Below are 143615 nucleotides of genomic sequence, written 5' to 3'. Positions count from 1 at the left end.
TCCCCGATTTGGATCTGTTCAGGGACCCCGTACTGTCAATCAGTCCTCTCACCATCTTACAATTCACTGACAACCTGCAGTTTCTGTAAGGGTCGGGTGAGCGGTACCTCCCGAAATCCCTCTCAAAAACCAAGGATGTGTGCCTATCATACTGGCACCCCTTGAGCAAGGTCTTCACCCTGGAGATTTCCTCTCGGTCCCCTCCAGTCGAGACGAGCTGCTCGAGTTTCCTCCCCAGCTCCCGATACAGGCGGTACCTGTTCAGGCCCCTGAGGCTCGAGAGCTGACGGAAGAACCCCGCGACCCTTCTTTTGAAGATCTCCCACCACTCAGACTTACTGCTACAAAGACCCAAGAGAGGTACCTGGCTCTGAAGAAATTCCTCAAAGGACTGTCTTACTTCCGCCTCTTCCAGAAGGGACGAATTCAGCTTCCATAGGCCTCTCCCCATGCGGGGGGTCTCTGTAACATTCAAAGTAAAGAAAATGAAACAGTGATCGGAGAACTCCACCTCAACAGCGGACACTGCAGAAGAGACGGCTTCCTCCTTTAAAAAAAAACTATCTATCCTAGACCTACTGCTTCCCCTAAAAAAGGTGAAACCCCCGTGACCTGGGGTGTGCCGGATGTGGACATCCACCAGGCGAGCTTCGCTTACTATGCTATTCAAGGCTACGCTATCATAAGCCAGCCGGTCTCCGGGGCCTCCCCTATCACGGAGTCTGGTTACAGTATTAAAATCCCCACCGAAGACCACCTGCCGGCTTGTAAAAAGATAGGGCTTGATCCTCAGGAAGAGACATTTACGGTCCCACTTAGATTGCGGGCCATAGATATTGATGAGCCGAAGCTCCTGTCCCCTCATGAAGACGTCAAGGACCAAACATCTCCCCATTTCTACCTCAATCACCCGTCTGCATTCCACCTCCGCGGTCTTAAAAAGGACCGCTACCCCGCTATACGGCTCGGCCGCAAGAGACCAGTATGAGGGCCCACTCCTCCATTCCCTCTTTGCTTTGTAGATGGACCCCAGGTCCGTTAGTCTGGTCTCCTGCAAAAATAAAATATCAGCCTCAACCCGGGTGAAAAAATCAAAGGCCGTAAATCTAGCCGTATCTGACTTTATGCTGGCGACATTAATTGACGCCAGAGTCAACGGGGTAGGTTCCGCCATCATGGGTGATTGAGTTAGATGGCCTGTTTTTTAACCGTACCCCCTGATTTCCTCTTCCCCTCTAAGGAGGAGCCCGATTCACCCCTCCTCTTTAAAGACACCGAGGTGTCCATATCCTCCTTTACAGTACAGGACTTCCCAGAAATAGATTCCTCGCCCCTGGACCCCGAGGTAGTCCCCCCCCCCAGAGGAGTGTGAATCCCCCGGAGGACAGACCTCACCATTCCCCGAAGGCACCCCAGATGTTGCGTCCGGCCCCTCACCCCCGACCTCCGACACAGCAGAGTCATCGAGGGCTTGGAACCGATTGGAGAGGGGGATCAGAGGGGAGTCGGTGGTGAGCCCTTCCGTAGGCACCCCAGTGGCCGGGGGGGGGGGCTTAGATTTTTTAGCCTTGTTCTTCTTCTTCCGACTCTTACCGGTACGATTGTCACCCGTTTTTTTTAGGCTGCTCCACCACCTCTTCATCCAGACTTTCATACTGGGAAGAGTTATCAGAAGCAGCCAACTCCTCCCTCTCCATCCTCCGGATCTCCTCGCTCACCGCCTTCTCCCCCAGGGCCTCAGAGGCTTCGGCTGCCGCGTCCAGGCTGGGGGCAGTCATCACCCCAGTTGCCTGAGGCTTATCCTGCCCCCTGCCCTTACGGCGCCTCACCTGTTGCCACTGGTGGGCAGATGTACCAGCCTCGCCTTTCCTCACTGACCCCTCAGCTCCCCTCAAGCCTCCACCCTCAGCCCCAGCAGAAGCTGCACCACCAGGGACCCCCCCGGGGCTCCCCCCTGCCGGGCCAGAGATGGTGCTGGAAAAGGAACGGGGGCAGCGGCTATACGGGTGACCTAGGTCACCACACAGGTGACACCTAATGTCACCACAGGCTGCGGCAAGATGGCCTACCCCGCCACACAAGGCACATTTCTGCACCTTGCAGCCTGCGCTGAAGTGGCGGGGATCACCGCACCTGTGGCAGACCTTCGGTTGCCCCTGGTAGAAGATCTGGATTCTGTCCCTCCCCAGAAATGCTGAGGAGGGGATGTGGGTGACCGTACCTCCTGAAACCTTCAACTTTACCATGAAGGTCCAGCCCCCTGACCAAATGCCAAACTCGTCCCTATTTTTCTTAGGGACCTCGGTGACTTCCCCATAACGGGAAAGCCACGTCATTATGTCGACCCCAGAGAGTGACTCGTTACCTGTCAGAACGGTCACCCTCTTTACACTATTTTGACGAGACACCGCCTGCACGGCAAAGTCTCGCCAGCCGGGCTCCCCCTTTGCCAGTTCAAAATTCGACCAGAAAAGCTCCAAGCCCTCCGGCCGAACAAAACTGACATCGAAGAAGGAGGTGCCAAACAGATGAATCAGGGCAAAGATGTCCGTTGCCCTGAAGTCCATCTTCAGAAGGAGCTCCACAACCCTCGCTCTTGGCGGGCACGCTTCACTGCCCCTCCACCGAAGACGGACCACATTCCGCCTGGCCACCCCCTGCCGGCTGTCGGGAGGGACCAAACCGTTTCCCCTTCCCTTTTATCTTGGAAGGCAGCCAGGCCGTGTCTATCCAGCCAAAAGGCCAAGTCCACCACTCTTCCCTCTACTTCGATCGTCCGTTCTCCCTTTTTGAGGGCCTCCAGGAAACGGCGCCGCAAGACGCTATCCCTGAGGTCCAGAGGCGAGGAAACCCCTTGATTAGGCCCCGAGGCTCCAGCCACCACCCCCGAATAACTCAGAGGACCTGTGGCCGGGGGGGCAGATGGACCGACCCCCTCCCCCCTTCTCCCACTACCATCAGACACCGTACTCACACTTGCCACGATATTCACACTTGCCACCTCAGACGCACTACCACTCGCATCCTCAACCACAGACACTTCCATACCCACACCCTCCTCATCCACTCCATCAGTCACCCCACTCTCACTCACATGCACACTGGGGTCAGTATTATTTTGCCTCACCTTTTGGGTATTTCCAGGTTTTGTTTTCCCACTGCTACCGCCACCTACTGGTGGCATCTTCCCTGCTGGGGGGTTTGGAACACACAGTGCTACTGTCCCTTTAAGAGTCCTGCTGCCATTGGGTTTAAGCAGCACTGTCTTACCTTCCACCACAGCAGGCACAGAGCTTCCTCCCTCACTGGCAGGTAGGAAGTCAGGAGCAGACCCGCCTCCAGCTCCATCCTGCCTTGTGGCCAGAGCCCCCACCGCAGGTAAGCCCCCCGACACAGGGGACCCCGCCAGGCAGGCGCCCTTGCTGCGATCTGCTGCAGCTGCAGTTCCTGCACCATTGCTGACCGCAGCTAAGACCATATTTTTTTCTTTGGCTTGGGAAGCCACGCCCCCAGCCTCCAGCCGCACAGCACAGCTATCCAAAGCTGCTCCTACATGGGCAGCGGGTGCCGAGGAGGCCACGCCCCCTGAGACCGGCCGCAGCGGGACCCCCAGAGCCGACCCAGAGCTGGATCCACCCCCAGGAATCCCCCCAGCGGTACCAGTCCCCCGAGGCACAGCACCCCCCACCACCACACCCTGGGCCACAAACAGCCTGGCCACAGCAACTCCAGCGGCTGGCCCCAGGCTAGGCCACTCCCCCTCAGCATCCACCAGCGGCGGTGCCCCCAATGCAGGAGACCCCGACTTCACCGCAGACCCCGCCAGGGGAGCTTCCACCATTTTCTTTTTATGAGCCTGTTCAGCCGGAGCCGTAGGCCCCTCACCCTTTACTTTACTAGGTGCCTGGGTCCCCAGAAGCGATCCAGCTTTAACGGATCCGTAAGTGGGGGACCCGGACACCCCAGCGCTCACCGCCGGAGATGCGGTCCCGGCTGTCACACTCCTGCCCACCACTGGGCCGCCCTCCACATCATGCTCCATATCAGACACATCACTACCCCCTCCGTTACCACAAACAGAGGCAGCGCCCTGCGTGTCATGGCCTGTAATCTCCCCGCTCCCTCGCTGCGGACCCACAACAGAGGCCGAGCCGGGGTGGGTAGCGGGTGCCGCACAGCGGGACCGGGGGGCCCCAGAGAGGGGGACATACACAAATTTCTGCACAGTAGATGTTTTCTGCTTATTCCTCTTCTTAGCCTTTCTCTTCATCCCCCTCCTGGTTGCCTCGTCCTCGAAGATCTCATCCCCGAACCTCAGCTGGTTAAAACGGACCGGGGACTCGATCTGCCGGATCTGCTGCATGACGAGGCAGCCCCCCTCACTGCTACTACTCCCACCATCCTCATCCTCCCCTTCGCTCCCGCTGTCCCCTGAAGGGCCAGAATCTGATGGGAGAGCCACCTGCTCGGGGGCTATCCCGCTATGCGACGCCTGGAGATCTCTTACCAGGCCACCAGGCGGTGGGTAGGGCACGACCTCCTCCTCGCATTCCTCTTCCTCATCATCCTCCTCCACCACCTCCTCCACCACCTGGCCGGAGCTCCGTGACCCCTCCAGAGCCCCACCGGCCATGGCTCTGAACCGGTCATCGTTCTCCAGCTTTTCACGGAAGGCCCCGCTACCATCCAGGATCTCACATCTCCGGCTTTCCAGGTCTTGTATGGATTTCTTGATCTTCTTGACCGCGGCGGATAGCTCGGCCTTCTTATTGCCGGAGGCCCTGTCAGACCTCTCATTAGCTACCCTCAACTCCCCCCAGAGGGATTTTAGCTTCCTTGAGGCGTCCTCATACTCGCAGAGGTGCGCATGGACGCGGGAACCATAGACCAGGGCGGATTCTCTAGCCGCCTTGGTGCCCCAACCAAGAGGCACCGCTGCAGCACCCCTGCTCGTACTCGGCCTACCTCCGGGGGAAGGAGCCGCCGCGGCCTCAGGGGTCCTACGGGTCTTCATGTTGGATCCTTGGCCAGATCTTGTGGCCCTAGCCGGAGTTGGAGTCCTCCCACCCCCCGCCGACTTGGACCGGGAGGTGGGAGCCGGGGGCCCAGCCCCGGAGGCCAGTCCCAAAATGAGCCTTCTTTCCTGGGAAGGGGGCAGACAAAAAGTCCTGGATGGAAAACTTTACCTCCCTTCCCAGGAGCTCTCTCTAGGCAGCACACAGAGCACACGGCAAACAGGCTCCGCCTCTTCCTGTATGACACTCCAGAGCTGCACTCACTATTCTGCTGGTGCAATCACTGTGTACATAAATTACATTACTGATCCTGAGTTACACCCTGTATTATACCCCAGAGCTGCACTCACTATTCTGCTGGTGCAGTCACGGTGTACATAAATTACATTACTGATCCTGAGTTACACCCTGTATTATACCCCAGAGCTGCACTCACTATTCTGCTGGTGCAGTCACTGTGTACATGCATTACATTACTGATCCTGAGTTACCTCCTGTATTATACTCCAGAGCTGCACTCACTATTCTGCTGGTGTAGTCACTGTGTACATACATTACTGATCCTGAGTTACATCCTGTATTATACCCCAGAGCTGCACTCACTATTCTGCTGGTGTAGTCACTGTGTACATACATTACATTACTGATCCTGAGTTACATCCTGTATTATATTCCAGAGCTGTACTCACTATTCTGCTGGTGTAGTCACTGTGTGCATACATTACATTACTGATCCTGAGTTACCTCCTGTATTATACCCCAGAGCTGCACTCACTATTCTGCTGCTGCAGTCACTGTGTACATACATTACTGATCCTGGGTTACATCCTGTATTATACCCCAGAGCTGCACTCACTGTTCTGCTGGTGCAGTCACTGTGTACATACATTACATTACTGATCCTGAGTTGCATCCTATATTATACTCCAGAGCTGCACTCACTATTCTGCTGGTGCAGTCACTGTGTACATACATTACATTACTGATCCTGAGTTACATCCTGTATTATACTCCAGAGCTGCAATCACTATTCTGCTGGTGCAGTCACTGTGTACATACATTACATTACTGATCCTGAGTTACCTCCTGTGTTATACCCCAGAGCTGCACTCACTATTCTGCTGGTGCAGTCACTGTGTACATACATTACATTACTGATCCTGAATTACCTCCTGTGTTATACCCCAGAGCTGCACTCACTATTCTGCTGGTGCAGTCACTGTGTACATACATTACATTACTGATCCTGAGTTACCTCCTGTGTTATACCCCAGAGCTGCACTCACTATTCTGCTGGTGCAGTCACTGTGTACATACATTACATTACTGATCCTGAGTTACATCCTGTATTATACTCCAGAGCTGCACTCACTATTCTACTGATACATAATGTTGGAACTTGGATGCTTTGCAGTCAGAGGCATACAGTAGCAGGACCGTGTGACAATGTTACACTTTGAGAGCTTTGTTGCCTCCATGTTCAGTTTTTCACCTCTGAGCCGTATTGTGACCTCTCTCTATATATAGCTATGTCTCCCGGTGTAGCTGTCTCTCCCAGTGTAGCTATGTTCCCGGTGTAGCTATGTTCCCGGTGTAGCTATGTCTCCCGGTGTGTAGCTGTGTCTCCCGGTGTGTAGCTATGTCTCCCGGTGTAGCTATGTCTCCCGGTGTGTAGCCGTGTCTCCCGGTGTGTAGCCGTGTCTCCCGGTGTGTAGCCGTGTCTCCCGGTGTGTAGCCGTGTCTCCCGGTGTGTAGCCGTGTCTCCCGGTGTGTAGCCGTGTCTCCCGGTGTGTAGCCGTGTCTCCCGGTGTGTAGCCGTGTCTCCCGGTGTGTAGCCGTGTCTCCCGGTGTAGCTGTGTCTCCCGGTGTGTAGCTGTGTCTCCCGGTGTGTAGCTGTGTCTCCCGGTGTAGCTGTGTCTCCCGGTGTAGCTGTGTCTCCCGGTGTGTAACTGTGTCTCCCGGTGTGTAACTGTGTCTCCCGGTGTGTAACTGTGTCTCCCGGTGTGTAGCTGTGTCTCCCGGTGTGTAACTGTGTCTCCCGGTGTGTAGCTGTGTCTCCCGGTGTGTAGCTGTGTCTCCCGGTGTAGCTGTGTCTCCCGGTGTGTAACTGTGTCTCCCGGTGTGTAACTGTGTCTCCCGGTGTGTAACTGTGTCTCCCGGTGTGTAGCTGTGTCTCCCGGTGTGTAGCTGTGTCTCCCGGTGTAGCTCTGTATCCCGGTGTAGCTGTGTCTCCCGGTGTGTAACTGTGTCTCCCGGTGTGTAACTGTGTCTCCCGGTGTGTAACTGTGTCTCCCGGTGTGTAACTGTGTCTCCCGGTGTGTAACTGTGTCTCCCGGTGTGTAACTGTGTCTCCCGGTGTGTAGCTACGTCTCCCGGTGTAGCTGTGTCTCCCGGTGTGTAACTGTGTCTCCCGGTGTGTAACTGTGTCTCCCGGTGTGTAGCTGTGTCTCCCGGTGTGTAGCCGTGTCTCCCGGTGTGTAGCCGTGTCTCCCGGTGTGTAGCCGTGTCTCCCGGTGTGTAGCCGTGTCTCCCGGTGTGTAGCCGTGTCTCCCGGTGTAGCTGTGTATCCCGGTGTAGCTGTGTCTCCCGGTGTGTAACTGTGTCTCCCGGTGTGTAACTGTGTCTCCCGGTGTGTAGCTGTGTCTCCCGGTGTGTAGCTGTGTCTCCCGGTGTAGCTGTGTCTCCCGGTGTGTAGCCGTGTCTCCCGGTGTGTAGCCGTGTCTCCCGGTGTGTAGCCGTGTCTCCCGGTGTGTAGCCGTGTCTCCCGGTGTGTAGCCGTGTCTCCCGGTGTGTAGCCGTGTCTCCCGGTGTGTAGCCGTGTCTCCCGGTGTGTAGCCGTGTCTCCCGGTGTGTAGCCGTGTCTCCCGGTGTGTAGCCGTGTCTCCCGGTGTGTAGCTATGTCTCCCGGTGTGTAGCTGTGTCTCCCGGTGTCCCATAAAGCCTGTTCCCCGGCGCGCTGCATATGTATCCGCTGCTGCGGTGTCTTAAGGTCCCATCTCCACATCCATAATAGAAATGCATCCATATGTAGGAGTGATCTCTGGATCCTGCATGCATATTAATGACGAGCACAGATTGTGTGAGTTGGAGGAATGAGCAAGTGCTGAATTATGCAAAGAGCTATTGCAACCAACAAAAACAAATCTGATGCAGCGAACATATTCAGCTGCTAGACAAAATGTGATATACTTGTATATTACTGAGTCTGGGGGGTCCCAGAGGGTTTTTTGCTACTATAGGGGTAAAACTAATACTTTGTTATGCCAGAGATTCCCATAGCTTAACTTGTGTATGCAAATGAGGGAGAAAGCTGCCTCCCTAGTGCCATCTATTGGAGGTAGCTAATAAAAATAATAATCTTTATTTTTATATAGCGCTAACATATTCCGCAGCGCTTTACAGTTTTCACACATCTAATGACTTAGACAAGCTCCTAAAACAAAAAAAAAAAGGATAAGACGTCCATGTGCAGGCAGCTGTCTCAGGTTCTTGCTCCAGAGTATGGTATATTCGGGTGCAGCAACCTCCAGCACATGCGTCGCTCCCTGGGAGGGACAAAAACAAAAAACGGTAAGTGCTTAACCAAATCCCTCTATCCAGATAACAGTGCCTTGTACTGTACTGACTGAGGACAAGAGCCTGATACAGCAGTCTACACATGGGTGCCTTTCCATGTTGAAAATCATATTTCCTTCTGAAGAGTGGAGAGATTATAATTCTATAATTAACACCTATTTGCAAAGTTACCGGCCACCTCTGCAGTCTCAGCGGTGGTCGTTCTCCAGGACGATCGCGGCACTTACATACTCTTTGTAATAGAGCCTGGAAGCGTTGCTTTCGAATTGATCGAATCTCTGGATCCTACAGTCTCTCTACACTCCTCCGATGCTGCTCTGGGCATTATACGGTTTAGCAGCATTTCCCAGTGTGTCCCTTTAAATCTACACAATCAGATCTATGGTGATTTATTAAAAGCACTGTTTTGCAAAGTTAAATCCCCTTTAACACGACTCAGATCCTACTTTATTGCTCAGTTCCCAATTCATCGTCGACTTTTGTCTGGGCTTTTCTTTTTTTCCGAGTAAACATGGGTCTAATATTAACTTTTTATATTTGTTTCTAATTCTTTACTTTGTTCATTTTTATGTTACTTTTACTTGGTTTTGTCTGTTTTTTATGGGAGGGGGTAGAATGGTAGTTCTGTGGTTAGAGACATTGGCTCATTGGTTAACACTGTAGCTTTGCAGCATTGGGGTCCTGGGTTCCAATCCCACCAAGGAGTTTGTATGTTCTCCCGGTGTTTGCGTGGGTTTTCTCCAGGGTCTCCGGTTTCCTCCAAAATTCCAAAGACATACTGATGGGCAATGTAAATCGTGAGGCCTTATGCTAATAAAGTCTGTAAAGCGCTCTTAAAGGGAAGGTGCCATAAAAAAAAATTTTTTCCAGCGATTGAAAAAATTTAAAGAATTATTGTTTACATTTTCTTAAAAAATATTATCATTTGTTTATAATTTAGTAAAATATGAAAAATAATTTTAAAAGGTTTGGAATTTCCACTTTTAAACACTAGGGGGAGCAGCTAATGAAATTTGACAACCTAGTGTACAACTAGCTCACATTACTATATGTGTGTGTGATGTCTCCTCTCCTCCCCTTCTGGGTGTTTGCTAAGGGATAAGAGACGATGATATTCAGGAACACCGTGAGAAGCCATTTTGTTGGTGACTGCAAAGTTATACTGACAAGTAGACAGTCACCGAGGATGGCAGGCAGCAAGGATTCTGGGAGATATATGGTGGAGGGAGCAGGGTGACAGCAGCACAGAGTATTTCAGGAGAGCAGTGTGCTGGTCTATGGGGGCCCCCTGTTTGGTGCGCGGAGCAGCCAGGGATTGTACATAGAGCGCTGTCTTTTATACACATGGATGGACCGTCTGCTCCACAGAAATCCAGGAAACATTTGTGTGGATTGATGGCCTGGTCTGATCCAGACTTTGCATGCTAAGACCCCATTCCCCTCCTCAGATCCTGTCTTCTCCATCCTGTCCTGGTGATGTGTGAAAGCGAGGCGACAGCAGCCCGGGGTGATGCTGGGAAGGAAATGTAGCCATATAGTAACGATAAAAATGAGACCCCTCTCTTCAGCTACCTCACCAGCCTTCCCCTGACTACACCTAACTGGAGGTCACGTTGTCCCCTCTATTACCCCAGACCCGTGTGCAGGTGCTCAGTCAGAACCACCCTAGAATGGGTCCCCTTTCTGAAGATAATACTGCCATAGTGTTCTCACATAATACCGCCATACAGATCACACATAGTACTGTCCTATAGTTCTCACATAATACCATCATATAGATCGCAAATAACAATGCCATAATGTTCTCACATAATACCGCCATATAGATCTCACATAATACCGCCAGTGTTCTCACAATACTGCCATATAGATCACACATAATACCGCCATATACTTCACACATAATATCGCCATATACTTCTCACATAACTACGCCATATAGATCTCACATACCACCATAAACTTCTCACATAATACCGCCATATAGATCTCACATAATACCGCCATATAGATCTCACATAATACCGCCATATAGATCTCACATAATACTGCCATATAGATCTCACATAATACCGCCATAAACTTCACACATAATACCGCCATAAACTTCACACATAATACCGTCATATAGATCACACATAACAGAGGGGAGAGGAGTGCATAGGAGAGGATTAGATACACGGCCCAGCAGTCAGTATCACACATAGGAGGATTAGATACACGGCTCAGCAGTCAGTATCACACAGGACAGTATTAGATACACAGCTCAGTCAGTATCACACAGGATAGGATTAGATACACAGCTCAGCACAGTATCACACAGGGTAGGATTAGATACACGTCTCAGCACAGTATCACACAGGGTAGGATTAGATATATAGCTCAGCATACAGTAAAGGTATCGTCACATTTAGCGACGCTGCAGCGATCTAGACAACGATGCCGATCGCTGCAGCGTCGCTGTTTCGTCGTTGTGTGGTCGCTGGAGAGCTGTCACACAGACAGCTCTCCAGCGACCAACGATGCCGAAGTCCCCGGGTAACCAGGGTAAACATCGGGTTACTAAGCGAAGGGCCACGCTTAGTAACCCGATGTTTACCCTGGTTACCAGTGTAAATGTAAAAAAAACACGGTGTCTGTCGCGTCCCCCGGCGTTCTGCTTCCTGCACTGACTGTGAGCGCCGGCCGGCCGTAAAGCAGATTTACAGCGGTGACGTCACCGCTGTGCTCTGCTTTACGGCCGGCGCTTACACAGTGCAGGGAAGCAGAACGCCGGGGGACGCGACAGACACCGGAATGTAAGTATGTAGTGTTTGTTTGTTTTTTACATTTACACTGGTAACCAGGGTAAATATCGGGTTACTAAGCGCGGCCCTGCGCTTAGTAACCCGATGTTTACCCTGGTTACAAGTGAAGACATCGCTGAATCGGTGTCACACACGCCGATCCAGCGATGTCAGCAGGAGATCCAGCGACGAAATAAAGTTCTGGCCTTCTAGCTCCGACCAGCGATGTCACAGCAGGATCCAGATCGCTGCTGTGTGTCAAACACAACGATATCGCTATCCAGGACGCTGCAACGTCACGGATCGCTAGCGATATCGTTGTTAAGTTGGTCAGTGTGAAGGTACCTTTACACACAGGAGAGGATTAGATACACAGCTCAGTCAGCATCACACAGGGTAGGATTAGCTATATGGCTCAGCATACAGTAACACACAGGAGAGGATTAGATACATGGCTCAGCACAGTAACACACAGGATAGGATTAGATACATGGCTCAGCAGACAGCATCACGCAGGAGAGGATTAGATATACGTCTTAGCATAGTATCATACAGGATAGGATTAGATACACAGCTCAGCATACAGTAACACAGGAGAGGATTAGATACACAGCTCAGTCAGTATCACACAGGATAGGATTAGATACACGGCTCAGCATACAGTAACACAGGAGAGGATTAGATACACAGCTCAGTCAGTATCACACAGGATAGGATTAGATACATGGGTCAGCAGACAGCATCACACAGGATAGGATTAGATACACGTCTCAGCACAGTAGCACACATGGGAGGAGATACAGGTCCTTCTCAAAAAATTAGCATATAGTGTTAAATTTCATTATTTACCATAATGTAATGATTACAATTAAACTTTCATATATTATAGATTCATTATCCACCAACTGAAATTTGTCAGGTCTTTTATTGTTTTAATACTGATGATTTTGGCATACAACTCCTGATAACCCAAAAAACCTGTCTCAATAAATTAGCATATCAAGAAAAGGTTCTCTAAACGACCTATTACCCTAATCTTCTGAATCAACTAATTAACTCTAAACACATGCAAAAGATACCTGAGGCTTTTATAAACTCCCTGCCTGGTTCATTACTCAAAACCCCCATCATGGGTAAGACTAGCGACCTGACAGATGTCAAGAAGGCCATCATTGACACCCTCAAGCAAGAGGGTAAGACCCAGAAAGAAATTTCTCAACAAATAGGCTGTTCCCAGAGTGCTGTATCAAGGCACCTCAATGGTAAGTCTGTTGGAAGGAAACAATGTGGCAGAAAACGCTGTACAACGAGAAGAGGAGACCGGACCCTGAGGAAGATTGTGGAGAAGGACCGATTCCAGACCTTGGGGAACCTGAGGAAGCAGTGGACTGAGTCTGGTGTGGAAACATCCAGAGCCACCGTGCACAGGCGTGTGCAGGAAATGGGCTACAGGTGCCGCATTCCCCAGGTAAAGCCACTTTTGAACCATAAACAGCGGCAGAGGCGCCTGACCTGGGCTACAGAGAAGCAGCACTGGACTGTTGCTAAGTGGTCCCAAGTACTTTTTTCTGATGAAAGCAAATTTTGCATGTCATTCGGAAATCAAGGTGCCAGAGTCTGGAGGAAGACTGGGGAGAAGGAAATGCCAAAATGCCTGAAGTCCAGTGTCAAGTACCCACAGTCAGTGATGGTGTGGGGTGCCATGTCAGCTGCTGGTGTTGGTCCACTGTGTTTCATCAAGGGCAGGGTCATTGCAGCTAGCTATCAGGAGATTTTGGAGCACTTCATGCTTCCATCGGCTGAAATGCTTTATGGAGATGAAGATTTCATTTTTCAGCACGACCTGGCACCTGCTCACAGTGCCAAAACCACTGGTAAATGGTTTACTGACCATGGTATTACTGTGCTCAATTGGCCTGCCAACTCTCCTGACCTGAACCCCATAGAGAATCTGTGGGATATTGTGAAGAGAAAGTTGAGAGACGCAAGACCCAACACTCTGGATGAGCTTAAGGCCGCTATTGAAGCATCCTGGGCCTCCATAACATCTCAGCAGTGTCACAGGCTGATTGCCTCCATGCCACGCCGCATTGAAGCAGTCATTTCTGCCAAAGGATTCCCGACCAAGTATTGAGTGCATAACTGAACATTATTATTTGATGGTTTTTTTGTTTGTTATTAAAAAACACTTTTATTTGATTGGATGGGTGAAATATGCTAATTTATTGAGACAGGTTTTTTGGGTTATCAGGAGTTGTATGCCAAAATCATCAGTATTGAAACAATAAAAGACCTGACAAATTTCAGTTGGTGGATAATGAATCTATAATATATGAAAGTTTAATTGTAATCATTACATTATGGTAAATAATGAAATTTAACACTATATGCTAATTTTTTGAGAAGGACCTGTACACTGCTCAGTCAGCATCACAAAGGATAGGATTAGATTACCTCTCCCCCACCGATATTACTTCACTGCTGCCGGTGCTGCTCCTTTCTCTCTCCTGTGCCATCCTTGGTCTCCTCCTCCTATAACAGCAGGGCTCCTGCGATTATACTGTGAAACTGGAGCTCACAGACACACTGTGAGCTCCAGAAAGATGGCGCCGATCTCCTGCCTCTGCTGTGGTGTGGACGGCCCAGGGGGCGTGGCCAGATCACAGCAGGGAGCAGCTCATTGTAAAGTATAGGGTCGGATGCCGACCGCAGATCTCTATGCCCAGGGCTGCCGTATTTGCAGAGTGTAAGTGTTGTGCAGCTACACTTACACTCCTGCAAAACAAAATGGCGGCGCCCAGTGGCTGGAAAAATAATTAAAAAAAATGTTAGTTAAAAAATGTAAATTTGTATTAAAAATAATTGTTTATATAAACAATCAGTTTTAATACAAAAAAATAAAATGCGGCACCTTCCCTTTAAATATGAATGCGCTATATAAGCAAACATAATTTTTTTTTATATATAATTACACATTTTGCCTGCGGTTTTCCTTATCCAGCTGTTAAAACCTAATTCATCATTTGCAACTTTTCAAAATGTCACCAAATTTTCACGCAGTTGTACTCCCCTACTGCAAAATCAGTCTTTTATTTTTGTGCAGCTGAAATCTTTTGTGACTTTTTAAAGGATTGTGTGACTTTGTTTAAAAAAAAAAAACTTCTTGATTTTTTTTTTTTTTTTTGTGCAAAATTTATCAACCCACTTGTGACATTTTGAAGAATCACAAGACTAAAAAAATAAAACAGAACAAATATTACAATGCAAACAAAAATATAAATGAATGGGGGGGGGGCTTCTGTGTTGGAGAATTTTATATTACCGCATTAATAGGGGGGAGCCTCTGAGCTCACAGACCTCCTGTGTCAAGGACAGATCAGAAATTCGGTTCTGATTACCGTACATTGATGAAGTCAGTGACCATCACTACCAGAATTAAAGCCAGCCCCTTTGGCACTGCTCGGAGACTTCAGTTCTTTTATATGGTCTTTACTTTGTGACATATTATTTGGAGAAATCTCTGGGCCGTTCCCAAGGGGTTTGAACCTCGTACAGATTTCTCACATGGGGGATCAGTGCTGGTCTGAGTTCACAGACATCACCAGTGTGATCTGAGTCGTGTACATACGATCGGATTTACCCCTACACTGCAATAAGCTCGACATGAATTATTTTCCAGTAAATTTGCTATTCTGTAGAAATTCTGATTTATTTATTTTTTTTTTTGCTTTGATGCGTTTACAAACTAAATCAGATACAGAAAGGTCCCTTTTTAAGGTATTTTTCAGCAGCGCTCATCATAATGTTGCATATGATGAATTATTTATGCCTGTGCTACCCGGGGTCACTACAGAGGTACCTCCATCAAAGCCACTGCATAATGTGCACACATTAGAGAATGCTGCAGTGTATATGGCGATGTTCCCGTCATTTGTCTTACCGCATCCTGGTGCCGACATATAACCGTACTAATACCAAATGCAGTGTGCATGGGTCCACCAGGGTTATATTCCATGGGATTTGTATCTACAGGACATTTATGGTGGGGTTTTTTTTTTATTCCGTACAGCAAAAAAACACACAAAACTATTCTACCTGGAAACCATCAGCATGTAGGTTGGTTGATACTGACAAATTATGGCTTGTGTCAGTGCCAATCTATTCCCACTGCTCCTGACCCGTCTACGTTTCATAAAGACTTGTTTAAAAAATAAAATAACAATTCTGAGAAATATTTTCTTTGCACTCTATGTTGTCTTGTACCTCTGTTATTCCTCCTGGAACTTTATGAATACATTGATGACTCGATATTACTAGTTCCCTCGTCAGTGCTGAGTTTTCCTACACAGTCTGTTGTGCATGTGATGATTGTATCGGAGGACGTAGGGACGCGCACACTTAAAAAAGAAAAAAAAAAAATGAGCTGCAAAGATCAGCCAAACCCTTAGGTGTCAAACATCTAATGTGGATTGGAGCCTCTTCAGTCTTACTTCTCTTAACAGATGGATCTAGTAGATCCTTATGTCTGGTGCCGAGAATAGCTGCTGTCAGAGGAGTCTGGAGAGGGGACAGGAGGACTCTGGAGGAGAGGGGACAGGAGGAGTCTGGAGTGGAGACAGGAGGAGTCTGGAGTGGAGACAGGAGGTGTCTGGAGTGGAGACAGGAGGAGTCTGGAGTGGAGACAGGAGGAGTCTGGAGTGGAGACAGGAGGTGTCTGAAGAGGAGACAGGAGGTGTCTGAAGAGGAGACAGGAGGAGTCTGGAGTGGAGACAGGAGGAGTCTGGAGTGGAGACAGGAGGTGTCTGAAGAGGAGACAGGAGGTGTCTGAAGAGGAGACAGGAGGTGTCTGGAGTGGAGACAGGAGGAGTCTGGAGTGGAGACAGGAGGAGTCTGGAGAGGAGACAGGAGGTGTCTGAAGAGGAGACAGGAGGAGTCTGGAGAGGAGACAGGAGGAGTCTGGAGTGGAGACAGGAGGAGTCTGGAGTGGAGACAGGAGGAGTCTGGAGTGGAGACAGGAGGAGTCTGGAGTGGAGACAGGAGGAGTCTGGAGTGGAGACAGGAGGTGTCTGAAGAGGAGACAGGAGGAGTCTAGAGTGGAGACAGGAGGAGTCTGGAGTGGAGACAGGAGGAGTCTGGAGTGGAGACAGGAGTCTGGAGAGGAGACAGGAGGAGTCTGGAGAGGGGACAGGAGGAGTCTGGAGTGGAGACAGGAGGAGTCTGGAGTGGAGACAGGAGGAGTCTGGAGAGGAGACAGGAGGAGTCTGGAGAGGAGACAGGAGGAGTCTGGAGAGGGCACAGGAGGAGACAGGAGGAGTCTGGAGAGGGGACAGGAGAGTGGAGACAGGAGGAGTCTGGAGAGGGCACAGGAGGAGACAGGAGGAGTCTGGAGAGGAGACAGGAGAGTGGAGACAGGAGGAGTCTGGAGAGGGCATAGGAGGAGTCTGGCAACAAATCTCTTATATGAAGTCAGGAGAGATGATCGGATGTCTTGTTCGCTTAATACCGATTTAGACACATTCCCAGGAGGAATAACAGCAATAGTATTGGCAGAGTTCTAAAAGAAAAAAAAATCTGCTCCAAAACAACTTTGCGGGTCATATGTTCAGTTTTTTGAGCATTTTTTTTTTTCTGATTTAGATACTGAAAAATGCTTACCGGGAGAAGAGAAAGGAGTCTTTTGCGTTTTTTGAGCATTTTCCATCAGATGTTTCAAACTAGGCACTGTTATCAAAACGCTGCAAAAAGAATTTCACAGGAAAAAAAAAAACTCCCCAATGAAGGAGCTCTTCCTGTAGCAAATTCCACTAGAAAACTCTGTTTTTTTTAACACCTAAAAATAATAACTGTGTGCACATACCCTTAGAGAAGATCTGTCAACAGCAGCTTTTAAAAGGTCTCCAAGTAGAGGGAATCACTCATCGTACCTTGGATGTAGTGTAGACCTTGTTTTTTTTTTCTCATTTTCCTTTGTCCTGTGTTTAAAACATACAATTTATTTTACTTTATGCATGTTTGTGTGTACTTATCTTTTCCCGGTGTGATGCCCCTTCCCCCTTCTTTCTGAGAGCAGTAACTGCAGCAGCATCTCCCTCCTCTCCCTCCTCTTATTTCCTAGTGACTTCTCTATTGCCGTTTCACTCCACTGACTCTGTTGCAACATCGGTACAATACACAATAGGGGACGATGCGAACAAAACTCTTTAATTAAAGTCGTAGTCTGGTATTTTATTTCAATTCTTTATTTTATTTCAATCATATCAGTTACTGGTTTGTTTGTTTTTTGCCTTTTTTTTTTTTTTTTTGCAACCCAACAAATGATGAACAAGTGTCTCTGTAATATCGGCTCAATAAGAAAGTAAGTCAGACCGTGTCTCTACTGACAGACAACCAGAAATACACAGGTTCTAGAGAGGACAAGACCAATGAAATACAACACCAAAGAAAAGTACAGTACTTGGTTTTGCAGTGAAATATTTGGCACCAGCCATAGCACAGTATCAGATAGGAGGAGGCGAGACAGGGACAAGCAGAAGCATACACCAGGATCTGGGGGGGAGACAGTCGCCGAGGTCTGAGAGGACGGGGTCCTGCAGAAAATAATTATTAATGACAGTGAGGACGTCTTTGTACAGTGCACCAGTGAAAGTAACCACCAAATTTCCCATGAATATTGCTGCTTATGATATGTGGCTTCTCCAGCTGTGGCCTATCATTATCTCTTATTGACTTGACCTGCAAGTGCTTCCTAGGGGATTTAGTCCACAGAGCCACATATTGTTTAGTGCTATGCTAGTTCTTAAAGGGGCCATTAAAGCTAAAGTCGGCAGCTTAGAAAAGTGCATATTCGAAAAAAAAAAAGAAAAGCTGCTGGTATCGATCACTCATAAACATGGAAAATGGACCGTTATAGAGATACAATAGATTTTAGGTTTAGGGTCCCTTTAAATTGAAAAGTCAGCAAATTCATGCCATGCACAATCGAAGAGAGGGGGATCAAGGGGAAAAAAAGTAAGTCGGTGTGGGGGGTCTTGGTTCATTGCTTCAGCATTTAGGGGTCTCCAAATTGTAGTCTGCAGCTGTCAGAGCATGCTGGGAGTTGTAGTTTTGCAACAGCTGGAGAACTAGAAATTGCAGACCCCAGGTCGTACGGGACGCCAGTCAGCAGATGTAGTGGATATGACATTGTCGCCCTCTGGGCATCTGCTCCTTTATGATTATGTCTGACCATAGTGGCTAAATATAGGGCCGAGCGCAGATTTGGCTCAGGTGTTCTGCTGTGTGATGGAATCTGGACCTTTTGTGAGGACCTATGACAGCTGACAGAGCCATCTGCAAGAGGAGGCTCCGGAGACGCTTTACAAGGCCATCTGTCTGGCAGGAAACAATACCATGCTGACGGCAAGGAAAGAAAGACCGAGATGGAGGTTGGTTTTTTTCCAGAATATTGCCACCATTGTTTATGGCTGCGTGTGGTATTGCAGCTGAGCCCCTGAGAAGTGAATGGAGCAAAGCTGCAATATCAGACACATCCTGTTGGTTATGGTGGCGCTATTTATGGTGGAAAAATATTCTTGGCTTATTCTGAGACCTCTTGACTCTCTCATCCTGACTGCAGTGTTAGTAGAAGTTTGGCATACAGCATTGTCTTCCACTCAATCTATAATACTCTTAAAGGGAGTCTCCACTTTTTTATTCTTTTGTCTTCCTCCACTCAATCTATAATACTCTTAAAGGGGGTCTCCACTTTTTTATTCTTTTGTCTTCCTCCACTCAATCTATAATACTCTTAAAGGGGGTCTCCACTTTTTTTATTCTTCTTGTTCCTCTTAAAATATGCCGATCATAGAGGATACCGTTGCTGGGACCTCCAGCGATCAATAGAAATCTGTAGAGGAATCCTGCAGCAAGTGTTCAATTTACCTGCAGCGCCACCGTAGGAGAAATTAAGTATTACACCGACTGACTGTGTAACGTATGGACACATCGGGTCCTCCAAAGTGAGACACACTCTCGGTGGCAGCCCCCCACTCTGGTTAATAGATGAGAATCCTGACCTGCGGACCCCCTAATAGTGTACTAGAAAATGCGTAATGGGGATTTAATCAGTACTATTATCAATACTGTGTCCCTCTCAGAGAACGTCTGTGAGTTATGGCGTCAGCTACAACCATAAATTGCCCCTCGTTTTTTTTTTATATATATACAATTCAGTCATCTGGGACCCCCAAATGTATTACCATAGAGAAAGGGAGTGTGCAGCGCGGCCCTAGTGGTGGTGCAAAGTGAAGCTATAGACATGCGATGGGCCCCTCTGTGAAGATGATCGCCATTGGGTGGGGGTATTTGGAGCCCTCGGAATATATCGACCAATCAGATTCCTGTTTTCCGAAATCACTGCTCTCACTGCCTTGGATTAGGCAGTGAGAGCCGTGATCCGATTGGTTGATAAATATAAAATAAAATCCCTTCACTTCTCATCTGCATTGGTTAATACACGAGGCTCCATGTATTTATTTCGAAATCCGCATTTAGTTATTTTTATAGTAATGCGCGATTCCAGTCTCCTAGAGGCAAAATAATCTCTTCACGGCACCAAAATTATCTAGAGAATCAGTTTGTAAAGTTTCGGTAGATAAATAAAATGCAAAATTCCCTTAATCCGGCATCTAATAATCCAGAAAGTATGATATTTCATCACTTCTTTCCAGCAGCTCATTTTTACGTTGGGATTTCCTCCTGTTTAGTTACTTATATATACTTCACCTATGACCATCTAATAATCTGGAGAATCTGATAATCTGGCATTAAACAAAGGATTGAAAGAATTCTTATGTAATTGTGATGACGACTAACTCACAAATTCCTTTACTTATAGCAGCTGAGATTTCAGTAATATTTTATTTTGTTGATACCCAACCCTGACAGATAAAATATGTACAATGTAACAGCTACAATATATCCGATAATCTCAGATTATTCCTCCTAATACTGAGTTAAAACAGTACAATTCCTATAATCCAGCATGCTCATGGCTGACAAGGTGCGAGATTATTGCAGGGGATTTATAAAGTTAATACCCACAGCTAATATCTACTCCCCCAGTGCCAGATGGATCATTTCCTGAGAATCTGGCAGAATTTCTGGACTGTGGGAAAACAGACAGAAATGTATCCGTACATGCAAGTCTGTGACGATATATATATACAGTACAGACCAAAAGTTTGGACACACCTTCTCATTTAAAGATTTTTCTGTATTTTCACGACTATGAAAATTGTACATTCACACTGAAGGCATCAAAACTATGAACCAACACATGTGAAATTATATACTTAACAAAAAAGTGTGAAACAACTGAAAATATGTCTTATATTCTAGGTTCTTCAAAGTAGCCACCTTTGGCTTTGATGACTGCTTTGCACACTCTTGGCATTCTCTTGATGAGCTTCAAGAGGTAGTCACCGGGAATGGTCTTCCAACAATCTTGAAGGAGTTCCCAGAGATGCTTAGCACTTGTTGGCCCTTTTGCCTTCACTCTGCGGTCCAGCTCACCCCAAACCATCTCGATTGGGTTCAGGTCTGGTGACTGTGGGGGCCAGGTCATCTGGCGTAGCACCCCATCACTCTCCTTCTTGGTCAAATAGCCCTTACACAGCCTGGAGGTGAGTTTGGGGTCATTGTCCTCTTAAAAATAAATGATGGTCCAACTAAACGCAAACCGGATGGAATAGCATGCCGCTGCAAGATGCTGTGGTAGCCATGCTGGTTCAGTATGCCTTCAATTTTGAATAAATCCCCAACAGTGTCACCAGCAAAGCCCCCCCACACCATCACACCTCCTCCTCCATGCTTCACGGTGGGAACCAGGCATGTAGAGTCCATCCGTTCACCTTTTCTGCGTCGCACAAAGACACGGTGGTTGGAACCAAAGATCTCAAATTTGGACTCATCAGACCAAAGCGCAGATTTCCACTGGTCTAATGTCCATTCCTTGTGTTCTTTAGCCCAAACAAGTCTCTTCTGCTTGTTGCCTGTCCTTAGCAGTGGTTTCCTAGCAGCTATTTTACCATGAAGGCCTGCTGCACAAAGTCTCCTCTTAACAGTTGTTGTAGAGATGTGTCTGCTGCTAGAACTCTGTGTGACATTGACCTGGTCTCTAATCTGAGCTGCTGTTAACCTGCGATTTCTGAGGCTGGTGACTCGGATAAACTTATCCTCAGAAGCAGAGGTGACTCTTGGTCTTCCTTTCCTGGGGCGGTCCTCATGTGAGCCAGTTTCTTTGTAGCGCTTGATGTTTTTTTCCACTGCACTTGGGGACACTTTCAAAGTTTTCCCAATTTTTCAGACTGACTGACCTTCATTTCTTAAGGTAATTATGGCCACTTGTTTTTCTTTACTTAGCTGCTTTTTTCTTGCCATAATACAAATTCTAACAGTCTATTCAGTAGGACTATCAGCTGTGTATCCACCAGACTTCTGCTTAACACAACTGATGGTCCCAACCCCATTTATAAGGCAAGAAATCCCACTTATTAAACCTGACAGGGCACACCTGTGAAGTGAAAACCATTCCCGGTGACTACCTCTTGAAGCTCATCAAGAGAATGCCAAGAGTGTGCAAAGCAGTCATCAAAGCAAAAGGTGGCTACTTTGAAGAACCTAGAATATAAGACATAATTTCAGTTGTTTCACACTTTTTTTGTTAAGTATATAATTCCACATGTGTTAATTCATAGTTTTGATGCCTTCAGTGTGAATGTACAATTTTCATAGTCATGAAAATACAGAAAAATCTTAAAATTCTAGAGAAGGTGTGTCCAAACTGTTGGTCTGTACTGTATGTGTGTGTGTGTATATATATATATATATATATATATATATATATATATATATATATATATATATATATATACACACATACATACATACAATGTGTGTGTGTTATTCACATATAAATATTAAAGTTACAAGTCTCAGAAATTGGCAGCACAAGCCAATTTTTTTCACCCCTTTCATAAAAAAAGTAACTATACAAGTTTGGTATCACAGTAATCGTACTGACTTGGATAATCATATTGATAGTTTTTTCCTGATTTTATGATACACTCAACTTTTTTTTAAAGGAAAACTGTCAGCAGGAGTTTTTTATGTAATCTGACAGCAGCATGATGTAGGGGCAGAGACCCTGATTCCAGAAATGTGGCACTGTTTACTGGGTGCAGCAGTTGTGCTATTATCACAGTTTTCTCTGCTGCAGAGCTTGGAACGAAGAGCTGTGCATAACCCCCTCCCACACCCTCGATAGGCAGCTATATAATGTACACAGAAAGCAGCCAATCAGTGCTGGGAGTGTGGCTTGACCAGTAGGCACAAGACACCTAGTCCTGCAGTGATAATCTCCTGCTGATAAAACACTAATTGTGTTAAAACTGCCTCGTAAGTGACACAGTGCTAGAATCAGGCTCTCTTTCCCTACATCATACTGCTCTCAGATTACATAGCAAAAACCTGCAGTCAGATTCCATTTAAAAAGCTACCCTGACATAGATTATTTAGATGCAAGGCTAAGCTCAGTGATTGATGGATTATCAGATGCCGGATTAAAGGAATTTTACCCTCATTGCCTGCTCTTCTATTTACATAGGTAATTCTCTCCTCGGTCTATATGTTACATTGTACATAGATTTGGCCTTACCGATCCGCAGGACATATATTCAGATGGCGATGATGAGGCTTCGTGGACGTCACTAACCCTCCTGCCGCTGTTAACCCTTACATCATCCCTCCCTCCGCCCCTCGCTCAGCTTCCCCATAGATATAAAGACACCGCATTCAGCACTTCTGACTATGCCGTTATATAACAAGTCAAAAATTGCTTTTTTTTTCTTTTTTTTTTGTTACACTGTTGCGAGAAGTTTGTAGTGATCAATGTACATGTAAAAATAACCAATGAATAGTTTTCGTGGCCCGGCTGTACAAAAGGCATTTGCTGAGATCATCAGGCCCAAGCACGGTGTAGCCAAACATCAGCCCGTCAAGCGGTCTAAGAAGATATGTACAAAGTTTCTATTCCCATAGTCATGAAAAATCCTCTTTTTTTTTTTTCCAGGGTAGGGGATGGGTTAATTCCCCGTGGGATGTGGGACGGCGTCGATTCAGAAGAGGTATAAATGCTTTGATTTTTTTTTTTGTCTATACAAAATTGCGACAAGTTTCGTGATTGGTCCTTGCAGCAGCCTCTTGCGGGGGGGTATGAAAGAGTAAAAACCCTGCGGGGTGGAGCAAATGTCCTGGTTTCCTGTAAACTTTGTCCATCCTCGGTTGCAGATGAGGAAAAAAAGGAGCAGATCTTACTGCCATCGCTGGTTATCACATAGCAAAGAGGGGTTTTGGAGAGGGAAAAGGTGGGGGTGGGGGGGCTCGTAGTTGCGGCAGTGCAGGCACCGTCTTGTAGGAAGAATTGTCTTCAAGGCTAAGATGAAGATTTAATTGGATGGGTAATTCAAGGCAGTGTGGCAGAGGATGGCAATACAAGAAAAGGGTTAAGGATACCAAGAGGGTAGGATGGTGGCAGACTGGAGACATTCCTGCGTTGGTGAGGCTAGCATGGGTCCCCTTCAGGGTTCCTTTACTTTATGTCATCTGTTAAAACAAGAAAAGAGAATATTGATTTTAACATATCAGTATTTGTATCTGTATTAATAGAAATCACCTTTAAGGGGATCTGGCACTTGAAATTAAAATGTACTTTTTTTGCCTGGTGTAAATGCCGCTGTTCTCCTAAATCCGGCGATGTTTTTCTTTTTTACCTGCGCCTCTCCGTTCCTTAGATATGGCCCCATTTTCCCTGTATTTAAATCCAGTCTTGCTGCTAAGTGGGCGTGGTCTTCAAGTATTCTGTGAGGGGCGGTTTGCTGAAGACCACGCCCACTTAACTAAGAAGCTCAGACTTAGATACAGGAAAGAATAGTCCATATCTCAGGAACGGAGAGGCGCAGAAACAAAAGACAAACATCGCCGGATTCAGGAGAACAGCGCCATTTACACCAGGGAAAGAAAATACAGATTTAGGTAAATTAAGAGATCCTTTTTAGAGTCTATGTATCTTTGTACAATTTTTTTTTTTTTTTAACTTATTTAATTTTTTTTTTTTTTTTTTTTTTTTAGATTTATTCGCTTGAGATCAGGAGACACAAGGTTGGTTCCGGCATTGCGGCCCATATATGGATAAGTTAATGCAGCCATAGAGAACAGCGGGGGAGGGGGGTAAATAATTTAGAACTATACAGAAATAATGTAGAAACCATTAAAGAGTTTAACAGAACAACCACAGAGGCGACGACTTGTACTGTGCGGCTGACTCTTTGGTCCGTGCATTTGCCTACAGCCTGGAGCTGTCTGTTACAATCCAGACCAGGGGTGGAGATAGGGGCCCAAGAGGTAAGGGGCCACATCCACCTCCAAAGCAGGTGGAATTGTACACCATGATGAGCTATTGGGCTGCAGAGGGCCCATATATTGTTCCTGCCCCGGGGCCTCATCTGTCTGTGTCCACCAGTGACCCAGACAGATGTAGCAGTGCTCATAACACTGACATTGTAACCCTATACCAGGAAATGACAAAAAAAATGCAACTCTGTATCATGGCTGAAAGCTGAAAGAGCCTCAAATCCGAGTGACAAATACATAACAAGGTCTTAAGATGTAAAATAAATGAAGAAAGCAGGAAAACATGGCCACAGGGGTGACTCCAGGACAATATCCATCACTCCAGAATAGTATCCATCTTCAGGGTGTAATACACACGTCTGGCCACTGTGAGGCGCTATTAGCTTATGTGTAAGGACTAGAAAGAAGTTTGCAAAGTGTCAGAGAAACTTTCAGCGCTTGCTCCATTATTACAGGTGAACTTTCAATTCCCTTGCACTCTTGGCTGCTATCCTTGCAAACAAAGGACAAAGCATCTAATTTTTTTTTTCTAAATCATATAAGAAATAGACTAATAATAAAGGGTCCAGCAGATGACAGCCATATTTACTATTAGGGACCCTCTGATATGATTCAATAATTGGCCGCAGTGGACTGGGGAGAACTATGGTCAACACCGGCCCACCGTTCTTATTCCATACCCAAGGAGGGACGCCTCGCTCACTGTGATGTGGATCTTGTCCTTATTGGACGTTATATGTGAGTTTTCTTATCGGGGCCCCTACCCAGCAAAAGGCCGCCACCGTGGTACATGCAGCATTGTATACGCCGTCAGCTCTTTACCTTTGTTGTCTGCCTTAAGCTCTTCAAGAAGCAAATCATTCTGTCTGTTCCCCAATACGAAGGCCAGGAAGGAGAGAATGAGGGCGTTCAGTATCCCAATAATGGCCAATATGTAGGCCCAACGTACGGAGCAGTCTCCCAGGGAATATTTTCCAGTCTTGTCCCCGCACATGTCCCTGATCGTCTCTGCGTCCCATCCATCTGGGAATATCATGCAGGCAAGCACCAGGCACACAGCTGAAGAAAAGTAACAAGGAAAGTGTTAGGTTGTGCATGAATTCTGATAACTTCCCTGCTTCATATCCTGTACTGATCTTCAGTTACATCCTGTATTATACCCCAGAGCTGCACTCACTATTCTGCTGGTGCAGTCACTGTGTACATACATTACATTACTGATCCTGAGTTACATCCTGTATTATACCCCACAGCTGCACTCACAATTCTGCTGGTGCCGACACTGTGTACATACATTACATTACTGATCCTGAGTTACATCCTGTATTATACCCCAGAGCTGCACTCACTATTCTGCTGGTGCAGTCACTGTGTACATACATTACATTACTGATCCTGAGTTACATCCTGTATTATACCCCACAGCTGCACTCACTATTCTGCTGGTGCCGACACTGTGTACATACATTACATTACTGATCCTGAGTTACATCCTGTATTATACCCCAGAGCTTCACTCACTATTCTGCTGGTGCAGTCACTGTGTACATACATTACATTACTGATCCTGAGTTACATCCTGTATTATACTCCAGAGCTGCATTCACTATTCTGCTGGTGCAGTCACTGTGCACATACATTACATTACTGATCCTGAGTTACATCCTGTATTATACTCCAGAGCTGCACTCACAATTCTGCTGGTGCCGGCACTGTGTACATACATTACATTACTGATCCTGAGTTACATCCTGTATTATACTCCAGAGCTGCATTCACTATTCTGCTGGTGCAGTCACTGTGTACATACATTACATTACTGATCCTGAGTTACATCCTGTATTATACTCCAGAGCTGCACTCACAATTCTGCTGGTGCCGGCACTGTGTACATACAATACATTACTGATCCTGAGTTACATCCTGTATTATACCCCAGAGCTGCACTCACTATTCTGCTGGTGCAGTCACTGTGTACATACATTACATTACTGATCCTGAGTTACATCCTGTATTATACCCCAGAGCTGCACTCACAATTCTGCTGGTGCCGGCACTGTGTACATACAATACATTACTGATCCTGAGTTACATCCTGTATTATACTCCAGAGCTGCACTCACTATTCTGCTGGTGCAGTCACCAAGTACATACATTACATTACTGATCCTGAGTTACATCCTGTATTATACCCCAGAGCTGCACTCACAATTCTGCTGGTGCCGGCACTGTGTACATACAATACATTACTGATCCTGAGTTACATCCTGTATTATACCCCAGAGCTGCACTCACTATTCTGCTGGTGCAGTCACTGTGTACATACAATACATTACTGATCCTGAGTTACATCCTGTATTATACTCCAGAGCTTCACTCACTATTCTGCTGGTGCAGTCACTGTGTACATACATTACTGATCCTGAGTTACATCCTGTATTATACTCCAGAGCTGCATTCACTATTCTGCTGGTGCAGTCACTGTGCACATACATTACATTACTGATCCTGAGTTACATCCTGTATTATACTCCAGAGCTGCACTCACAATTCTGCTGGTGCCGGCACTGTGTACATACAATACATTACTGATCCTGAGTTACATCCTGTATTATACTCCAGAGCTGCACTCACTATTCTGCTGGTGCAGTCACCAAGTACATACATTACATTACTGATCCTGAGTTACATCCTGTATTATACCCCAGAGCTGCACTCACAATTCTGCTGGTGCCGGCACTGTGTACATACAATACATTACTGATCCTGAGTTACATCCTGTATTATACCCCAGAGCTGCACTCACTATTCTGCTGGTGCAGTCACTGTGTACATACAATACATTACTGATCCTGAGTTACATCCTGTATTATACTCCAGAGCTTCACTCACTATTCTGCTGGTGCAGTCACTGTGTACATACATTACATTACTGATCCTGAGTTACATCCTGTATTATACTCCAGAGCTGCATTCACTATTCTGCTGGTGCAGTCACTGTGCACATACATTACATTACTGATCCTGAGTTACATCCTGTATTATACTCCAGAGCTGCACTCACAATTCTGCTGGTGCCGGCACTGTGTACATACAATACATTACTGATCCTGAGTTACATCCTGTATTATACCCCAGAGCTGCACTCACTATTCTGCTGGTGCAGTCACTGTGTACATACATTACATTACTGATCCTGAGTTACATCCTGTATTATACCCCAGAGCTGCACTCACAATTCTGCTGGTGCCGGCACTGTGTACATACAATACATTACTGATCCTGAGTTACATCCTGTATTATACTCCAGAGCTGCACTCACTATTCTGCTGGTGCAGTCACCAAGTACATACATTACATTACTGATCCTGAGTTACATCCTGTATTATACCCCAGAGCTGCACTCACAATTCTGCTGGTGCCGGCACTGTGTACATACAATACATTACTGATCCTGAGTTACATCCTGTATTATACCCCAGAGCTGCACTCACTATTCTGCTGGTGCAGTCACTGTGTACATACAATACATTACTGATCCTGAGTTACATCCTGTATTATACTCCAGAGCTGCACTCACAATTCTGCTGGTGCCGGCACTGTGTACATACAATACATTACTGATCCTGAGTTACATCCTGTATTATACCCCAGAGCTGCACTCACTATTCTGCTGGTGCAGTCACTGTGTACATACATTACATTACTGATCCTGAGTTACATCCTGTATTATACCCCAGAGCTGCACTCACAATTCTGCTGGTGCCGGCACTGTGTACATACAATACATTACTGATCCTGAGTTACATCCTGTATTATACTCCAGAGCTGCACTCACTATTCTGCTGGTGCAGTCACCAAGTACATACATTACATTACTGATCCTGAGTTACATCCTGTATTATACCCCAGAGCTGCACTCACAATTCTGCTGGTGCCGGCACTGTGTACATACAATACATTACTGATCCTGAGTTACATCCTGTATTATACCCCAGAGCTGCACTCACTATTCTGCTGGTGCAGTCACTGTGTACATACAATACATTACTGATCCTGAGTTACATCCTGTATTATACTCCAGAGCTTCACTCACTATTCTGCTGGTGCAGTCACTGTGTACATACATTACTGATCCTGAGTTACATCCTGTATTATACTCCAGAGCTGCATTCACTATTCTGCTGGTGCAGTCACTGTGCACATACATTACATTACTGATCCTGAGTTACATCCTGTATTATACTCCAGAGCTGCACTCACAATTCTGCTGGTGCCGGCACTGTGTACATACAATACATTACTGATCCTGAGTTACATCCTGTATTATACTCCAGAGCTGCACTCACTATTCTGCTGGTGCAGTCACCAAGTACATACATTACATTACTGATCCTGAGTTACATCCTGTATTATACCCCAGAGCTGCACTCACAATTCTGCTGGTGCCGGCACTGTGTACATACAATACATTACTGATCCTGAGTTACATCCTGTATTATACCCCAGAGCTGCACTCACTATTCTGCTGGTGCAGTCACTGTGTACATACAATACATTACTGATCCTGAGTTACATCCTGTATTATACTCCAGAGCTTCACTCACTATTCTGCTGGTGCAGTCACTGTGTACATACATTACATTACTGATCCTGAGTTACATCCTGTATTATACTCCAGAGCTGCATTCACTATTCTGCTGGTGCAGTCACTGTGCACATACATTACATTACTGATCCTGAGTTACATCCTGTATTATACTCCAGAGCTGCACTCACAATTCTGCTGGTGCCGGCACTGTGTACATACAATACATTACTGATCCTGAGTTACATCCTGTATTATACCCCAGAGCTGCACTCACTATTCTGCTGGTGCAGTCACTGTGTACATACATTACATTACTGATCCTGAGTTACATCCTGTATTATACCCCAGAGCTGCACTCACAATTCTGCTGGTGCCGGCACTGTGTACATACAATACATTACTGATCCTGAGTTACATCCTGTATTATACTCCAGAGCTGCACTCACTATTCTGCTGGTGCAGTCACCAAGTACATACATTACATTACTGATCCTGAGTTACATCCTGTATTATACCCCAGAGCTGCACTCACAATTCTGCTGGTGCCGGCACTGTGTACATACAATACATTACTGATCCTGAGTTACATCCTGTATTATACCCCAGAGCTGCACTCACTATTCTGCTGGTGCAGTCACTGTGTACATACAATACATTACTGATCCTGAGTTACATCCTGTATTATACTCCAGAGCTGCACTCACAATTCTGCTGGTGCCGGCACTGTGTACATACAATACATTACTGATCCTGAGTTACATCCTGTATTATACCCCAGAGCTGCACTCACTATTCTGCTGGTGCAGTCACTGTGTACATACATTACATTACTGATCCTGAGTTACATCCTGTATTATACTCCAGAGCTGCACTCACTATTCTGCTGGTGCAGTCACTGTGCACATACATTACTGATCCTGAGTTACATCCTGTACTATACTCCAGAGCTGCACTCACTATTCTGCTGGTGCAGTCACTGTGTACATACATTACATTACTGATCTTGAGTTACATCCTGTATTATACCCCAGAGCTGCGCTCACTATTCTGCTGGTGCAGTCACTGTGTACATACATTACATTACTGATCCTGAGTTACCTCCTGTATTATACTCCAGAGCTGCACTCACTATTCTGCTAGTGCAGTCACTGTGTACATACATTACTGATCCTGAGTTACAACCTGTATTATACTCCAGAGCTGCACTCACAATTCTGCTGGTGCCGGCACTGTGTACATACAATACATTACTGATCCTGAGTTACGTCCTGTATTATACCCCAGAGCTGCACTCACAATTCTGCTGGTGCAGTCACTATGTACATACATTACATTACTGATCCTGAGTTACATCCTGTATTATACCCCAGAGCTGCTCTCACTATTCTGCTGGTGCAGTCACTGTGTACATACATTACATTACTGATCCTGAGTTACCTCCTGTATTATACTCCAGAGCTGCACTCACTATTCTGCTGGTGCAGTCACTGTGCACATACATTACTGATCCTGAGTTACATCCTGTATATACTCCAGAGCTGCACTCACTATTCTGCTGGTGCAGTCACTGTGTACATACATTACTGATCCTGAGTTACCTCCTGTATTATACTCCAGAGCTGCACTCACTATTCTGCTGGTGCAGTCACTGTGCACATACATTACTGATCCTGAGTTACCTCCTGTATTATACTCCAGAGCTGCACTCACTATTCTGCTGGTGCAGTCACTGTGTACATACATTACATTACTGATCCTGAGTTACATCCTGTATTATACTCCAGAGCTGCACTCACTATTCTGCTGGTGCAGTCACTGTGCACATAGATTACTGATCCTGAGTTACATCCTGTATTATACCCCAGAGCTGCGCTCACTATTCTGCTGGTGCAGTCACTGTGTACATACATTACATTACTGATCCTGAGTTACATCCTGTATTATACCCCAGAGCTGCGCTCACTATTCTGCTGGTGCAGTCACTGTGTACATACATTACATTACTGATCCTGAGTTACATCCTGTATTATACTCCAGAGCTGCACTCACTATTCTGCTGGTGCAGTCACTGTGTACATACATTACATTACTGATCCTGAGTTACATCCTGTATTATACCCCAGAGCTGCGCTCACCATTCTGCTGTTAATCCTGAGGTACATTCTGTATTATACAGTCACAACTTCAGAGATGAAATCACACATCATTCCTTGCTAACTTTTCAGACTTTGCTCTGGTCATTTCCATTCTGTAGTGTTTTCTTTGCCCCAGGTGATGTACACTCATATAATATAAACTACCCCCAACCTCATTATTGCAGCTCGGTTACCTGACAACAAGCAGCAGAATTATGAATGTGGCTCTAAAGTATAATACCGGACAGCGGATAATCTTGTCTTCCATAAGGCGGTCTCATCTTTGCATGCTTATAGCAGATGTTGTGATAAGATGCAGGTTTGGGTCTGAGGAAATTGTTCTGGAGTCAGCGCGGAGGGGACATGTGCCGCCCTGCTCACCTCTGATGGGCCTTCATTATAATGTACAGAGCCTGTGTGCTGTTATTACAGCCGCTCCCCATTCACTGCAGTGAGGTGCAATACCAGACACATCCTATTAACTATGGTGGCGCTATTTCTAGACAAAGCACCAATGATTGTGTTCTAATAGGAAGAGGTTCTGCAGTTGCTGAATATTTGTAATCTTTCCTACACACAGGACCTTATTGTATCCCAGTCCTCATATATACCGAAAAAGAAGATTTAGGATCTGCGTAAAGAAAATAACTCATCAAGCGGAATATTCCTGCAGGTTTAGTTACAGCTCCGATTCCTCTGCTGCAAATTAGCAGTTTAATGAAAAGCGCAGTCCCCAGACGCTGGCGGCGACCTGCAGACACCTCCAGATTTAGGACTCGCTGCCGCCCAGAATCTATTTACCTGTAATATCTCTCTCACCATCAGGCCCTTGGGGCCGACCGCACCATTAACTCATTGTTCCTTATAGAATCAGAGATTTGTTCCTAGAAATGCAGAGTAATATAATATGTGCGATACATAAAGGTTTAGCGCCCTCGTCCGGGAATACGCTACATTTAAAGAGTAACCTTCCTTTTAATTATTATGTCATTAATCAATAATAAACCTGAATATAAGTAACTTTGTAATATATCTTATCAGAGAAATCTGCTGCTTTCTCCGCCAGGACTGATCAGTCATTATCAATCCAGGGGTAAAAGCTGGAAAACCTGTATTCTGTGAAAACAACATCTCCACATTACTGAGGTGACAGTTGGTGCTTCTAAGGACAACGGGGAGGAGCTAAAGGCAGAAAACAGACTCTGCCACAAGGACCATAGAACTTTATGAGCACCAACTGTCACCTCAGTAATGGGAAAGTCGCTATTCACTCAAGGCACATTTTACCTGTGAATTCAGAATGGAAGTCCAGAAGGAGAAAGAAGCAGATTTCTCCCGGCGCTTACTGTTTCTGGTAGAACTTCAAGTGTTTATAGGACCCTGCTAGTACTACCACTCCCATCATCATACCAGTGTATCTATACTTCCCTATCAATCTATGCATTTCTCTATTCATTTGTCTATCCATCCCTCTGTCTATCCATCTGTTCTTCCATCCATCCCTGTCAATCCATCAATTCCTCTGTCCATCCATCCCTCTATCCATCCATCTGTCCATCCATCCATCTGTCCATATATCCCTGTATCCATCCATCCCTCTGTCCAGCCGTCCATCCATCTATCCCTCCGTCCATCCCTCTATCCATCCATCTATCCCTCCCTCTGTCCATCCATACATCAGTCTATCCATCCATCCAGCCGTCCAGCTCTGTCTATCCATTCATCCCACTGTCCGTCCATCCCTCTTATCCATCCATCTCTCTATCCATTCATCCCTCTGTCCAGCCGTACATCTATCCCTCCGTCCATCCCTCTATCCCTCCGTCCATCCTTCTATCCCTCCGTCCATCCTTTTATCCCTCCGTCCATCCTTCTATCCCTCCGTCCATCCTTCTATCCCTCTGTCTATCCCTCTATCCCTCCGTCCATCCATCTATCCCTCCGTCCATCCCTCTATCCATCCATCTATCCCTCCCTCTGTCCATCCATACATCAGTCTATCCATCCATCCAGCCGTCCAGCTCTGTCTATCCATTCATCCCACTGTCCGTCCATCCCTCTTATCCATCCATCTCTCTATCCATTCATCCCTCTGTCCAGCCGTCCATCCATCTATCCCTCCGTCCATCCCTCTATCCATCCATCTATCCCTCCCTCTGTCCATCCATACATCAGTCTATCCATCCATCCAGCCGTCCAGCTCTGTCTATCCATTCATCCCACTGTCCGTCCATCCCTCTTATCCATCCATCTCTCTATCCATTCATCCCTCTGTCCAGCCGTACATCTATCCCTCCGTCCATCCCTCTATCCCTCCGTCCATCCCTCTATCCCTCCGTCCATCCTTCTATCCCTCCGTCCATCCTTCTATCCCTCCGTCCATCCTTTTATCCCTCCGTCCATCCTTTTATCCCTCCGTCCATCCTTTTATCCCTCCGTCCATCCTTCTATCCCTCCGTCCATCCCTCCGTCCATCCTTCTATCCCTCCGTCCATCCCTCTATCCCTCTGTCATCCATCCATCTATCTATCCTCCCACCTACCTATCAGTATCGCTTCCACCCCGTCACACATTATGTCCTGCCTCGCTTTCCACCTTATTTTTGTATGTATTGTGGTCTAGCAGTGACTACCAAGGTCGTCCTCGTTCTGTACTTTCTGCTTTTATGCTTTTTTTCCCCCAGACTTTGTTTTAGATTTGCAATGTCGTCTAAAACCCCCGGCGTCATTTATCAAGCCCTATAAAGTGATGGCCCTATAAAGGGGCCGCACATCTCTGCCGCTGCCTGATTAATGATTCCTGGAAACGTCTCGCTTGTTACATCCGCAGACGATCAAACAAATTTGTCTTGTTCATTTTAGGACTTGGTAATTCCAAGTCCCTGACCCTTTCTCAACATTCTCTGGGGAGTTTTTTTTTGCAATTATTTGTGGTCATATCCTTTGAGCTTCCTCTTCAGAAATCAATAAGTTACTAAATAGCTGCAGTTTGAGTCCAAAGGAAACCTGATCGCCCCCTGCTGGACGCTGTAGGATCTACATGGCGAATAGTCCATCTGCAAACTGACCAAATGATCAAGGACAAAAAAAAAACCTTAAGGACCCCTTGCATTTGCATAATAGAGCACAAACACATTAGCTATACTACATTGACTTGCCTTTCTCCTATGCAAAAGCTGGTTCCATTTGCACCACTACTACCAGGGCATACAATACTGCCACCAGACCGGCTCCAATAAACAAAACTACCCCCGGAGTCTCCCCTATAATCAATACTGCCAGCAGAATGCATTCTTCATACAGCCAATGAGGTAATACAAATCTACCACTAGGGGGAGCTCTGGAAATACATAGAGTTCTTATTGATGTCAATGAAACATATGCTGCTAGCTCCACCTAGTGGCAACCATCAGTAGCATTTTACAGGAAATTTGCTTGCTTTTACGACTCTTCCATTCCAATTTGTGGAAGCATGCATGGAATAAAATGCTTAAAGTGTCATAGAAATTTTTTTTGCCATCATTGTACATTATCGGTTCTTAGTGTACGACTAGGAGAGATTGCAATGCTCAGGATGGAAATAATAAAGGGTCTTATTCACTGACAGCAAGCAACAGAGGCACCGACTCCTTTAAAGCCCCTGTAATGGGGCGACAACCCCTTTAAAGCCACCGCTGCTATAGGATCTTGGTCGTCTTTCATCCCTAGCATTGTACAATTGGTTGGATCAGAGGCGCTCGCGCGCAGCCCAGGGCCCTGGGTGGATTCACCAGTAAATCTCCCAGCAGCAGATAGACTCTCTCTATGGAGAAGCTGAGGTTCTGCAGCCATTGTTTCCTGCTCTGGGACACCGCTCTATCCAGCTCATTTACTCTGATGATCTGCGGAGGGTTTTCTGCTGTACACAGAGGTCCTGCGGTCATTTATTGTAAAGCAGCAGATAGAACTGTGGCTGGAGGAGGACAGAGCAGAACATACATCAGAGGAGGAGGCCATTAACTCCACTCTTCCTTAAAGTAACCGTATTGGCAGAAGTTTAATGCAGATGGAGTGAGCGGCGGCTGTGTCCATCCATTACTCCGCGAGTCGAGACATTTGATTGCTAACCATACAGAACACGCCATTAGCGATCGGGATGGATTTACTATGGGGAAACGGAATAACACCCCCCATCTACACGTACTGGGCAAACATCAATAAATACTTCAGTCTTCCAAGTTGAAAGTAGATATTCAGCCTTCAGGGTCATATTTTTTTATTTCATAGTAATTTCCTAATATCTTTCTTGCAATTTATGCTTTTTTTTTCTTAATACAGAGCTCCGAATTCGTCCACATAAACAGTGTTCTATTCTAGAAAGCCGCCACTAGAGGGAGCTCACTGCATACAGTTTTCATACCCGGCTCAATGATAAACCTGTATACAGTGAGCTCCCTCTAGTGGTGGCTTCTGGTATCTACAATGTGAATTCTATGTCTGTGCAGGTAAATTGGAGCTCGATATCAGAAAAATAGTTGATATATTAACAAATTAATCATGGCAGAATTTTTATTCTTTTTTTTTATTAAAATAACATTATGTTGTTCAATGGACACGTTTGGTTGCCTCATGACAGATTGCAAATAAAGGATCTTGTTTTAACCCTTCAGACGCCCCCTCAAATGCAGTCCATAGTATTGAGGGAATTGGGGTAAAGAGCTGATCTACCTGTCATTATATGTTTGCATGTTCCTTTTTATGGCTTAAAAGATCATTGTAAGTGCTCCAAAACCTCCTAAGTCACCAAAACATCAGTATATAGTATAAAGAAGATTGGGAGGAGGGGGATGCAGCTGCATAGTAGGAGCACATGCTGTGAGAGGGGACGGGGAGCAGCACCCATCATTACACATTTTCATGTTCCTTACTTCCAGCAGTCTTGCAGTTCACCAAATATCTCTCTAAATAGCATTATATAGCCGATAGGGAGGAGGGGGATGCAGCTGCAGTTTCTATTTTAATTGTTCTCATTTTTTACGTTTCTGGCTTCAATTCAGAGATCATTTACCTGTTAATTATCAGAGGAAATATCCCCGGTCTGTATATTCTAGTCCTATGATGCGGACTGTGGTCAGGCGGAGCCGGGGCTGTCAGTGCTCGGAAAGGTCACAGTGGAGCCGCATTGATCGTTGTCATAACACGTGATGGATCTATCGCTTGCTGCTTCCATCCTAGCCTGAGAATGAGATGTCTCCCGCCGTCTCCGGCCTGACTTTTATAACTAATTAGCGCATTTATTACTTCTCATACTGGAGCCTCCGGAGTCAGCGGCCTGACAGGCATAATTATCATGTAATTATCTTTGTTCTTTACCTTCAGTGACCGGACCCACCCCAGCACACCGCAAAATCCATGGAGGGTGCGGATATAGCCGAAAGAATATAAATATATATGTTTACTAACAAACATAAAGTTAATAAAAGTCTGATGCCAAATTAGTACAGATTCTGCCAAATGGCTCCATAGTTCTATCTGATGACAAGAAAACTGGAAAACAGGCGACTTATAATATGATACAGTCACATATCCACACACTGCTGATCAATTATCATCTATCCAACCAACCAATATCCATCTATCTACTATTCCTGCATTTTATAAGTATATTAACTGTATTCTATATTGCTTTAATGCAGTTAATATTTCACATATTCAATGATTGCAGACATCTGGGCGCTTGCAGAGTCACCTTTGGTTTGTATATTATGCAGTCACAGCAGCTTGCACCTGTTCACACTTTATTCTGGCGGGAGGCGCTGGTCAGTGTTTTTTGTATTATACCTTTGGTGGTGGCGGCGGCGGCGGCGGCCTCCATATTAGATAGACTTCCATATAACATGTACCACGATGGCTTCGCAGAGCACGGACCGGCCGGCGGCTCTCCTGAGCAGAGCGTGACAGCTGCATAGAAATACTGTCACGCTCGGGTCAGGAGAGCCGCCGGCCGGTCCGTGCTCTGCGGTGTGATCGTCGTCCGTGTTATACGGCTGTCTGACCGCCCCATCATCCTAAAGGCTCATTCAGACGTCCATGCACATCGGCCTGAGATCGGATCACTAATGTACAGACTGGTTTTCAGTCTCCTGACCCGAGCCCGGCAGCTTCATGTATTTCTACGGCGCTGTCCTGCTCCGGTCGGGAGGGCCGCCGGCCAGTCCTTGCATTCAAATTGGATCTCAGCCCAAAGCGCACAGACGTCTGAAGGAGCCTCAAGGCTGTTTTTAATTAGTGCTCGATCCTACCTGCCTGTTATATTTGTAGCTTTTGTCCCGGGGGAGGCACATCTGATCATTACAGAACCAAAAACACATGGGCTACTTGCATAGTGAACAAGTCTGTAGAAACCTGTTCACACACCACCAAGGAACTTTAAAACACAAAAACGCACAGAGAGGTAAAAAATACTCTGTTGTAAAAAAAGTCACAGTAAATAAGCAAGTGCTAGTCAAAAAATGAAAAAATACAGGGTATTTAGTTAATACGTTTTTTTGCAAAAAAATGTATGTTAAGCTGCTCCACCAATCGCCAAGGTATACCCATAATAGAGCAGTCCTGTCTAATGTATATAATCCCCATCTGATGTATTTAAAAACCTGATCATCTGTATAGTACTATATACTCTATATATAATCTCTACCTGATGTATTTAAAAACCTGATCATCTGTATAGTACTATATACTCTATATATAATCTCTATCTGATGTATTTAAAAACCTGATCATCTGTATAGTACTATACAGATGATCAGGTTTTTAAATACATCAGATAGGGATTATATACATTAGATAGGACTGCTCTATTATGGGTATACCTTGGCGATTGGTGGAGCAGCTTAACATACATTTTTTTGCAAAAAAACGTATTAACTAAATACCCTGTATTTTTTTCATTTTTTGACTAGCACTTGCTTATTTACTGTGACTTTTTTACAACAGATTATTTTTTGACCTCTCTGTGCGTTTTTGTGTTTTCTTATTAGCTATAACTGTAGGGGAAAAAAAGACCACAACGACTTCACCTTCATACAGTCTGATCAGAATGGTCAGCTAAGAACCTCATGTCCATGTTTGTACATTTTGCTGATCCTGGAGTGGATGAATGTGTGATTTTTGGATGTGCGGTTCTGGTCTTTTATGGCATCAGAGACCAGTCGCCTTGTTGTGGCCGGTGGGCTCTCATTTTGTGCGCTAAGTATCTTCATTTTCTAAGTCTATTGTATACAGCAGTAATGCAGTCTATAGATCATATAGTCCACGTCTGCACATCATAGCACTCAGAGGCTGCCGTATGTTTTATTTTATAGATACATTGATATTTCTGTCGATTCGTGAATTTCAGTCATTTTCTCTCTAATCTCTTGCATTTCTATTGCATTTTCAGGAGCACCCGGGGGTCTTCCATTCCGAGTAGAGCCCACCACTTTAACAATATCTTTGCTTTGCCTACAATTGTATGAATACAGATAACATATTGCAGAATAAAACTGTCCCAGTGAATGGAAATGTGAGCGCTCAGGAGCTAAAATGAGTAATTAGTAATCTGCCGATGCCTCGCGCCTCTACAGCTTAGGATATAAAGCCACAATAATATACCCCATTAAACAGCAGGGTAAGAAACTTCCTTAAGGCTTAATAACATGTATCAGTCAGCCTGTCAGATGTGCCTGGGATGTGAAGACTTACCAGGCAGCAATATAACTTCTACCACAAAGATAAGATCCCATTTTATTTTAGACCTATGAAGATGGCGATAATAAAGTGCTTAGTGTCAATGTGAAAATAAATGGATTTTTAAAAATCTTAATAGATCCATTTTTCGACCCGTTTCCTTTTTTTCTGAGCGCCAATTTCTCTACATAGACAGATTTAAATTTAAAATTTCTCGTTACCGACAATCACCACTAGGAGGAGCTCAAGCGCCTACTATGTATTCATACAAATACGACCGTATGGAGTGAGCTCCCTCTAGTGGTGACTGCAGGGAGGGAGAATTTGTAAATGTAACTTTGTCTATGCAGTAGATTTGGAGCTCTGGATCAGAAAACCTAAGCTCATGTTCAAGTTCCCATTGAGGACTATAAAGTAGAAAAGTAAAAAAAAAAAAATTAAAAAAATACTGAGAAATATATATAAAGAACATAACATTATGAACCGCTTCTTTTTCCCAGTTATAAAAAAAAGCATAATCAGTAAATCTCCGTCCGCAAAAGTCCAATCTATCAAAATATAAATTCCGTTTAACCCATAAGCTATTAGAAAAGTTGAAAAGACAAAATTACATTTTTTGAGTCTCTGCGCTGCCCTCAAAAAGGCAATAAAAAGAGGTCAAAACGTTCCATTACCCCAAAATGGCATCAATAATATACTCAAAATCGACACGTAAAAAAAAAAAAAAATTACAGAAGCCTATCTACAAAAAAAAAAACGAAATTACTGGGTTGTCAAAAATGAATGGTAACACGAGCCAATTTCTCTATCGCCTTTCATTGGGGGACACAGGAACCATGGGTGTATGCTGCTGCCACTAGGAGGCTGACACTATGCAAATAAAAAAGTTAGCTCCTCCTCTGCAGTGTACACCCTACCGACAGGAAGTAGGATATTCAGTTTAGCTTAGTGTCAGTAGGAGGTGGACACGGGTCTTTCATTAGACCCTTATCTACCTCAATGTGCGTCGTTTCTTTTCAGGTTTCCGGAGGGATACAGGGTGAGCAGTCACACCTGTACTCCCACAATACGGACTATGAGTACGGCGTGTACTGCCACCCCGTATCCTCATAGATCCCTCTCCAGGACCAAGATCCTAGCACACAAGCGTGCTCAGAAGTCCGGTCCTGGCTCCGTCCCCCACCCACTCGCCCACCAGAGCCTGTCGGTTGGAGGAGACGAGGTCGTCCACCAGCTCCCTGGACGTCTGATATCTTCCCCGGATTGAGGTTAGTCAGAACGGCGTGGGATATTTTAGGTGAGTATTCCACATACCCCCCCATGCTGTTCCGCCTGAGAGCCTCCACTAATCCGGGGTGGTCACTGGAGCAGTCCTAGTTCAGTGCTGCGCAGTTTTTTCCCAGGCTGCCTTGGCCTGGTTGGCGCCTTATTGGCCCCACGCGTGGCAGCCGCGCTACTTTGGTGGCCGCATCTCTGAGCCTGGCTTATAGGTAACCACGCTGCCTTTTTCCTGCCGCACTGTGTTCTGACGCTGCGCCGCGGCCGTGCAGCCAGCCGCGCCATTTCCTCCCCCGGCGCTGCCCCCTTTCTGGCAGCCGCACCGGCTTCCTCCTGCAGCCGCACTTCTTTTCTATCACAGCGTGGCTGCCTTGCAGGCAGCCGCGCCGCTTTCTTGTGGCCGCACTTTCTCTCCCGCAGCGGCGGCCTTGCAGGCAACAGCGCCGCCTTCTCCTGCGGCCGCGCTGCGCCTGTATTTGCAAGGTCACCGCACCGTTTTTTCCCGACGACCGCGTCCCTCCCCGGCGGCCGCCGGCCCCAAATTTAGGCCCCGGCTTCTTCTGGGGCCTACTTCCGGCGCCGCGTCTCCTCACTTCCTTTCCCTCAGGCGGGCTTTTCTCCCGCCCGGCTTTCATCGGCGAGCTCCGCCCCCGGCGCCATCTTGGTGCACCTGGCCTGGCGGTTAGCCCCGCCCACTTTTTCCTGCGCCCCTGAAAGGGTTTTTTCGGCATCAGGACCACCTGGCGCTGGCTCCTCAAAGTGCATAGCCTGGCGTCCTCATCCCTTGCGGTTCAGCATTACAGCCGATCCCGGACAGAAGAGTGTCCCAGAAGTCTGCTCTGTCTGCCTGCACCCCTGCGTTAAGGACCATCGACATCATGGAGTGCAGCTTTCCATCCATCACCTGTTGTGAGTAGCTCTGATGCAGACCGACTCTCTCCTCTGCTTTCCTGTCCCCTAACCTTCTGGCTTCTTCAGGGGTTCCTTCGCCATGTCTAATCTTAAGGGAAGTCGCTTTTGTCCTCCCTCTTCTGGCTTAGTCTAACACTTTGCGTGTTCACCTTAGGCCCACCGCAGCGTCTGCCGTGAGTACCTCTGCACCGCAGACTGATACTCTCCCCTTCTGATTTTTTTTCCTCGGACCCGTTCGGTCTAATTTTAAGGGAGGTCGCTTCCGACCTCCTACCTTTTCTCAGGCAGGCCTGCAGCAACCCACATTATGCTCACCGCCCAGGACCCCCAACTGCTGCTCCGCCTCAGAGCAAAGTCCCCATCCTCTCTGTCTATCAGTAGCGGATCTCACACGGGTGTCCCAGATCCTTGTGTCCGTGCCTGATCGGTTGCCCCTGCAGACTTCCGTAGTAGCCAGCGGGTCGCAAGAAGCTCCGTCCAAGTCTTCTAATACAGGCCGCGAAAGATCCAGACATGAACGCCGGTCTGAGTTCTCTTCTTGGTCCATTTCGCCCCACGGTCCTTCTCTGTGGTCGACTTCCCCCTGGTCTTTCCCCCCGGAGTCAGGCGAGGCTTTCTCTGATGCGCCTTCAGAGGATAATTTAGGTCCGGATTCGAACCAAATCGCTAACATGAGGGATATGGTTCAAAGCCTCATTGGAGCGACCAATCAGACCTGTGGCATCAAAGATTCCTCTACGAAACCCGCAGATCAGGCGGTTTCGTTTAGACGGTCTAAACTCCCTCCCAAGGTATTTGCTCCTCATCCTGAATTCGAGGAGCGTCTGGCCAGAGAAAGAGCGAATTCGACCAGACGTTCTCAAGGAGACAAGCGTCTTGGAGTCTCATGTCTCTTTCCTCCGGATCTCATTGCCAACCAGAATGAGAGGCGTTAGAGAACGACCTCTCCCCCTGTGGATCCGTCGGCTGCTAGACTTGCCACCAACACAGTCCTTACGCTGTCCGGTGGGGCGGCTCTGAAAGATTCCATCGATATGATCATGGAATCCTTCGTGAAGTCGGCTTTCGAAACTGCCGCATCATCCCAATGCCCGGCTTTGGCTTCCACTTGGGTTTCGAAGTCTGTATCCGAGGGGCTAAACAACTCCATTGGGGCATTCAAGCTGGAGCTCCATCAGGCCGGCTGGCGGAACTTGCCACCCAGATTTCTCACGCCGGGGAATAATTTGGTCCCTGGACGTCGCGTCTTCTGCCGCATAGGCGCCCAGTAATGTTGTTGCCAGCCGTCGCACCGTTTTGGCTCAAGAGTCAAAGAAGTCCCTTACGAGCCTGCCTTTTAAAGGTTCACGTCCTTTCAGTTCCAAGCTGGACCAAATTATTAAGGACGCCACTGGCGGCACCAGTCCCCTTCTCCAGACCTCGTCTACTTCCCCTTAGGCGGCTACTTCGGTCTTTTCGACCTTTTTCGTAAGTTTTGCGGCATCAGATCCTTCTTCGCATCAGCAGAGGCCACAGGCACGTTAAGAGAAGAAGGTATTCTTTGACTCACTCTTTCCTGGTGTGCCCGCTACTCCTAAGGTGGATTCTCCAGGTCCTGGACTGGAAGTTCCACCTAGGCATGACCCACGACTAGACCCCAGCCCGTTTCTCAGGCTGGGCAACCGTCTTCTGTTCCTCAGGGACGTCTGGGTCTCCTCAGTAGAGGATGCATGGGCCAGGGCACTTGTATCCTCTAGATACAAAATCTTAATTTCACGGTCCTGGGATCGTTGTCTTCGAATCCCAACCTCCAAGAGACCCCGCTCTGGTCCCGGGTTTCTTTAGAGCCATTGTTTCCCTCCTTAAATCTGGGGTAATCGTTCCCGTCCCAGAACAGGAACGGTTCAACAGTTCACAGGCTTCTCTTCGAATCTTTTTGTACTGACAGAGGACGACAAGGTTCGTCCTAGTCCGGATCTCAATTTGCTGAACAGGAAGTTTCGTCAGAGACACTTCAGGATGATATTACCTCGTTCAGTAATCGCTTCCATGGAGGCTCAGGAATTTCGGCTTCAGGCTCCCGAAAGTCTATCCACCTTTCCCGACATTCTAGCCGTTGCAGGTGGCTCGTCAATAGGAAGAAGTTCCGTCTTGTTAAGCGCCTCGTATCTCCGGGCATGTTCTTCGACACTTGTCGGACCAGAGTCTTCCTTCCCGAAGACAGGATATCCCTCCTTTGTCAGGAAGTTCGCTTGCTCCTGGGTTTTCGGCTCCCCTCCTTTCCGATGGGCCTTAAAGGCCCTAAGGAGGTTAGTTGCAACATCGGAAGCAATTTTACCTTCGCCGTTTCATTCAAGACTTCTTCAGCAGGCTATTCTATCACAGGGGACATGTCTGTCTTCTCCCTGCATCGTCCGATCCGGTTTTTCTGGGTCAAACGGTTCCTCGACTGGTGGCCGAGGTCACTTCTCTTATGCCAGAGTGGATCCTTCACAGCATATCCTTCCTTCCAGTTCCCTGGCAGGTGGTGACGCCGGCCCGCTCGGCGGAAGCGCGGGGCTTTGCCTCCTGTTCTTTCAGGGTTGTTGGTCGGCGCAGGAGTCCTCTTTGCCGATCAATGTCCTCGAGTTCAGGATCATCTTTCTGTCTTTCCTTCACTGGGTAAGGATTCTCAGCAGCCTGCCAATTCGAATCCAGACAATGACACACCAGTGGCATGTCTACCACCAGGGGTGGACTTGGCGTTCTCTGGCCTCGGCCGAGATTCCAGGATCCTCCTTTGGACAGAGGCAACGGTCCTGGTGAGCTCTGCAGTGCATGTCCCCGGCGTGGACATTTAGGCCGCAAGGGCCTCGCGGCAGGGGAATGGCCCTTCAGGAGGTTTCCTATCGGATTGCTCTTCCATGGGGGACTCCAGTGGTGGACCTCATGGCGTCCTGATTGAACAGGAAGGCCCCTCGGGTCGGCCCAGGGTCCCGTGATCCTCTCGCAGTGGTGTCACTCTGGCCATTCCTTGGTTGCAGTTCGTGCTCCCCTATCGGTTCCCACGCCTTCCCTTGCTTTCCAAGCTGTCGAAAAAAGATCAAGGCTGGATGGGTGCCGGTCATTCTGATCGTCCCAGATTGGCCCAGGAGATCTTGATTTGCAGACATCGTCAATCTTCTCGCGGACACCCCGGGTGCCTTCCCAACGGACCCGATCTACTGTCTCAGGGTCCATTCTGCCACCCGAATTATCGGTCGCTCAGTTTAACGGCGTGGCTGTGGACTCCACAGTTCTAAGAGCGTCCGGTCTTTCGGCCCAGATGGGTCACTCTATAATCCAGGCTGGGAAGCCTTCGTCTTCTTCCAGGATCTACTATCGTACCTGGAAGGCTTACTTTCGTTGATGCGGGTCCAACCGCTTTTCACCTATGTCCTTTTTCCCTGCCTTCCATTTGGTTTTCCTTCAGGCAGGACTGGATTCGGGCTTTGCTCTCAGTTCCCTAAAGGGCCAGGTTCCTGCGCTCTTCTTCCCTTTTAAGAAGACGTTATCTTCTCAGCCACAGGTTGACCTTACTTCAAGTAGTAGCCCACGCGGTCCCTCCGTACAGGGCCTCTGTGGATTCATGGGGTTTAAAGGTTGTGTTGGTTGTTCTTAGGGGTTCTCCCCTTTGAGCCTTTCAGGGAGTTTTCCCTGTCAGTTCTATCTCGGAAGGTGGCTTTTCTCAGGTCTATCCCTTCGATCCGCCGCGTTTTTGAGTTGGCGGCCATTTCTTGCCGACCTTCTTTCTTGATTTTCCACCAGGACAAGGTGGTCCCAGGCCTCCACCTTCCTTCCTTTTTCGAGGTGGTTTTCATCTTTCCACCTCAACGAGGACATCGTTCTACCTTCCTTTTGTCCAGCTCCGACTCATCCTCTGGGGCGATCGTTGAACAGGCTGGGCCTCGTCAGGGCAGTGAGGATCTCCCTGGCTAACACGGCTGCTTTCTGAAAGATGGATTCTCTTTTCGCCATCCCTGATGGCGTGCGTAGAGGTCTGCTGGCTTCCAAGGCGACTATTGCTCGCTCTATCAGAACGGCTATTTTGGAAGCTTACCGGGTCAAGAACAAGAGTGCCCCCTCCTGAGAAAGGCTCACTCTACCCGGGCAGTCGGCGCTTCCAGTGCGGTACGTCATGGGGCCTTCGCCGACGACTTTGCAAAGCGGCTACCTGGTCTTCCATCTACACGTTTCGCCGAACTACGGCGGACTCCAGCCTGGGCAGAAGGATCCTGCAGGAGGCAGTGGTGAGTCCTCGGACTTGATGGAAGTCTGTTTTTTTCCCACCCCAGGGACTGCTTTGGGACGTCCCATGGTTCCTGTGTCCCCCAATGAAAGGCGATAGAGAAAACAGGATTTTTGGTTGCTTACCGTAAAATCTGTTTCTCCGAGCCTTCATTGGGGGACACAGCTCCCTCCCAGGTTGAACAGCTCTGTTTACCGTTTACGTTTGAGTTCTTTGAACACTCTTTGAGTGTTTGAAACTGTTAATCTATGGAGCGCCGTAGAATTTGTTGGCGCTATGTAGATAAAGTTTATTATTATATTATTATTCTTTCTCTTTTACACGTTGCTTCTCCTACTGCTTTCTCACTAACTGAATATCCTACTTCCTGTCGGTAGGGTGTACACTGCAGAGGAGGAGCTAACTTTTTTATTTGCATAGTGTCAGCCTCCTAGTGGCAGCAGCATACACCCATGGTTCCTGTGTCCCCCAATGAAGGCTCCGAGAAACAGATTTTACGGTAAGCAACCAAAAATCCTGTTTTTTTTTTTTTATAAATGTTCACCCCAATTTTTATTTTTTAAAAAGGCAAAAAAATAATAAAATCTGCATATCTTTGGTATCGCCGTAAATCGTGCTGTCCCGGAGCATTATGTTACCGGGTGATTTTTTTCCTGCACAATAAATGCTGTTAAAATGACATGCAGAAAACAATGGTGGAATGGTGCAACTATAATACGGCTATGTCAAGGAGAAAAATAAATTAAAAAAGTTATGTCTCTTGGAAGAAAGAAAGGAAAAAAAAAAGGAAAAAGCAAAAAAATAAAATTGGCTGAGTTTTTAAGATTGGGGGAGTATATCCTCCTCGGCAGCTGCGTAGTCAGAATCCTCCTGGTGTCCGCAGCCCTCCTGGGAGCCGATGGGGTCTTACTCTATTGGAATGACTGTAAGCTCTTGGGCTTATGTCAGGGGCGCTGCAGCTGGTCTCTGCAGACATGGCTGTGATCCTGAATGGCCAGTGTAAAACTACAACTCTCTGCATGCTCAAGTATTTCCAAGGATGTAGCTATAAAGGGCGCAGAGGAGGCTAATGTATCTGGGCCCCGGCGCCCGAGGGGGTCCACAATAGATAATACAAGGCACACAGGAACGTTGAAGACCCTGTTAGGCTACGTGCACACATTGCGGAAAGTGGTGCTGATTTTTCTAGACTGATTTTGGTAAGTCCGCAGGTAAACCGCACAGCGGATTTCCTGCAGAATTACTGCCATTTTTTTTGCGTTTTTTTGTGCGGATTCCTATTATGGAGCAGGTGTAAACCGCTGCAGAATCCGCACAAAGAATTGACATGCTGCAGTATAAACAACACTACGTTTCCGCGTGGGTTTTTCCGCAGCATGTGCACTGCAGATTTTGTTTTCCATAGGTTTACATTATACTGTAAACTCAGGGAAAACTGCTGCGGATCCGCAGCAAAATCCGCAACGTCTGCACATAGCCTTATAAATTTTGCGTTGGGGTCCAGGAGCAATAAGACGACGGTCACCATCATACTCCAAAATTGGAACATGTAAACAACTAATTTCGCCCACCACAGACTGCACTGCTATAATTTTTCAGCCAATGGAGGACAACCAGGCAGTGGTAATGGCGCCTGTTAGTTGGGGGGGCTCCGGCGCTGAATGGCTTGGCATCCGCCCATTTCTGTTTACCTCCCATATTCGGGAAGTTTTCACAGGAGGTTGGGGGATATGTCCTGACATCAACTGTGTCTTCGGGCGAATACAACGGTGGAGCAGCGAGAATCACTCTGTGCGTTGGCGTCCTGTACCCACTAGGCCGGTACGTCATGTGCCCACTAGTCCCGCGCGTCATGTGCCCTGTAGATCACGTCTCCTGCATGGTGGCACATCATGGCCGCCATCACATCTCCCACATGGTTGGCGACCCAGTTCCCAATACCCCTGAATGGCAGAGATGCCTAACCAAACTCTTATGGTTCCTGGCTCCCAACTAAATGGATATTTCTAGGGTTGTCATTCAGAAGCCTGGGAAAGCTGGGTGACGCCACATATAAAACTCCCAGCTGCGGCTATTGTGGTTATTATGCACACCAGTATGGGAATGGATACGGACACAGTGAAGCCTCTGTGGGAGGACGGCGCTGTCACCTTGTGGCTGTTATTCATTGTCCAAGGAGGGGACAGAGATATATAAAAAACAACAGCCGGGAACAAGAGGGACCCGCATCATTCTACCGTAAAACCCGTAGATCAAGACGTAGGAAATGAAGAAGCGGAAACCATAAGATCCTCTGACCAACTTCCATAGGAATTCTCTACGGGGGTGGGTACATATTCAATCCTTTATTCTGCACTCTGTGGAGCAGAGCTGTAATACCAGCCATAACCTATGGACAAGGGGGCGCTGTTTCTGAAAGAAATCCTTTTTTTTCTTCTTCATCCTGGACAACTCCATCATAAGGTAACAAGTAAAAGGATTACCGATTCCTAACAATTTCTTACCCCCGGCTAGATATAGAAGAAACCTAAAAGGTGCAGTACGTTTGCTTGTCTCATTATAAGAAAGCGAACAGAGCAAGATATAGCCTTCCTGGTCCTCTTCCATTTTTAGTTTTAACATTTCAATGTTGCTCAAATAATGTTGCAACACACTACCTAAATAATACCGCCATCTAATGACAAATAAAATCACTATAGAAGATCAGATAATCTGTTATTAGAGGATTCTAATAATCTAAAATATGCAAGAATAAAATGACATATGTTTACTAAAAAAAAAAATAAATAAAGTAAGACACTACTGCAATATTACTGCCATACAGTGCAAAACAGAAGTCCCATAGAAGATCCAAATAATCTATTAACAGATTAGATTAAGATCCAAATAATATAGTATTAGAAAAATAATCTTTTAATAAAACATCAATATAATGGACAGAATATGATATTTTGCTGAAATAATAATGTAACAGTACCTAAATAATGCCGCCATACAGTGCCAAACAGAAATACAATAGAAGAGCCCAATAATCAATTATTAGAAGATCCAAGTATCTTAATGTGTGAGAATAATAAGGTATAATAATATTATTCGAGTAATAATGAAACATGCTCAAATAATACCGCCATACGATGCCAAATAGAAGCAACATAGAAGATGGAAATAATATTGCTAAACCTTGTCTATTGTATAATAGTATATAGCGCCAAAGTTTTATTAGTAATGTGCCTAAAAATGGATGGTGCCATGATATCATTCTAACATAATGGTGGAAGATTAGTGCATGCCGTGGGGGGCAGCGTAGACCCTTTTGTCCATAAATAACTCACTTTTATACTATGTATGATTGGAAATTGGCCTTATACGTGTTAATTAAAATGTATCCCTTGGATATGACATAGAACTGCTCTGTGACGACAGTTTTGCCCATTGTGCAGCAGAACGCGATCCCGTAAGGTATAATGAGCGCTACCGTTACCCCGGAGCATCTATTGATTATCTGGAATGCTTTACCGTCACGGCGGGGAAACCAGTGAGCCGCATCTCTAAAAGTAAAGTAAAATAAACAATATTAGTGAAGAAATTGTCAATTTTATTATATTCTATAGATTTTTTTCAAAGTTAGATGAAAGTGGACTCACTCTTTAATTAAAGACACCGTCTTAGGGATCAGTCACACTTCCGTCGGTACGGGTCCGTCGCAATGTGTCAGGCCAACGTACCGACGGACGTTGTGAATTTTTTGCACGACGTGGGCAGCGGATGCAGTTTTTTGACACATCTGCTGCCCATTCTGCAGTCTGGGGATTTTGTTTTTTTTTTTTATAACCAGCCAAGGTAAAGCAGACAGCTCAGAGCTGACATTATCAGGCTGGGAAGGTCCCTGGTTATTTCCACTTCCAAGCCTAAAAATACCAGCCCGCAGCTTCCCCACAAGTGGCGCATTACATGAGTCCAGCGATATAAAACAACACAGAAACATACTTTATTTGATAAAACACTCCCCCACACTTTCCCTGGTGCACAAGTTTATTAAAAAAAAAAGCCGTGCAGGTCTGTTGTAGTCCACAAATGGATACACGGAAAATATAAAATGAGAGAAATAAAGGCAAGACACTGTCCATCGTTCACCAATTTTATTAGGAAACGAAAAGTTCCCCGAATCTGACATCCAAAGGCTATTCAGAGAACGAAGCCCGTAGGATGACAGCCTGCAGATTTTGGGTTATTACCTTCCTACAGGGCAGTAGTCACCAACCTGGGATTCTCTAGCTGTTGCAAAACTACAACTCTCAGCATTCCCTGACAGCCTGCAGATTTGGGTCATAAAATAGCTCACATGAACCCCAACCCCATTGACCAATTTGCTACTGCCACAGGGTAAGTGGGAATAGTGAGGTCAAGTGCCTGATTTGGCGCATCTTATGGGGCGGCTGATGTTGGGGTGCTGGGGGAGAATATCTCTTACCCCTTCCCAGGCTATTGTATTCAATGGGAAATTCGTAGTTAAAATTCCGCGCTGCCGCTGGGATGAATTTCAGGAGAATGTAGTCGATTCACAGTGGTTTTATTCAATGCATTTCAGGGGTCTCATGCCCCCTTCATCAGGAAATGCCCCCTTCCTGTGTAATGTGGATAAGACCCTATTGTGCTCTTTGTCTCCCCATTTTTTTGCAACCCTTCCCAGGCTATTAATACCAAACCGCAGCTGTTTATTTAGCCGTTGCTGGTTTGAATTTATAGGGGGACCCCACATCATTTTTTTTCTGGGGTCCCCTGTAAATTCACCAGGAATAGCTAAGCAAACAGCTGTGAGAAGTTACTAATAGATGGGAACCTTATGGGATATTGTCCCTTTTCCCCGATCCGTAACATCAGCCCCCAGCTGTCAGCTTTCCCTCTGCTGGTTATGAAGATTACACGGGAACCCACTCAGTTTCTTTTTAGTGTAATTCTTTATTTTACACAGGAGGGACACAGAGGGTGCTGAATACAACGCTCGTCAGTGTCGCCTGATTGTGCTGATCGCAGGGAGACCAGGAGACAATGATGAGCGCTGCCTTCAGCAGCCGGTGCCTGGGATCAGTGCAAACTGTACAACTTCTTCCCAGGCACTGGTACATGTCACACGTACACATGGATGCGAAACACGGACATGGACAGCAAATGCATACATGGATGTCACACACGCGTGAGTCCGTATTTCTGGCCCTTAAAAAAACGGAACGCATACGGCCAAAAATGGACGTGTGAATGGGGACTTATAGAGTATGGGTCTAACACGTATACCTCTCCATTGTTGCGAGACTACAACTCCCATCATACCCCGACAACCTCTTTCTATAGCATTGATCTCCAACCTGTGGCTCCCCTGCAAAGTTACAACTCCCAGCATGCCCTGAAAAGCTGCAGGTTTAGGGTCCTACCTGCCACTAAATGAAAGCTCTCCAGCTGTTGCAAAACTACAACTTCCAGCAGTCTTTGACTGTCAGGCATGCTGGGAATTGTAGTTTGGAGAACACTGCCAGGGAGCAGTACATACAATGAAGATGACCTGTACATTGGCCCAGGGGCATAACATTGGTGCAACCTGTACAGGGGCCCAATAGGTCAGGGGGCCACTTCTACCCAGGGGTGCTGCTATCATGAAGCAAGTTGAATACTTTGCCTCAGGCGGCAGAGCATCCTTAAAGACAGGGGGCGGCAGAGCGGCAGTCAGAACACGTGCCAACTCTCCCTGTAATCCCTGCTCTGACACTTGGTGACAGTGCAGTGTCACAACAACCTAATGTGTGGCGTGCCCGGCACGTGACTGTTACTTACCCGGGCTGAGGTGCAGAGGTGCCCAGTCTCCTGACCTGCTGGGACACACACATTGCTGGGAGTCGGACTTGTACTGATTTTACTACGTGGGGGGGGCGCCGTTTTGCAGTTCGCCTCAGGCAGCAGAGAGGCTAGGTTCACCCCTGCTTCTACCTCCAACAAAGTTGGACTTGCGCATTATGATGAGCTATTGGGCTGCAGGGGGCCCATATATTGTTCCTACACAGGGGTCTTTCTGTCTGTGTCTGCCACTGCAGTGGTCTATGGTTATTAAATTGGGGCAGCCCCCTTTAAGACAGACAACCCCTGCATTTGGCCTTTGCAGCCAGTGATTTGGGTTTCTTGTATAATTGGGCACAAAGCCGGGTATCGGAGGGCTCCTTCAGGTGCGCTATAAAGTCACCCAGTGTTAATGAGAGAAGTTTTCTATGGCTTCCTGTGGTTAATCCTGCACGTAACCACTGAGCCGGTTCTGCTGCGGCTATGAGGTTCGCTGTGTGCTTGTGAGATAAAAATGAATACTCTTCACCCACTGCGAGAGCAGAAAAGGAGGCAAAGCTTCCCACGCATGGCCAATCTCAGGCAAGGCTGAATGCTCCTGGCATCAAAGCCTGGGATTAGATCCATGAATGCTCCAAATCTATATGAGCCTTTTGCAAAGCGATGATGATTAACCCCTTGGCTCCGGGCTTTAAGCCACAAAGCGAAGCTCTTTTACAGCAGATTCTGGCAGAACGGCCTGTGCAATCCTGAGAGAAGTAATGGATCCTTCCTCGCTTCCTTCATAGAAAGAGTATTAGGAAGAGGAGGAGGATGGAGCAGTGGACAAGTGCTGTGCAAACTGTAGAAAGTACAACTCCCAAGGGTTTACCATGCATAAGTGCTATCAACGCAAGCTGTATACATGTGTATGCTGAGAGCTCTCTCTAGTGGTGACTGCAGGAACTGAGCATTTGTATCACCCAGCCATGTGAATTATATATATACAGTGTGCCCGTAACGTCATGGTGCACTTTTATAGTTTACATTTGGCGCCCTTTCTCTGGCCCAATCATATCAGACCTGTTCATGAGGAGAAATAACAAGAACCAATCAAACAAAACAAACTCATTTAAGCTGTTGCTGAGCCCCCAGTCAGATTAACCCCTGATAAACTGAACTCTGATTAATACACTGCCAGACCTGTGATATCATGTAACCACAAGCTTATGCTTATTGTTTGGATGTGTGTAGGGCAACAAATGGAGCCCACATCTAACTGCACTGAACAGGTATGAAACTGGGAAAGTTTTTATTTTATTTGGAGCAGGTTTCACATTTCTATAGTTTTTTGTTGCTTTCCAGTGACTGGTCAAAAGTGCACCATGACTTTACGGACACTGTGTGTGTGTGTGTGTGTGTGTGTGTGTGTGTGTGTGTGTGTGTGTGTGTGTGTGTGTGTGTGTGTGTGTGTGTGTGTGTGTGTGTGTGTATATATATATATATATATATATATATATATATATATACACACATACATACATACACACACTAGATGGTGGCCCGATTCTAACACATCGGGTATTCTAGAATATGCATGTCCATGTAGTATATTGCCGAGCTACATAGTATATTGCCCAGCCACATAGTATATTGCCCAGCCACATAGTATATTGCCCAGCCACATAGTATATTGCCCAGCCACATAGTATATTGCCCAGCAACGTAGTATATTGCCCAGTCACGTAGTATATTGCCTAGCCACTTAGTATATTGCCCACCTACGTAGTATATTGCCCAGTCATGTAGTATATTGCCCAGCCACGAAGTATATTGGCCAGTCATGTAGGTATATAACACTGCCCACGCAGTATTTAGCAGTGTGTGCACCATATCCCTGTTAAAATAAATAATTAAGATAAAAAATAGTTAAATACTCCTCCCTGGGATCCAGCGAAGCTGTGTGATGCGGCCGCCATCTTCTGTTCCCAAGATGCATTGCGAAATTACCCAGATCACTTAGCGGCCTCGCGAGATCGCTAAGTCTTCTGGGTAAGTTCGCAATGCATCTCTGGGAACGGAAGATGGCGGCCGGCGCGAGCGCATCGTCCGACGACGGAAGGTGAGAATAGCAGGTTTTATGTTTTTTTATTATTTTTAACATTACATCTTTTTACTATTGGTGCTGCATAGGCAGCATCAATAGTAAAAACTTGGTCACACAGTGTTAATAGCAGCGGATACGGAGTGCGGCACCCGCGGCATAACGCGGTCCGTTACCGCTGGCATTAACCCTGGGTGAGCGGTGACTGGAGGGGAGTATGTAGCGGAGCGCCGGGGACACTGACTGCGGGGAGTATGGAGCGGAGCGCCGGGGCCACTGACTGCGGGGAGTATGGAGCGGAGCGCCGGGGACACTGACTGCGGGGAGTATGGAGCGGAGCGCCGGGGCCACTGACTGTGGGGAGTATGGAGCGGAGCGCCGGGGACACTGACTGCGGGGAGTATGGAGCGGAGCGCCGGGGACACTGACTGCGGGGAGTATGGAGCGGGCGGCGGGGACACTTACTGCGGGGAGTATGGAGCGGGCGCCGGGGACACTGACTGCGGGGAGTATGGAGCGGGCGGCGGGGACACTGACTGCGGGAAGTATGGAGCGGGCGGCGGGGACACTGACTGCGGGAAGTATGGAGCGGGCGGCGGGGACACTGACTGCGGGGAGTATGGAGCGGGCGGCGGGGACACTGACTGCGGGAAGTATGGAGCGGGCGCCGGGGACACTGACTGCGGGAAGTATGGAGCGGGCGCCGGGGACACTGACTGCGGGAAGTATGGAGCGGAGCGGCGGGGACACTGACTGCGGGGAGTATGGAGCGGGCGCCGGGGACACTGACTGCGGGGAGTATGGAGCGGGCGGCGGGGACACTGACTGCGGGAAGTATGGAGCGGGCGCCGGGGACACTGACTGCGGGGAGCATGGAGCGGGCGCCGGGGACACTGACTGCGGGGAGCATGGAGCGGAGCGCCGGGGACACTGACTGCGGGGAGCATGGAGCGGGCGCCGGGGACACTGACTGCGGGGAGCATGGAGCGGAGCGCCGGGGACACTGACTGCGGGAAGTATGGAGCGGGCGCCGGGGACACTGACTGCGGGAAGTATGGAGCGGGCGCCGGGGACACTGACTGCGGGAAGTATGGAGCGGGCGCCGGGGACACTGACTGCGGGGAGTATGGAGCGGGTGCCGGGGACACTGACTGCGGGGACTCGTGGAGTATGGCAGCTGACGAGACCAATCAGCGACGCGGGATTTCCGTTACGGAAGTTGAGGACAGAAAGACGAAAGTACCCCTTAGACAATTATAGATATAGATCTACCGTATATAGTTCCTGCAGTCACCACTAGAGGGAGCTCTCCATATACACATGTATACAGCTTGCATTGCCAGCACTTATTCATGGAAAACCCTTCTGCTCCCCCTAGTGGTGGCCACAGGCAGCCAGAATTTGCTGTCCCCTCCATGCCATTTTTTCCTTTTACCCCTTGTTTTCCGGCACTTATTCTGGAGTCCATGATATGACAGGTTCACCACATCCAGTAGCAAAGAGGATGGGAACAACCAAATCTGGACCCAGTTTCTGCAAGTGCCCACAATATTGTCTAGTGCTGATGCTCTTGGCCATAGGATTGGGGGACGGTCATCGATCCCAGGTGATGTCCCAACTTTCCAGAAAGTCTCTGCCTAGAAAGCACAAGCGGTCACTGACATTTACAGAAACGTGTTTGGCGGTTTTCTTCCGATCCTGGCGTTCGGTAATAAACGGACTGTGAGGAGTTAGCTCGGCCTCTGCCCTCGGCCGCACGTTATTATATAGAGATCGCTTTATCCGCTTTCCTTGTGTGGTTTTCTGCCAGACCTTTACAGCTTTTAGACAGAGACGTCTATTCGTGTTGTCATGGAGACGGCACAGCTAGAATTCTTGTGCTGGATACAATTGTATCATCAGCGCGATCAAAGGAGGAAAAAAAAGAAGACTGATACCTTCCACAATTTTTGGGTCAGCCTTGAAATACAAAGTGGTAATTAGGATATATTTATATAGCACCATCATCTTCCATGGCGTCGTACAAGTAGTTGCTCCTGCCTCATCCATAATTACATGTGGTAGCATACAGCAGGCGCACATACTACTGCTATACAGCGCTGGCTTATGTTACTACCACATAACAGTGCTACATAGTGACCTACTAATACAACAATATAGATAGGAGAATTTAGGAATCATGATGTTAACTGCAGGCGATGAACCCAGATACTGGTTATACATGTTCATAGAGATATACACAATGTAACAATGTATTTTTATGGTCCCTGTATACTGAGGTGAAGAAAAAGATTTTTTTTTTTTTGCTTCTATAAAAGTAGTAAAACTAATAAGCAATTACAAAAATGTAAACAAAAAAAATTCTCTGAGTATCCAAGACTCAAACCCACAACCTTAACATTACAGGCAAGCAGTTGCGCTGCCGAACCACAAGGTCGTGGGGAGAATTCTGTGCACTGGATCTGTACTGCACGCTCTGACTACAGGCAGATTATACCAATAGAAACACACTGCTGTGACAATGTATATATTTGTATTCTAGAGGGAGAATGAAATATTTTTTCATCCTAGAAAATTGCTAAAAAAAAATAATAATGGAAAAGACTTGATAATGAAAAAAAATAAATGTCATTTCTAATACATTTTTTTTAAATAATAAAAATCACAAATCAGCAAACACCACGGACATTATTGGTGTCTCTGTAATTGTAATGATCCGGACAACACAGCAATCAGATTTACGGGAGTCGGTAAATGACATTAAAAAAAATGGCGTTCTTGATATTTTCTCTATTAAACCCATAAAAAGTGCAATAAAACTGGAATGCTGAGGCAATAAATGCTGCAATCTTTCTGCAGGTGTCCACACAACGCAATAACAATCTTCCCTGATTATTTTGTGTTTGCCGCGTTTCTTTCATGAGTTTTCCCCCTTATTTGATGTGATTTTGGCGCAGATGTGAAACAGTTTTTAACTTTTTATTTTTTTAATAGTACAGAAAAGCTTTGATTCTGAGCTTAAAAATGTAACAGCGGGTTTTTTTCATGCTTTTTTTTTTACCCAGAAGACGCCATAAAGAAAAATGCACCAAAACCGCAGAGTTCAGTAGCGTCTTCAGACCACAGAGAGCGGAGATTTCACGGAATCACGTCCACTTTGCTTAGAAATTTAGACCTTGTTCACATGTAGCGTAAATGCTGTGTATTCTCTGCTGCTTTTTTTTTTGCACAAAAATTGTGTTGTGTTGAACTGAGAAATGCGCCCGCGGACGCTGCTGAACTGTGCAGTTTTGGTGCTTTTTTTTCCTCTCTTGTCTTCTATGTGGAGCCTAAATAAACACATGTAAAAAACTGCAGTTACTTTATTAAGTGCAGAATCAAAGCTTTACTGTACTATAAAAAATACATTAAAAAAAAGCACCAAAGATACATAAAAAAAGGGGAAAAAAGGTAGTTTGGTGCAGATCCTGTAGAAAAGAATAAACACTGTATTTCTGCAACGTGTGAACACGGCCTTACAGACAAAAAATGCTGAATGTTGTATAGTGAAGCTACATACAAAGGAGAAAGTTCTGGCTGCTCCGACTGAATGAACAAACAAAAATTAATCCACAGGTCCCAACGAGAGATGAGCAGGACGCATGGATGACGTCTCAACAGCTCTCGGCGATCAAAAGTCGCGCTGGGGATCCTGGAAGGTTAGATATTCGTGGCCTAACGTCAAGCTGCCAGGTACCACTGATTTGCACGCTGGATAGAGACGCGTGAATCCATCCACTCCTCTCTAGTCCCAACAGGCAGTCCTGAATTTGGGTCTACCCCCTGCAGTCTAGAGCGTCTGCTGAATTTCCCTCACTACTACGGCATTCCTGCCCGGGGAGAAAGAAATGGTAGAATTGGGGTGTGGCCAGGGCCCCGACGCGCGCTACGCATGATCTGCCCCTATTTCCGATCTTCAAAAGTTGGGAGGTATGAGGAATGTCCTGTTGGATCTGGGATGGATAGGATGTACGGACAACATTAATAACCACTGAGCCAACGTACCACACATACAGTTGGATAACAGGAGGCATGTAGTTTATTAGTAATGAAAGTGTTAAATGAAAGGCGAGGATGAGGACTGGCCTGTGATGAGTGCACTCTGCAATGTTCCGGATCAGTTTGTTCCGGAGAAGCACTCAGCACATTAATAGGAAAATACATTTCCCCCTCCCAGTAACAAGACTTGTGTGTAAAAGTGGTCCCTGAGTGGCGGCCGCATCCGGCAGGTAAATCAGATTATTGTTTCTTCTGCGTCTCCTCCTGGAGTGTTCCCACAGATGATAGGCCACATCAGGAAGATGCTGGTGCTCAACTAACTTGAAACTGACCTGCTGGGAGGACAGAAGTGCAGAAAAAGCTTTTTAGAATTTCCGGACGTAATTACGTATCGCCACATAGGGACGACTAAGAGCCGGCATCTGCTGGATGGATCACTCCACAATCAATTGTCCGTCCCTGACATCATATCTCACGGCTGGCTCAGCTCTTCACTCAGAGCTCAATTATTTGTGTTCAGATGAGAAAACATAAGTTTTTCAATCTAAGACTTAAAGGTGGAGTAAAGTTTGTTGCAGGCCTTCGTTTCATTTGTCTGCATCTCAGACCTCACATTGTTCCCGACTTCCTCCTTCCTTCCTTAGTTGTTAGTTGCTGTGCTTCTTTTCACTGTCTTCCTTCTCTCCTCTGTTTGTTGCAGTGATTCTTTACACTTGTCTTCCTTCCTTCTGTCTCTTCCTTGTTTGTTGCAGTGATTCTTTACACTTGTCTTCCTTCCTTCTGTCTCTTCCTTGTTTGTTGCAGTGATTCTTTACACTTGTCTTCCTTCCTTCTGTCTCTTCCTTGTTTGTTGCAGTGATTCTTTACACTTGTCTTCCTTCTCTCCCTTGTTTGTTGCAGTGATTCTTTACACTTGTCTTCCTTCTCTCCCTTGTTTGTTGCAGTGATTCTTTACACTTGTCTTCCTTCCTTCCTTCTGTCTCTCTTCCTTGTTAGTTGCTGTGCTTCTTTACACCTGTCTTCCTTCCTTCTCTCCCTCCCTTGTTTGTTGCAGTGATTCTTTACACTTGTCTTCCTTCCTTCCTTCCTTCCGTCTCTCTTCCTTGTTAGTTGTTGTGCTTCTTTACACCTGTCTTCCCTCCTTCTCTCTTCCTTGTTTGTTGCATTGATTCTTTACACTTGTCTTCCTTCCTTCTCTCTTCCTTGTTTGTTGCAGTGATTCTTTACACCTGTCTTCCCTCCTTCTCTCTTCCTTGTTTGTTGCATTGATTCTTTACACTTGTCTTCCTTCCTTCTCTCTTCCTTGTTTGTTGCAGTGATTCTTTACACCTGTCTTACCTCCTTCTCTTTCCCTTGTTTGTTGCAGTGCTCCTTTAGGCCTGTCTCACACGTCCAGATAATTCCGGTACCGGAGTTATCCGTGTCCGTGTGCTCACGTGGCACATCAGTGCGACACACGTGCGGCAGCCGTGTGCCGACTGGGTACCACACGCACCGTGCAGGAGACAGCGCTAGAGTTAAGCGCTGTCTCCTGCTTTTGGTGCTGAATCCAGAATTCATTCCTTCTTCCTAGCAGCGTTCGCTGGAGAGAAGGAATGAAAAATCAGGGGGGTTTTTTTGTGTGTGTTTAAAATAAAGTTCCTGGTCAGCTCCCGCCTCCCTCCCCCTGTGCGCCGGCCCGCTGGCATTAAAATACTTACCCAGCTCCCTCGATGCTTCCTCTCAGTGTCGCTGCTTGTCCTGTATGAGCGGTCACGTGGTGCCGCACATTACAGTGATGAATATGCGGCTCCACCTCCCATAGGGGTGTTGTGAACCCATCCTATATAAGTCACTGGCCACATGACGAATTACAGAACATTCTACACTAAAGAAGAATTCACCCGTAGATCCAGGTCACTGAGTCCGTGTAGATGTTCATAAATACAGTGCAGACATTTTTTGGATAGGCTATGTTCACACTCTGCGTTTTTTGTGTGTTCAAAATGGAGATTTTATGATATTTTGCATTTTTTTATATGAATTACATGTGTGATTTGTCTACAGTATCTGTTTAATAAAGTTAGTTTTATACACAAAAAACACAGCAAAGAAACATTTTTTGCAGCGCCTTTATACTTTCTCATTGTTATCGGTGAAAAAAAAGCTGAAAGAATTAAACAAGCAGTAGATTTTTTTAAAAAAAATGCTGCATCAAATGCAGTCAGGAAAAAATAACAAGCGTCTACAGGAAATTTTTGAAATCACCCTTTTGCTGATACTGTAAAACCCAGCTTCTTATTTGCATAAAAACACAGCAGAAAAAAAAGCCATGTTTTTAGAGCACGCTTAAATCTGGGGACACTGGGATATGTCTGGGTAATGCATTCCAAAGTACTGGTGCAACACAAAAGAAGATTTGGAGAAGAGAGTGGGAGATTCGGATTGTAGAAGAGGATAGTCTTGGGTCATTAGCGGAATGGACAGCACATGTATGGTGATAGACAAAGATGAGGGAGGAAATGTAGGGCAGGGAAGCACGATGTAGAGATTCGTGGGTTAAAGTGATCTGTTTATATTATACTCTATAGTGGATGGGTAACCAGTGCAATGGCTGGCACAGGGTGGAGGCATCAGTGTAATGGCTGGACAGAAACTCAATTCAGGATGGATAGGAGAAGGGAGCGTCTAGTAAGAGGGAGACCAATTAATAGAGAGTTGTAGTCCAAATGAGAATGAATCAAAACAGCAGTAAGAGTTTGTGCAAAATGAAAGGTAAGAAAAAGTTGTATTTTTGACATGTTTTTGAGGACGTGAGTGCAGCTACTACCTCTCAACTCTGTGTGGCACATCCTGTGGGAATCCCACTGTGTTTTACTGTATACATTTCCCCTTCAGTGCACGTCCAGACTTGCAGCTTATTCTGCTCCACCTAATGCATCCTGGTCACCGAAGCAGAAACTATTCTGTACAAACAACAGGAGCAGCATGATCTATCATCAATAAATAATTACCAGGACCGGCTCCATGATTGTTCTCCACAGCCGCTGGACGTTCCCTCTAATTGTAATACTTGTCGCAGGGGATGAGACTAAACTACAACGTCTCCGATTATGTTACAACATTACCTAAGTAGCTGTAAATTAGCAAGACGAACACAATGGTCTCCATGATTACCCTAATATTGCTCCCTGGCAGGGGAGACAGGCGCTGGGAGGATCTTTAAAAGCTACACTTTTAGGGCTCGCTCACACGGTCGGAGAATCGGGGCCGAGTATGCGAATATTACTCGGATCAAACAACACCTAAGTGTCATCAGATTCTCTCGCATGAGGAGCTGTGGAGAAGATGGAGAACTTTATTTCTCCATCTTTTCTATTCTCTGTGTCCGCGGTAATCGGGTTGCACTTGGATGACATCAGAGCGCAGTCCGATGTTTCACACGCACCTATAGACTTGTACGGGAGCGTGTGATCTGATTACTGGATGCACATAGTGCAACATTCATGCTTAAAAAAAAATATCTTTAAATATCTGTTGACTATTAGAAGCCTTATAGACCATGTTTGCAATAGGGAAGCTGAGATCAGTCTGAGATCTGATGACAGAATACCAGGATTAGTGAGGTCCAGAGGACGACATTGGCAATCACGTTTTGCTTCCGTTACCATTTGGACTACCCCTTCGTACAAACCCATCAATCACTTCTGATCACTGGGAGGAGCTCTGAAGACTCGCACAAATCTTCTGCAGTGGCCACTACAGGAGAAATGTGGTATTACATGACACCTATTCAAATGAATGGAAGCTCTCCAAAATGGGGGCCGCTCTAGCTTAAACAGGCGGACCTAATCAGGGGTCCATCAACTTTAAAAGATAATTGGACAACCCTTTCAACATTTACATAATTCTCTCATATATAATTTTTAATCTACTGATGTATTATCTGGCACCGGCCACACTGATCTATTATCCGATAACACTGATAGTTATTATGGATCATGATGAACATACTACTCAAAAGCCATCTCTCATATATAGAGAGGGTAACACTCCAAAATAGTGAAAACCATAATGATTCCTATGGAAATTAGTCACATAAGGATCAAGAAGTGTTTATCCAACAATATTTAGTGAAAAACAATTCTTTATTGACTACAAATACTAATCACATACATAAATATTCAAAAAGGGTGCCTCAAAGCAAAAAAAAAGAAGGAGTACACAGCACAATGAATGGACAATTCCAGTACATATGATTAAATAATACTTATAGGCCATCAGGAAGAAGCGAGGCGAAACGCGCGTCGGGGTGAGAGAGACGTTGGTCTCACTTGCTTAGTTGGCTAGCACTATTGAATAAACAAAGAAGGAGTACAGAGCACAATGAATGGACAATTCCAATACATATGATTAAATAATACTTATAGGTCATCAGGAAGAAGCGAGGCGAAACGCGCGTCGGGGTGAGAGAGACTCACTTGCTTAGTTGGCCAGCACTATTGAATAAACAGGTAATTTATTGACACAAATTGATTTTGTCATCTGGCTGTTCCCACATATAGTTCATGGTAGCAATATGGATAGAATCCGTAGGACTAGGGTATGGGCATTTGCTATGGTATTGCGGATTTAGCTATATGAATTGATTACATAGATATCATTGATGGCTTTGTGAGCAGTTTATTACTTGATATTTTTCAAAGAAATTATGTACTAACTAATCAGTTACGGCTAATCATTTTACTTAATTAATCGATACCCATGTAATTTTGGTAAATAATAGTACAGTACCCCTCCTGTGTCTCATTAGTTTCATCTAAGGCACTTATAGGCTGACATTTCTTACCCATCCTAATGGATTACTGTCTATAACTGTATTGATGGCCTATAAGTATTGTTTAATCACGTGTACCCCCTTCTTTTCTGGTTTGAGGCACTCTATTAGAATATTTATATATGTGATTAGTACTTGTAGTCAATAAAGAATTGTTTCTTTTACTAAATATTGTTGGATAAAGGCTTCTTGATCCTTATATGACTAATTGCCGTAGAATCACTATTATTGTGGATCACGCAGAACCTTCCAGCGTCTTAATAAATCCATTTCGCTACAACAGTTTACGGATCTCCGCTCCCTTTGTGCCTTTATTTTTTGTCGTCTCAGTCATTTAAAGCGACGCACAAAAAAGGAGAACTGCAATGGATGTGCAAATGAGCAGAAGATTAGAGATCGCTCCCGCTCTCGTCCCAGATGCCCCAGTTCTCAGCAGAACTTCATCTACGGATGCAAATCAAGGTGAACTCTGCATTTTCTCCGAAAACTCGCATGGATTAATGAAGGAGGAACACAAATGTTGATTTATCTGGACTGTGACCCGCTGGCAGAGCTCAGTTATTTGGATGCTCTGCTGCAGTATTTTGCATAATAGTATCACTGCACAGTACCAGCCGAAAAGCGGCACCTCTGGTGCACTAGGATAAGAATATATTACACACGCAGCTGACGCCTAGGAGGAGCAAAAAGTCTCCCACTGCCCAATTTATGCCTAACTTCTCAAGATTTTGGAAGAATGAAAAGGACCAATAAAAGCAAATCTTCATATTTGGGTTAATTTAGCTTGAAATTGGGTGCTTATCCTTGAGGACAATTGCAAACACACGGCTTTATGTAGGAGGGGGGCATTGTAGACCCTCATTTTTCATTAGTGGTGATCAGAGATCACAGACTCCTTCCTGTTAGCCACCACTAGAGGGAGCCTAGGAGCTTACTGCATATTCACTGCACTCAGCTCCCTCTAGTGGTGGCTGCAGGAAGCAATATTTTTTTCATTTATCTCTATGTCTATGCTGAGGAGATGGGGCTTTGTATCAGAAAACGATTTCAAAGATAGACATTTACTTTAAGGTGTTTTTGATGTTCTGGGCAGAAATGTGAGAGAGCAGGAGCGACAGAAGATTAAAATGTAACACCAGGCCATTTCTATAAAAACCGTTTAGCTTTGCTGATGACAATGGAAATGACAGAATGAAAGTGACTGTATCAAAAGGTGTTTACACAGATGACTTGTAATAAAAGCCAAGGACAAGTCTGGCTTCCAGCTTCGGATGCGTCGCCATTTAATCCACCAGCGATTCATCTCTCTCTTCTCGGATTCTGATTCTCAATCTTAAAGGCAACATAAATAACGATGCAAATCATACGGCTGCTTCCCTGAATGCGGCCCGCTCCTCTCCTGACGTGATAAAGCTCCAAATAATGAAAACACTCAATGATTTATGCATTAAAATAAACAACATCTGCAACCGCTGTGGCTCTCCAGCTGCCAGGGAACTACAAATCCCAGTTTGCCCTGATATCTAGCAGAATGGGATGTGCAGTTTCTCAACAGGTTGCCGATTACCTGTTTTTTTTATGGTGTCCTTAAGAACCTTAGTAGCCATGGCAACAAAGCATTCCAATAATATTTGAACATTCTACTAAACATTTGTTTACAGTTTGTCACATTGTTGCAGTTTTCCGGCCAGTAAACATTGTGTAATGAGAAGTTCTGCCATTTTTTTTAAATACTTTGTGCTGGTTTTCAAGAACCCTGCTTGCTGTCAGCGAAAATCGAACGCAATTGCTTACATTCAGATGAGAATTTATAATCCATCCAGATTTTTTTTTAGACTCCAGAATAGCAAAGAGGAGTGAAGTATGTATATTGCTGCATCTTGTAATTCAGGAGTATGGAAAGATGGGTGACAACCCTCGGTAGAGTAGCTTTATTGGTTGTCAAAAACAATTTCTGCAGCGTAATGTATGCATCACTTCATACTTTGGCAAATTTGTAATACAAAAGACTGGCAAATTGTGTGACAATCCAAATGGTGGCTTTAATGGTGTCAGGATTAGATTTAAACCCAGCTTTCTCAGACTCCTGAATGGCAAACCTATACTGAAATTCTGTGCCTACCTTTTTAATAATGTGCAATAGATTTAGAACTGTCAGAAGAGCGAGAATAATAATAGTGCTAACACCCGGAGATCTCCAGGAAATGGATTCAGTCGCTCGCACGTCGGGAAATATCATCTTTGTGAAAATTGGATTTGTCACAGATCCATAAACTCCGATTCCTCGTTTTCATCACGACGTGACTCACAGATTGCTATTGTTATGGCACAGAAATTAGATTTGGAAATTATGACTGAACTGGGAGCAACCAGAAATGGAAAGTGTCATCCAGCTTTCCAAACTGGTACACACTCTAAAGCAGTTGTACTTGGCTACATTTTTCCAGAAACAGCGCCGCCCCTGTCCATAGGTTATGTCTGGTATTGCAGCATAGTTACATCCATTTTAAAAGGAGAGGAGATACAATCCATGGCCTGGACAGACACACTTCAGTCCAGTAGTAGGACAGGAAGCATCCAGGGCGCCATCGGAGGCTTGGTGCAGGAGGACCGGGGGCGTAGCAACAACAGGTGTAGGGGATGCAATCGTACCCGGGCCCTGGAGCCTAGGGTCCCTTTGGCCTATAGAAAAAGACTATTGCTATTAAAGATTTAAAATATTTGGGGGCCCCGTTGGAGCTTTCGCATCGGGGCCCATGAGTTTCAAGTTACGCCACTGGTGAGGACATCACTAGAATGTGCGTGCTGCGCAGAACCGCACACAGCAGAGAGCAGCGCAGAACCGCACACAGCAGAGAGCAGCGCAGAACCGCACACAGCAGAGAACAGCGCAGAACCGCACAGAGCAGCGCAGAACCGCACACAGCGGAGAGCAGCGCAGAACCGCACACAGCGGAGAGCTGCGCAGAACCGCACACAGCGGAGAGCAGCGCAGAACCGCACACAGCAGAGAGCTGCGCAGAACCGCACACAGCGGAGAGCAGCGCAGAACCGCACACAGCGGAGAGCAGCGCAGAACCGCACACAGCAGAGAGCAGCGCAGAACCGCACACAGCGGAGAGCAGCGCAGAACCGCACACAGCGGAGAGCAGCGCAGAACCGCACACAGCAGAGAGCAGCGCAGAACCGCACACAGCAGAGAGCAGCGCAGAACCGCACACAGAGAGCTGCGCAGAACCGCACACAGCGGAGAGCAGCGCAGAACCGCACACAGCAGAGAGCAGCGCAGAACCGCACACAGCAGAGAGCTGCGCAGAACCGCACACAGCGGAGAGCAGCGCAGAACCGCACACAGCAGAGAGCAGCGCAGAACCGCACACAGCAGAGAGCAGCGCAGAACCGCACACAGCAGAGAGCAGCGCAGAACCGCACACAGCAGAGAGCTGCGCAGAACCGCACACAGCAGAGAGCAGCGCAGAACCGCACACAGCAGAGAGCTGCGCAGAACCGCACACAGCAGAGAGCTGCGCAGAACCGCACACAGCAGAGAGCAGCGCAGAACCGCACACAGCAGAGAGCAGCGCAGAACCGCACACAGCAGAGAGCTGCGCAGAACCGCACACAGCAGAGAGCAGCGCAGAACCGCACACAGCAGAGAGCTGCGCAGAACCGCACACAGCAGAGAGCTGCGCAGAACCGCACACAGCAGAGAGCTGCGCAGAACCGCACACAGCAGAGAGCAGCGCAGAACCGCACACAGCAGAGAGCAGCGCAGAACCGCACACAGCAGAGAGTAGCGCAGGTCCTTTCTGCTTATTGTGGGAATGGGGCTGGGGAGAAAGTAATTTTAGCATTGTGGGGGAATCACAGTGCATGACGTTCACTGTCAGGGCAGCATAATGCATGAGGGGGCACTTTAGGGGGTTTATAATGTATTAGGGTCTCTGTGGGGGGCATCATACTGTGTTGAGGGGCAACGTGGGAATGTCATACTGCGTGGGGAGGTATCATTATATTGGGAAGCATCATCATATTCCAATTATTTTGAAGTCCCGCTCTTTCCTATTTAAATGCCTGCAATACTGGACACAGCCTACAGTCAGGAATGGCGCTGTTTCTGGAAGAAAGCAGTCCTATTTTTCTAATATTACAGAACAGCCAGTGCCTCTCTTTACATGTCCGCAGAGAGGGAAGGTCTATCGATCAGTGTATCCGGCGCGTCTTACGTCTTGTCTCTATTTTCCGTTGCGGCCGAGGAGCTGCAAATATCTCATTTATATTCAAATTGCTCCACGTAGCAAGGTCAGTGCGTGACTGCGGCAGGTTGTGTGCGCCTGAGCTGGAGTGTAGTCGCAGCAGTAGTGCCCGGAATAGTTAATGAGGGAGAAAAGAATGGAGATGAAGAGGAGTGACAGTGCCTTGTGAAAGTATTCCCCCCCCCTGGAACTCTACAACCTTTTCCCACATATCAGGCTTCAAACATAAAGACACCAAATGTAAGTTTTTGGTGAAGACTCAACAACAAGTGGAACACAATTGTGAAGTTGAACAAAATTTATTGGTTATTTAAAATTTTTGTGGAAATTCAAAAACTGAAAAGTGGGGGGTGCAATATTATTCGGCCCCTTTAACTTAACACTTTGTTGCGCCACCTTTTCCTACGATTACAAGTCTCTTGGGGTTTGTCTCTATCAGTTTTGTCCATCGAGAGACTGAAATTCTTGCCCGTTCTTCCTGGCAAACAGCTCGAGCTCAGTGAGGTTTGATGGAGATCGTTTGTGAACAGCAGTTTTCAGCTCTTTCCACAGATTCTCCATTGGATTGAGGTCTGGACTCTGACTTGACCATTCTAACACCTGGATACGTTTATTTGTGAACCATTCCATTGTAGATTTTGTTTTACGTTTGGGGTCATTGTCTTGTTGGAAGACAAATCTCCGTCCCAGTCTCAGGTCTTTTGCAGACTCCAACAGGTTTTCTCCAAGAATGGTCCTGTACATGGCTCCATCCATCTTCCCATCAATTTTAACCATCTTCCCTGTCCCTGCTGAAGAAAAGCAGGCCCAAACCATGATGCTGCCACCACCATGTTTGACAGTGGGGATGGTGTGTTCAGGGTGATGAGCTGTGTTGCCTTTATGCCAAACATATCGTTTGGCATTGTTGCCAAAAAGGTCGATTTTGGTTTCATCTGACCAGAGCACCTTCTTCCACATGTTTGGTGTCTCCCAGGTGGCTTGTTGCAAACTTTAAACGACACTTTTTATGGATATCTTTGAGAAATGGCTTTCTTCTTGCCACTCTTCTATAAAGGCCAGATTTGTGCAGTGTACGACTGATTGTTGTCCTATGGACAGACTGTCCCACCTCAGCTGTAGATCTCTGCAGTTCATCCAGAGTGATCATGGGCCTCTTGGCTGCATCTCTGATCAGTCTTCTCCTTGTATGAGATGAAAGTTTAGAGGGACGGCCGGGTCTTGGTAGATTTGCAGTGGTATGATACTCCTTCCATTTCAATATGATCGCTTGCACAGTGCTCTTTGGGATGTTTAAAGTTTTAGAAATCATTTTGTATCCAAATCCGGCTTTAAACTTCTCCAGAACAGTATCACGGACCTGCCTGTTGTGTTCCTTGGTCTTCATGATGCTCTCTGTGCTTCAAACAGAACCCTGAGACTATCACAGAGCAGGTGCATTTATACGGAGACTTGATTACACACAGGTGGATTATATTTATCATCATTGGGCATTTAGGACGACATTGGATCATTCAGAGATCCACAATGAACTTCTGGAGTGAGTTTGCTGCACTGATAGTAAAGTGGCTGAATAATATTGCACCCCCCACTTTTCAGTTTTTGAATTTCCACAAAAATGTTAAATAACCAATAAATTTCGTTCAACGTCACAATTGTGTTTCACTTGTTGATTCTTCACCAAAAAGTTACATTTGGTATCTTTATGTTAGAAGCATGATATGTGGGAAAAGGTTGAAAAGTTCCATCGGGCCGAATACTTTCACAAGGCACTGTACATAGCAAGGAGCAGGCAGTGAGGTCAAAGGAGGAGTATGGGCCCCCGCTATGGAACACATCTAGGGCCCCAGCTCTTTACCAGTGGTCTCCTGACTGTTACATCTGGTATCACTAGGACTACACTGTGTGCAGAATTATTAGGCAAGTTGTATTTTGATCACATGATACTTTTCATACATGTTGTCCTACTCCAAGCTGTTCAGGCTTGAGAGCCAACTACCAATTACCGTATATACTCGAGTATCAGCTGACCCCCCTAATTTTGCAACAAAAAACTGGGAAAACTAATTGACTCGAGTATAAGCCTAGGGTGGAAAATGCAGCAGCTACCGGTTAATGTTAAAAATAAAAATAGATACCAATAAAAGTAAAATTAATTGAGACATCAGTAGGTTAAGTGTTTTTGAATATCCATAGTGAATCTGGAGCCCCATATAATGCTCCATGCAGTTCTTTATGGCCCCATAGATGCTCCATATAATGCTCCATGCAGTTATGGCCCCATAGATGCCCCATAGACGCTCCATGCAGTTCTTGCCATGCATTGTGCCACATGTGGCGCGCACACTAATACGTCATCGTGCCCTCTGACCTGAACAGTCACTGCAAGAGGACGGGAAGACGGAGTGGCACCCGGCAGGTGGAACGCGTACAGGTGAATATGACATACTTACCTGCTCCCGGCACTACTGATGCGGTCCCTGCATGTCCCACGGTCTTCAGGAGCGGCAGCTTCTTCCTGTAGTGAGCGGTCACATGGTACCGGTGATTACAGTAATGAATATGCGGCTCCACCCCTATGGGAGTGGAGTCCATATTCATAACTTTAATGAGCGGTACCAGTGACCGCTGAACATGGGAAAAAGCTGCAGGCGCCCGAAGACCGTGGGACATGCAGGGACCGCGTCAGGAGCGCCAGGAACAGGTAAGTATTTGACAGGCGTCGCTTCCCCTCACCCGCCGACGCCCCCGCCTTCCATGACTCGAGTATAAGCCGAGAGGGGCACTTTCAGCCCATTTTTGGGGGCTGAAAATCTCGGCTTATACTCGAGTATATACGGTAAGTAAATCAGGTGATGTGCATCTCTAATGAGGAGGGGTGTTGTCTAATGACATCAGAACCCTATATAAGGTGTGCTTAATTATTAGGCAATTTCCTTTCCTTTGGCAAAATGGGTCAGAAGAGAGATTTGACGGGCTCTGAAAAGTCCAAAATTGTGAGATGTCTTGCAGAGGGATGCAGCAGTCTTGAAATTGCCAAACTTTTGAAGTGTGATCACCGAACAATCAAGCGTTTCATGGCAAATAGCCAACAGGGTCGCAAGAAGCGTGTTGGCAAAAAAGGCGCAAAATAACTGCCCATGAATTGAGGAAAATAAAGCGTGAAGCTGCCAAGATGCCATTTGCCACCAGTTTTGCCATATTTCAGAGCTGCAACGTTACTGGAGTAACAAAAAGCACAAGGTGTGCGATACTCAGGGACATGGCCAAGGGAAGGAAGGCTGAAAAACGACCACCTCTGAACAAGAAACATAAGATAAAACGTCAAGACTGGGCCAAGAAATATCGTAAGACTGACTGTTCAAAGGTTTTATGGACTGATGAAATGAGAGTGACTCTTGATGGGCCAGATGGACGGGCCAGAGGCTGGATCAGTAAAGGGCAGAGAGCTCCACTCCGACTCAGACGCCAGCAAGGTGGAGGTGGGGACTGGTATGGGCCGGTATCATTAAAGATGAACTTGTGGGACCTTTTTGGGTTGAGGATGGAGTGAAGCTCAACTCCCAGACCTACTGCCAGTTTCTGGAAGACAATTTCTTCAAGCAGTGGTACAGGAAGAAGTCGGTATCGTTCAAGAAAAACATGATTTTCATGCAGGACAATGCTCCATCACATGCCTCCAACTACTCCACAGCGTGGCTGGCCAGTAAAGGTCTCAGAAGAAAAAATAATGACATGGCCCCTTGTTCACCTGATCTGAACCAATAGAGAACCTGTGGTCCCTCATAAAATGTGAGATCTACAGGGAGAGAAAACAGTCCACCTCTCGGAGCAGTGTCTGGAGGCTGTGGTGGCCGCTGCACGCAATGTTGACCGTAAACAGATCAAGGAACTGACAGAATCTATGGATGGAAGCTGCTGAGTGTCATCATAAAGAAAGGGGGCTATATTGGTCACTCATTTTTGGGGGTTTTGTTTTTGCATGTCAGAAATTTTTATTTCTAAATTTTGGTGAAAATAAACAAGTGAGATAGGAATATATTTGCTTTTTATTAAGTTGCCTAATAATTATGCACAGTAATACTTACCTGCACAAACATATCCTCCTAAGATAGCCAAATCTAGAAAAACCCACTCCAACTTCCAAAAATATTAAGCTTTGATATTTACGAGTCTGTTGGGTTGATTGAGAACATAGTTGTTGATCAATAATAAAAATAATCCTCTAAAATACAACTTGCCTGATAATTCTGCACACAGTGTATACAGGCCCATGAAAGACTCCCAAATAGATGCTGCCAGGGCATGCTGGGGGTAGTAGTTTTACAACAGCAGGAGAACCACAAATTGGAGACAACTGACTTACAGTATTAATTCCTCAAAAGTTGTGGAAAGATGCAGGAAAGGAAAAGATGATTGAAGAGGAGCAAACAAAGGAATCCACGGCTATCAGAAGTATGGGAAGACGCCAGCGTCGCCTCCTTTATTAATTAGTGATGTGATTGCGATGCCCGCAGGTGGGCGTCCTCCTCAGCAGTGCGGGCACCGGAGAGTAAAAATAGCAGAAATTGTAGAAGAATATTCATGACGGGGAGGACGGAGAGCGATCCGCAGGGAGGGATCTTCCTGTAAATTCTCATCCAAATCTTCATCGCCTGCTGTGTGTGTACATGAGCTGCAGGCGAGGGGGACGGAGACATGTGGGGGTGCCTGGGGGGGACCCTAACAATACAGAGGCAGCTGACACACGGAAGGAAGGGAACATCTATCTCTTTTTCTTTGCCTCAGAATCTCTCGTGTAGGATAGAGATTCAGATACTATAACTATCACATCGGCCTCATAATCCCCAGTGATGTTCGTACCCAATACCCCGACACTAGATCCCCCACAATGCTCGTACCTGATACCCCGACACTAGATCCCCCACAATGCTCGTACCTGATACCCCGATACTAGATCGCCAGCGATGCCCATGCCCAATACCCCAGCACTATATCCTCCGCAATGCTTGTACCCAATACTAGATTCCCAGTGATGCTCATACCCAATACCCCAACACTAGATCCCCAGGAATGCCCATACCCAACACCAAGACACTAGATCCCCCACAATGCTTGTACCCATTACCCCGATACTAGAACCCCCACAATGCTCGTATCCGATACCTCAATACTAGATCCCCAGGAATGCCCATACCCAACACTGGATCCCCAGCGATGCTTGTATCCAGCACCCCAACACTAGATCCTCTGCAATGCTTGTACCCGATACTAGATTCCCATTAATGCTCATACCAAATACCCCGACACTAGAACCCCAGCAATGCCCGTACCCAATACCCAGACACTAGATCCCCAGTGATGCCTGTAGCCAATACTCAGAAACTAGATCCCCCACAATGCTTGCACCCAACACCCCAACACTAGATCCCACACAATTCTTTTACCCTATAATAGATCTCCCACAATGCTTGTACCCAATATCCCGACACTAGATCCCCAGCGATGCCCGTATCCAATACTCAGACATTAGCACCCCAGTAATGGCTGTACCCAATACCCCAACACTAGATCACCAGAGATGCTCGTAGCCAATTCCCTGACACTAGATCCCCAGTGATACCCATACAAAATACCCCATCACTAGATCCCCAACGATGTTCATACCCAATATCCCTACATTAGATCCTCAATGATGCCTGTACCCAATACCCCAACTTTAGATCCCCAGCGATTTTCATACCCAATACCCCAATACTAGATAAACAGCGAAGCCCATACGTAGATACCCTGACATTAGATCCGCAGTGATGACCGTACCCAATACCCCAACACTAGATCACCAGAGATCAGCAATGATCTGTGGGGGAACCCAGTCACAAATTGTTCATTTCTCTTCAGCGCCCCCACAGGTGATATGAAGCATTACACGGTCCCTATAGACACCAATAATCTGTCCTCATTGTGTACGGATTTAGCGGGTCCCCCAGACGCTCTTAGTAGCCGGCCTCGGCTGAGGGTCCTGGACCCCTCTACGGCAGAATCCCCCTATTGTTTCCCTGCTGTCAGCGGCCGGGCAGGGGGTGTCTTTATTATGAGTGGCATAAGGTCTGGTATCCAGGTGACGGGCTCCACATCTGATCTGCCTTCACCTTCACCTTATTCCCCTGGATTTATTTTAATCTTCCTTCCCGACCCTCTCCTCCCCATGGAGACCCCTCACAGAAGAGAAAAGCAGAGAATCAGACGCGCTTTCCGCCTAAGTTGGTTGATTCTGGATTCCGGTTGCTATGGAAACTCTGTGCAGCGGCGGCGGCGGCGGCGCTATGTAATCAGCTGCACTCGCCGCCTCCCGCTGCCACCGTCACTCCTCTCCCTCCGCTCCGGCCTCCATTTATCTCCGTGTCTCCTCCGCTTCTGTTCCGCCTTCTAATTTCTCTGTTCTATTTTTTCATTTCATTGGGAATAAACCGCCATATAAATGTCAGGAAATAAACCGCTAACAGGGGGGGCAACTGCGGCGCGTGGAGCAAATACTGCAGAAAATAGGGCAGGTCATGGTGTGCCTATCCACCTGTCTGTACCTAGCCTTCCATCTATCTTCCAGACCATACACCAGATCTCCTAAATATATTGTCTCCCCTTTTCCTCATAGTTTGTAGCTTGCGAGCAGCAGGGCCCTCATTCCTCCTGGTATCTGTTTTGAACTGTATTTCTGTTATGCTGTAATGTCTATTGTCTGTACAAGTCCCCTCTATAATTTGTAAAGCGCTGCGGAATATGTTGGCGCTATATAAATAAAAATTATTATTATTATTAGCCCCCATTCCAGACCCCCCTCTTATACAGACACCAGACAAGACTCCTTTTATATATAGACACATCCTATGTATAGAGGCCCCAGACCAGCCCCCTTTATATCTATAGGGGCTGGCCTGGGGTCTGTATACATAGGAAGTGTCTATATAAGTCCTATGTATACAGACCCCAGACCAGCCCCCTTTTATATATAGACATGTCCTATGTATATAGACCCCAGACTAGACCCATTTATATATACATCTATAGGGGCTGGTCAGGGGTCTGTATACATAGGAAGTGTCTATATAAGTCCTATGTATACAGACCCCAGACCAGCCCCCTTTTATATATAGACATGTCCTATGTATATAGACCCCAGACTAGACCCATTTATATATACATCTATAGGGGCTGGTCAGGGGTCTGTATACATAGGAAGTGTCTATATAAGTTATATGTATACAGACCCCAGGCCAGCCCCCTTTTATATATAAACATGTCCTATGTATATAGACCCCAGACTAGACCCATTTATATATATATCTATAGGGGCTGGTCAGGGGTCTGTATACATAGGAAGTGTCTATATAAGTTATATGTATACAGACCCCAGGCCAGCCCCCTTTTATGTATAGACATGTCCTATGTATACAGACCCCAGACCAAACCCCTTTTTTATATATCTATAGGGGCTGGTCTGGGGTCTGTATACATAGGAAGTGTCTATATAAGTCATATGTTTGCAGACCCCAGTCCAACCCCCAAAGTTTACAGACTCCGCAGACCAGGTTCCAAAAATTAGGCCCCCAAGTTAAGACCCTTCTTCATTCACTAACTCCAAATTTCCATAACATTATGTCAGCCAGCTCACATATCAGTGGACTACTATGGAAGTGGAGACACTTATACCCCCCGGAATATGCTGGGGCTGCTAGTTGTATGAATACAGGTCCGTAAAGGTGCAGCAGAACACCATAGGTCCGGCATCAGATACTCCCAATGTTAGCTGGCGGATGGAGATTTTCTAAGTTGGACCCCTAGCGATCACAGTGATCGGCGATCCAGGCATGCATTTTCCCTGCAGTGCCCTCTGCAGGTGAAAAACAGTATGACATGCAACCCATTTAAATCAATGAACTACCATGTAATACATGAAGGGTATGTGTACAACTTTTTTGAGCAGCTGAGACCCCTCTAAGGCATCTATGTTCCCTTAAAGGTCATATATTAAGGGGATGTGTGAGCAGAGTGCTGCATTTACACGGAGCGATGATAGTTCTTAATGGCAAGTTGTAATTTTATTCCAGCTTTACTATTATTATTTTTATTTATATAGCACCATTAATTCCATGGCGCTGTACATACAAATTACAGATATCACTTACAGTAAACTAACAATGACTGACTGATACAGAGGGGCGAGGACCCTGCCCTTGTGGGCTCACATTCTACCGGCTATAGTTTGATATTTTCAATAGATGATTTTTTTGTCTACTAGGGATTAAATAAGTAAAGCTCCACAGCTGTGCGACATGCACGCGTTATCAGAAGATTATGCCTGCCGCAAGCTGTGCGTGCACCCGGAGGGGTCAGGATGGGGACGAACACAATGCCATTGAGAGAACTGTGCGTGGTGCAGAACCTTGGAGGACAACGTAGTCCCCCCCTCACCATCACACTACACCATCCCAGCAGAAACCAGTGGCCTAAGAGTTAATGTATAAAACCCATAAGAACCTGGTGTGCTGCCATATCGTGCTTCTCAAGTGCTTGCACCCCGATCCATTGTAATAGTAATAATAATAGTAAGGGAAAAAAAGAATTAGTGAGTGCAGCTCTGGGGTATAATACAGGAGGTAATTCAGGATCAGTAATGTAATGTATGTACACAGTGACCACACCAGCAGAATAGTGAGTGCAGCTCTGGAGTATAATACAGGATGTAACTCAGGATCAGTAATGTAATGTATGTACACAGTGACTGCACCAGCAGAATAGTGAGTGCAGCTCTGGAGTATAATACAGGATGTAACTCAGGATCAGTAATGTAATGTATGTACACAGTGACCGCACCAGCAGAATAGTGAGTGCAGCTCTGGAGTATAATACAGGATGTAACTCAGGATCAGTAATGTATGTACACAGTGACTGTACCAGCAGAATAGTGAGTGCAGCTCTGGGGTATAATATAGGATGTAACTCAGGATCAGTAATGTAGTGTATGTACACAGTGACTGCACCAGCAGAATAGTGAGTGCAGCTCTGGGGTATAATACAGGATGTAACTCAGGATCAGTAATGTAATGTATGTACACAGTGACTGCACCAGCAGACTAGTGAGTGCAGCTCTGGAGTATAATACAGGATGTAACTCAGGATCAGTAATGTAATGTACAGTACAGACCAAAAGTTTGGACACACCTTCTCATTTAAAGATTTTTCTGTATTTTCATGACTATGAAAATTGTAAATTCACACTGAAGGCATCAAAACTATGAATTAACACATGTGGAATTATATACTTAACAAAAAAGCGTGAAACAACTGAAATTATGTCTTATATTCTAGGTTCTTCAAAGTAGCCACCTTTTGCTTTGATGACTGCTTTGCACACTCTTGGCATTCTCTTGATGACCTTCAAGAGGTAGTCACAGGGAATGGTCTTCCAACAATCTTGAAGGAGTTCCCAGAGATGCTTAGCGCTTGTTGGCCCTTTTGCCTTCACTCTGCGGTCCAGCTCACCCCAAACCATCTCGATTGGGTTCAGGTCTGGTGACTGTGGAGGCCAGGTCATCTGGCGTAGCACCCCATCACCCTCCTTCTTGGTCAAATAACCCTTACACAGCCTGGAGGTGTTTGGGGTCATTGTCCTGTTGAATACGGTAGTTACTCACCGATAACGGTATTTCTCAGAGCCCATGACAGCACTACCAGAGAGAGGGAATCCGCCCTTCAGGACAGGAAACCTACAGGATAAAAAGGGCGGTACCTCTCTCCTGCGTCAGTTTGGTTTACATAGCATCAGAGGTCCTCCAGGTTAGTGACAACAGGAAAATATACAATTTTAACAAAATACTTATCAGGATTACACTGTGTCTAAATTAGAAACACACATTTCATATAATAAGGTGCTCACCGCACACGTGATAGGGTGGGAATAAGCAGGTGCTGTCATGGGCTCTGAGAAATACCGTCATCGGTAAGTAACTACCGTATTCTCAGTCGCCCATGACAGCACTACCAGAGAGAATTACAGAGATCATTGCTTTAGGGAGGGACCACAGCCTGCAAGACCCTTCTTCCGAAGGCTAAGTCAGACGAAGAGGCCAAGTCTAAGCGGTAGTGCCTAAAGAAGGTTGAAGGTGATGACCAGGTGGCCGCCTTGCAGATTTTGTCTATTGGTACCTCCGACCTTTCGGCCCAGGAGGTCGCCATGGCTCTTGTAGAATGCGCCTTGAGCCCCTCAGGAACTGCGTTTCCCGTGGACGAGTATGCCAAGGCTATCGCATCAGTTACCCAGCGAGCTATAGTGCTTTTGGAGGCTTTGAGTCCTTTCCTAGGTCCCTGAAAACAGATAAAGAGAGACCCTTCCTTCCTATACTGTCGGGAGGACTCTAAGTAGTGGATTAAACACCTTCTCACATCTAAGTTGTGGAACTTTTCCTCTTTTTTATTTTTAGGGTTTGGACAAAAGGAGGGAAGGATTATTTCTTGGGACCTGTGGAAATTGGAAGCAACCTTGGGTAGATAAGCGGGATCTGTTTTTAGTATTACCCTATCATCCATGATTTGTGTGAATGGAGGGTTCGCAGATAGAGCCTGGAGGTCACTAATTCTACGGGCAGATGTCAACGCTGTGAGAAGGGCCGTTTTGAGAGATAAGATTTTAATTGGTAATGAATCTATGGGTTCGAATGGAGGTTCTGTCAGAGCGGATAGGACTAAATTTAAGTCCCAGGTCGGAAGGCTTCTGATTTTTAAAGGTTTAGACCGTATTGCAGCTTTAATAAACCTTGTTACCCATGGGTTAGAGGCAATACTCTCACTGTACAATGCACCTAAGGCCGCTATTTGCACTTTTAAGGTGCTCACCGAGAGGCCCATATCTAAGCCTTTTTGCAGAAACGCTAATATTTTGACCACTTGGACCCCGTCTTGTAATTTTACCCCAGAGGTGGACAAAAACTTTTTCCAAGTTTTACCGTAGATTTTAGTTGTTACTGATTTTCTACTTTTTAATAGTGTAGATACTAACTTATCTGAAAAGCCCCTTGCCCTTAGTAGTGACCTTTCAAGTTCCACGCTGTCAAGTGGAGGTTTGCTGACTGAGGGTGGAACACCGGTCCCTGGTATAAAAGACCCGGAAGATCCGGGAGAACCCAGGGATCGGAGACCGATAGAATTCTCAGCCAGGAAAACCAGGCCCTTTTGGGCCAGAAGGGGGCTATTAGGATGATTCTCGCCCTGTCCTGCCTGATTTTCCGCAGAACAGCCGGAATAAGGATGTAAGGAGGAAACGCGTATGCTAGACCCTGAGTCCATGGGATCGTAAATGCATCCAGAGCCCGAGGGCCCCCTTTGGGGTTCAGAGAACAAAATTCCCTTACTTTCCTGTTTTCTGTGCTGGCAAAGAGATCTATTACAGGAACCCCCCAGATTTTGGTAATCCGATCGAAGATGCTTTGGTTTAGTGCCCATTCCCCCTGTTTTAATCGGGTACGGCTTAAGAAGTCTGCTTTTTGGTTCTCTACCCCCTTTATATGCAGCGCAGAGAGGGATAGGAAGTTGACTTCTGCTAATGTGAAGATCTGGGAAGTGGTGTTCATTAGGGCTTGGGATCTGGTTCCCCCCTGATGGTTCAGGTAGGCTACCACTACCTGATTGTCCGAAAAAACCCGGACATGATGCCCCTGTAGGCTGGGAAGAAAATATGATAGAGCGTGACTCACTGCCCAGAGTTCTTTTTGATTTGAAGATACCTCGTATTCTTGATCTGTCCAGACCCCCTGAGTGATACTGTCGTCCAGGTGAGCTCCCCACCCCGTGGGACTGGCATCCGTGGTAACTATCCGAGATGTTTCTATTACCCACGGAACCCCCTTTGATAAGTTGTTGGAATCTAACCACCAGGCTAGGGAACGAATAGTGTTTGAATTTAGAGACATGTTTCCTTCTAGGTGTCCCCCCAGTGTAACCTGATTCCTCAGAATATCCCACTGGAGATCCCTCGTGTGAATTTGTGCCCACTGTATTGCCGGGAGACAAGCAGAAAGGGACCCCAGCAGTGACATCGCCCCTCTCAGGGTCATATGAGGGTTTGAACGAGCTCTGGACACAAGATTTGATATTTTCTGTTTTTTCTGGTCTGGAAGACGACATTCCTGTGTTATCGAGTCCAAAGTGAGGCCTAAAAACTCTTGAACCCTGGTCGGTTCTAGTTTTGACTTTTGGAGATTTAGGAGCCAACCTAACTCTGTTAGGATTTTTATCACTCTGTCGCATTGTTGGCGACAATGTTGGGCCGAGTTGCTGACAATTAGGAAGTCGTCCAGATACGGTATTATTAGAATGTCTTTTTCTCTTATGTGGGCCATCATTTCCGCTACCAATTTGGTAAATATCCGAGGCGCTACCGAGATGCCAAATGGAAGGGCCTTGTACTGGTATTGTTTTATTTCTCCTCCCATGACTACTGCTAGTCTGAGGTATTTCTGGGCATTTTTGTGGATGGGGACATGATAGTACGCGTCGCTGAGATCTAACACTATCATGAAGCAATTCGGAAACAGGTTTTTTATTGTTGATTTTATTGATTCCATTTTGAAGGATTGATTTTTTACATAACTGTTTAGTTTCCGTAAATTGATTATTGTGCGGAAAGAACCATCCGGTTTTGGGACTAGAAATAGTGGGGAAAAGAACCCTTTGCCTCTTTCCAGTAGGGGAACTTCTTGGATCACATCTTTCATTATGAGCTTTGAAATTTCTTGTTCCAAGGCCTTTTGCTGCTGAGGTGAGGGTTTTAGTGGGGTGACCACATAGTTTTGGGGAGGAAGGGAGGTAAAGTTTATTTGAAGTCCCATCTTTATCAGATCTAAAATCCAAGAATTGGTTGAAATTTTTTCCCAGGCCGGAAGGTATTGAGACAATCTCCCTCCCACCCTGGGGAAGGTGTCACTTAGGGGGTTTTTTATCTCTTGGAGAATTACCGAAGAGGAAGCCCCTATCCTTCCTTCTCCCATCATCCCATCTGTTCTGTTCCCTTGGGGGACGTCTGCGAAAAAACTTCCTACTCCGAAAGGGCCGTCTAACAAATGGTGCGGCTAAGATAGGGAACCCCTTTTTCTTATCCCCTGCTTTTTGCAAAATGTCATCTAGGGTTTCCCCAAATAAGAATTTCCCTTCACATGGAATTGAACAGAGTTTTTGTTTGGTCTGTAGGTCGCCCGGCCAGCTTTTTAACCACAGCGTCCTACGAGCTGCATTGGACAGGGCTGCCGATTTTGAAGTAAGCTTGATTGAATCGGCTGATGAATCTGCCAAAAAGGCTGCCGCCCCTCTAATCATGGGAATTGATTCAATCATTTTATGTCTAGATACTCCATCTTTTAGTTGCTTTTCCAAGTTATCTATCCAGATCATTAAAGATCTGGAAGTACATGCGGCTGCTATTGCAGGTCTTAGACACCCCCCTGCCGATTCCCAGGCCCCTTTAAGGAAAGTATCAGCTCTTTTATCGAGGGGATCCTTCAGAGTTCCCATGTCCTCAAAGGGCAATGCGAATTTTTTTGATGCTTTGGCTACTGCTACGTCGAGTTTTGGTGCCTTGTCCCATGACGTAGAAGCCTCTTCCTCGAAGGGATATTTTCTTTTAAGGGAGGGGACAGATGAATTTTTCCTTTCTGGTTTCTCCCACTCTTTCTTAATTAATGCTTGAATATTCTCGTTAAGTGGGAAGACTCTGCGCCTTTTCTGTCCTAGGCCCCCAAACATAATGTCCTGTACTGTTTTGTCAGGACGAGGATCTACAACCCCCATGGTTGATCTTACGGCCTTTACAAGGGCATCTACTTCGTCTAATGGGAAGCAGTGGCGGCCTCCGCTCTCAGAATCCGAGGAGGAGGAGGAACCCTGTCTGTCTGAAGCGTCCCCCTCAGGACTAGAAGAATCAGAGTGAGAATAGGGCACAGGTGTTTTTTCCTCGACCCCTTCCCCTTTAAGAGATTTAAATGCTGTTTCCACCTCTGATCTTATTACAGATCGCAATTCAGAGGCGAAACTAGGGGTTTCTTCACATAGGACTTGTCCTATACAGGAGCCACACAATTTCTTATCCCAGTTTTGCAACAGGGGTTCACTGCATAAGGGGCAGACTCTATTCTTAGTTTTCTCCGTTTTTTTTCTTGCCTAAAAACAAACGGAAAAGGGGGACCCCAATTATTTGGTGAACTTTCACGAAGATCACTCACCCATCTTGCGCAGCCACAGGTACCGGTTCTGGAGGAGGTATAGGATCCTGTATCAGATCCGTAGTTTGCGGTGTCGACTGGTTAGGCATATTGGCTTTACTCCGCGGCGTGGAATGGCTGCTGGAGCGGGTACTGCGGGTGCCTGCAGAGGACCTTTTCTTTTGGTCATCTGGCTTGCGCTGGTGGTGCCGCTGACGCTGGCGTTGCTGCTGCTGCTGCTGCTGCTGCTGCGGTGGCTGCTGCTGCTGCTGCAAGGGCTGCGCCTGCTGGAGCTGCTGGTCGCTGTCCTCCATTATTAGGACTGCATGCAGCAAGGAGCGGTTCCACAGCGGTGTTTAAATATCATATGTTTTGGCGACGATTCACCCCCTCCTCCAGGGCTGCGTTCCCGGAAAGCGCTGATCCCTCTTGGATCACTGAGCATGCGCGCTCTGCCCGGGACCCGGAAGTAGTACCTTCTATATCCGGTGCGGCGGCCATCTTGGTGTCCTTACACACACCACGCCACCGCTCCGAATCAGGAAGTGCCTGCTCACCGCCGAGGCACACCGGGTCCCCGAAGCCCCTACCCCAATCTGGGGAGGCGGCCGCGCTTCCCTCCGCGCACTCTGCAGCCCCATCGGACCCAGCAGCGGCAGCGTCGGATACCGCGCCAGCCGTGACAGGGGCCTCCCCGCCGTCATAGGTCGACTGGTCGGCTCCGGATCTCAGGTACCATCCTAGAGGGTTCCCTGTCAGGACAGGAAACAAAACTGACGCAGGAGAGAGGTACCGCCCTTTTTATCCTGTAGGTTTCCTGTCCTGAAGGGCGGATTCCCTCTCTCTGGTAGTGCTGTCATGGGCGACTGAGAAAAATAAATTATGGTCCAACTAAACGTAAACCAGATGGAATAGCATGCCGCTGCAAGATGCTGTGGTAGCCATGCTGGTTCAGTATGCCTTCAATTTTGAATAAATCCCCAACAGTGTCCCCAGCAAAGCCCCCCCACACCATCACACCTCCTCCTCCATGCTTCACGGTGGGAACCAGGCATGTAGAGTCCATACGTTCACCTTTTCTGCGTCACACGAAGACAAGGTGGTTGGAACCAAAGATCTCAAATTGGGACTCATCAGACCAAAGCACAGATTTCCACTGGTCTAATGTCCATTCCTTGTGTTCTTTAGCCCAAACAAGTCTCTTCTGCTTGTTGCCAGTCCTTAGCAGTGGTTTCCTAGCAGCTATTTTACCATAAAGGCCTGCTGCACAAAGTCTCCTCTTAACAGTTGTGGTAGAGATGTGTCTGCTGCTAGAACTCTGTGTGGCATTGACCTGGTCTCTAATCTGAGCTGCTGTTAACCTGCGATTTCTGAGGCTGGTGACTCGGATAAACTTATCCTCAGAAGCAGAGGTGACTCTTGGTCTTCCTTTCCTGGGGCGGTCCTCATGTGAGCCAGTTTCTTTGTAGCGCTTGATGGTTTTTGCCACTGCACTTGTGGACACTTTCAAAGTTTTCCCCATTTTTCGGACTGACTGACCTTCATTTCTTAAAGTAATGATGGCCACTCGTTTTTCTTTACTTAGCTGCTTTTTTCTTGCCATATTACAAATTATAACAGTCTATTCAGTAGGACTATCAGCTGTGTATCCACCAGACTTCTGCACAACACAACTGATGGTCCCAACCCCATTTATAAGGCAAGAAATCCCATTTATTAAACCTGACAGGGCACACCTGTGAAATGAAAACCATTCCCGGTGACTACCTCTTGAAGCAGATCAAGAGAATGCCAAGAGTGTGCAAAGCAGTCATCAAAGCAAAAGGTGGCTACTTTGAAGAACCTAGAATATAAGACATAATTTCAGTTGTTTCACACTTTTTTTGTTAAGTATATAATTCCACATGTGTTAATTCATAGTTTTGATGCCTTCAGCGTGAATGTACAATTTTCATAGTCATGAAAACACAGAAAAATCTTTAAATGAGAAGGTGTGTCCAAACTTTTGGTCTGTACTGTATGTACACAGTGACTGCACCAGCAGAATAGTGAGTGCAGCTCTGGAGTATAATACAGGATGTAACTCAGGTTCAGTAATGTAATGTAAGTACACAGTGACTGCACCAGCAGAATACTGAGTGCAGCTCTGGGGTATAATACAGGATGTAACCCAGGATCAGTAATGTAAGTACACAGTGACTGCACCAGCAGAATAGTGAGTGCAGCTCTGGAGGATAATACAGGATGTAACTCAGGATCAGTAATGTAATGTATGTACACAGTGACTGCACCAGCAGAATAGTGAGTGCAGCTCTGAAGTATAATACAGGATGTAACTCAGGATCAGTAATGTAATGTATGTACACAGTGACTGCACCAGCAGAATAGTGAGTGCAGCTCTGGAGTATAATACAGGATGTAACTCAGGATTTGTCCCATATGATCAATACAATTTTTTATATGTAGATATAAATATTCATATTTATACTATAAAAGTGTTTATTGGTGGACTTCCCCTTTAATTGGTTGTCAAAACCAATCCAGAGGTCTCATTATCACCTTTATTTAATGCAATCTGCATCATCTCCATTTCCTTTTCTTCCATGTGGCTGTTTGTGCCGCCCTCCTGCTCAGATAACATCACATTATTATCTCAGGCACCCCATGCATATTAATTCATTTCCATTTTCTCCTTAGATGTAGTTGCAGGATCTCGTCTTCAATGTGGAGATCGGTTCTGCGCCTCCTGCTTTTATGCACAATGCCGATCCTCGCTCCCACCTCCCTTGATGCCCGGAGCAGATAGAAACCTAATTAATCTGATACATTATTTTATCTAGTGAGGTTGTTGTAGTAAAATTGTACCAAAATATTCCATGATGAAAGTTGAATAATTCAGCGTATCGCACGTCGCCGTCTGGGAATTGCCCTTCTCCTAAAGCCACCGATGAAAATATTGAGTGTTGTAAGAAGATGGGGAAGAAGTAATTAACCTGGAGATTTGCTCAAATTAAAAATATATACAATGTGATGTAGGAAGAAGTTTCTATGTCCTGACAGAGTATCAAGGTCTCCATCTGTCGTGTATTATTGAGTGGCTTTCCTTGGTAAAAAGATTTTTGGACCCCTGAGGCACCAGGATTCCCGGATGGTGAACCCTATACTTATCAATTCTCTCAGAAAAAAAGAAAACTTCCCAAACTACCAGAAAAATCAGAAAATCCCCAAGACCCTGCCGATTGCAGAACTCCTGAAAACCAGCAATTCTAGCTATTTTGTTCTCAGCAGCAAATCACAATATTAGGGAAGGGGAGGGTGTGATGGGGACGGGTGTAGAGGGCAAAGCTATGGTTTTTTTTTATCTACTTATCTGTCAACAATAATAAAGATGACATTTATGTGCGATTATCTCGATACACATGATTTATTATTCCATTTGGTGGTAATTATTTGGATATGATGTATATGTTCCAGCCTCTCCTATGTGCTGTATATACTTCAGCCCCAGCATCTCCTATGTGATGTATATACTTCAGCCCCAGCATCTCCTATGGGACGTGAATGCTCCAGCCCCAGTGTTACCATAATGTATATGCTTTGTTTCCTGTGTGATGTATATGCTCCAGCCCCAGTGTAACTGTAATGTATATGCTTTGTCTCCTGTGTGATGTGTATGCTCCAGCCCCAGTGTATCCTGTGTGATGTATATTCTTTGTATCCTGTGAGATGTATATGCTCCAGCCCCAGTGTATCCTGTGTGATGTATATTCTTTGTCTCCTGTGTGATGTATATGCTCCAGCCCCAGTGTATCCTGTGTGATGTATATTCTTTGTATCCTGTGTGATGTATATGCTCCAGCCCCAGTGTATCCTGTGTGATGTATATGCTCCAGCCCCAGTGTATCCTGTGTGATGTATATGCTCCAGCCCCAGTGTATCCTGTGTGATGTATATGCTCCAGCCCCAGTGTATCCTGTGTGATGTATATGCTCCAGCCCCAGTGTATCCTGTGTGATGTATATGCTCCAGCCCCAGTGTATCCTGTGTGATGTATATGCTCCAGCCCCAGTGTATCCTGTGTGATGTATATGCTCCAGCCCCAGTGTATCCTGTGTGATGTATATGCTCCAGCCCCAGTGTATCCTGTGTGATGTATATGCTCCAGCCCCAGTGTATCCTGTGTGATGTATATGCTCCAGCCCCAGTGTATCCTGTGTGATGTATATGCTCCAGCCCCAGTGTATCCTGTGTGATGTATATGCTCCAGCCCCAGTGTATCCTGTGTGATGTATATGCTCCAGCCCCAGTGTATCCTGTGTGATGTATATGCTCCAGCCCCAGTGTATCCTGTGTGATGTATATGCTCCAGCCCCAGTGTATCCTGTGTGATGTATATGCTCCAGCCCCAGTGTATCCTGTGTGATGTATATGCTCCAGCCCCAGTGTATCCTGTGTGATGTATATGCTCCAGCCCCAGTGTATCCTGTGTGATGTATATGCTCCAGCCCCAGTGTATCCTGTGTGATGTATATGCTCCAGCCCCAGTGTATCCTGTGTGATGTATATGCTCCAGCCCCAGTGTATCCTGTGTGATGTATATGCTCCAGCCCCAGTGTAACTGTAATGTATATGCATCATCTTCTGTGTGATGTGTATGCTCCAGCCCCAGTGTATCCTGTGTGATGCATATGTGCCAGTCCCCGTGTAACTGTAATGTATATGCTTTGTCTCCTGTGTGATGTAAATGCTCCAGTCCCTACATCTCCTGTGTGATGTATATGCTTCAGCCCCAATCACCTCTCCAAAAGGAGAACCCTACAAGATCTATTGAAGTCAGATTCACCGACTGGCATCATGAACACCAACGCAAGCTTGTATCTAGAGAGTGTGGTCATTAGATTCCTCGCCCGCCTCCAACCTGTTGCTCTTCATCTCAGACGCAGAAGAGACCTCGTCTCTTGAACAACTTTAGAACGGCAGTTCAGGTGGAAGCATTTCCACCCAAGCTTTAGAGAGCAGACCATCAATTCCCAGTTCTTGTGGTCCGAAAGAGTGGGAAAATCTTTTTTTGGGGGGGACACTTGTGATAGACTGTGAATTTTTGTGTGCACTTGGGTGAAGAAAGCCATGATTTTGGGCTTTGAAAATAACAAGGGAGAGAAAAAGCAGCAGACTGGCATTGAGCTTACAAGTCGCAAAGAGCAGTTGTTTTTTGCATGATTCCATACGAATACATCAGGGATGAATTTATCACAATGAGTGGTGCCAGATAATCTCTCGGCTCTTCTCCAGCTGTATCGGCGCTCGTCTTTATGCACGATGTACATATAATCGCAGTTCTTTGAGCTCTGGAGGACGCCACCGTATGTAGAGCAATAGTCTGTCTAGCAAACCTGACATCAGAGCGGGGCAGCCTGTGCGTGGGCGGATAAACATGGGTTCAGCCATATCCACTTATAATAGACTTTCCTCCCTCGGATTCATTCCTCTGCTGAGAACAAGCATCAAAATGAGCAATTCTTCATTCCCGGAGCATTGTCTCACGCTCGCCATCTTAATTGTCCTATTACTTCTGGGTAATAATAGTGCCGCTCGCCTTTACTGAGGATTCACCATCTTACAATCACAGTAAATAGCAGGCTGTGGACACAAGTATACAGGGGGCACCGACTGTGGATTTATGGGGTCAATTCATAAACACTGCAAATCCTATAAGCAGTGGGGTAAATAAGTGTTTGATATTCTGCCCATTTTGCCAGTTTTCCCACCTACAAAGAATGGAGCGGTCTGTAATTATTATCGTAGGTACACTTCACCTGTGCGAGACACAATCTAAAAAAAAACAGAAAATCACATTGTAGGATTTTTATATAAATTAATTTGGATTTTATTGCATGAAATAAGTATTTGATCACCGACCAACCAGCAAGAATTCTGGCTCACAGACCTGTTAGTTTTTCTTTAAGAAGCCTCCTACTCTGCACTCATTACTTGTATTAATTGACCCCGTTACCTGTATAAAAGACACCTGTCCACACACTCAATCACACTCCGACCTCTCCACCATGGCCAAGACCAAAGAGCTGTCTAAGGACACCAGTATGAAGTAGTTATTTTCCCCAATGTGTAGAGGGCATATAAGTAAACAAAACACATCTAAGTGATGGCTACACCCTCCGTGCAATCCTAAAACATATGGCTTGGGAATCGCGCTCTGTAGAGTCTGCACATGCTGAATCTTCACTCCATTCATTGTGTATGGGGCTGCAGTCCAGCGTTCCAATATTTCAGAAGATCCCATTGACAAATGGTGCGGAAGTAGAATTTCTGCACCTCCGCTCCATGCAAGACCCCAGGCAAAGCTCCATCCCAGGTTCCAGAGCCTCATTCTCAGGATTGTTGGGGGTCCGACCTTTAGAACTACCAGTAGTCAGTAAGTTATACCCCATCACATGGACTGGGAATAACCTACCATCTTTAGAATAATCCTTTAAACACCCTGCTGTTGTCTTCGATCTGGGGAGACCTATTTTGAACTTTAATATTTTTTGGGGTGTTCAAGATGCGGTTCTGAAACTTGTGGTTGATTGACTTAAATGAGGATGGGTCGGTCGGCCACGGGTTTCAGAGCCGCATCTTGAATATTTTAAAGAATATTGAAGTTCAAGGTCGGTCGTTTTTGACCGAAGACAACAGCAGGGTTAAAAGATCATCTGCATGGAAATTTGCATCAGAAAATCCTCAGTGGACCCGGCCGTGTGGATGTTCCTTTACAGCACGATAGGTGCCGTTCGTGCAAAGCTGTCAGCACCATCCAGGAACATTTGGCACAGAACAGAAGAGACCCTCAAAAGTGCCCTATAGCTGATAAAATGGCACTATATATAAAATGTGGGCATGCTTCTTTAATCCCTCCGCCTGAAGACCACATACTCCATCTTCTAGCATTGCTTTAATGGTGCCTCTGTAGAAGATCGCCGGAGAGGGACAATCTCCATTTGGCACAGAGCAAAGAAGCCACCGCAGTCCATGATTAATCGGCACAGCCGGCTAATAGGGCCGTGTTTGCTCCAGCAGCAAAAGCTTTATCTTAGAGTTTGAAGCCCCGCTGACTACGTGTCACCGCATCTATTCTCAGGAGCTGCCGCTTCGCTGTAAATGCTGACGACGGCTAATTCCTAATTTTTATTTTTTTTTTCAGTTCTTGCCCGGTATAATGTACAAATGCAAAACCGTGCGCACCGACAATGCAGAGCCGGATATGCGAGGGCTCCCGGTGTAGTGCAGAGCCATAATGGTGGGGATTTCCTTCTAGTATGATCCAGACCATTCATTACATTCATGCAGCCCTGGACTAGAGCACCTAGAAGTGGCGGGCGCCTCCTCGCCCTTAGAGTCAGTTATGCAAACGGCCTATGGGGCATTTTTGGTAATTCATTTTTAAAAACTGGGGTGAATAATTTGTTACAATCTCTTTATAATGACCAGAACTGTTTTTCCCCAAATTCCCTGCACAGTCATAAAATAATTACATTTCGTTTACCAGTGGCCACCACTAGGGGGAGCCGAGGAGCTTACTGCATACTGTTTTCTTATACTGATACAGGTATTTAAAGGGAATCTGTCAGCAGGTTTGTGCTATGTTGATGTTGGAGCAGAGAGCCTGATTCCAGCGATGTGTCACTCACGGGGCTGCTTGCTATAGTTTTGATAGAATCACCATTTTCTCTGCTGTAGCTGTAGTTCAAAATGACGAGTCCTATATAACCCCACTCCCACCACTGATTGGCAGCTTCCTGTGTACACTGTCAGCAAGCTGCCAATCATTAGTGGGGACGGGGTTATACAGATTATCTGGACTGGCCTCCACGTGACACTTAGTCCTGCAGTGATAATCTCCTGCTGATAAATAACTAATTGTATTGAAACTACAGCAAGCGATACATCACTGGAATCAGGGTCTCTGCCCCTATATTATACTGCTCTCAGATTAAATAGCAAAAACCTGCTGACAGATTCCCTTTAAAAGGGGTCTCGCTACTGATGACCTGTCCTTGCAAAAGGCCACGACTATCAAATTAGTGGAGATTGGATTTCCCGCATCTGATTATTAAAAGAGCTGCGGCGCACAATCCTCCTTATTGTAGTGGCTGCGTCTGGTCATACTTTAGTGAATGCGACTGCTCTGCAGTACCGGATGCAGCCACTACACAATGAATGGCGCTGTATCTGTTAAACAATGAAGAGGCTGATCCCTCTGTGGTCCTTTCAACCAGCGAATCGTGGGGGGTGCTGGGGGTTAGCCCCATCACTTATCAAAATTGATAATCTATCCTAAAGTTAGGTAATCAATGTCAAAATCCTGGAAATAAAACACCAACTTTAATTCTGTATGCAGTGAGCTCCCCCTAGTGGCGGCTTCAGAAAGTGAATTTTCTCCTGCTGATACATTATTTTGCAAATTGCGTTTCTGACTAAAAATATCCATATGCAAATGCTAGGTTGGAAGAATCGCAGCCCCCCCTCCTCCCCCCAAAAAAAGACTTTTATGGAGAAACTATCATTCTAGAGGGGGGATACTTTTACTTTCCTGAAGCTCATTTTCAATTTCCAGTCAATTAAATAATTTAGCGGTAGACCCCTGACGAGTTACCCGGCAGTTATGAGGGCGGGCAGAGCAGGCATGGTGGAGTAACCGCCTTTCAGTGCTAACCTTTGTCAAACGCCGGACGGCCGCGCGGGCAGAGTGCGGATAACGTCTAACTAAAGGTCACACGTGTAGAGAAAGTGGCAGCTAAGAGTCAGCGACGTCCACGGCGGCGAGATCCCAGAGTGACTGGAGAACATATCCTGAAATAACTAGTGTCACATGCGCTGTGTTATCCGTATTGCATAAGTCTTCACGCCTCAGTCCACTCACGACCCCCTCCCCCCCAAGACGAGAACTGAAAATAAATCCTGACAGCAACTAAAAGGAGAACGATAAGATCTTCTACCTTCATGGACCCAACATTGCGAATGTATTCAGTCCCGGATGAAATATTGATTGCAGAAAGAAGTTCTGTCCGCTTTCCTGACAAGTCTACTTTGGTAAATATATATATTCTACATAAACTAAAAATTTGGGAACATTCTTTCTAGAAACTATACTGTGCAGTTCCTCCTGGAATTATTAAAAAAGAAATGGAAGCTGGGTACTAACCCTCCACACTCTTACTACACATTATAACACTATCCAATCAGTGCTGAGAGCGTAGCGGCGCCCTCTATTGACAGGGAAGAGGGTCAATGTAATCATACATTTCCAGGAAGACTAACAGAGGGTCTCAGTACTAAGAAATATAAATATATGAGGACTACACGTATTTACTAAAATATACCCCGCCGCTCCACTGATTATTACGCTTTTTTCTTTTTTTAATTCCGCCCTATGACTCCAGAGATATGGTCCGTTTTATTTAGTGCTATTTTTATGGATCCTCTGGGGCGGGTCTTAAGGCTAATTTGCATTATTACTGTGAGCCACACCCCCTTGAAAAGACCATATAAGGAAGTATTAAATAAAAAGGCCATTATCTTTGGAACCGTATGGTGGATTTAAAAAAAGAAAAAAAACACAATACTCAGGGGAGCAGCGGGAAGAGCATTAACTGGTCACTTTTGACCTGGTGATAGATCCTCTTTAAACCCTAGCCCTCCAAAAAGGGTGAAGCCTAATATTTATATTACATATTATATAATATAAACACTATGTCTGCTGCCAGCTTGCTAGCCTCTATTAATATGACTTGGATTTTATTTACCGATAAGCCCAGAAATATTCTGCGTCTTTCTGCAGAGATCTAGTAATGGTCGAACCTCCTTCTGGGCTCAGCTTGTAGTTTCCAATGTGAAGTGGAGAGGAATTAGTGGGCTGATATCGTGGCGATCGCTCCCACGGCGGAGGACGTGCAGCCTTTACTACATTCGAAAAAAAAATGGTCACGTCTGCTCTGGTGAAAACAACTGGAGATCACGAAGTATCAGCCCGAGAAAAATTGATTACAGGTTTTTTTCGCTTTACATTGGGAAAAAGATGGAAGAAGAAGAAAAGAAGAAAATATTTTGATCCTTAAGGACGGCCAATAGAATTTGTGGGGGCAGGCATCATATTTTTATCTATGCCCCTGCAGTTCTAGAACTGCCCACTCCGCACCCATCATTGATTTCTGATCCAAGAGTTTACGTGAATGCCCTACCATGACCATCATTTCCCCTGCAGTGCCCCCACAGGTGGAATGAAGCATTGCACAGTGTCTTACATAGACATGCTTGGTCCCCTAAAGATAGAGACCCTTTTAATAGCTGCTCTTGTCTATTAAATCAGGGTCCTGAGTGTAGGACCTTCCTCCATTTACCCAGAATTCACCAGTAAGTTATTTAATAATGGCTTTTGTAAAAGGGGAATTACTCCATCCCTGGGAAACCCCATTAAATATCCTAAATTATAAGCTCCAAACAATCAGTCATTGCCCGGAGCGGCCTGTAATTGGTTAAGTTGTGGAATAAAAGTGACATGAGCGCAGTTATGTCATTGATTTCTATAATTTTATTCGCCATCTGCACTTACTTTCCACTGGAAGTCGCATTATGAGCTATTGATCTCCTGACTTGTAAATTATTTTATGAATTAGCCGACGGCCATTTATACAAATATGTCTTGAAACAAAGGTTAGATGTAAGTGTGATGGGGCGCCCCGCGTTGGTTGCGTTAGTCGGGGCTCATTAGCCTGGATGGATATCAGGGTTGTGACTTTAAACAAATTTTTTAGACTTAATATGATTTGGTTTTGGCTTGTTTTGTGTTTACAATGTTCTGGAGGAATTTTGGCCACTCAGCTTTGCAGAATTGTTGATTTCAGCCACATTGGAGGGTTTCCGTCTTTTTAAGGTCATGTCACACCATCTCAATCGGATTAAGGTCAGGACATTGACTAGGGCACTCCAAAGTCTTAATTCTGCTTTTCTTAAGTCATTCAGAGGTGGACTTGCTGGTGTGTTTTGGATCATTGTTCTGCTGCACAACCCAAGTGCTCTTAAGCTTGAGGTCACAAGCAGATGGACGGACATTCTCCTTCAGAATCTTTTTGTAGACAGCAGAATTCATGGTTCCATTTACCACAGCAAGATTTTTCGGTCCTGAAGCAGAAAAACAGCCATAAACTATCACCCTACCACCACATTTTACTGTTGGTATGATGTTCATTTTCTGAAATGCTGTGTTACTTCTACACCAGATATATATGGGACATGCATCTTCCAAAAAGTTCAACTTTTGTCTTGTCAATCCACAGAGTATTGTCTGGGGATCATCAAGATGTTTTCTGGCAAACCTGAGAAGAGACTTTATGTTCTTATTGCTCAGCAGTGGTTTTCGTCTTGGAACTCTGCCATGCCGGCCATTTTTGCCCAGTCTTTCTTTCTAACCATCCATATACTGGGGGAGGTGGGGCTAACTATCCATATACTGGGAGGAGGGCGGCTAACCATCCATATACTGGGAGGAGGGCGGCTATCCATCCATATATTGGGGGAAGGTGGGGCTAACTATCCATATACTGGGGGGAGGTGGGGTTAACCATCCATATACGGGGGGGAAGGTGGGGCTACTTGCCATATATTGGGGGGAGGTGTGGCTAACTATCCACATATTGGGAGAAGGTGGGGATAACATCCATATACTGGAGGGAGGTGGGGCTAATCAGCCATATACTGGGGGGAGGTGGGGCTAATCATCCATATACTGGGGGGAGGTGGGGCTAATCAGCCATATACTGGGGGGAGGTGGGGCTAATCATCCATATACTGGAGGGAGGTGGGGCTAATCATCCATATACTGGGGGGAGGTGGGGCTAATCATCCATATACTGGAGGGAGGTGGGGCTAATCAGCCATATACTGGGGGGAGGTGGGGCTAATCAGCCATATACTGGGGGGAGGTGGGGCCGACTATCCATATACTGGGGGAGGTGGGGCTAACTATCCATATACTGCGGCAGGTGGGGCTAACTATCCATATACTGGAGGGAGGTGGGGCTAATCATCCATATACTAGGGGAAGAGGGGCTAACCATCCATATACTGGGGAGGTGGGGCTAAACATCCATATACTAGGGGAAGAGGGGCTAACCATCCATATACTGGGGAGGTGGGGCTAAACATCCATATACTGGAGGGAGGTGGGGCTAATCATCCATATACTGGGGGGAGGTGGGGCTAACCATCCATATACTGGGGGAGGTGGGGCTAACCATTTATATATTGGGGGAGGTGGGGCTAACCAGCCATATACTGGGGGGTGGTGGGGCTAACCATCCATATACTGGGGGAGGTGGGGCTAACCATCCATATACTGGGGGAGGTGGGGCTAACCATCCATATACTGGGGGAGGTGGGGCTAACATCCATATACTGGGGGAGGTGGGGCTAACCATCCATATACTGGGGGGGTGGGGCTAACCATCCATATACTGGGGGAGGTGGGGCTAACCAGCCATATACTGGGGGAGGTGGGGCTAACCATCCATATACTGGGGGAGGTGGGGCTAACATCCATATACTGGGGGAGGTGGGGCTAACCATCCATATACTGGGGGGTGGGGCTAACCATCCATATACTGGGGGAGGTGGGGCTAACCAGCCATATACTGGGGGAGGTGGGGCTAACCATCCATATACTGGGGGGGTGGGGCTAACCATCCATATACTGGGGGAGGTGGGGCTAACCAGCCATATACTGGGGGAGGTGGGGCTAACCAGCCATATGCTGGGGGGGTGGGGCTAACCAGCCATATGCTGGGGGGGTGGGGCTAACATCCATATACTGGGGGAGGTGGGGCTAACCAGCCATATACTGGGGGGAGGTGGGGCTAACCAGCCATATACTGGGGGAGGTGGGGCTAACCAGCCATATGCTGGGGGGGTGGGGCTAACCATCCATATACTGGGGGAGGTGGGGCTAACCAGCCATATACTGGGGGGAGGTGGGGCTAACCAGCCATATACTGGGGGAGGTTGGGCTAACCAGCCATATGCTGGGGGAGGTGGGGCTAACATCCATATACTGGGGGGAGGTGGGGCTAACCATCCATATACTGGGGGAGGTGGGGCTAACCAGCCATATGCTGGGGGAGGTGGGGCTAACATCCATATACTGGGGGAGGTGGGGCTAACCATCCATATACTGGGGGGTGGGGCTAACCATCCATATACTGGGGGAGGTGGGGCTAACCATCCATATACTGGGGGAGGTGGGGCCAACATCCATATACTGGGGGAGGTGGGGCTAACATCCATATACTGGGGGAGGTGGGGCTAACCAGCCATATACTGGGGGAGGTGGGGCTAACATCCATATACTGGGGGAGGTGGGGCTAACATCCATATACTGGGGGAGGTGGGGCTAACATCCATAAACTGGGGGAGGTGGGGCTAACCAGCCATATACTGGGGGAGGTGGGGCTAACATCCATATACTGGGGGGAGGTGGGGCTAACCAGCCATATACTGGGGGGAGGTGGGGCTAACCAGCCATATACTGGGGGAGGTGGGGCTAACCAGCCATATACTGGGGGGGTGGGGCTAACCAGCCATATACTGGGGGGAGGTGGGGCTAACCAGCCATATACTGGGGGAGGTGGGGCTAACCAGCCATATACTGGGGGGAGGTGGGGCTAACCATCAATATAATGTAGCCTTGGACATCCCCTCTATCTTCTTAGATTCTGCCATTAATTCTTTCTCCACACCTCCGCACACATTAGAGGAGAGTCCGCTGTCTGGTAATTACATCTCATGGACGTCTGATCCTTAATACAGAAACATTACCAGGAAGAATCCCAGATATCTAATAATGGCGCATGAATTATTTCCTAGGGCAGAATGATTAGTTTTATCATTTTTTGCAAATCCTTTAAATCATCCGTTTCCACTTAGTAGCGGCAAGGTATATTGATGAAGTAATGAAGTGAAGGCAGCGGCCAGCGCCGGCCAATTAAAAAACATTTCGCTTTTAATGTAATCGCTGTCTGGAAAGTGCAGCGTCTCTGTATGAGGCGTCCTCCTTACAGCTCCAGCCCAGCTGTCGTTTTTCACTTCTTGGGGTCAAATTTGACTTATTAAATGCAGTCGTCTGGCATTTTTCTTGGGTTAAAGAACATACTTTTTCAATTTTATATTTCTTCATTTTTTTACTTTTTTTTTAAATTTGCAATTGCCAAATGTATTAATTGGCCTCATGTTTCTGTTAATCTGTATACTTTTACAATAACTTTATTTGTTTATTTTTAGTTATTAATTTTTATGTTGCCATTTTCGCTACATTGTATCTAAAGCAAAACAACAATACAAATCTGCTTCTATTTGGGGCTACAGTTCCTATGCAAACCTATGTGTCTCCTAGTCACCCCCTTGGAGTTGCAGTTATTGGCCCATAGTAGTCCATGGGCACAGTATTAGATATCTGTACAACATGGATCCTATAAAAAGGAGCTGGCAAAGTGAAAAATTGATTTCCGCAGGTCCTTGATTTCTAGAATGTAAGTATATGTCCGACCATGTAATGACCTGGTAATCAGATCTGCGTTCTCCATTCTGGCCCCGACAAAAAAAGAGGAAATCATCACCCCTACACAGTCCATATCCCCCAATATGAAATGTGGGCAGGTGCCTTCATCAGGAGTAAATCCCTTTAATAAACCCTTATAATAGGATCCTGTAGGGCAGGATCTAATTAGAGCTTGGATCCCTATCTGTGAGGTGCAGAAACCGATGATAAAAATGGAAAAGGGAATCCAAAAAGTTTTAGAATCAATAATTCCAGACATTAGGCCTTCCCCCGTGTTAGTGCGGAGCGGAGGAGGGTGGTGATGCGTGATTCCTGGCAGAGCGTCCGCAGTGCCCAGCGTGTCATTATTAATCCCCCCGCTGCTTATGTTTCTTTATGCATATTTAGTGCCACGCCATACACCACTAATGAGCTACAATCTATCCCCACCGGAGAGAACAGACACAAGCGCAGGTTCATATAAAGCTTCTTGTATGACTTAAAGGGAATTTTCATGAATTTCATTTCAGCCTCCATTCATTAAATGGAAGTCTGTACAACAGGAAGAATGTATTATTTATGCATATTTTTTAATGTAGCAACTTATATTTTATTTTTTTCTCCATCCAAGAAAATCGGTCCGATGCTAATCACAATCTGATCAGTGCGCGACCAGAGTACGACCAGAGGACGACCAGAGGACGACCAGAGTAAGACCAGAGTAAGACCAGAGTAAGACCAGAGGACGACCAGAGTACGACCAGAGTACGACCAGAGTACGACCAGAGTACGACCAGAGTAAGACCAGAGTAAGACCAGAGTAAGACCAGAGTAAGGCCAGACTAAGACCAGAGTAAGGCCAGAGTAAGACCAGAGTATGCCAGAGTAAGACCAGAGTATGACCAAAGGACGACCAGAGTACGACCAGAGTAAGACCAGAGTAAGACCAGAGTAAGACCAGAGTAAGACCAGAGTAAGACCAGAGTAAGGCCAGAGTAAGACCAGAGTATGCCAGAGTAAGACCAGAGTAAGACCAGAGTAAGACCAGAGTAAGACCAGAGTAAGACCAGAGTAAGACCAGAGTATGATCAGAGTACGACCAGAGTAAGACAAGAGGACGACCAAAGTACGACCAGAGTAAGACCAGAGTACGACCAGAGTAAGGCCAGACTAAGACCAGAGTAAGGCCAGAGTAAGACCAGAGTAAGACCAGAGTAAGACTAGAGTACGACCAGAGTAAGACCAGAGTAAGACCAGACTAAGACCAGACTAAGACCAGACTAAGGCCAGAGTAAGACCAGAGTAAGACCAGAGTACGACCAGAGTAAGACCAGAGTAAGACCAGAGTAAGACCAGAGTACGACCAGAGTATGATCAGAGTACGACCAGAGTAAGACCAGAGTAAGACCAGAGTAAGACAAGAGGACGACCAAAGTACGACCAGAGTAAGACCAGAGTAAGACCAGACTAAGACCAGACTAAGACCAGAGTAAGGCCAGAGTAAGACCAGAGTAAGACCAGAGTAAGGCCAGAGTAAGACCAGAGTAAGACCAGAGTAAGACTAGAGTACGACCAGAGTAAGACCAGAGTAAGACCAGACTAAGACCAGACTAAGGCCAGAGTAAGACCAGAGTAAGACCAGAGTACGACCAGAGTAAGACCAGAGTAAGACCAGAGTAAGACCAGAGTACGACCAGAGTATGATCAGAGTACGACCAGAGTAAGACCAGAGTAAGACCAGAGTAAGACAAGAGGACGACCAAAGTACGACCAGAGTAAGACCAGAGTAAGACCAGACTAAGACCAGACTAAGACCAGACTAAGGCCAGAGTAAGACCAGAGTAAGACCAGAGTAAGACCAGAGTACGACCAGAGTACAACCAGAGTAAGACCAGAGTAAGACCAGAGTAAGACCAGAGTAAGACCAGAGTAAGACCAGAGTAAGACCAGAGTATGATCAGAGTACGACCAGAGTAAGACCAGAGTAAGACAAGAGGACGACCAAAGTACGACCAGAGTAAGACCAGAGTACGACCAGAGTAAGGCCAGACTAAGACCAGAGTAAGGCGAGAGTACGACCAGAGTAAGACCAGAGTAAGACCAGACTAAGACCAGAGTAAGACCAGAGTAAGACCAGAGTAAGACCAGAGTAAGACTAGAGTACGACCAGAGTACAACCAGAGTAAGACCAGAGTAAGACCAGAGTACGACCAGAGTACGACCAGAGTACGACCAGAGTACGACCAGAGTACGACCAGAGTAAGACAAGAGGACGACCAGAGTAAGACCAGAGTAAGACCAGAGTACGACCAGAGTACGACCAGAGTAAGACCAGAGTAAGACCAGAGTAAGACCAGAGTACGACCAGAGTAAGACCAGAGTAAGACCAGAGTAAGACCAGAGTAAGACCAGAGTAAGACCAGAGTACGCCAGAGTAAGACCAGAGTAAGAAGTAAGACCAGAGTACGACCAGAGGATGACCAGAGTAAGACCAGAGCACGACTGGAGCATGACCAGAGCAAAAAGTACAACCAAAGTATGACTAGATAGAGGACAACCAGAGTATACGACCAGAGCATCAAAAAACTATAAATCAAAATTATTGGGATTAGTTGTAATATTGGCTTATCAAACAACACTAATACCTCTAAAAATTACATTTTATTGGTCAGTATATTAAAAAAAAAAAACAAGAAAAAACCCACAAAAATCAAAAAGTGAAAAACCAAACGAAAAAAATAAATAAATCTATTGCTGATCTGTAACCACTAGTTGATACAACAGCAGGGGTGCTAGATAGGCCTATATGACCCTACATCACCCTAGCTGTACCCCTGCCTAACAGCGGAGGTTGGCACCCTCTTGAGATGCAATTTGCGCCCCCCACTCAACGGCAGCTTGCCCTAAATTCCCTACATATCCCTATGGTGGGGAAAACCACACAAAAAAAAACACACACACACCACAATAAGAATCCCAATCAAAAAGTAACTGTGCCTTTCATAAAACACTAAATTAAACAGTCCAGGGAATAAAAATATGGGCATGAATAATACTAAGCCACCGAGACAACAAAAAGGAACCAAAGAAAACCACAAACTAGATGAGTCTTCACTGAGCGGGGGCGCCACTTTGCGTGTTGTGATAGGGTGCCAACCTCCGCAGCCAATAATAGGGGTCGTGGAGGGCAAGAATCTATTCTCTTTTTTCCCCTTAATAAACTATTAACAAACTAACCACCATAGGGACATGTAGGGAATTTAGGGCAAGCTGCTGTTGAGTTGGGGGGGGGGTGCCAACCTCCGCTGTTAGGCAGGGGTTCAGCTAGGGGGATTTAGGGTCATATAGGCCTATCCAGCACCCCTGCTGTTGTATCAACTAGTGGTTACAGATCAGCAATAGATTTTTGTTTGTTTTTTGTTTGTTTTTTGTTTGGTTTTTCACTTTTTGTGTTTTCTTTTCTTGCTTTTTTCTTAAAATATACTGATCACTAAAAGGTTATTTTTAAAGGTATTGGTCTTTTTTGATGAGCCTATATGACCAGAGTAGAATCTGATTTTCTTAGAGGTGGAGAGGAAAAAAAAAAAAAGTTTCTCCACTTTCTCCATTATGTCAGTCCTTGAAAATCAGGCAGCGCTCGGATGTCATTGGGGTCCTATTTTTGTCACGGATCCATAGAGATGAATAGGTGAGTGCTATCCGATTCTCATAGGCAAATCGTACATATGCACAACCCCAGTGAATAACATGGGTACGAGTGTGATCTGTCAAGACCACAGATTTCGCTTGTACGATTTAAACGGCTGTGTGCACGTAACCTTATAATGATAAAGAGATGACTCAGCTGACCCTGTCCCATCCTACACAGCGAAGCTGAACGGAGTTCTACAGAAACCAGGAAATGTAAGAGGTCAGCCTTTTGTGTTTGTGCTTTACTGGCTTCAAGGGGTTATCTAAGATTAGAAAAATATGACTGCTTTGTTCCAGAAACAGCGCCACCCTTCTCTATAGTCCATATCTGGTATTGCAATATCAAAATAAATGTAATACCAGAATTATTTTAAGAAGAAGAGTGGCGCTCCTGCTAGAAAAAAAAAGTCATGTTTTACTAAAGGAAGAATAGGAGATTACTTGAACGGACCACGGCCTTAACCCTATAGTGACTGCATAATAGAATATAATGTATATATAGTTTTTCCATCTAGTTGGAAAATTCTATGTTTTTATTGCCCCATCTGTAATAAATTGGATTAGCCTCATAGTGCAGCTCATCACCGGGAGGAACCCAGGACCACCGCGCCGCCGGGGTCAGGTCTGAATGCAATGAAGTGGGAGCCAATTCAATTATCTCCATAGTTCAAGATGAATAAATGTATTTCATTTCTCACAGAGCAATAAATGTCTCCCCGGTATTTCAGTCCTTTGGGGATAATATCAGCATATTTTAATATATTCTTTGTGTGAGACTCGATTCAATTCTCCTAGTGGGGAAGTTTATTGGTGTGGGAGGTGGTTAGTGTCCGGTGACCTTGCGATTGTGGGAATGTGAATGTTTTGTACGATGGATTTTTCCCTGAGAAGATTAGGGCCACATGTGGCCCCTTGTGTGACAGAGGAACAGGAGGCAGTACGGTCAGCCGACCCCCAGTGTCTGACAGCAGAGAACAATAGATTGCATTGTCCTGCAACATGATTACATCTAAGATATGCCAAGCTTTCTTCCTTGGTTTGCCTTCCTCTAAGATGCATCACACGAAGGTTAAAGGGAACCTGTCACCCCCAAAATTGAAAGTGAGGTAATCCCACCGGCATCAGGGGCTTATCTCCAGCATTCTGGAATGCATTCTGTAATGCTGTAGATAAGCCCCCGATGTATCCTGAAAGATGAGAAGAAGAGGTTAGATTATACTCACCTGGGCGGGCGGTCCGGTCCGGGGCCTCCCATCTTCATAGGATGACATCCTCTTCTTGTCTTCAGGCTGCGGCTCCGGCGCAGGCGTACTTTGTCTGCCCTGTCATCGTAAGATAGGAGACCCCGGACCAGACCGCGACGCCCATCGGACCGGACTGCAGCGAGACCGCCCCTTCCCCAAGCTCTCAAATGAGAGCAAAAATAGGCTGGACCCATCTGCAATCTCCGGATAATGTAAATCATCTTTGCCAAATTGGAGGAGTGCACATCCAAAAAAAAAGGACAGATCATGCAATATCCTAAAAAAGAGAATGGACCGCACCTCCAAAAATCACACACTGATATAATGGCGCTGGGCAAAAATATATATTATGTTTTGGAGGTGTGGTCCATGATCTTCTTTTAGCGTACTGCATGCTCTGTCCCCTTTCTTGGACTCCTACCATTTGGCACAGGTGATTTAAAATTAGCAGGAGACTGCAAAAAGGAAGACGCACAGCGCCCCTGACTGTACTAGTGTCACGATGGACGCACAGCGCACCCGACTGTACTAGTGTCACGATGGACGCACAGCGCACCCGACTGTACTAGTGTCACGATGGACGCACAGCGCACCCGACTGTACTAGTGTCACGATGGACGCAGAGCGCACCCGACTGTACTAGTGTCACGATGGACGCACAGCGCACCCGACTGTACTAGTGTCACGATGGACGCACAGTGCACCCGACTGTACTAGTGTCACGATGGACGCACAGTGCACCCGACTGTACTAGTGTCACGATGGACGCACAGTGCACCCGACTGTACTAGTGTCACGATGGACGCACAGCGCACCCGACTGTACTAGTGTCACGATGGACGCACAGCGCACCCAAGTGTACTAGTGTCACAATGGACGCACAGCGCCCCTGACTGTACTAGTGTCACGATGGACGCACAGCACACCCGACTGTACTAGTGTCACGATGGACGCACAGCGCACCCGACTGTACTAGTGTCACGATGGACGCACAGCGCACCCGACTGTACTAGTGTCACGATGGACGCACAGCGCACCTGTCTGTAGTAGTGTCACGATGGACGCACAGTGCACCTGTCTGTAGTAGTGTCACGATGGACGCACAGTGCACCTGTCTGTAGTAGTGTCACGATGGACGTACAGCGCACCTGTCTGTAGTAGTGTCACGATGGACGCACAGTGCACCTGTCTGTAGTAGTGTCACGATGGACGCACAGCGCACCTGTCTGTACTAGTGTCACGATGGACGCACAGCGCACCCGTCTATCCTGGTCTCACGATGGACGTACAGCGCACCAGTCTATCCTGGTCTCACGATGAACGTACAGCGCACCCGTCTGTCTTGTTCTCGAAATGGACGCACAGTCCACCTGTCTATCCACCACATGCCAGGACCGAGTTCTATCCCTGCAGCACGGTGGCGCAGTGGTTAGCACAGCAGCCTTGCAGCGCTGGGGTCCTGGGTTCTAATCCCACCCAGGACAACATCTGCAAAGAGTTTGTATGTTCTCTCCGTGTTTGCGTGGGTTTCCTCCGGGCACTCCGGTTTCCTCCCACATTCCAAAGACATACTGATAGGGATTCTAGATTGTGAGCCCCATCAGGGACAGTGATGATAATGTGTGCAAAACTGTAAAGCGCTGCGGAATATGTTAGCGCTATATAAAAATAAAGATTATTATTATTATCCCTGCAAGAAAGCCATGAAGCTTCCTTTGAACGACACCAAGACAATAAACACAGAAGAGCGCAGCATGAGAAGCACCAGGTGGTTTAATTGGGATGTTTCAATGGAAGGTGGGGGATTAGCCTCTCACCTGGAAGGGTTGTACACCCCTGCACAACTCCGTAGCGGACGTCCCCGTGCACTCCTGCTCTGTTGCTCTGGGACTGCTCCTGCGCTGTGCTTCCTGGTCTGGTCACGTGGGCCCAAGATCCAGTCACGTGATGTCACTTCACAGGATATGACGTCACTTCAGGCCCTGTTTTCTGGAGATGAACTCTATGGCCCCTAGCTGCTCCAGCCACAATCACTCCAGGGGAATATCAATGTTTTTTGGTAAAAATATGTATGTGGTCAATTTAAGGAGCGCTATGACTATAGAGTACACTGCAATAGATTACTGGTAAATAGTGATGAGAGAGTATACTCGTTGCTCGGGTTTTCTTGAGCACGCTCGGGTGATCTCCGAGTTATTTATGGCTGCTCGGAGATTTAGTTTTCATCGGGGCGGCTGAATGATTTACAGCTACTAGCCAGGCTTAGTACATGTGGGGGTTCTCTAGCAACCAGGCAACCCCCACATGTACTCAGCCTGGCTAGTAGCTGTAAATCATTCAGCTGCACGATGAAAACTAAATCTCCGAGCAGCCATAAATACTCGGAGGTCACGCGAGCGTGCTCTGGAAAACCCGAGCAACGAGTATACTCGCTCATCACAGGGGGTAAAACTTTTATTAAACCACTACGCGTTTCGGCGGCAGACTGCTACCTTCCTCAGGTGGATTTACAGACAGTGTAGGAAGTGGCACATTAAATAGGGGTAGTGACCAATAGGATGGAAGCATTCAATGATGGTCAATTAAACCTTTCTATACAATCAGTCAGCTGTCAGAAACGCAGCAATTAAACAAAAAAAAAAAAAGTCAAAAAATGCTCAAAAAATAAAGCGATATAAAATATAAAATGTACAATATATAGATTTAAAAATATGTAAAATATAGCAATATCATGATAAAATGAAATGTAATATTTGACCTAAAGATAATATATTTCAAAGTGATTCAACCACCTAATCACCTGCAAACGTTTTTTTTAACAAAATATTTTTTACAAAACATTTATCATACATAATCTAAAAATACTAATAACAGATACTGTAGCATATAAAATTCTTATTTAAAAAACTATAAGGACACAAAGGAAATATGAATTGATCCCTTTTATACTTTCTTTCTTTCATAACCAGGGATTCCCAGCCTCACCCTGCTTATCATCCGTACATTCACTACGTTCCTAGTCATTACCATACAGTGCATTCCTTTTATCCTTAGCCACATTCTCAATGGTTAAATTCAGACCCCCAGGACTCAAAAGTACCTAATTTAAAGATCCAAAAACTTTTTTTTCTTTACCAAGCTGCTATAACGATTCAGAGCAGTAACAGCTACTTGATCTATAATTATAAGTTTTAAAAAATTTTGGATCTTTTTGATGGAAAGTGCAAAAATGTTTGGACGCACTATGTTGTTGAAACCCATTGCGTGCATTGTGACGATGCTTGTGTTAATCTGGCGTGCATCGTCTGAATAGCGCGACCCGCGTATTGCAGGAGATAAACAACATAATAAGGGGGACTGACAGTCCTCCCTGCAATTGAAGGTCAAGCTCTCCCCAGACATTTTGGGGTGTTGCAAGTATAACAGCCCAAATTAGAATTCACGAGTTTCTCCTTTGTATTTTTTTTTATTCCAAAAAAATATTGCTGGGTGACACAACGACAGCAAGCAGAGATCTATGAAAAGCGTTGGCATCTTGTATCACGTTTTATTGCACAGTGATAAAGCTTTATTTGCGGGGGGCTGGATGCCCCTTCACACAATCACGGAGATTAATAAGTCACATATTTGCCTTTGCAGCTTCAGCTAAAATCTGATCATACAACTAATTAATTCACCCGCATTCAGGCAGGAGCATCGTTTCGCCGACCTCCCTGGGGGCCATTGAGAAGTGGAACCAAGAGACACCGAGACTTGGAGCTAGTGAGATTGATCTCGCATTCAATAGCTTCATTTACCCCGCCACCTAATTGCCATTACATTCAAATTAAAAGCAATATGCTCGCTGTAATTAGCTACCTGGCTTATTCCCCTAGCTGGGGCTCCATGATTTTCACAGTCGATTGTATATCACGTGAAGATTTTTTTTTGTTTGTTTTTAACTTTTCCAAACTTTTCTCATTGCATTTCTTACCGAAGTGCAATGCCCAGGGACCCGCTCTTCATGCCGACGCCTCGTCCTAACCTTCTCTCCAAAACAGTCAATATAATCACTTATCCCAGCAGACAGCGTGCGGCTCATTACGCCGGCCACATCTTCCAATCGCTCTGCTTACTGGCAGGTACGTCTCCAAAATGTAATTAATCTTTCCGTCCTCTACGTAAGTTCCCGTAGCGTTCCTATCTATCAGAAAGTATGTGGAGAACAGGCACTTAAAATGCCAAGACCAATTAAGACGGAGAAGCTTAGCGGCTTGATTAACATTCTGTGATAAGTTTGTGACTGGCGGATGATACAAACGTCTCATGGTTGCATCAGGGCCTACTAGGGTACATATCAAACTGTTGCATTGGAGATTTCTATCAATAGATTGTGCAGCGGCCGTTCAGGAGCCACTTACCGAGGAGTCAAGGTGAATCGCAGAACTTAAATTGTGGATTTGTGCTTTCCTAAGGCTTTATTCACACATCAGAGTTTTGCGCGCTGCAAGAACCGGCAACAGGTATCTTGACCCAACCTCCTGGGTGGAGGACATTTACCTTTCCAACACTCTATACAGATAAAATACCTCTCCTCTACCCTAGAACAGCAGGGATTCAAAAACCTTGCCTATCTACTACCCTAGACCACCAGGGTAGAGGATATTTACCCATCACCATAGACCTAGGAAATGGAGCTAATCCCCTCCGCTACCATAGATTAGAAAGGATATGGACAATAACCTCTCATCTACCCCAGACCATGAGGGAATGAAAATTTTGCGTACCCACGACCCTAGACCACCATGGCAGAGGAAAAATATCCATCCATCGCTCTAGATCACCAAGGAAAGCTAAATAATATATCATTTACCTAGACCTGTTACACACCTGTCCCTGATCCAGGCTTTGCTCCCCTCATCCTGGTCCACTGAATTCTGTTGTGCTCCCTCCATGTCGGGCTTTGCAGATGGCCCGGCTCGATCCCATGTGATCACCTGCCTCGGTCTATATATAAGGCCTAGTACCAAGACATGCCCCTGTGTCTTGGTATTAAGACTTTCTAGTTGCTCATCAGTTCTTTCTACTACCTGTTTCTGGTCTTCCAGGACGTCAGCTATGTGTCTGCCTGCAGCTTCCAGAACATCTCCTGCCTGTCTGCAGCTTCCACAACCTCTGCTACCTGTTCCCGGTTCTTCAGGACCTCTGTTACTTGTTCCCAGTCTCCTGTCCTCCTACAGCTTCCAGGACCTCTGCTACTTGTCTGCGGTCCCCAGTACCTCTGCAACCTGTTCCCGGACTCCTGTCCGCCTGCAGCTTCCAGGACCTCTGCTACTTGTCTGCGGTCTGCAGGACCTCTGCTACTTGTTCCCGGTCTCCTGTCTGCCTGCAGCTTCCAGGACCTCTGCTAAATGTCTGCAGTCTCCCTCCAGGACCTGTACTACCTGTTCCTAGTCTCCTGTCCGCCTGCAGCTTCCAGGACCTTTGCTACCTGTCTGCAGTATCCAGGACCTGTATTACCAGTTTCCAGTCTCCTATCTGCCTGCAGCTTCCAGGACCTTTGCTACCTGTCTGTGGTCTCCAGGACCTCTACTACCTGTTTTGCAACTCCTGTCTGTCTTCAGCCTCCTGTACCTCTGCTACCTGTTACCCGCGAGCTTCATCTGGCTGCTGCACTGACGCTTGTGGCTCGTGTGCCACCCAGACCTTGGGCTTTGAGGATCCACCTCACCTCTTTAGCCTGACAAGACCATCATCAGTGATTCAAAAGTCTGCCTTTTCACTAACTAGACCACCAAGGTAAAATACTTTAAAACATCTATCACCCTAGACCAGGGGTGTCAAACTGCATTCCTCGAGGGCTGCGAACAGGTCATGTTTTCAGGATTTCCTTGTACTGCACAGGTGATCATTTAATCACCAACTCATTATTTGTGTAGGTGATTAAATTATCACCTGTGCAGTACAAGGAAATCCTGAAAACATGACCTGTTCACAGCCCTCGAGGAATGCAGTTTGACACCCCTGCCCTAGACCATCAAGAAAGCAGAACTAATCCCTCCATTATCACAGATCAGAAATGATACAGAAAATAACCTCACTTCTACCCTAGATCACCAAGGATTAAAAATGTGCCCCTCCACTACCCTAGATCACCAGGGTAAACGACATTTATATATTGATTACCCTAGACCACCAAACCTCATTAATTCATTACAAGAGATCATAAAGGATACAGACAATAACATTTTCTCTACCCTCGATCACAAATAAAAGAAAAATCCAGCTATCACCGTAGCTTAATAAACCGCTCTGCTACCATCCCCCTAGACCACCAGGGGTAGCAAAAAAATGGCAGCATGTGTAAGCCAAGTGTAAAGTGATAGAAAAGTTATTATTTTGAAGTGGTTTAACCCATTAAATATTAAAAATACCATTATATCCATTGATATTTTTTCATTTTGAAATTATCTATCTGTTGGCTAATGAGATTGAGACTGATCTGCAATACCAGGCTCTGCCTGTGGCCCCGGGTGGCAGTGTTGCTGGAAGAAAGCAGGCATTTGTTTTGCATAATTTCCCTTTAAGTATTACATACATGCGATCCTCTGTGGCCTCTGCGTCGTGTGATTCGCTCTTGTGTTTGGTAATAACCGTATATTTTATGTGTTTTATAATAAACTCAGTAAAAAGCTGAGACTGGGGAATTATTCTGCTTCAATGATCGCCCTGGGTATAGTAAAAAGCTTGTGCTTATTATCTAATTTTGCTCTGTAATTATTTTTCTCCATAAAAACGCTCCTTCGTTAGCGACCACACAGGCACAGGGCAGCGCCAGCTCTCCGCCGTGACGCCCTCCTACAGGTAAGGCCGTGGGTTCAGGTGTAGACTACGTTTTCCTCCTCTTCTGACAGCCCTAACAATCAGGAGGGCTAATACTTACTATGGTAGTTGGGGGTACACTCATGAACGCATAGATATGACCCCTTAACTGCAGGTTAATCCTTTGCCTTTGAAAACGGTATTAATTCACCTTAAAGGGGCAGTCTATTTCTCGAGATCTGACCTGCAGTACCCAAGAATGGCCACTACCCAGTTTATGTAGCTGTGGTGTCTGGCTCCATATACGGTGTACTGGTAACAACTGAGCCGGTAAAAGATAACTTTCAGACCTATCCTACCTATAATGTTTATCTTATATGGACAACCCCTTTAAAAAATGTTTAATCCAGCTTACCAAACTCTTTCAATCTTTGATCACTCACCCCTGTGTTTGTTTTAAGCTAGAGACATGTGGTTTCTCCCCTATAACCAGTTACAACCTTCCTTTGTTTTCTACTGTTCCTCGGGGGCGGGGCAAGATCTTTGAAACATTCCTTAATTGGGTTATTTTAAAATGTATTGTTTTTTTTTTCACAAACCCCTGTACATCCATAACTTTACAAACTATATTTTAACAGTCTCATTTAAACTTGGTTTTTTTCCTACCATTTCTTCCGCTTCGATACTTATATTTGGCCTGTATCGCATCACATGTGAGAAGCTACATTTCCCAGACGTCCTAGATATTTCCTCCAGGCTTCTGGCTTCTCCCTGTACTACAGAGATATGAATAGTGCTGTGCAGAGAGTATGGTCGTCCTACAGAAACTGGAATTAATGGAGGACATAGGTGAAAACAACCACATACAAGAGGGTATTTTGGTGGATTTACTACAGAAAATACATTTGTTTAAAAATTGGAGTCAAAGGGTCCACAAAACTCTGTGTGGACACAGAACCAGGGTCTCCTGCAAATCCATGTGCTCAACATAATATTTCCCAGCTTTACAGCACCCACAGGAACGAGGACCAACAAGGGTGCCATGCAAGGTTTATACTGTGCCTGCGCCAGCAGGGAGATCGAGAGAAGGACTGCAGGAAGAAAGCAGATTCCACCGTCCTCGCAGACCCGGTTAGGAGGGTATGTCTGCAAGTCAACTGGAGATGACTGAGAAATGTAGCCTAAAGTCCCTAAAATCTGTCCTGCTCAGGACCAATACTGAGCAGGACCAATACTGAGGAGGACCAATACTGAGGAGGACCAATACTGAGGAGGACCAATACTGAGGAGGACCAATACTGAGGAGGACCAATACTGAGGAGGACCAATACTGAGCAGGACCAATACTGAGCAGGACCAATACTGAGGAGGACCAATACTGAGCAGGACCAATACTGAGCAGGACCAATACTGAGCAGGACCAATACTGAGGAGGACCAATACTGAGCAGGACCAATACTGAGCAGGACCAATACTGAGCAGGACCAATACTGAGCAGGACCAATACTGAGCAGGACCAATACTGAGCAGGACCAATACTGAGCAGGACCAATACTGAGGAGGTCTAATACTGAGGAGGACTAATATTAAGCAGGACTAATACTGGGGAGGACTAATACCAAGCAGGACTAATACTGAGGAGGTCTAATACGGAGGAGGACTAATACTGAGCAGGACCAATACTGAGCAGGACCAATACTGAGCAGGACCAATACTGAGCAGGACTAATATTAAGCAGGACTGAGCAGGACTAATACTGGGGAGGACTAATACCAAGCAGGACTAATACTGAGGAGGTCTAATACTGAGGAGGACTAATATTAAGCAGGACTAATACTGGGGAGGACTAATACCAAGCAGGACTAATACTGAGGAGGTCTAATACGGAGGAGGACTAATACTGAGCAGGACCAATACAGAGGAGGACCAATACTGAGCAGGACCAATACTGAGCAGGACCAATACTGAGCAGGACCAATACTGAGCAGGACCAATACTGAGCAGGACCAATACTGAGCAGGACCAATACTGAGCAGGACCAATACTGAGCAGGACCAATACTGAGCAGGACCAATACTGAGCAGGACCAATACTGAGCAGGACCAATACTGAGCAGGACCAATACTGAGCATGACCAATACTGAGCATGACCAATACTGAGGAGGACAAATACTGAGGAGGACCAATACTGAGGAGGACTAATACTGAGGAGGACCAATACTGAGCATGACCAATACTGAGGAGGACTAATACTGAGGACCAATATGGAGGAGGACCAATACTGAGGAGGACTAATACTGAGGAGGACTAATACTGAGGAGTTCTAATACGGAGGAGGACCAATACTGAGGAGGACTAATACTGAGGAGGTCTAATACGGAGGAGGACTAATACTAAGGAGGACTAATACTGAGGAGGTCTAATACGGAGGAGGACCAATACTGAGGAGGACTAATATTAAGCAGGACTGAGCAGGACTAATACTGGGGAGGAATAATACCAAGCAGGACTAATACTGAGGAGGTCTAATACGGAGGAGGACTAATACTGAGCAGGACTAATACTGAGGAGGACTAATATTAAGCAGGACTAATACTGGGGAGGACTAATACCAAGCAGGATTGAGTGCGCCTAATGCTGAGCACGAATAATACTGAACATGACCATTAAGGAACAGGACTAATACTGAGCAGCACTAATACTGAGGAGGACTAATACTAAGCAGAACTTATACTGAGCAGGACTAATATTAAGCAGGACTAATACTAACAAGGACAGAGCAGGCCTAATATGGATCCTGACTGTGCAGGACTAATGCTAAGCAGGACTAATACTAACCAGGACTGAGCAGGACTAATACTGAACCTGACTGAGCAGGACTAATACTGAGCAGGGCTAATGCTAATCAGAACCGAGTAGGACTAATACTGAGAAGAACTAATACTGAACAGGACTAGTATGACGCAGGACTAATACTGAGGAGGACTAATACTAAGCAGAACTAATACTGAGCAGGACTAATATTAAGCAGGACTAATACTAACAAGGACAGAGCAGGCCTAATATGGATCCTGACTGTGCAGGACTAATGCTAAGCAGGACTAATACTAACCAGGACTGAGCAGGACTAATACTGAACCTGACTGAGCAGGACTAATACTGAGCAGGGCTAATGCTAATCAGAACCGAGTAGGACTAATACTGAGAAGAACTAATACTGAACAGGACTAGTATGACGCAGGACTAATACTGAGGAGGACTAATACTAAGCAGAACTAATACTGAGCAGGACTAATATTAAGCAGGACTAATACTAACAAGGACAGAGCAGGCCTAATATGGATCCTGACTGTGCAGGACTAATGCTAAGCAGGACTAATACTAACCAGGACTGAGCAGGACTAATACTGAACCTGACTGAGCAGGACTAATACTGAGCAGGGCTAATGCTAATCAGAACCGAGTAGGACTAATACTGAGAAGAACTAATACTGAACAGGACTAGTATGACGCAGGACTAATACTGAGGAGGACTAATATTAAGCGGGACAAATCCTAAGCAGGACTAACACTAATCAGAACTGAGCAGGACTACTACTGAGCAGGACTACTACTGAGCAGGACTACTACTGAGCAGGACTACTACTGAGCAGGACTACTACTGAGCAGGACTACTACTGAGCAGGACTACTACTGAGCAGGACTACTACTGAGCAGGACTACTACTGAGCAGGACTACTACTGAGCAGGACTACTACTGAGCAGGACTACTACTGAGCAGGACTAATACTGAATAGGACTAAGCAGGACTAATACCAAGCAGGACTAATACTAAACAGGACAGAGCAGGACTAATACTGAGAAGGACTAATACTAAAGTGGACTGAGCAGGACTAATACTAAACAGGACTAATACTGAGAGCATTTGCTCATAAATGTTTTACATTGGGCTCCGTGTCTTTGTGATGTTGCCTACAGCCAATTATAGTCTGCTAAGCACTGGAGGAAGATGCGCTTCACAACGTCTTGGACAGAAGAACAGATGGCGCGTCAGAAGCAGATGATATTTGTGCGCCAACAGATCTGTTTGGCAGATATTTCTAGACTAAATTAAATCTTTAGTCAATATGATAGAGAGACATGTACCCCATCCGGGGTACCCGGGGATTAGAAAGCAGGGCCTGGGTTTTTGGTTCTCAAAACAGCACCACTCTTTTCCATGAGCTGCAATTCCACACACAGCCTGTGAGCAAGAGCGGCGCTGTTCCCAAAAAAAAGTGTCTTCTTTGTGTTGGGTAATACCTTGAGGAGCTGACTATTGGTTCAGGATTGAATATGGCTCCAATTTTGCACGGATTTGGGAATTAATAATAGAATTCAGGACTTTGCCATAAAGATACAGTGTAGCCGCAGTGATGATTGGTGTCTGCTCATTGTTACGGATGGCGGTAGTATTACTTTTCGAGGATGATGAGGATGGAATCCGCGCTTCTCTACCTCTATGACTCATGATATAACAATGGGGAGGCGATGAGAAGAGCCGCTATCTCGCTGTTACTACGCCTCGATGGCGCATTACTCGGGATGCATTTGATGTGTGAAGCGGTTAACCCTCCAGTGGCCGGGTGCAGAGTCACATCTGGAATACTAATACTGATTAAAAAAAAAAGGTAAATGACGATCGTTGGTGATAAATGTAAGAAAAACCTATGAAAGCTGCAAAACCGTGCTGCATCCACAATGTGTGCACTAAAGAGGAGTCAACAGATCCATGCAGCACCTCAAATAATAATGATAAAAAGTTCATTTTTTTATTAATGGGGACTTCTCCTGAAGGCAGCCCCCTTTCTATACCTGATTAGGACATATGGATGCCATATAGAAGCCCCATTTATTAGCCTGGGTGGAGAGACACTGTGGAGGGCCCAGCCTCTTTAGGCATTACATAGCTGACCATCGATTTGAAAGGCTTGGTTGTAGTACCACGTGGTAATATACATATTATTTATTTGTATAGCACCATTAATTCCAAGGTGCTGTACATGATGGTGAGGCGGCAGCTCAGGTGGTGGAGGGGTGGCAGCTCGGGTGGTGGAGGGGTGGCAGCTCGGGTGATGGTGAGGCGGCAGCTCGGGTGGTGGTGAGGCGGCAGCTTGGGTGGTGGTGAGGCGGCAGCTTGGTTGGTGGTGAGGCGGCAGCTCGAGTGGTGGTGAGGCGGCCACTTGGGTGGTGGTCAGGCAGCAGCTCGGGTGGTGGTGAGGCGGCAGCTCGGGTGGTGGTGAGGCGGCAGCTCGGGTGGTGGTGAGGCGGCAGCTCGGGTGGTGGTGAGGCGGCAGCTCGGGTGGTTGGTGAGGCGGCAGCTCGGGTGGTTGGTGAGGCGGCAGCTCGGGTGGTAGTGAAGCGGCCGCTCGGGTGGTTGGTGAGGCGGCAGCTCGGGTGGTGGTGAGGCGGCAGCTTGGGTGGTGGTGAGGCGGCCGCTTGGGTGGTGGTGAGGCGGCAGCTCTGGTGATGGTGAGGTGGCCGCTCAGGTGGTGGTGAGGCGGCAGCTCGGGTGGTGGTGAGGCGGCAGCTCGGGTGGTGGTGAGGCGGCAGCTCAGGTGGTGGAGGGGCGGCAGCTCGGGTGGTTGGTGAGGCGGCAGCTCGGGTGGTGGTGAGGCGGCAGCTTGGGTGGTGGTGAGGCGGCAGCTCTGGTGATGGTGAGGTGGCCGCTCAGGTGGTGGTGAGGCGGCAGCTCGGGTGGTGGTGAGGCGGCAGCTCGGGTGGTGGTGAGGCGGCAGCTCAGGTGGTGGAGGGGCGGCAGCTCGGGTGGTGGTGAGGCGGCAGCTCGGGTGGTGGTGAGGCGGCAGCTCAGGTGGTGGAGGGGCGGCAGCTCGGGTGGTGGTGAGGCGGCAGCTCGGGTGGTGGTGAGGCGGCAGCTCAGGTGGTGGAGGGGTGGCAGCTTGGGTGGTGGTGAGGTGGCAGCTCGGGTGGTGGTGAGGCGGCAGCTCGGGTGGTGGTGAGGTGGCAGCTCGGGTGGTGGAGGGGCGGCGTCTCGGGTGGTGGTGAGGCGGCAGCTCGGGTGCTGGTGAGACGGCAGCTTGGGTGGTGGTGAGGCGGCAGCTTGGTTGGTGGTGAGGCGGCAGCTCGGGTGGTGGTGAGGCGGCAGCTCAGGTGGTGGAGGGGCGGCAGCTCGGGTGGTGGTGAGGCGGCAGCTCGGGTGGTGGTGAGGCGGCAGCTCAGGTGGTGGAGGGGTGGCAGCTTGGGTGGTGGTGAGGTGGCAGCTCGGGTGGTGGTGAGGCGGCAGCTCGGGTGGTGGTGAGGTGGCAGCTCGGGTGGTGGAGGGGCGGCGTCTCGGGTGGTGGTGAGGCGGCAGCTCGGGTGCTGGTGAGACGGCAGCTTGGGTGGTGGTGAGGCGGCAGCTCGGGTGGTGGTGAGGCGGCAGCTCGGGTGGTGATGAGTATATAGAGTATATATGAGAGTCTATATGATATACGGACATGATTGAGAAACGTTACCGCCTTTAAGTGCCAAAAACAAGAGATTCTCCTTTGCTCTGGCGCACAGGGAGTAGATGGGAAATTAATTAAAATGGGAACATGCAATTCTACTTTTAACCTGCAGTGGTCACTATGACTGCTGGTAAGAGACACTGGACCGGCGGCGATCGGCTGATCATCTCATTGGGTTGCGATGGAATAAAGCTTTAATGTAAAATGGTAGAACCAGGGCCAAAAATGTAATCTACTGTCCTGACACCCGCTGGTAAAAAAAGACGTGTTCCAGACTATTCTGAAAAGCCAGCTCCCACGGGTGCGCATCCAGTAATCATTCCCATAGGACGGAGCATGTCGTATGTAGGATCTTCTGCTTTATTTATAGTCGGAGTGACCTCATTTTTCAGTGGAGAGATTCCCCGTTACGACGCTTCCTGCAAATGCGGTGTTTACACTCGATCCTAATACAATCAGGGGGATTTGGTACAAAAACGCCGCACTTTGGTGTATTTAGCAACGATTATCTCAGCGATGGAGGACGGGAGAGAAGCTTTCCACATTGTGATTGCTGACTTACCCTTGTGTATATATACCCCAGCAATGGCCGGCGAGTGGTGCCAGAAGGCACCTAAATATTTGCACGGTAGGCTGACGTCGTGCATTTATGATGTATATTCCCTTGGTCGTCGGAATCTGGAAAGCTACCATATATACGCACCTTTAGGCAACCATTTGATAATGGGGGGATCCTGATCTGTTAGCAAAATTTGCATCTAGCACAGTACTGTTCTCTGGGGACTGATTGCACCAGTATTCAATTAAACCAGTATATCCTTACTGGTTCTAATGGGAGGGGAAAAAAGGCATTTGCATTGGGATTTCACCAGTGATGGTATCTGATTAGGTGCAGGACCTATCACCGGGGGGGCAGTGGCAAATCTATAGGGGGTCCAGAGGTAGAAGTGGCTCCTGGGCTTGGGTGCAAGCACATGATTTGAACTAATGCAAAAAAAAAAAAAAAGAAAACCCCACATCATCCTATGCTGTAAAGCTGTGCATTACTCCAATGCTACATTAAAAATGCATGCACTTATATATAGGCTCCCAATGAGTCAATAAGGCAATCCGAGCCTGTATACAAGGAATTATTCATTCTGTATAGATTACGAGCATCCATTGTACGTGACTAATGCCACTTTGTAAAAATCGAATCTGTAAACCATAGCTGACAACATTTGGATGCATATTCTGATCACTTTTAGCAACAGAGAAGACACATCTCTAGATGGGGGTATGGAGCTAATGAACTTTTGGAACTAGGAACTAGGTGTCCATTAAAAAAACAAAACAATAACCGGAGTTAATAATGTCCATACGGATTCTCAAGGGAAATAAGTCACTGTTGATTCAGTCTTCACTGCATTTCTGGAATTCTATTCATGAGTGATACCTGGCTGCAGAAAACTGGGGTTTCCCTTTGAAGACCAAGGTCTTTTTCTTCTTTTCTTCTCTCTGCATTGCTAGGTAACCCTATGAGTTAAGGCTTTTTATAAAACGTAGCGCTTTTTTTTTTTTTTTTATAAGAAAAAAAACCCAAAACAGAATGAAATAGCAACTTGTCGTTTTTGGTAATTAATGCTAAGACAGGAAAGCTGTAAATCAATTTACATGTGAAATATGAACCAGTAAGATGTCATTGCTGGGCTCGGTGTGTCATTTGTCACTCCATAGCCACTGAGTCAGTCCTATCCTCTCGGAAGGCAATACCTTGCATTTACATTAGACGGCACCTTTCATTTTCTTTCCCTCTGACTCTATATGACTAATGACTGATTCCAGACACAAGAAGGGGCTTTTACCAGAACTCTGCACCTTGTCTCTATACCAAACCTCCTATAATGAAAACCATCAATCAGCCGCAATTCACACTGACATCCAACTTCCAGCCAAATGACACTTTTCCGACCAACTTCGCAGTGGTGTTATACGACCGGGTAGATACATGCACTTACAATCAATATAATAGTATAAGCGCTGGTAAAACTGGCCAAAAAAAAGGATTAGGTGACCATTTAGCTGCCAGGGGGTTGCATTATCGTAACCCAACCCCAGTCCTATGCCTCCCCTCTAAGTCCAGGCTGTATGTAGTCACATCATTCAATGCTGCGGAAGAAAAGAATGGGAAAGTAAATTATAATCTAAGAAGACACCGCCATATTCGTTCATCACGTAACCATTGTGACTCTCTGGACCCAACAAAGAAGTAGTAAAAACTCATGAACCGTTGACTACTTTGTCATCAAATGGGTTCACTTTTCTTGACCATAAAAAAACAATATTATTGCACATGGAATAAGCCAATTTGATACGAACTTTGAACTTGTTGACTATTATAAGTAAATAAAAGTTGACCATGAAATATTAAAGAAGTCCTGATACCTGCAGGTGCATATGGAGAATTAACAAACTCAGGAGCAGCAATCATAGGATTGTAGACAAGAGGAGGATTTAAGGAACTCCTGGATGGAATCTTATCGCATTGTTTACCTTTCTGGATACAAATAAATAAATAAAAATAAAGAAAGAACTGGAAGCCATTTCCACCCAAGCCCTGGCCATCAATTAGAGGGCAATAAGATAGTGAACCCCTCTTCCCATTGACAGCCATTGTGGAGGTGGCTCCCCACTTACCTGCAAACAGCTGCATCCAGGCGCAGATCTTGTACACAGTGGCTGTGTTGCAGAAGAAGAAGAGGGCAAAGCAGGTGATGCAGCCCAGGATCAGCACCATGGACAGCAGCACAAAAAAAGCAGCTGCCTTGAAAGCTCCTGAAGGAATGGTGCTGAAATCTGTGAAGGATCCCCTGCAGGTGAACTCTCTGTTGCCTGCTCCATTGCCTACACAGTAGTGGAAAAGCCCAAAGTAGCCAGGCTTGGGTGTGTTGACACTGTCCCCTATCCAGTAGGGTTGTATGAAGACCACCACATTGATGATGGCAAAGCAGATGGTAAAAATGGCCCATAGGACGCCTATGGCTCTGGAGTTCCTCATGTAATTGTCATGGTAGAGCTTGGAGGCTTCTTGGGAAGGGAGCATCTTGGCAGGAGATCTCTGGACACGACAACCCTATGACAAGTGGCTATGCAGGTTGCCCACACGCCCTTAGCCTTGGCATGCAGTTTGTTGGCGATGATGCCCAGGTGGAGCAGGATTCCAGCACTAGACTCCTGGAGAGGATGGAGAGAGAGGTACCCAGCTAGTCAGACATAGCAGAGTCCCTGGGAGCAACATAAATGACAGATGCCCTGGGTGGCAGAGCTGGAGGGAAGCAGAGCAATGCTTAGTGATGCCACAGACCCTTGCCATCTGTGGGGGCCGGGAGAGAAAATAGCAGTGTCAATGCAACGGCAGAGACTTGGCTGACTTCATCCCTCCCTGCAGCTGCTGGGACTCCATCTTTGCTGTGCTTCCTTCTGCTGCCTGCTGCGCGCTCCCGAGCCTGTGCGCGCCCCCGCGATAATGCAGATTTGGGCAGAAGGAAAAAAAAGGAGAAAAGGGGGACTATTTCCCAGGCAGCCGTGGGCTTTAAAAGCTCTGATCTCATCTGTTTTCTGATCAAATCATTGGCACAATAAGAATGCAACCAAAGCAGAGCATAATAACCAGCACTGGAGCCTTCCTCCATCCATCACCCCCCCATACCCAGTGCTATAATAATAATCCTCCTGGCAGGAAGAGGCAGGTAGGATTAGATCACAGCAAGGAGTCTCCTCTAATAATTACATCTCCAGCCAGACACAGGGTGGCCAGACTGACTGTGACCAAGGCATTGGCTCAGACAGCCATCCCTCACTGTGCAGTGCCAGGCTGGTGATGTGATGTGGCATGTGCCCACTAGGGGCCAGGAAAGACCACTGATCCTGTTCATCTTCATTAGACATAAATACATAGAATTTCACTCCGGTGTCTCACAATTATTCCATCTGTATTCATCTTCCTAATGATGTGGACTGGCATAATATTTGGATAGCTCATTATATAAAGGCACCAGGAATGAGAAGACTGGAAAAAAAGCCTTAGATGGCATCAAATACATTATAACTGCATCATTTATGCAAATATAAGTAGGGACACCCCCATCCTAAAAAAAAATAAGTCTTTAAGGATTCCAAAAATTTGCATCCAATCTTCTTCAGCTTAGTGTGGTTCTTCCAGGTTATCTTCTAAGCGGTGTAGGTAAAGTTGCGTTATTTGGTTGCCCAAATTCATCGGTTGGAGCTATAATTCAGGTCTGGTGACTGGGGGAAGGGTAAGGACATCTCATCATCTCACCCAACCCCCCTAACTGATCTATCTATGACAATAAATGACAACACACTTTCCCCTGTACTGGAAGCCCGCTTCCTCGGAGTGACCCTCGACTCTGCCCCGTCCTTCAAAATAGTCATCAAAACTCTCGCCACCTCCTGTCGTCTCCAGCTCAAAAATATCTCCAGAATCCGTCCTTTCCCCAACCCGGAATCTACCAAAATGTTAGTACATACCCTCATCATCTCCCACCTTGACTACTTCAATATCCTCTTCTATGGTCTCCCTGCTAAGACTCTCGCATCCTCCAGTCCTTCCTTAACTCTGCTGCACAACAAATCCACCTCTCTTCCTCATTACTCCTTCACTTCTCCCCTCTGCAAATTCCTTCATAGACTCCCAATTACCAGTTCAAACTACTAACATTGACCTACAAAGCCATCCATAATCTTTCTCGTCTGTATAGTTCCAAACTAATCTCCCACTACCTTCCCACATGTAATCTCCGGTCCTCCCAAGACCGCCTTCTCTCCTCCACACTTATACACTCCTCATCCAATAGCCTCCCAGACTTCTACCGAGTAGCCCCCATCCTCTGGAATTCTGTGCCCCAACACGTCCGACTATCCACCACATTCGGTTCCTTCAGATGGGAACTGAAGACCCATCTGTTCAAGAATGCTACAGCCTGTAATGACCCCGCTGCCACTTCACCACTTTTAGAGCAAGCACCTCAACACCACCAGAACTGCCACCTCACGACCACCATAGCAGCTGCCACCTCACCACCATCAAAGCTGTCACCTCACCACCATTGGCGCTGCCACCCCACCATCACCATTGGAGCTGCCACCTCACCACCACCACCAGAGCTACCACCTCACCACCAGGGCTGCCAACTCCCCACCACCACCATAGTTGCCACCTCACCACCACCAGAGCTGCCATCTCACTACCAGAGCTGCCACCTCCCCACCAAAGCTGCCACCTCACCACCAGGGCTGCCACCTCACCACCACCAGAGCTGCCATCTCACCACCAGAGCTGCCACCTCACCACCAGGGCTTCCCCCTCACCACCAAGCTGCCACCTCACCACCAGAGCTGCCACCTCACCACCAGAGCTGCCATCTCACCACCAGAGCTGCCACCTCACCACCAGGGCTGCCACCTCACCACCAGGGCTGCCACCTCACCACCACCAGAGCTGCCACCTCACCACCAGGGCTTCCCCCTCACCACCAGGGCTGCCACCTCACCACCACCAGAGCTGCCACCTCCCCACCACCACTAGAGCTGCCATCTCACCACCAGAGCTGCCAACTCACCACCAGGGCTGCCACCTCCCCACCACCACTAGAGCTGCCATCTCACCACCAGAGCTGCCACCGCACCACTATTGAAGTTGCCACCTCACCACCACCAGAGCTGCCACCTCACCACCATCAGAGCTGCCACCTCACCACCATTGAAGCTGCCACCTCACCACCATCGAAGCTGCCACCTCACCACCATCGGAGCTGCCACCTCACCACCATCGGAGCTGCCACCTCACCACCATCGGAGCTGCCACCTCACCACCATCGGAGCTGCCACCTCACCACCATCGGAGCTGCCACCTCACCACCATCGGAGCTGCCACCTCACCACCATCGGAGCTGCCACCTCACCACCATCGGAGCTGCCACCTCACCACCATTGGAGCTGCCACCTCACCACCATCGGAGCTGCCACCTCACCACCATCGGAGCTGCCACCTCACCACCATCGGAGCTGCCACCTCACCACCATCGGAGCTGCCACCTCACCACCATTGGAGCTGCTACCTCACCACCACCAGAGCCGCTGCAAACTCCTACCCTATTGCCCTATAGACTGTAAGCCCACAAAGGCGGATCACTCTCTTTTCTGTACCAGTCTGTCATTGAATCAATGGCGTGCTAAAAAGAAATAACTCTGGGAATCACGGATATCTGACAGAAAAGTTGTTTGTTGCATTGTTCCCCTCCTCTTCTTTCTTCCTGGTATAATTTCTGTGCAATTTCCTAAATGGGTCCATTCCTGTCCATTTCTGTTACACATTGGGGTTGCATTAGTCAGAGAAACCCATTGATTAAATTGCTGCTGATGATCAGTATTACTAGGACTATAAAGCTTACAGTCAATTATAAACGTGTTTCTATTATTTAATCTCTCATATGCTGTATATACGTTTACAAGCAATATTGATGGGAAATGTCCTAATATTGTGTGTATACAGCTCCTATGCAGACCAATATGGCCCTATGGTACAGGGGTGGACATAGGAGATAAGGGGGCCACTACCAGCTCCAAAGAAGATGGCATTGTGCAGATGAGCTGTTGGGCTACAAAATGCCCATATTTTATATTGCTCTTGCATAGGGGCCTCTGGTGTGTATCCATACTATGGAAAACAGGGAAAGTCATATGGAAACCATTTTAGAATCTTCATGTCCATTTCCATCTTCCATATAATCCTCTTCCACTGTTATTAGTCTATGGAGGCAGTCAGTATTTGAATCATTAATTAATGTTACTGAATTTCAGAAATTCCCATTATGTCAGCATTTTATAAGGTTTACGTGTGTGGCATGATGATTATTACCGATTTCAGAGCTTAAATTGGTCCTCAATACGCATTGGTAATGAAAGAATAGGATCAATGGCAAAGAGGAACTGAAAATCCTAAATTTTCACACTTTCAATAGACTTTTATGCAGCGTGTGTAGGCAGGGGTGTAACTATAAAAGGTGCAGGGGGTGCAGTTGTACCTGGAGCTTTGGAGAGCCAAAAAAGTTTCTTTTTTTCCATAAACCAACACTATTAAAGACCAGCGATAGTTGGGGATCCGGTTGGATATTTCGTATTATGGCCCATGAGCCTCTATATAGTTGAAGCTCATGAGCCCCAATACAAAAAGCTCCAATGGGGCCCTAAAATATTGCAAGTCTTTAAGAGTAATGGTCTTTTCATAAAGGCCGAAGGGACTTTTCGGGCCCCTTAGGCTCCACGGACTGGGTGCAATTGCAACCCTTGCACCTATTGTAGTCATGCCCCAAACTCTATATTGGGGTTTTACACCTCGTAGACTGTAATTGTTAGGTCCCCTGTAATAAATTGTGGTCAGAGCTTTTTATCGCAGCACTCCAAATCCTGGATGTAGACATAGTGTTCAAGGGGTTTCCCACAATAGATAAAGGATAGATGATAAATGCCTGATCGCTGGGATTACCGCTGCTGCAATCCACACGATCAGAAGAATTGGGGTCCCGAGACCCCCATTGCTTCTCACTGCACAACAGCACAGTTTAAAGGGGTATTGCAGCTGGATAGGTTATAGATTCTAGATTGGTGGGGGCACTTTTATCACCATTAGAATGGAGTAATTCTGAGGTTCGGTGGGGGTCCCAGCTGTCATACCACCACTGATCAAAAAGTTCTAACCTATCCCCAGAGTGGAACTTCCAACCAGAATACCCCTGTTGCTCCATTCATTGATACTGACCCCATTAATCCCGTAGCGTTTGGATGGAGAAGTAAAAGCATGCTCAACCACTGCTTCGTTCAAGCTCTCCATCTCTGCGGTTGCTCTCTGCACTCCATCATGATTAGTAGATGTCCCAGCGTTGTGATCCTCTGTGATCAGAGATTTATCACAACTGAAAAATATCAATTTATTGGTGTGATTGTCATATGATTCAATGTCACATTTTGTATTAGATCAGGCATAACAGAGTAATTTTCCGATTGGAATAGTTTTATAAAAATGCTCCTTTGTGTAGATATCACTATTACATACTAGCTCTGGCGCCCCCTGCTGTTCTTCTCATTCCCTCTCAGAACGACCACCAAGGTGGTCGCACATGCTCAGTAGCGCTGTCCCTCCCGCTCTACAGGCGGTGGAGTATTTCCTACTATTGTGCATGCAGCCAATAAGAACTTTTCTAACGAATTAGTCAATGTTTATCCATTTCAGGTGCACGTCATCATTCTTATTTTTTGCATTCATTTATTTAGCTTGCATTATTTCCTATGGATTAAATATAGAAAAGGATTTTCCCTCCTTATTTTTTTGGGCAGGGGACTCCACGTTGTCAAAGTTATTTTGATTCTGGGTAAAAGACACAAAGCCAACACAAAAAAAAAACGAAGCCGTACAGTGCGGACTGCAGGGGAACAGAACTGGACAGCGGCCAATTCCATCTGTTCTCCGGTGCTCTGCTTTCCAGAAGCCGCAGTCACCGTGTCAGCAACTTTGTTGCACAATTTTTAGTAATGCGATTACATTCTGGGCTCGCTCTGACTACCTCTGTTAAATGAGTTGTTACATTGATATCTTTATTTAACGAAAACCAGTGTAGGGAACACAGACCATCACACCGCTGCCAATCCCAGGACAGGAAAAGCGGAAATTGGGTGCAAATTAGCTCCTGAATGGTCTCTATTTTGCAACCTTTGCTGTCCTTAGATTATGGGGCCACAAAGAATGGATCAAAATGCACCCTCATTATGACGCAACGTTTTGAAAGCCTTCAGCAGGAGGGACTTGAGTTTATTTCCCCCTTTCCATGACATTTTGGACAATCCCATATATATATATATATATATATATATATACACACACACTAGATTGTGGCCCGATTCTAACGCATCGGGTATTCTAGAATATGCACGTCCCCGTAGTATATGGACAATGATGATTCCAGAATTCGCGGCAGACTGTGCCCGTCGCTGATTGGTCGAGGCAACCTTTATGACATCATCGTCGCCATGGCAACCATTATGACATCATCGTCGCTGTGCCCGTTGCTGATTGGTCGAGGCCTGGCGGCCTCGACCAATCAGAGACGCAGGATGTCTACGTCCTTTATGACATCATCGTCGCTGTGCCCGTTGCTGATTGGTCGAGGCCTGGCGGCCTCGACCAATCAGAGACGCGGGATGTCTACATCGATGCTGTGCCGGTCTCTGATTGGTCGAGGCCTGGCGGCCTCGACCAATCAGAGAGCTGGGATTTCCAGGACAGACAGACAGACAGACGGAAAAACCCTTAGATATATATATATATATATATATATATATATATATATATAAAAGAATAGGATCAATGGCAAAGAGGAACTGAAAATCCTAAATTTTCACACTTTCAATAGACTTTTATGCAGCGTGTGTAGGCAGGGGTGTAACTATAAAAGGTGCAGGGGGTGCAGTTGTACCTGGAGCTTTGGAGAGCCAAAAAAGTTTCTTTTTTTCCATAAACCAACACTATTAAAGACCAGCGATAGTTGGGGATCCGGTTGGATATTTCGTATTATGGCCCATGAGCCTCTATATAGTTGAAGCTCATGAGCCCCAATACAAAAAGCTCCAATGGGGCCCTAAAATATTGCAAGTCTTTAAGAGTAATGGTCTTTTCATAAATCCTAAATATATATATACACACGAGTGTATGGGTGTATCGACGATGATGTCATAATGGCTGCCATGGCGACGATGATGTCATAATAGGTTGTAATGGTGACGGTTATGTCATAATGGTTGCTATGGTGATGATGATGTCATAATAAGTTTCCATGACGACGATGAGGTCAGAATGGTTGCCATGGCGAAGATGATGTCATAATGGGTATTTGGGCACGGAACTATGAGACGGAGGATGTGTGATGGGTATATGGGCATGGGACTATGGGATGGAGGCTGTGTATTATGGGTATATGGGCATGGGACTATGGGATGGAGGAGAAGTATGATGGGTATATGGGCACGGGACTATGGGATGGAGGATGTGTATTATGGGTATATGGGCATGGGACTATGGGATGGAGGATATATATGATGGTATATGGGCACGGGACTATGGGATGGAGGATGTGTATTATGGGTATATGGGCATGGGACTATGGGATGGAGGATATATATGATGGGTACATGGGCACGGGACTATGGGATGGAGGATGTGTATTATGGGTATATGGGCATGGGACTATGGGATGGAGGATATATATGATTGGTATATGGGCACGGGACTATGGGATGGAGGATGTGTATTATGGGTATATGGGCATGGGCCGGAGGATGTGTATTATGGGTATATGGGCATGGGACTATGGGATAGAGGCAAGTATGATGGGTATATGGGTATGGGACTAAGGGATGGAGGATAGTCATTATAATTTGTTATAACTAATCACAGTTAGTTACTATGCCCGGGCAGCGCCGGGCTCTTTAGCTAATATTTCCTAAAATATAGTCCTCCTGCAAATTCTCTCATCATCTAATATACTTCTATTTGGAAATTTGACCTTGATGAACGCTTTAAAGGAATTGTCCACTTTGGAAAGTCCCCCTCAGTTCCAGATAAGTTGATCTCAGCTGGAATAAGAGGGAGAAACTGTCAACAAGTGTTTAAAATAACAAGTTATCCCTTATCCAAAGAATAGGATAGGGAATAATTTGCAGATCACTGGGGGTCCGACTTGGCTTGGCTTTCTCCATCAGTCCCATAGACAATGAAAGGAGCAGAGCTTGAGCATGCACAACTCCACTCAATTCTGTTTTTATTTAGGATTGGGGTTCAGCAAATTATCTCCTAATTTATGAATACTAAATAACTTGTTATTTTGGGAATAACCCTTACATTTCTTATTTAATGCCCCTAGAGGGTAAAAGAAGCATTACACTTATAATGTCCCTTTATAAATCCATGTGCTGTTCATCAATTCATAGACATGATGATCTTTGCAACCTGAAAGAGGAACTGCCCTCTATTAAATCCTACATAGAAAGCTAGAATTGGAGACATGTGGAAGCCAGGCATGGATAGGAGACGATTTGAGTTGCATGTCATGAGGACCATGACGTTGCATCTAATGGTTGTCAACGGTGTCCTATTGCAACCCCGCAATCACTGCAAAAATTACAGACCAAGTGGATTTTCAGTCTTAGACTTGCTGTAACTCTATAGATGAGGTTGTGTAGTCCTAGCCTTAAGTGCACCTCCAGGTTGGTGTTTCAAGGTTGAAGCTGATCCCCTGAGTTAGGCATGGAATATGATGTGAGCCATTCTGCGGATGGGGGGTGGGAGATTAATCAACTGGCTAGAGGGTCTCTAAAAAAAAAAAAAAAAAAAAAGGAATCAACCCATTAGAGCGTTATATATATATGAAATATCTCCAGGAGATGGCGGGGAGAAACTACAAAGGTAAGAGACAGATGTGGGATACGAGTCAGAGATGAGTCAGGTCGGCCAACGAGCATTAGAATATAATATATCGCCATAATGTAATCACAGATTCTGTTCTCCAAGTAGCAAGAATAGGTAAGATTGTAAGAATATGTCAAAAGATTGTTACCATCTAATGGAATCCCCCTTTCAGCACGGCTGGAGCATATATATCAGGGATTATTTTTTGCGTGGCGAGCTGAAAGCTTATTCTACTGCTAGAAATGAATCGAAAGAAGACATCAATAAAAGGTCCTATAGTAGTGGATTATATAGGTATATTGCATTTGCTGATAGGTGAAAAGTCACATCAGTGAGAGAAGCAAATGACGCCAAAAATCCCTTAACATAGTATAATGCACTCCCCATAGTCCTCCATATAGTATAATGCACACCCATAGTCCTCCTTTTAGTATAATGTGCCCCAAAGTCCTCCATGTAGTATAATGCACTCCCCATAGTCCTCCATATAGTATAATCCACTCTCCATAGTCCTCCATATAGTATAATGCGCTCTCCATAGTCTTCCATATAGTATAATGTGCCCCATAGTCCTCCATATAGTATAATGCACTCCCCATAGTCCTCCATATTAATGCACTCTCCATAGTCCTCCATATAGTATAATGCACTTCCCACAGTCATCCATAGTCTAATACACTCCCCAGTGTCCCATATAGCATAATGAACTCCCCAAAGTCCTCCATATGGTATAATGCACCTCATAGTTTTCTATATAGTTTAACATGCCCCATAGTCCTCCATATAGTATAATGCATTCTCCATAGTCTTCCATATAGTATAATGTGACCCATAGTCCTCTATATAGTATAATGCACTCCCCAAAGTCCTCCTTATAGTATAATGCACTCTCCATAGTCTTCCATATAGTATAATGTGCCCCATAGTCCTCCATGTAGTATAGTGCACTCCCCATAGTCCTCCATATAGTATAATGCACTCCCCATAGCCCTCCATATAGTATAATGCGCTCTCCATAGTCTTCCATATAGTATAATGTGCCCCATAGTCCTCCATATAGTATAATGCACTTCTCATAGTCCTCCATATAATATAATGCACTCTCCATAGCACTCCATATAGTATAATACACTCCCCATAGCTCTCCATATAGTATAATGCACTCCCCAAAGTCCTCCATATAGTATAATGCACCCCATAGTTTTCTATATAGTATAATGTGCCCCATAGTCTTCCATTCAGTATAATGCACTCCCCATAGTATAATGCAGTCACCATAGTCCTCCATATAGTATAATGCACTCACCATAGTCCTGCATATAGTATAATACACTCCCCATATTCCTCCATATAGTATAATGCACTCCCCAAAGTCATCCATATAGTATAATGCACCGCATAGTTTTCTATATAGTATAACATGCTTCAAAGTCCTCCATATAGCATAATGCACTCCCCATAGTCCTCCATATAGTATAATGCGCTCTCCATAGTCTTCCATATAGTATAATGTGCCCCATAGTCTTCCATGTAGTATAATACACTCCCCATAGTCCTCCATATAGCATAATGCACTCTCCATAGTCTTCCATATAGTATAATGTGCCCCATAGTCCTCCATATAGTATAATACACTCTCCATAGTCCTCCATATAGTATGATACACTCCCCAAAGTCTTCCATATAGTATAATGCACCCCATAGTTTTCTATATAGTATAACATGCTCCATAGTACTCCATATAGTATAATGTGCCCCATAGTCCTCCATATAGTATAATGTGCCCCATAGTCCTCAATATAGTATAATGCATTATCACAGTCCTTCATATAGCATAATGCACTCTCCATAGTCCTCCATATAGTATAATGCACTCCCCATAGTCCTCCATATAGTATAATGCACCCCATAGTCCTCCATATAGTATAATGCACCCCATAATCCTCCACACAAAATCCTTTACCATATGTCTCACACCTTTTATTTAGGAAACCGCTCTAATTGAAGGAATTTACCCCCTTTATAAGACCCCAAAGTAAACCCAATCCTAGACCAGACCGCTGCCTCAATGCAGACTCACCCAATAACTACAGACACCTGAAACAAATGCAGACCAGATAAATAAATGTAGACCTATAGTCGATAAATACTTAAAGTTCCCACACCAGACCCCTAACTTAATATGGACAACAGCCAAGACCCTATAAAGTAATACAGACCACAGATCGGACCTCCCAAATAAATACCGATCCCAAAGTTCCCCAATTAATACTTACTCAAGGCAAGACCCCAGTGTAGGATCGTAACTCTTCGGTTGCAACTTGCAAGGCACAGACTGCACAGGGTGAGACCATATTATTGGGTTTATATCAAGTTGTACTTACAAATGCACCCAAATTGTAGATCGCCATTTGTTTCTGTGGAGTTTACATACACTCCTTACCTTTTTAAGACCAGGACAGTCCCAATTTTTGCTGAGATTGTAACTAAAAAACTCAGGGTTCACTGTTGTTGGGAACTGTGCCGGAAATTATAATAGGGGGAATAGCTATAGGTGTTGCAGTCAGTGGTATCAGTTGCACCAAGGCCTAAGGTTCAGGGGGGCTCAAAGACCCCTCTGCCACATATGAAGCCACCAATATTATAAATGGCACTTGGTAAGTAGGGACATGTTGCAGATTTTATTGTCTAGGTCTAGGGCATATGGGGTGCGGGAACAGGCAGCCATATTGGTGTCTGAGCCGCCAGGTCTCTGAATGAACGTAAAGATCACGTCTTTCCTGGATAATGGAGTCTTACTAATCCCTCCATAAATGAAATATCCTATCATGATTGATGTAAGTGAGCTGAGTTTTACATTTTGCATGATGTGTGATGTTGGAGTAGATTTTCATAGGACTGCAGGTAAACTTACTAACAAAGATTTTGAGGAGCACTTAGAACACAATTTCAGCTCTGCTACATCTGCATGTACTATGCGCTGTATGGCCACAGTGAGAGCCCTCTGCTGGGGGGATCCTGCTCTGCTGAATCCAGGATACATCTCTCCGATATATGAGAAATCCTGATGAGCTGTCTAGCCACGCTGCCGAGTCTCAGGCGTAGCAACAGTGATCGTCAGCAGGACACGGCGTGTATCTAACCGGTGACCTGGCTGGGATACACGCCGACATCCGTAGTGAAAGCATAAAGCATATGTGCCATTTTCCCTTTGGAATCAATGAATGCAATGAGGGAGTTAGACCTGACTTGTTGCAGGACAACATAGTGATATTAAAAAGGGGGATATACAGTAAAAAAGCCTAATAATAGCAAATATAAAATAATAAAATACGCAGAAAATAAAAAAAAAAATACACATAAATCGTCTTTTTAAAATCTCCATCATGACGATCTTTGTCTACATTGCAGCACAACGTGCCATATATCCATATGACCACTGCAGCCAATCACCAATTTCCTGTTGTCACTGAGGCCAGTGATTGGCTGCACTGGTCATGTGGATGTACGCGACATCATTGCTGGAGCCGGAGGACAAGGAAACAAAGACCAGTTGGGACCATTGTAGCTGGAGTGGTGTGAAATTTACGACTTCGGTCCTTTGTAAAGCAAAAAAAAAAAAAGTAATGCCAGAATTTCCGTTTTTCAGTCGCCAAACTTCTAAAAAATGCATAAAAAAAAAAAAATCAATAAAAATGTTGTACGCACCCTAAAATAGCAGTAATAAAATTTTCACCTTGCCAAAAAGTCCAAACGGTTCCAACAATGCAAAAATAAAAAAGTTATAGGTCTCAGAAAATGGTGACACAAACCATTAAAATATATATATATATATATATATATATATATAATTGTCTAAGGGTTTTTCCGTCTGTCTGTCTGTCTGTCTGTCTGTCCTGGCGGCCTCGACCAGTCTGAGACGGGCACAGTATCGACATAGAAATCCTGCGTCTGATTGGTCGAGGCCGCCAGGCCTCGACCACTCAGCGACGATGATGTCATAAAGGACGTAGACATCCCGCGTCTGATTGGTCGAGGCCGCCAGGCCTCAACCCATCAGCGACGGGCACAGTATCGACATAGATGTCATAATGGTTGCCATGGCGACGATGATGTCATAAAGGTTGCCTTGACCAATCGGCGACGGGCACAGTCTGCCGCGAATTCTGAATCATCATTGTCCATATACTACGGGGACATGCATATTCTAGAATACCCGATGCGTTAGAATCGGGCCACAATCTAGTATATATATATATATATATATATATATATATATATATATATATATATATATATATATATATATATATATATATATAATTTTTTTTTTAACTATTACAATGTATATAAAACCCCCTATAGTTTGGTAATGGTACTGATCTGCAGAATGGTGTTACCAGGCCATTTTTACAGCAACATTAATGCCGCAAAAACTAAACAATGGAACAATTTTTTCACTATTTTTCACCATTTCTCAACACTTGGAATTTTTTTCCTGTTTTTCAGTATATTATATGGCAATGTCATTGAATGTTACAACTCATCATCCTGCAAAAAAAAAAAAAAAGCCGTCATGCGCCTATTTCGATTAAAAAAAGTTATGGTTCTTGGAAGTAAGGAGGGAAAAATTAAAAAGATTAAAAAAAAAAATTTGTCGAGAAAATACAAGATTATATGAGACAGAAGCGATAAGTTTATCTCTGACAAACACTTTTGATGCCTCCTTTTCTCCTCAATAAAGGTGTCTAGAAGAGAAATGATCTTTGCTTCCCATAGCAACCAATCAAAGCGCAGCTTGCATTTCAAATTCTGTTCATGAAAAATAAAAGCTGAGCTCTGATTGGTTGCTATGGGCAACATGGCCAGTTTTTCTTTAAAACAGTTTACTAAATCTGCCCATTAGGGCAATTTATTAATACGGTATTAATAACTGTATTATCATGGTCGTGACTTAACAATAGATCGTTAGAGGAAAGAAAATCGCAAGTGATCATGAAGTTTTGACAGTACCGGCCTAGCCTTGACGGAAGTTCAATGGTGGTCACCCAGTTGGAAAGGCGAGAAGTTGCTAGGCAACACATACATTAGACCTGTAGAGGACCCATGTGTTGACTTGTGGTTTTGTGGATTTTTAACTGAATTTTTTTTTTTTTATTAATGTGCGTCAAAGGAAAATTGTGAGAGTTGTCTCATGAGAGTAATTAATCACCCAAATTGTTTTCTTTCTTGCAAATGAGTATTTCATGGCCGAAATTACCTTAACTCTCTTGGGAAGAGCGATAACTCTCATAACCCAATTAGACATGATAGACCCAATTAATCACCAGAACCTAATGCAGAACCATTAGAGGCAACAGTCAGAAGGAAACCGTCATAATGTCCCAACTGGCCACCACGCATTGAATTCTGAGATAAGGACATGTAGGGGGCATCATGGCTGAAAGGAGCGGGCTGCCGTTCACTGTACTGACAGTTATCTAATCACTTCTGTGTGCATAACTATTCACCCCCCTAAAGTCAGTACTTTATGGAGCCTCCTTTGGCAGCAATTACAGCTAGAAGTCGCTATGGATAAGTCTCGATCAGCTTCCCACACCTGGCCACTGGGATTTTTGACTGTTCTTCAAGGCAAAACTGCTCCAGCTCCTTCATGTTAGATGGTTTTCTCTGCTGAGCAGCAATCTTCAAGTCTGACCACAGATTCTCTATTGGATTAAGGTCTGGGCTGTGACTCCACACAATTTACACGCTTCTCCTTAAACCACTCCAGTGTTGCTTTAGCAGTATGCTTTGGGTCATAGAATTGTTGGAAGGTGAACCTCCGTCCCAGTTTCTCAAATCACTGATGCACTGAAACAGGTGTTGTTCAAGAATATCTCTGTATTTTGCAGCATCGATCTACCCCTCAGCTCGGACCATTTTCCCTGTCCCTGCTGTCAAAAAACATCCGCACAGCATGATGCGGTCACCACCATATTTCACTGTTGGCATGGTGTTCTTGGGGTGATGAGCTGTGTTCATTTGGCGCCAGACAATTTACATTGGTGGGCAAAAATTTCAATTGTGGTCTCATCTGACCACACCACCTCCCCCCACACATTTGGGGAGTCTCCCACATGTCTTTTGGTAAACTCAAAATGAGCCTTACAATTTTTGTGAAGTAAATGCTATTTTCTGCCCACTTTCCTATAAAGGCCACCTCTATGGAGTGTACGGCTTATTGTGGTCATATGGGCAGATGCTCCAGTCTCTGCTTGGGGACTCTGCAGCTTTCAGGGTTACCTTTGGTCTCTGTGCTGCCTCTCTGATTAATGCCCTCCTTGTCCGGGCTGAGAGTTTTGCAGAGTGACCCTTTCTTGGCAGATTTGTTGTGGTACCATGTTTTTTCTATTTGATGATAATGGAGTTGATGGTGCTTCAAGGGATCATTAGAAATTGGGATATTTATTTATAACTCAACCTTGACTTGTATTTCTCAACAACTTTGTCACAGACTTGTTGGCAGATCTCCTTGTTCTTCATGGTGTTGTTTGGAGATCTCCTTGGTCTTCGTAGTGGTGATGTTTGGAGATCTCATTGGTCTTCATGGTGGTGTTTGAAGATCTCCTTGGTCTTCATGGTGGTGTTTGAAGATCTCCTTGGTTTTCATGGTGTTTGGTTAGTGGTTCCTCTTGTTAATGGTGTAGCAGCCTTTGTGCCCTTTCAGAGAAGGAAAGTGTATATACTGACCGACATGTGACACTTAGATTGCACACATGGGACGTCCTGTCACTAAAGATTTGACTGATGAAGGGAATTGCTTGCACCAGCAATTTTTAAGGGTTTCATAGCAAAAGGGGTAAATACATATGCACATGCCAATTTTTAGTTATTTGATTCCTTTGATTTAATTTTTGCCTATATTTTGTCCTCACTTCACAAACTTAGTCTATTTAGTGCTGCTGCATCACACACAAATAGCATTACAAAAATATTTAAACAGGTTGTAATGTAACAAAATAGATAAAAAGCCAAGGGGTGAATACTTGAGCAAGCTACTGTATACACAAGAATATAACTATACTATAATACTGCCCCTATGTACAAGAATATAACTACTATAATAAGGCCCCTATATACAAGCATAAAACTACTATAATACTGCCCCTATATACAAGAATATAACTACTATAATACTGCCCCTATGTACAAGAATATAACTGCTATAATACTGCTCCTATGTACAAGAACATAACTATTATAATACTGCCACCTATGTACAAGACTATAACTACTATAATACTGCCCCTATATACAAGCATATAACTACTATAATACTGCCCCTATGTACAAGAATATAACTGCTATAATACTGCTCCTATGTACAAGAACATAACTATTATAATACTGCTCCTATGTACAAGAATATAACTACTATAATACTGCCCCTATATACAAGAATATAACTACTATAATACTGCTCCTATGTACAAGAACATAACTATTATAATACTGCTCCTATGTACAAGAATATAACTACTATAATACTGCCCCTATATACAAGCATATAACTACTATAATACTGCTCCTATGTACGAGAACATAACTACTATAATACTGCTCCCTATGTACAAGAATGTAACTACTATAATACTGCTCCTATGTGCAAGAATATAGCTACTATAATACTGCCCCTATGTACAAGAATATAACTACTATAATACTGCTCCTATGTGCAAGAATATAACTACTATAATACTGCCCCTATATACAAGAATATAACTACTATAATACTGCCCCTATATACAAGAATATAACTACTATAATACTGCCCCTATATACAAGAATATAACTACTATAATACTGCCCCCTATGTACAAGAATATAACTACTATAATACTACTTCTATAGATATGAATAAGGCAGGATCATTTTCGTTTCTGCAGAAATTGCTTTTAAGCTGCAGTATGTGGAGGGCAGACAGATTGGTTTTATTTGGGTAAATGACGCTTTAGATTTGACCTAATTAACATGTAGAGATATTCAAGGTCAGTACAGAGAGTTGTCTGATGAAATTTTCATATCTGTCACAGCGCAATTGACAAGAAGAAAGGAGCCGGAGACGAGAAGCCTCGGCATCTGAATAGGAATGGGGGGTTCCTTATGATCGCAGTCCGGGGACAGGATCGGCCACTAATAGAGGTTCTGGGAGCGGAATTACTGACGGCATTTAATGATGTTGCAATCGCTTTCAAAGCTTCAATAAGGATTTCATCTGTTTGCCATTTATGCTGCCAAGGGGAAGTAGGGGTGTGTGATGGGAGTAATCCAGTAGGACACTAATATCACGATATTATGCAGAGGGGCCATAGCCCATCACTGTTTATTAGGACACAGCGCCGTACATATGATTGTGGCTGTGAGTGGTACTGCAGCTCAGATTACACGACTACATGGGGCTGCGTTACCAGTCGTTAATACATCCCACTTACAGGATAAATAAAAGACGATGTGCTTGTTTGTGCAATCACAGGAGTAAGGGAAAGCTCCTCGAGTACGATTTTTAGATTTTTTTTAACCACCGTATTGGTCTCTTTTTCATAAGTAATAAATATGTATCAAATACGTCCGGTCTGTTTTTTTTATCTGGTATTTGTCTGTTTAGAAAATTGCATTTGTTGCTGGATCTGTGTTATACTGTTCCTCTTTTATTCTTCCTGGAATTGAATAATAAATTGACAACTCAGTTGCCATTCGCATTGTCGATAAAGTATTCAGTATATCCATATACAATGAGGCCTTCTTCACACGTACGTTTTTTATGTCCGTATGTGGTCTGTTTTTTTTAACCCCTTCACGACCTATGACGTCCTATGATCAGCTGACATGTGCCCCTAACAGCCGCGGGTGGAATCACGCCTCTCCATTACTAACCCCTGGGCTTGATGTCACCTGACAATACAAAGGCGACATGAACCCCGGAAATATTACCCCTTTAGTCACCACCATAGGGCAAGTGGAAAGAGTGAGGCTAAGCGCCAGATTTGGTGCAACTTATGGATGCGCTATTTCTGGGTACGTAATTTTTTTTGCTGGGGTCCCCCGTAAATTCGCCAGCAAAGGCTAAGCAAACAGCTGTGAGCTGTTATTAATAGCCTGAGAACCTTATGGAATATTGTCCCTTGTTCCAGATTATTAACATCAGTCCCCGGCTGTTGGCTTTTCCTTTGCTGGTTATGAAAATTGTGGGGGAGTAGATGCTGTTTTTTTTAAATTTAATGCTTTATTTTACACAACAGGGACACAGCGGGTGCCGAGTATAACTCCCACCATTGTCTTGTGGTAGTGCTGATCTCAGGGAGACCAGGTGACAATGATGAGAACTGACTTCAGCAGCCGGCTCCTGGGATAAGCAGGAACTGTACCACTTTTTCCCAGGCGCCAGTACATGTCACACGGATAGCACATGGATACACGTACATATGGATGGCACACGGATCTCACCAGTACTGTTTTTTCCTGTACAGGAATCACCAGGATGTGTGAAGGAGTTTGTGTGAAGGAATTTCAAAAATAGTTATTTAAAAGGCAGATTAATTTTGTACAGGGGGCTCCGAGTTCTTCCCAAGGATGACGCCACGTGCAGATACTCTCCTTGGTGTTGCTTGTTCTGAACGTATTCACACTGCAGCCTCAGCAGACTGACGGGTCTGGAATGAATCTATGATCCCCATGGGAAATCCTTTTTTTAAAGCATATGCAGAATTATCTATCCATTTGCACAGCAGATTTTGGCAGCGAGTGGAGCAGTGTAAGCCCGCTCAGCAGTATGCAGCTCAATAATGCACACTGCAGGCTCATGTAACTGCCACCAGCAGTGCCTCCTGTCAATCAGAGCTGTCGGGCAGTAGACAGGGGGTTAATAACGACAAGCTGATAAGCAACTTTGAAGCACAGTGGATCGGTCTTTAGTTTGCAAAGTAATATTTGTATAGAGATTGTATCATATTCATAACCAGGCTATGGTGGCACTGTGATGGGTCACTCAGAAACAGCGCCACTCTTGTCCATAGGCTGAATCCGGTATTACATATTGACATGTAAGAGATGCTACCCACTGTCCCCATTCAGTTATATCTAATTTCTTCCTTGCTGGGAGTTGTAGTTTGATTTTCTACCCAGTTGTACAGATGCGGCGGTGCTCCGGCGGCATCATGGTGCACCTTCTGAGATTACATACAATGCCGCGGAGCTGTGAAGATGCCAGACTAAATCCCCTGATTAATCAGACACCACAGGTACCAAAAATAATGAGAATCATGTAATTTTAATGCAATCAGGAGTTCCCTGATAAATACATTATATATAACTTGCCCTTCTGTCCCCGGCCTCTAATTGATCAGGTCGGCTGCGTACAGGCATCAATGTGATGTGACTGCAGCAAGGTCATAAAGCAGCAAAAAGATGTGTTACTAGTACCAAGTATAGTAGGTAATAACTTATTGATTGCTGGGGGTCTGAACCCCACAGATTCCGAGGAAGGCGCTCTGCATAGTACTGAATGGCATACCTGATTATTTATAGGGCGATATTCCAGACTCTATCCAAATTACCTGCTCCAATCTAACTGCAGTCAGGCTCATCCTTGTGTCCAACTGTTACACCGGTGCCTCCACCCTGTGCCAGTTACTGCACTGGTTGTACATCCGCCATGGAATACAATATAAAATTGTCACTCACCCAAATTTCTGGCATTCTGCCATTGATGATTCATAACCTGAACCTCTCTCTCTCTTGTCTCTAAGACTTCTCCTGTGCTGCCAAGTGATTTTTTTTTAATGAAATTTCTAAAATGTTATGTCAAATTCCAAAATCCACAGTTTTACATGTATGCTAAAAACACATAATATTAGACATCATGGTTAATGCAATGACTTCTCATCTTTCCTAGATCCAACATCATAAACTGCTTCCTTCTCCTACTGTTGGCTCTCTCTGTTGCACACCTCTAGCACCATGCTCCCTGCTTATATAGGCAGGTTCAGGCAGAGGATGGCTGCTTGAGTATTCAGGTGGTTAGGTAGTTGGCATCAATGCCTTTACAGTGGACTGCTTCCCTGCTCTGCCAGTGCCTCTAATACTTATCCAATTCTGCTACAAGTCTCTGCTACAAATGCTGATCTGCATTACAGAACCTCCTGACTGTCACCATTATCCCTCAGAACCTCCTCCTGTCATTAAACAATATCCTTACTCCAAATCTTGTTGTGACGTAATGCCCAATCATTACAAGTCTTTAGTAGTATTGGTCTCTTCATATAGGCCAACGGGACATTTTGGACCCGCTAGTCTCAAGGGCTCGGGTGCGATTGCAACTCCTGGACCCTTTGTAGTTACGCTGCTGGCTGGACCAATGTACCAACGTTTACCTCTTAGGTCATCCCTGTTCCTTTAGACTCGTTACTCTAAATATTTTGTTACTTTATATTTTTTTATATATATCCTCTGAATTATAAAGTTGCATAATGTGTTAATGCTACAAATAGATAAAGAGCTATAAAGACATTTACCATTATTATTGGTGCGTTCCAGATCGATTTCATAACAAGCGGCTGATTGACGGAACTGTCGATGGACGTGTTCCTCCAGTGTTAACATGCAATGACGGATGATGAGAGCCATCGAGATGATTCGGAGGCTCCTCTGTGGGGCGGTGGGAATTCAATCCCATACTTTACAATTCCCACTACATTGAAGTGTACGTGAGCCAGGACCTCATTGTTATGCTGCAAACATCGTGAGCTCCTGAAATGAGAACATCTCTATTCCATCTCCAAACCTCGATCCCGCCACGTAAGCTGCGGGGTAGTCAATGGCACACCATCCATGATGGGAGTATCTGGGAGGGTCTATGGAAGTCAAAAGTCTAGAGCTGAGAATAAGGGGGAACCTTAGAAAAGATCCCCCTAATATGAGCAGGGGTCGGATTCCCTTTTTAATTAACCCCATCCTCATTAAGATACATGAGTGGGAACCATTAGCTGTACTGTTATACAAGACCCCTGGTACAAAGTATCGGACATTAAGGATACATCTGGAACATGTATACAGAAATAGGTCGCCACTCAGTGGGTACCATATGGGTACACGCACACTGGGCAGGTACACAGCGGATTTTTTTCATTTGGATTATAAAGTCAAATCAGCTAAAATCCACATGTAACTCGTAACGACAAAATCCGCTGAAGATTTTTTTTTTTCCACTGATGCATAGATGAGATTAGAAAAGTGGACGGCCTCATATTTCATTGACCTTTTTATAGACAAGGGAGATTTTTCTGCCCCTCGCGTTGCCATTAGCAGGTTACCCTTAAAATGTCACTGTCTGATTAGATCCTGGAGCCCCGGGGCATTGCTGGTTTGTACAGCAATGGTTCCTACAGCTATTTTCCTAGACTCTATCCTGGTGGTTCCTGAGCCAAGATAGGTGTCAGGGACATGTCACTGTTTTGCAACCAATTTATTTGTGCTGTGCGCCCTGAGGATATCCATTGCTCTCAGTTGAATGCTTAAAATGGAGCTCATTGAAGTCTTTTCCTTGTCCGTAATAGAAACAGACACAAGGAGAAACTGCTCTGACAGCATCACTAAGAGAAGCGGATACTAAGTGCAGCACGGCGTGAATATATACAGTATATAGTGTATGTTTGCTGGGGCATATGGACTGGTAACATGGCTGCTTTGCACTGCTGGGCATCTTATTTTTGCTTAAGTCATGTAAAAAGTGTGTATAGTATTCACCTAAGTAATTGTTTGGCTCCCATTAACTTTAATAGGATTTGATTGAATATGTGGTTGCTGAGCTCCCTCTAGTGGTGGTTGGAGGTAGACAGGATTTTAATTTTTTATTGCTGCCTCTGCTGTCACTGTGAGGGGCACTCAGCTGGCACTAACTGTTAGGGCACGGTCTGCTAGTGATATTTATTATGGGCACTCGGCTACCTATGTTGTTTGTTGGGATGCTACGCCTGCATTATTGTCTATAGCGGCAGCCTTCTGACCCACTGCTGGCAGTGTTGTACATGGGGGTTCTCTTCAGGCACTGTTTATCTGGTGCTGTTTTAAGGAGGAGGGACACCGAGGAGATGTCAGACACTAGTTGGCTGAAGATTAGGCAGAAGTGAAGCGGGACACTGAGAAGCTGTCAGTCAGGTTAGGTGGACAAAAATTCAGCAACAGGGAGGAGGGACACTGAGGAGCTATCCATTAGCTTAGGACAGATTCAGCAGCAGGGAGGAGAGACACTGAGGAGCTGTCTTTTAGCTTAGATGGACAGAGATTCAGCAGCAGGGAGGAAGAACACTGAGGAGCTATCCATTAGCTTGGATGGATAGAGATTCAGCAGCAGGTAGGAGGGACACAGAGGAGCTGTCCGTTAGCTTGGATGGATAGAGATTCAGCAGCAGGTAGGAGGGACACAGAGGAGCTGTCCGTTAGCTTAGATGGACAGATTCAGCAGCAGTGAGGAGGGACACTGGGGAGCTGCCTGTTAGCTTAGATGGACAGAGATTCAGCAACAGGGAGGAAGAACACTGAGGAGCTGTCCGTTAGCTTAGGTGAACAGATTCAGCAGCAGTGAGGAGGGACACTGGGGAGCTGCCTGTTAGCTTAGATGGGCAGAGATTCAGCAGCAGGTAGGAGGGACACAGAGGAGCTGTCCGTTAGCTTAGATGGACAGAGATTCAGCAGCAGGGAGGAAGAACACTGAGGAGCTGTCCAATAGCTTGGATGGACAGAGATTCAGCAGCAGGCAGCAGGGACACTGAGGAGCTGTCTGTTAGCTTAGGTGAACAGAGATACAGCAGTAGGTAGGAGGGACACTGAGGAACTATCCATTAACTTAGATGGACAGAGATTAGGCAGCAGGTAGGAGGGACACTGAGGAGCTGTCCATTAGCTTAGATGGAAAGATTCAGCAGCAGGGAGGAAGGACACTGAGGAGCTGTCCGTTAGCATACATGGACAGAGATTCAGCAGCATTGAGGAGGGATACTGAGGAGCTATCCATTAGTTTAGATGGACAGACTCAGCAGCAGGGAGGAGGGACACTGAGGAGCTATCTGTTCGCTTAGATGGACAGAGATTCAGCAGCAGGGAGGAAGAACACTGAGGAGCTGTCCATTAGCTTAGGTGAACAGAATCAGCAGCAGGCAGGAGGGACACTGAGGAGCTATCAGTTTGCTTAGATGGACAGAGGTTCAGCAGCAAGGAGGATGGACACTGAGGAGCTGTCTGTTAGCTTAGATGGACAGATTCAGCAGCAGGGAGGAGGGACACTGAGGAGCTGTCGGTCAGCTTAGATGGACAGAGATTCAGCAACAGGGAGGAAGAACACTGAGGAGCTGTCCATTAGCTTAGGTGAACAGAATCAGCAGCAGGCAGGAGGGACACTGAGGAGCTATCAGTTTGCTTAGATGGACAGAGGTTCAGCAGCAAGGAGGATGGACACTGAGGAGCTGTCTGTTAGCTTAGATGGACAGATTCAGCAGCAGGGAGGAGGGACACTGAGGAGCTGTCTGTTAGCTTAGGTGAACAGAGATACAGCAGTAAGTAGGAGGGACACTGAAGAGCTGTGTTAGCTTAGATGGACAGAGGTTCAGCAGCAGGTAGGAGGGACACTGAGGAGCTATCCGTTAGCTTAGATGGACAGAGATACAGCAGCAGGGGGAGGGACACTGAGGAGCTGTCCATTAGCTTAGGTGAACAGAGATACAGCAGCGGGGAGGAGTGACACTGAAGAGCTGTCTGTTTGCAAAGATAGACAGATTCAGCAGCAGGGAGGAGGGACAGTGAGGAGCTATCCGTTAGCTTAGGTGAACAGAGATTCGGCAGCAGGGAGGAGGGACACTGAGGAGCTGTCCATTAGCTTAGGTGAACAGAGATACAGCAGCGGGGAGGAGGGACACTGAGGATCTGTCAATTAGGAAAGGAAGAGGGCCATTCAGAAACTTAATCAGCCTATGTGGGATTCAGCAGCGTGAAGGAGGGACACTGGGAGCATTCAATCAGGAAAGGTAGGCAGAAAATCAGGAAGGAGAAGGGACACAGATGAGCTATGAATCGGGCTAGGTGGGTGGAGACTGAGTTTAAATATTCAAAAACATATACAGCCATTGTAGACTCTCATAACAAGTACAGCGGCCTCATCAGTTCTAAGATATCTATTTATTAATACATGAGGGCTGATTTTTTTTCTTTTTTCCTCTGGTGACAGATCCACTTTTAGTGAGGAGTTGAGTTCTCCTTTAATAACATACAAATCTTACTATGCCCCATGGCAGGTTTATCCATCATGGTTTACTATCCCCCAATCCTTAGGAATAAATCACTGAGCATCTTCAAGGCAACTGCCTTTGTCATCGCAACATGTCAGAATGGCTCTCCTAAAACACGGAGCCGCTGAGGCGTGAACAGAGGCATAATTACTGTCCTACGGGCCGCGCAAATATCTCGTGGCCCTGCGAAAGCTGGTGGACAGGGTTCCACAGGGCAGAGGGACGGCAGCTGGTGATCTGTCACCATCATCCGCACTAAGCTGGCACAGATACGCCATCGCTGGAAAGGTGGCAACATTGTTGGCGGCAGATCGCTAGCAGCTGCCACAACTCACCGCCATCAGTCACACTATACCAAGTCATAATGACACGAGCGGAGACGGATGAACATGTTGGGTCCAGCCGTGGATTCATCTCCAGCTAATGGTACCTGCCTGTCCAGCGCCCTGATAATCGTCCTCCGGGAGCAGAGGGGCCGCAACACAATATATTACAGGGACACAGACATTAATCCAACTGTATAATGACAGCACGATTGTCCTCATCTCCCTCTGCATGAATGGCGGACATTACACTGCGCATCGCACTGGCGTCGGTGTATTGTATCAGAGGTAGATAAAGTAAAGGTCATCACGAAGCACAAAAACTGCAGGTGTGCACAGGACCCTTATTTTACCCTGTTGGACATATTAATCCACACCTGTTATGTATCACCCCAACAAGAGCACCGGGAGTCACAGACTAACTGCAGAAAATGATGGTTCACAACAATCTCCTGCTTACATCACATTGCAGGAGAGTATACAGTGCAAAAGTGTAAATCATCCTGAGATATCTCCTGTATTATACCCAGAGCTGCACTCACTATTCTGCTGGTGCAGTCACTGTGTACATACATTACATTACTGATCCTGAGTTACATCCTGTATTATACCCAGAGCTGCACTCACTATTCTGCTGGTGCAGTCACTGTGTACATACATTACATTACTGATCCTGAGTTACCTCCTGTATTATACTCCAGAGCTGCACTCACTATTCTGCTGGTGCAGTCACTGTGTACATACATTACATTACTGATCCTGAGTTACATCCTGTATTATACCCAGAGCTGCACTCACTATTCTGCTGGTGCAGTCACTGTGTACATACATTACATTACTGATCCTGAGTTACCTCCTGTATTATACCCAGAGCTGCACTCACTATTCTGCTGGTGCAGTCACTGTGTACATACATTACATTACTGATCCTGAGTTACATCCTGTATTATACCCAGAGCTGCACTCACTATTCTGCTGGTGCAGTCACTGTGTACATACATTACATTACTGATCCTGAGTTACATCCTGTATTATACCCTAGAGCTGCACTCACTATTCTGCTGGTGCAGTCACTGTGTACATACATTACATTACTGATCCTGAGTTACCTCCTGTATTATACCCCAGAGCTGCACTCACTATTCTGCTGGTGCAGTCACTGTGTACATACATTACATTACTGATCCTGAGTTACCTCCTGTATTATACCCCAGAGCTGCACTCACTATTCTGCTGGTGCAGTCACTGTGTACATACATTACATTACTGATCCTGAGTTACATCCTGTATTATACTCCAGAGCTGCACTCACTATTCTGATGGTGCAGTCACTGTGTACATACATTACATTACTGATCCTGAGTTACATCCTGTATTATACTCCAGAGCTGCACTCACTATTCTGCTGGTGCATTTACTGTGTGTATACATTACTGATCCTGAGTTACATCCTGTATTATACTCCAGAGCTGCACTCACTATTCTGCTGGTGCAGTCACTGTGTACATACATTACATTACTGATCCTGAGTTACCTCCTGTATTATACTCCAGAGCTGCACTCACTATTCTGCTGGTGCAGTCACTGTGTACATACATTACATTACTAATCCTGAGTTACATCCTGTATTATACCCCAGAGCTGCACTCACTGTTCTGCTGGTGCATTTACTGTGTGCATACATTACTGATCCTGAGTTACATCCTGTATTATACTCCAGAGCTGCACTCACTATTCTGCTGGTGCAGTCACTGTGTACATACATTACATTACTGATCCCGAGTTATATCCTTCTTATACCCCACAGTTGCATTTATAATTCTTTAGGCCTCAGAGCAGAAATCTCCCAGCATTCCTTAATACCTTTCATCATCTGCAGTGTGTGAAGTGCCATCCTTACACCAGACACTGTACAGTAATCTGATGTATGACGATCTATCTGTGCATTATAAGGTGATGATGGAGCGGATACGCAGCCTTCCTATAACATCCACCATGAAGGTGTGAACGCTCCTTACACGTGAGGGACAAATTCAAGGAGATCTTTTATATCCAATTAGTGCAGGAGCTGCGCAGATGATGGATCATTAGGAGACACCTCGGTCATAGTCTACGGGGGCACAATGGAGGGACACGTAAAATGACAGATAACCAGAGCGAGTCCAGACCAGAGACATGGGGTTCAGACGGAGAGGACGTATTCACAGCGAACCTGCCAGGAGTCAGTGGAGTGAAATTTGGTCTAAAAATCCGTCAAACAATTGACACTCAGCACTGATTTTTTCCACAGTTGGGGGTTGACTTTTTTAACCCCTTACTGACATTTGCCGTAAAAAGTGATCCAAAAGTTGTATGTTTGCCAAAATGGTACCAACAAAAAACAAAAGCTTGCCTGTTGCTTTATAGACAGAAAAAAAAATAGAAACCGTGGTGCTCAGAATATGGAGACACAAGCCCTCCCCCAAAAAAGTCTAAGGGTATGTGTCCACGTTCAGGAAACACTGCGTGTTTGACGCTGCGTAGAGGCACAGCGTCAAACCCGCAGCGTCCAGATGTTACAGCATAGTGGAGGGGATTTCATGAAATCTCGTCTCCACTATGCGATAAAACATGCAGGCGGCAGACCCGCGTAAACGGACATGCGGCGTGTCTTTTCAGAACGCAGCATGTTTGTTTACAATGCGTCGC

General features: G+C 45.9%; 1 protein-coding gene across 1 annotated transcript; it reads right to left on the bottom strand.

Annotated features, from left to right (window-relative positions):
* Positions 1-23279: 23279 nt before the first annotated feature.
* On the bottom strand, positions 23280-117611 carry LHFPL4 (LHFPL tetraspan subfamily member 4). Its single transcript, XM_069736440.1, has 3 exons — positions 116446-117611; positions 25649-25885; positions 23280-24019 (listed from the first exon to the last, which is right to left on the bottom strand). Exons 1-3 carry the CDS (start codon positions 116849-116851, stop codon positions 24006-24008), a joined length of 657 nt encoding a protein of 218 aa, XP_069592541.1. The 5' UTR covers positions 116852-117611; the 3' UTR covers positions 23280-24005.
* Between the last annotated feature and the right edge of the window lie 26004 nt (positions 117612-143615).

Source organism: Ranitomeya imitator, chromosome 8 (genome assembly GCF_032444005.1).
Source record: "Ranitomeya imitator isolate aRanImi1 chromosome 8, aRanImi1.pri, whole genome shotgun sequence".
Taxonomy (NCBI): domain Eukaryota; kingdom Metazoa; phylum Chordata; class Amphibia; order Anura; family Dendrobatidae; genus Ranitomeya; species Ranitomeya imitator.
This window is presented reverse-complemented; position numbering and strand designations above follow the sequence as displayed.

Bases quoted from the DNA above. Each gene is read 5' to 3' on its own strand.
- LHFPL4 (XM_069736440.1), bottom strand. From the start codon at position 116,851: ATGCTCCCTTCCCAAGAAGCCTCCAAGCTCTACCATGACAATTACATG. The intron at 25,886-116,445 runs GTAAGTGGGGAG...ACTTTTCTTCAG, and splicing joins CTGGATGCAGCTGTTTGCAG to CTGTGTGCCTGGTGCTTGCC.